We start from the raw sequence: 144,179 nt of genomic DNA on the forward strand, positions 1-144,179 counted from the left end.
AAAACGCACGGTAGAAGCGACGGCGCGATTACTCCGCCGCATAGCTAACCGCAGACAAGGGGTGAGGGAAAGAGATTTATGCCGCCTAGTGCAGGCCTTTGCGCTGAGCAGGATACTCTATGCCACCCCTTATCTGAAATTTTCGAAAGCAGAAAAGGACAAATTGGATAGCATGATACGGCAGGCCTATAAGGCTGCGTTAGGACTCCCACTAAATGCCTCAACCGAAAGGCTTATGAGGTTAGGAATACATAACACCTACAATGAACTGAAAGAAGCCCATTTAATGGCTCAAACAGCGCGATTAGCCAATTCCAGAACTGGCAGGAGTATTCTTACCAGGCTCGGAATTAACTTTCAACCTACGAATAACGATGCTAAAGTAGACTTACCCCGCGCCTATAGGACGGCCCTACTAATCAAACCACTCCCCAAAAACATGCACCCCTTACACCATGAGGGTAGAAGACAAGCACGAGCCAAAGCCTTACATAAGAAATACAGACAGTGCGCTGCAACATTTTATGTAGATGCGGCAGAATACAAAAATACCAATGCCTTTGCAGTTGTGGTTGTGAACGAGAATGGTGACCACATCGTCTCGGCGACAATCAAAACGAAATCCTCTGAAACGGCAGAAGAGGCGGCTATAGCCCTCGCCCTAGCACATACCCAAGGGAGCATCATCCTCAGCGATTCCAAAATGGGTATCAATAATTTCGCTAAAGGGCGAATTACAAACACCTCCCTTAGAATCCTTAATGCAACCAAATTCTCACCAAATTATTCCGAATTGATATGGGTCCCAGCCCATTCGGGGAATCCGGGGAACGAGGCAGCCCACAATAAAGCCCGAGGTTTCGTCGACCGGGCAGTGGATGAGTCTGGCTCCCTGAATTTCACGAAGGACTCAATGATCACATATTATGATCTCACCAATCATTTTAAACTATAGAGGAGAATTTTCCCCCCTCCAGACAAAAGACTTACTAAAGAACAAGAGGTTACGTGGCGTCGTCTACAGACGAGATCGATACGCACCCCATCACTCCTCGCGCACATTTATCCAGATCTTTACAACCCAAACTGCAAACACTGTGGCCAACGTGCTACCTACGATCACATCCTGTGGGACTGCAAAATAGAGCCACCTCCGGGTGATCTAGTTACAGCTCCATCTCTCGAGCGGTGGGAGACCGTGCTGGCTAGCTCTGACCCCAGAACGCAAGTTTTGGCGGTGGAGTGGGCTGACAAAGTCGTCGAGGGCTATGTACTCTCGACCACTTAACGCGACCTCTTGCCAAGCTCTTCCCGGCGAATAAAATGTTTTACAATCAATGGACAGCTGCCGCCAAAAGTCACTTGGCAGAGCAAAGTACGTGGCAGAAGAAAGCGGTGCGGGATCCTTCGGGCGGCATGTGGTTTTTTCTTCTACTTCCTATTCAAGATAATGATTTATAAATGAGGGGGCTTGTTACAGTATACGTATGAAGAAATTCAACTGTCACCGTAAACAACAAAGTCTAGGGCAAGGTTTTTTTTATATCCTGATTGTACTAGGCAGTCGCTAGATTTCATTTAAAACACGATAATATTATGCTTAAATCACGTCCTATTTACGTGACTTGTCTACTAAAGCTTTCGGGAAGTAGCCGAACACACCTCGTGCTAAACTTCAACACATTCTCGCGCTGCGCGTTGCACATTTCCATCAGCTATGTCCAATACACTTGGACAAAAATTTTGAATATTAAAAACTGTAAGGTACTGGTATAATAATATTGAAGGCAATGGTCCATTTTTCCGATATGTAGCAAAATATTTGCTTTATAGAGTTTCCATCGCTCGCATTGAACAGTTAAGACGGCCATAGAAAACCGATGGGGAACGCTTTTGACGATAGCAAAAACGTTAACAACAAAACAAATGCAAGCCTGTCGACGGGAGATCTGTAGACATGCTAATTTTTAAAGTGAAATCTCGCAATAGCATAAAAAATTTCGCCTCTAGGTTTTTTTCGTCAAAAAATACTTTTGTCCAGAACTGTTAGGTGTGTCCACCTGCGGCGCGAACCTAATCACGTCAGCGTAAGCTCGATTAGGGCGTAACCTGAATTTAATATTAGCGCCAGACGTTCCGACGACCCAGCAAAGCAATCAGGCTAAACACACGCTTTCCCACGTCCATTCGGTTGAACTACGTAAAGCCCTCCCAATTTTGTTTCTTTACTAAACCGAGAACTAATTGAACGCCACCCCCCAAGTATCGGCGAAGACGAAATCCTTCTTTTGAGTAAGGGACGAATGACGATAAAGCCCACCCAAAGTTATTTCTCAGAGATGACGATAATACGGTCACCTCGCCTTAATCTCTTTTCTCTGATATTTCAATTCCAACCGGACAGCTGTGAATCGCGTCTGCTGTGGCAGCTTTGAAGAAACTGCATCGACAACTAGCCTAAAACTACGTCAGCGCCAGTGCTGTGTGCTTTTTGCTACTTGTGACTAGTGTACGCTCATTTTGAACTCCGAAGCTAGTGGCTGCATGGGCGCATGGGCGCTTTAACAGATACAGCCGGTCCAGTAAAATAATTATTCAGCTTTAGAGCACGCTTTACAACAATGTAGACTGTATTTAAAGCATCAGTCCACGCTGCACAAGCAACAGAAAGTTCGAAACATGCGAGAGGTTTGGAAGCTTATTCTTAAAAGAGGACTCAGTATGTACACCCGTCCATTGATAAAATATGTTCTATTTAGCCAGCAGAAGTATTAAGTTCTGTTGATCGTGGTGGGTAGAGAAACGTGCGATCATTACAAGAATAATTAATCGGCGCCCAAAAACGTACATCAATCGATACGTGTTACAAGTCAACTCGCTTCGGATTACTGGGAGGCATCTATGATCTGTTCAAGGCATAGCATTCCTTTCAGTAGCGGTTCCATCTAAGAACAACTAAAATTATGCGCAAAGCAATAATTTTTAACTGTACATGACATACGCAGAGGCGTACACAAAATACACATTAGGTCGTTGAATCTACGGTAAGTAAAGTAATAAGTCGCGTAAAATAAACGTCTTTCGTGGCGCGTTATTCCGTAACGTACTTCATACTTTTGCACGGTTAAGTACAAGGTAATCATTACACTACGTAAAATTGTCATGCCGCACGTTGGTATTAGTAACTAATGCCGATGGTCCTTCAGTTATCAACGCAAGGAGCACTCCCAGGATCGCTTCTCAGCCGACGGGGTCTTTTTTTCCTCCGTTCTTCCCCCTCGCTGCAAGTGGACGGCTTGCTCCGGGGCGGGGCGCCTTTTTGGATTTTTTCATTTTTACTTTCTGGCTTCCTGTATGGCTGAGGGTGTAACCATCCCCGGCGCCACCGGCGATGTCCATCTGGGCTGCCTTCTTGGCCTTTAGACAGACCACGACCTCTTCCAACGACGGCATCCGCTGGACCCTCCTGGTCAGCCTCTCCGCAGCTCTTCCCGATTCCGCCACATGTCCCGAGAACGCTCCTCCGGCTGCCTCAAGACCGACGGCCCCTCCAGCGCAGCCGTCGGGCATCGCTGAGACACGCCTTCGCCTCCTCTTCGCTACTCGCGTCGCCGCCGTCTCCACAATCTGCAGCCGCTGGAGGGCTTGCACCAGCTCGGCCTCCCTCGTCTTGGCCAGCTTCAGCGCCTCTTTCCTCGTGAGCCGAGGGTCTCCGCCCACCTCCATCGCTGTCTCCTCGGCCACCGGTCTGTCCGCGGGCGATGGCGGGTAGCGCTTGTGGGAGCCGGGGACGCGCTTGACCTTGACCCTGCGTGGTCCATTGCGGCAGCACCAGCTACGAACAAGATCTTCTCAGTGGATGTCTCGGCGCCTACACAGCGGTACGTACCGAGTGTACGGGGCAGCATCCGCGGGTCCATCGTTAGATTTGCACAGGCGCCTGCAGAAGCCCGAAGGTGTGAAAAAGCAACAGGACGCCTGAGAGGACTGGCACTGGCGGGACTTCTTGCTGCTTTGGTGTCAAGGACAAGGCCTCGTACAGCTCTCGTGTACAGCTTCTTCTTCTTCTTCTTTATCTCAGTAAACATGACACATACCCACGCGGGGGGATTGGCCAAGGTGTAGTGGCATAAACAAAGAAATTTCCATAGGAGATTACAACAATCGTATACAGCTGTACAGCTGCGTCTTTTTCTTTTTTCTCTTCTTCTTATTTACCTCAGTAAAAGCCTCTCCGCTTCTTCTACTTCGCCTTTGTTTTCTTCTGCCAGAGCAAGAGCGTGCGCACAGCGATGAATTGTCGGCAGCATGGCACTGTTCAAAAGAGCGGTATGGCCTACTACAGAATGTGTATGCCGTAGTTTAAACCTTATGGCAACTTCCAATGACACGAAGAACTCGAAAGAAAATTCTAGCAATGAAAAACTTGCAACGTCTAGGCAAGGAAGGAATGACTGAAATAATGAGGACTTTAAAGGACCCTTAAGAAATAATATCGAGTTTTTAATAACACAAATAAGTGCGATGACAGACGCGAGTGCCTTGAACTCCTTTATTTTTTCCGCTGTTCTTCTCATCAGGTGTCCTTCATCTCTTGCCGTCGTCATTGACGATTGACTTTCAGTTGAGTAGTCAATGACTGCGGAACTGCGGTCGTCATGGCTCCGGCAATTCTTTCTTTCCTCCGTGGCTTCTGCTACTTGCATAGAACGCTGCATTTCACTGTGTGAAACGTGGTTCATACCCGGCTGGTGTGAGCGATACCATTGCAACGAAAAAAAAACAATATTTTATCAAACGTCATAAAAATTAACCTTCCCAGGGTGCTTCTTGCGTCTAGTCCTTGTGTCTTGTAACTAGAGATAACACAGTGGGTCTTTTCACGCCTGCACTTAGGCACGTCAAACAGAATTTCTCCAAAATATTGTGCCCCATGGCACTAACCTTACTATTTGGGCCTTCACGTGCTTATTGAAAGGGTGACTGATTCTAAAACTGCCGCATCAGTTGTATCACTGATCGTGTCATGCAGTTTGGGGTTCATAAAAGCTATGGGGACAGTATAGTCTCGGCTTCGGGTTCAGCACGTCCGCAAATGCGCGCGAGATTACAACGTGCCGTGTCATCCAATTCAAGGTACCTACGGCGTCAGTGTTTGCACTTAGCAGCTGAAAAATGTGCTGTGGTCGCATTCACGCGCAAGTCTGTCTGCCGCTACCCAGTAACACATCAAGGGGTTGCAATACCATACGTCTCCCACCAAAGATTTTTGGGCATTATTGACCGCGATCTGTCATGCTCGAGGCATATAAATATGCTAAAGAAAAGACTCACTCATTTTTGCCATGCCCTTCGCTTCGTAGCAGGCATTAAATGGGGCCCAACGGAGCGCTCCTTGCTAAGACTTTACTATACTCTCTTTATAGGCTACATTCGTTACAGCCTTCCTGTACTCTCTATTATGATCATTTGCTGCTTGCGGACATTAGAGAGTGTTCAAGCACAGGCGCTCAAGATATGCCTCGGATTACCACGTTGTGCCTCGAACAAAGGCACGATTGAGGAAGCTCATGCGTGCCCAATATCGATCTACCTGTGTCACGAACCACTTCGTGTATATTTACGCGCGCTTACACGGCACCGCTGTCACCCGCTGACGATTTTTGATGAGCGACCAGCCAGTAGTTTTGCACGTGCACTGCGCTGCCATGAATCTGAATTGCCATCAGACTATGCCCTGCCGTATCATCCCTTGCAGCCACCATGGGTGATGGCTCAGCCTTCAGTATGCCTGCATGTCCCTGGCATACTAAAGAAATCTGTGATTCCGATTACCGGACTGAAGCAACTTGCTCTTGCCTACATCTGGTCAGGATACCAAAACTGTGTGCACGTATACACTGATGGATCTGCATCACCAAAGGCATCAACAGCAGCTTTCGCAATCCCCGCTGAGCAGACGACCCAGAGGTTCATTTTAGGACACAAGTCAACTTCAACCGCTGCAGAGCTTGCGGGCCTTCGGGAAGCGATTCGCCGCATCTGCGGAGAACCGCCACAGGAGTGGTACATTTTCACTGACTCTAAACCTGCGCTACAAATTTTGGGGTGCGTATACCCACACCGCCTACCAAGCTCTGGCTCTTGATATCATTAGACTCCTGTCATCTTCTCAAGAAAAAGGCCACCGTATAGTGCTCCAGAGGATTCCCGGACACGGCGGACTCGATGGAAATGAGACCGCCGACGCTGAAGCAAGGAGCGCCTTCAGCAGTGGCCTGCGTACAGCTGTACTGTTCTCTATAGTGGACACAACTTGTCTCCTTTCGGGATCTACGAGGAGTGCGACGGCTAGATACCGGGCCCTGCCAGACACTCCACACATCCGCCTTAAACGGCTGGATCCGGCGATGACCTTTTCTGTTCCTCGCGGAATACCACGTCCTATTGCATGCATAATCCATAGGTTACGTTTAAGCGTCGCCTTCACGCGCAAGTACTTGCACTTAATTGGACAAGCGGACTCCCCGGACTGTTCCACATGTGGCGTGCTAGAGACTGCAGACCATGTTTTAGCGGCGTTCCCTGCATATGCACGTGAAAGACTCATGCTTGCATCTGCTTTGAAGTCTTTTGACACCAGGCCCCTCTCGGGGGATTTGAGCCTCGGCGCTTGGCAAGATTCTTTGAAAACTGTACAGGCAACACGAGCGCTCTTACGCTCTTTAAGCGACACGGGCCTTGCCTCGCGTTTGTGATGTTAGAAAGTGCGCCTTGTTTTTTTTTTGTCTTTTTTCATCTGACTCCTCCCATCATTCCCCATCGTGACCCTCTTTTTTCTCCTCTTCCCCTTCCCCAGTGCAGAGTAGCAGGCCAGATATTTATTTCTCCGGCCAATCTCTCTGTCTTTCCCGTCAACAAACCCTCTCTCTCTCTTAAGTCACCTTAAGGGGATTGCAACAGCATTAAAAAACGTGCTGTAGAAGTACTTGCGAACGAGTCTGTACTTCGCAAGGCTGTAGAGACGTTTGCAGTAGATTATGGGCCCTTGCCAACTACAGCTGCCCGCCGCAAGTCCAAACTCAATGAGTGCCAGCTGCACACTAACGCGGGGGCCGCCGCGGCCGCCGAGAACCTGTTCCGTTATTCTTGTCTCCCCCCCCCCCATTGTTTTTCAGTTTTTAATTTTTGCTCCGTGGTCAGGTGACCCTGTGACGTCATCGCCCATTCGACCAATTGGTGACTTTTGTGGCTAACACAGGTCGTGAAATCGCTTGGTGTGGTCTAATACTGTCATTAATAAAAAAACTTCATCTCCTTCCTTCATTTCCATGATCAGTTCGGCAGTCAGACCCCGTTCACTCCTAGCATGAAGGTCCGCTGGTACACCTTATATCCATGTCCTTCAACGTTTCTTTTAGTAACGTCCAGTGTCTAACTTCTTGCGTGCTTCCTTTCTATCAAGCACTTCTCAGTGAACGGCTAAACGTTAAGCAAACTGCTGCTGACATTAACGCGAGCGAACTACAAGTTCCTGGCACCCAGCTTTCCCCAAAGACCTTCCTAAATGCTAAACTGCAAACTGGTGGCAAATTCTCAATTTTCCATCGCAATAAGCTGTCACAGGCCGACTCAGAAGCTTCCTTGGCTGAAAGGTGTCACGTTCGAATCCCCTGTTCGATGTTTGGAGTCAACCATATTGTTATTTGAGTGCGCCTGTTGGTAAACAACAAACGCTCATACCTCTCCTGTCCATCCCCATTCGGCCAGAGATGAACAGTCGCTTGTGAGGGCTCTCTCAGTAAACAATGACAGCAGTAGTCAGCCCTTGACACCTACCGAGGCAACTTGACATTTTTTCTGCGTAAGCACGGCGTCAACTATTTAATGCAATGTAAAGTTGATGCACGTCCCTGTTCAGTGATGCAGGAAAGCTGAGTTAAGTACAAGAAATGAAGCTTCTGTGCTGCGCTTACGTGCAAGAACTTTTTCAAAACTCTTTGAGGCATGCACCTTCAAAGCGGCTCATTATCCGGCTGCCACAACGCAAACCGAAAACAATGCGTGTATCAGAGACCCTATCCACGAAGAAAAGGCTACAAAATAAACCACAAGTAATTATTTTGCAACTGCGTGGATTATGACTCTCGCACAATATCGGTCGTGAAGCGAAGACACATATATTTCTCATCACAGCGCAGCTGTAGGGCTACACGTTTCGCCGCCGCAGAACTGGAGCCAGCACGGCTTCAGATCCGAATGCCCGTAGGGCCTCCTGGTTCGCTGGACGGTCGGCCCTCTGTTTTCTTTTCCTTACTCTTGCTCTCGTTGCTGCATGTGGACAGCCTGCTCCGTGGCACATCCTCGTCCACTGACTTTGTCTTCTGCTTGCCCTGTTGCACCGGAAATTCTTTGTATCCATTGCCATCGAGGTCTTCCTTCCGGGAACTGTCCTCCGAACACTCCGCAAGGCCTGCTGGTGACGGTTCCCGCCAGGCTCTCTTCATGCGCCCTTTGATCACACGCTTCGACGTTCCACCATGTTTCGAGGAGGTAGCTCTTCCTCCACCAGGACTGTCCATCATCGACGAAAGAAGCATTCGCTTACATCCAGAATGCTCGGGCATCGTTTCTTCTGTTATCTGCAGGCTCCGAAGGGCTTGCACCAGCTCGCGTTCCCTCTTCATTGCTCTCTTCTGCGCCATCTTCGTCTCGAGTGGCGGAGGTCCAGCTTCCGCGGTAGGGCTGCTAGCTCCTGCACCTGTCGGAGTGGACAGCTTCCGTTTCAAAAGCCCCATGATGCGCCTAATCCTGTTTGCAGCCTGAGCAGCAGTGCTGGGCTGGCCCGAAGAAGGCGTCCGCCACCCGTCGAAGGAAGGGTGAGGAGTGGCAGGAAAAGGCGGGGGGTTTGACGAACTAGGCGAGGCCATTTGGAACAACTGAGCAGATCCACCGTGCTGGGAAGTAGATGGCGTTTCCTCCTTCCGGTCCTCGCCTTTATCGCGGGCGTCCATCTTGTCCAGGGGGACGGAGGGAGCGGAGGAGGCGGGATCCCAGAGACGCGAAGGAGGGATGCAACGGCCTGCTGGGGGCTTGGCGCTCGGCGCGACCGTCGTGCCTATGCGCGTCGGTTTTGCCGCCGTTCGTAGGCGTGGCCTCGAGCAAACGAGCGCGTGAGCATCCAGTGCAGATGCATCTTTCTCGTCCTCGGGAGCTGGCCGATTGACTCGGTCATAAGCGCGGCGAGGCAGTCAACACGGTACAATAATTTGGGCAACAAAGTTCGATGCGCATCAAGAGAAACACGACTGCTGGGGCCACATGGGTTACAAGTGAACGTAGCGGCTTGAAACGCTGAAATATGCACTGTTAAAACTGGTCAAGGAATTATCTGCCCAACCCTTTCAGTGCGAGCGAGCTTGAAGTTTCTGAGCATGTTCGAACATTGCTTCACATGGTCATGCCTAATGAGTCAACGTGCTTTTCAGATCGGAAAATTTATTGCACGGTGCTCTGACAATTCCTGTCTGAAGTTCCCTACTTCCTGCGCACCTCCAGAACACTCTTTGTCACCAATCTTTTCGCCCTTTTCATGTCCTTCATTTGGTTCCTATCACCCATCTCCGGGAGTGCCTGAACATGACATGCGGCCGATGCAGCTAGAAGACAAGCTCGCCCTGGTGAACTAAGCGCAATATGTACTGAACGCTCGGTGTGTTCTCTCTTACCGTTATATATAGGCTTCCACCTTCCTCTTTATTTGCATTGTAGTTGGGTTGAGGACATCGCGTGCCACTTCTGAAGAGGAAAACAACAACAATACCACGTGAGTTCCACGGGGACCTTTACGTACGCTCCCCACCGTTATCCCTCAGAAGATGGTCCCTCGTACTGCTGGTGGTAAACGACGGCCGTGACGGTGTAGCGTGTCGTCGTCGAAAGCTTCGGCGCCTACCTCCCGACCGCAAGTGGCTGCTTCCCTGGTGACCTACACGCACAAGTCGTGAAGCACTGGTCAAAAGTTTTTTCAGCTGTATCAAGTCCAGCTTTCTCGGGCAAAAGTTTTGTTAATTATAAAATTGCAAGACACTGGTATAGAAATATTGAAGGTAACGGTCCATTATTCTGGTATGTAGCAAAATCTTTCTTTTAAAGTGTTTCCAGCGATCGCATCGAACAGTTCAAGGAAATTCAACAGAAATTCCGTAGAAATTCAATGGGGAACGCTTTTGACAATAGCAAAAACGTGAATAGAAAAAATACAAGACTGCCGTCGGGTGATTTGCGGACATATCGATTGTTATAGTGAAATCTTATATGAAAATATTGCGTTCTTAAACGATTTCCCGCTCAAAACTGCTTTTGTCCAGAATTGCTGAGTATGAGTGGATCACTTTCGGTACCTCTCATAAGGTGAGAATGGGCATTGTACGGTACCTACGTATATTTAGATTTTCAGGGGTGCTGTAGGTGTCCCACTACATAGCTGGAAATGAAACGATATGGCCTGAGGACTTTTGACAAACTACACGTGGGACGACGAGAAAGCGCTCTTGAGGATCCGCAGATGCTCTCAGAAGTTTACGGGGCATGGAAGCGAAGGAAAACTTTAATTTCTTGGTAGTCTAAAAATACAGCCACAAACATGAGGTTCGGCTCTACACTTCCCCATGAGACCTGCACATGCAGTGCCCCCCTCAGCGTACGCCAGGCCACTCATGCATGAAGCGAGGAAACTCAGCTTGACTTATGCAATGCGTCCCACTCACCGTGAAGCAAAACTTTGAAACTAGTGCAAGCTGCAGGGGTGGCTGAAACAGCGCTGTTGGCGATCATTCGGGGCGAACAAGCGCGAAATATCCTGCCAAAAATTAATCTAAATAAAGAATTGTCAACAATTAGCTTACTTTTGAAAAGAAACGAGATATAACGCTCTTGATTATCGTTAATAATGAGCAATATCGATCGCACCTGGATCTGTTTCGCTGTTTTGCAGAGGTAACGCAATTTTTACACATGTAGGACTGATCTTTACGCTCATAATTTTTTTTTTTGCTGCGAAGGAGTAACGCCGAATCCAGGATTGATTGATTAATTGATTGATTTATTGATTGAATTAAAACGCGTTCTTTATTAAAACACGTTCTCGTCTGCACCATGCTCGAAAAGAACAAGATTTCGTCGCTCAAGCGTGCTGATATCACCTGGAATTTGAGCGTTACACGTGAAATGTAGCGGCATCAGTGTGACTTAGTGAAATTAGGTAAACTTGAAAAATTAGTGCATTAGTTCATGCGCTGAACAGAGTCCAACAACAATTTCTAGGTTTTAGATTTGAAAAAAAAATGGGAGTTTCTATTCTTGCCTTTATTTTTACTCCCTGACCGGCATTACACATGCAACCTGCATGGCCAGTATGTTTAGGCTAGATGTTGCGATTAACTCCTCAGATCCCACCGCCAGTTTTCCTCACAGAATAGAGCAGGCTTGGCACTTACCTAGAGAGCTCCACAAAAGGAAGAAAGCCACAGGGTAGTGGTCGCCCCACCCCTTCTCCCCGCCTGTTCCCTGGTGAGGAAGAAGGGAGAGGGCCGTTTCCCTCCATTGACTGTGGTCGCTGCTGAAATTGGAGTTCCGAGCCTATGCCTCCCCATTCAGAACTGACTTCGGCAGTCGCTGGTTATGCAGTCATTATAACGGTATGTACTATCTTTGCCAGCAGTAACCAGGCTGCATGTTTTAAGGCGATAGCCTTTAATGGCTCATACTCGCAGTGACCGTCCGTCCGTTACATCGCCACCTAGGTCACGTGACCTAGGTCACGGGACCTAGGCCACGTGGCACCACACTCGCGCCAGCTGATCTTCTCCTGTGCTGTGAAATGAATTTAAGCGCGGCAAATTCAAATCAGTACAACGAGTCGCAAACGGCTTTCGCCTTCCGCAGTTCAGAGATATCTAAGTGCCTCCAACGAAATTTGTTTCTCATTCATATAGCGGAGCCCTTATAGTTTTCCTAAAAATTAAAAGCCCTAGAAAGGTCGGAACAAAGTTTTTTCTTACCTTACCGGCATTTAGAGCTCGAATGGTGGCATAAGGACTGCACTTATCAAGATTGAGAAGCAAACCATACAGCCTTTTACTTATTGCAAAGACTGTATACGTACCATGCCTCTTACAATTCAGTGAACGCACACCACACCATGTGATAAAATGAAAACGTCAAAATGCTTTGTTTTATTACTTTGCGTTGATACAGGTCCACTCACGCTGACTTATCCAGACAAAGCTGTGCTCTCAAGCAACCGTCAACCCTCGCTCACCGAAACATTCAGAAGCATTAGGGAAGCCTGGACATGCATCCGTTTATCTTTGGCTTTCTTCGACTACGTTCAACACTCGCCGTCTGCGTACTCGGTACATGGAAATTTAGTGTGAACACGAGAAAAGTACTGCAGAAGAAGCGACAGGGTTGTTTTTCTTTCAAACACGAGAAAGAAATATCGGCTAACAATAGGTTGTCGGCGCCATGCCAGTGTCATTTCACTCTTGCTTTCAATCGCACTTGCACGAAGCCAAAATGAAAATAAACGTGAAAAGATGCACTTGTTAAGGTTCTTTGGTCTATAAACTATACTGAAAGTATAGCTACTAGGCAGAACCTTAGCATCTTAAATGTTGTACAAGTAATGTGCTGCTCTTCATAGTAAATGTCAAGTTATATGATCGACTACCATTGTATCTCCTCATCTAAGTGCATGCGGACCTTTCGATGACCTCTAAGCCTTCAGCACAACCTTTAATTACTAGTGTATTTGTTACCCTTCCACTAAACATTTCGCTTCGGTGAACCACTTTAAGCAACGAGAGCCCCAACCATGCTGCAGAAAAAATGAAAATGTGCAGCATTGATCAAAAGTATTCGGGCCCCCACGGTCTGTTCTGAGCCATACAGTGGGGTACTTACGGTATCATTGAAGACCAAAGGGTCTTGAGAGAATAGGACAAGGTTGTTTTCGACTTACGCAAGTAAACAGCTTTGAATGGAGCCATAATACTCCACTATAGACGGCTAAAAGCAAACCTTGTGGCCCGAAGACTTTTGACGGGGAGTGTACACGCTTATGCGGGAACGTCGCAGCTGGTTCTGTGACGTCACAGACATCAAGTTTCGCATGAAAAATATGGACGTGGAACGTAAATACTGTAATTCTTGTCCTTAATCGAAGCACATTTCAGGTGCAGCCAGTAGAGGTAAGTAGTGCCCTTCGCTTCTTGGGGGAATCTGAACACTTCAAGGCGAAATCCGAATGAGTGACGTTCTTATTGCTAAGTATCTGTGAGGGATGAATGTTTTTTTTAGCAATGCTTGCGTTGTTCTTTAGCACTCTACTAGAAACGAGCAAGGCTACGCATTCTGTTATTCGGATACCTTCCAAGGCGAGGCCTAGCAATGCTGTAATCGGGCAGCGCAAAGTACGAATTAAGGATGCTTGCACTTTCTTACCTCGCAGTCTGATATTAGCGCAGTTACCTTAAACCTAACGACACAAGCGAACTTTGGGAACGCTTTAAAAGTATGTCGTGGAGCAACATCAACGTGTAGTTGAACCTGATGAGAATTATAACGCCGCTTAGTTATCTGCATTACGACGTCCTTTACACCCAGAAAGGAATGCCTAAAAAAACAGTTTACACATGAAATGCTGGGTAGTTGCAGCTCTTTTCGACTTGCTCCAATTTATCATAGTGCTCAAAACGTTGAAGAAGAAAAAAAGCTAGTGGCTGGCAACACTTCTCTTCCTCTGCCTGACACTCTAACCATCACCTTTTACCATATTTGTTCCACCTCAGTACCAACCTAACTTTCCACATATCATTTCGTCCGTACACTCGCCAAAGCACGATGGTCCCAGTGCTCCAAATGCAACCTAAACCACGCAACCAGGCGGTTCACACAACATGACATGTCCCTGAGCACCCGATTGTTCGAAGCAATAAAATACACGCACGCACAGACGCACACATCACTACCTCCTAAAATCGAAACTGACCTAACACGAGCTAGACGCTGTGTACCATTGTGCACAGGCTCTCGGTACGGCTCTCCCAGAAAGGTAGATCTCGTGAATCTTTCTTGTCACGAATAAATGTGCCGCAGAAGAGCACCTGTCTGTTAAAACCATTCTCTTTCGCAGCCAGGAACCGGTTGATTATTAGCTTAACAGTAGACAGTCCCCTCCCCAAAAACACGTTCTCTTCGGGTGTGCCACTAATAAGGCACGTACCACCAGATGCTACGGACATTACACAAAAACAAACTAGTGAAAAATAATACCGCCGACTCATATATCGTCGTTCGCAATGTCCGACTCGTTTACACAACATTGAAAAAAAAAAAAAACGCACACAAACCCGCAGTAATTGCGAAAAAAAAAAACTCCCGTAGTGAGTGCACCCGATAGGCGAAGCAACAGCAGAGCAGTGAGTTGTTATATAGGCAGCAGCGTGATGTAATAAAAAACACGGATTGCACAAAAAACGCACAACAACACTCGACAAAGAAACGCGCGTCAACGTGTGAGGTGACCCATATTTCATGCACCAGAGTGGGTGTGATGACGTTCATTGTATTAAAAGAACGCTGGAAAGAGGGTGAGATAAAAGCATTCGTGTATATTGTGGCTTAGAGTGAGGGTAGATGATCGTAGGCACTCTCTCCGGCATGTAGCGATGGGGCTAAGTGCGGTGGTGGGAGAGGGTAAATGATCAGCACCGTGTTTGTGACTAGACGGACTGGTTGCGCCATCTCTCGGTGCAAGTTATACTGATTGCTGAGAGTAGTCGCTGAACACCGTCACGCTTGTGAGGGTTTTCGCATCTTCTTAATCCCGTGTTTCAAGACAGCTTGCCTAAAGCCCCCTGCAATCAGATATTGAGCGCGAAAACTCAACTGTCATCGTGAGAATCGCGATAGTTTTTCCTTATTCCGGCAGTTCGCTAGCTTCCATCTAGCGTGTGTAGCGCCAAATATCGGGGAAAAAAGTTTTAGCTTGGCGCCCACGTACTACTCATACCGTATGAGCAGACATAGTACATGAGTCATTCGGCGTGATAGTTAATCAGAACATCAACAACATTTAAGCCATACCGAAGTGAGCGCCACAGAAAAAGTTTGGCAGCCATCCTGATTAGATTATGTAACAGCCGCACATTGGAATAATGAACTTATTACAGCGTCACTTCATTGTTGCGAAGCAAACGTTATTTCACAAGAGTCACAAGTAGTGCTCGCACTTCTAGGCTTATCTATACGGCAATAATAATGCGTACGTCGAGTTATAACTTTATAATAACAGCATTGGAGCGTCTTTAAGGATGTAACTGTCACCGGTTTAACTTACTGGCTTTAAGTTTGCTTGCCGATCAACTGTCGAAAAACAGCGTCAAACATCTTCCACTTTTGTACTGTAAACGTAACGCGAACGCCACCTTGCGGCTAACCATCGCGCCGTTCTTACTAACAGCATGTTCGCAGTCCTTTGGAAGGCACTGCTTTTTTGAGGTACCCGCTGCAATTCTTGGTAACACCGCGAGATGCCTGCACCGTGTAAACAGCATATGATGTTTTATGAATTACTCCGCGATATCCAAAGCACAACAGGCGGCAGTGAGGTAAATGTGGATTGCTCTAGAAACCATTGTTTCCAGCAGTATTCTTTACATCGATAAGCAAGCCTATCATGGCGTTCGTCGGGTTTTTGCCGGGTGTTCGTTGAGGCCACGTACTCGTTAAGGGGCACTGATGACAATTTCATTTTAATTTTCTTTCCTTACTAACAAATTAATTATGCGACTGGCTATGTGCATGTCTGTTCGGATGCAAAAGACCCATATATTGCTGGGTAAGCAGGATTTAAAAATCCTTTATTTAAAAAAAAGAAACTTTCCCCGCAGCTCGATTTCAACTCATGACGTCAAGACTAAAAAGGGCTCCGTGATCGCCATTACGAAGTGAATGGCGGTGTCGTGCGGCCTCAGAGATCTGCTACATAAGGTAGATCTTGACGTCACCGCAGTTTGCTTGCGAAAACGGCCGGTGGTGGAGACACTTGTAAGAAATTTTTTTTTTACCTTTTTTAGCTTAAAAATCTTAGTTTTCAATGGAAGTAGCCCCTTTCTAATTATAGCGCCGTAATGTGTCGATAGATGGTACTTTTATTTTGTCTTCAGTGTCCCTTTACGCTGAACGTTCGTGAACGCCCACACTTGGGGCTCGGGTGTCCACACTCTAAACACCAATGCACCTATATTGGAGTAAAAAGAAAGCTGTCCTCTAGCACACATGTGCGCTAGAGGAAAATTTACTTCCTTTTCACTCCCTTCTGTTTAGAGTGCGCCTTCGCGAATGTCTGAGTACCCAGTTGTCAGGGGCGATCGCGCATAACTCTACTTGTAATGCATAACCTCGGGAACAATCCAGGTTTTTCGAGCTGCTTACTTGGGATATGCACTTAAACACAGCTTCGCTAAGCGCGGGCCGTGTCCGTTAGCAAGTCAGAACTTCGTTAGTGTAAGCTGCGCCGCGAAACTATGAGGCAATGTGCAAGCCTTCGGTATCGGCCCACATGTTCTCGTAACCACAACCATGCACTGACCGTCCTACGACCGAACTAAAGACGGCATTTGTAAGTGTCTGATAGATGTAATAAACTTCTTACCGAACCACCTACGCTCCAAGACAGTATGAATAAACGAGCCCGCTTGTTCGGTCTAAGGAAACTGAGGAAGGGTTGGTCCTTGTACTTATCTAGTCCGAGCCTTTTCGCTGCTCTGGCTTTTTGCCACTACGATTAGGTTACGGTATAGTTTCGGTACAACGAACTGAGAAAAGAGCAAATAATTAAAGTTATATCTTTTGTGTTCAAGCCAAATGCAAGCGCTGTTGCAACAAACCCAGCTTCTGAATGTCCGCAAGGCGAAAGAATTCGTTAAAAGCGGTAGTCCGAATGAATTTCTTTCGTTATTACAAGTGTTCGCTCTAAACTACCCAGCCAATCACTCTATTTGACGAACTGTCCTGTAAGAGTGGAAATGGTGAAGGACGCGCTGTTTCTTCAGCAAGTATTTTTTTTATCGCTGAGCGCATGCACAGAAACTACTTGCTGCCTGCCATGACCACGACTCAAGACGAAGCACAGCTTTCTTTCATGCTGCGTATTAACTTGCATTTCGGGGTGGCTTGCGGGCTTCTGTTTCTATATAAGGAGCGTCGAGTGTTGGAAGTGCGCGCACACAATGTCAAACGCGTCACATCTTCGTGCGTTGAAAGCTGGTCGCTTGATTCATTAAGCTGGGGAACGCGCTAGCACATTTTTTTTTTCTCCTCAACACAGAAGCAGTGGGTCCTTCTTGAACATGGTACCCGTGACGTCATGAACAGCCAGCGATGAATACTATATTCCATCGCAACACTGTCGCCGTGAGAGAACTTCGTAAAACGGTGGTCCCTATGTAAGACTAGTGGAGTGCTTAGAAATCTCCGCCTCGCCAATTCCGTGCGCAGTTGTGGAAACTCCGACTTTTTATCGCCAAATAGGGAGTGAGAGACGTTTTCACGCCCGGCATAGAATTGCATACAATCGCCTAACAAGTTTTAGCTTCGGTGCCACCCAGTGTCCTTTCTATCAAAGTAAAGGTGCAGTTAGTTTGGAGTCTCTACTTCTCGATGTCAATATGATGCAAAGTGGCAGTCAGCGTGACGGCTTCGATGTATGTACGGGACGCGGACCAGAGGCTCTGAGTAGGTCAAAGTTGTTCATGTCCTCGCCGACATATACCTTTCGCCACTAAACGGCAGCAGCTTTCAACGCCCGATCACTGAGAAGTCACTCACGTGCCCCCTGTGGTTGTTGGACTCTGCCTCCGCTGAATATGTTTGGAACTCCTTTCAGTCTGTTAGGAAGACACTCCTGGCTAAAGGGTTCGACGAATTACCACACGAATCAGAGAGCAAAGTGCACTGATGCCGAGCGTTTAGTAAGAAGTTACATCCCTTCATGAATTCCGTATAAATACCAACAAACGACAACTGACACTCCCCTTTGGACAGAGTCGTATAGGTCTCATCACTTCAGGCAACGCAGAAGAAAGTTACCAAGGTCAAAAGAAGAGCCACAGCATACGACCCTTCTTGAAGTTTCTTTTATCTATCTGATGCTTCAGCTCCTTTCCCTTTGCTCTCTTTATAAACGGACTAGTCGTTAACAGCCTTAGGCTTTTATATTGGAATAAGACTAGCCCGTCGGACGTAGCAGCCGGCTCGATTTTGCAACGTCGCTTCAAGTTTCACTGTAGCGCACGGAATCTGCGAGGCGAAGTTCATGCATAATATGCCCTAGGCAACGACCATGACTCAGAGCATGTAGTCAGTGGCGCCCACGAGAGAACCATCACGGTGCATCGGCTTGCGACTTTGCGCAGCTGTGGCGGTGGTGTCCTGCTTGGACGGTGACCTGTGCGCCTGCGACGCACCCTTCTTGCGGCTACGGGCGCAGGCGTGGCACCCGCTGTGGTGGTGCTTGAGCGTGGCGTCGGAGTCGGTGGAAGTTGTCGTGTCCGCCCTGGTGCGTGCGATCTGCATGGCGCGCTCCTTCCTCATCTGGCGGCGCGTCTTCTTGGGTCTCTGCGCAGCACCACCGCCAGCGGCAGCATTGCCATCATCGCGACACGCCGCGCTGTCGTCGGCCGGAAATATCTCGTACTCCTTGGTGACGAACTCGAGGTCGAGGTCGAGGATGCCTCCTCTGGGACCTCCGTAGCACTCGGCCTCGAACACCGGCTGCAACCTTCCACCTTTGGGGTTCTGTCTCTGAGGGCTGTAGAAGGAGCACAGCTGAGAGGGTTCGTGCTGGTACGACGCGGAGCTGTCCTGGAGGATGCCGTCGAACCACCGCCGAGGCTTGTCCTCGTTCAAAGGTCTTGGATGTCGAAGACCGGACGGGGAGGAAACGGCACCTCCGTCCTGGAACCTCACGGGCGATGCAGGAGAACGGTCGTAGATGACGGGTATGGGGCTGGAGCTGGTACTGTGAAGCGCCAGCGGGCTCTCCGGGATGCTCTGAGTGGGAAAGCAGGAAGTGATGTGGTCCTGGCGCCTGTACAGATCGCTGATTTGTCCCGCCGTACGCGACGTGACTATCGGTACGGCGGCTGGGGTAACAGAGTGGGGAACCGGGTTCGAACTGCATCGGGGTCTGAACGATGCCGCGCTGTGTCTGACAGGGGAGCAGCTCGGCGAACGCGTACCCCTAGATGCCCCTGCCGGCGGGGTCTCATTGATGGTGCACGAGAACCGGTACGTCCTCACGGGACTCAGCACGGCCGGTAAGGCGGCGTTCTGTAGTTTCCGGCGCACGGGACTCGCTGACGAGCACCTCTTGTGCTCTGGAGAGAGGACCCGACCCGGGGGACCACTGGTTGGCGGATTGTTGTTCAGGGTCATGCTTTGAGAGCGAACGTGAGGCGAAGACGTTCCCAACGCTGCAGACATTGGCGAGGGGCTCCTGGCCACGGCCTCGTAAATATGTTCCATGGCCGACGAGTCAGCTGCACTTACGCAAGACGGTGGCGGAGTTCGACTGCACAAGGCCTCAACGGACGACGTTGGGCTCGGACTCGCTTCGCGGCGGTCTTCGGAGTTGGAAGACAGCGTGGAAGGGTCGTAGGACGTGTCGCTGCTGTCGTGCCGCTGCATCCAGTCTAGGACTCGGCGCCGCCTGGACCACGAGCCCAGCAGATCCTGGTCGCGGCGCCTCTTCTGCCGGATGATGCTCTCGCACTCCCAGCGCACGATTTCGAGCTCGACGCGCAGCAACGCCATCTCGTGGGCGAGGCCGTCGTCGAGGACGTTTTCGGGACCGCCACCTAGGGAAGCAGCACCAGGAGGGTTGGAAACGGCTCCGTTGCCTCGGTAGATGCCGTTGCAGACGGAGCCGCCACACAGGCGATGCGTAGGTGGAGCCTGGGGCCCAGCAACGGCTCCGGCAAAGCTCTCCTCGCTCGTCTCAGCGGTTATGGTGCGGCCCAGGCCGGAGTCTGTGTCCGAAACCTGCAAGGGCCCGGAGAATCGAATTACACTTCATGTTAAAACGCTAAAGAAGGGCACGGACCACATCTGAAACAAGACTTGGTTACTGTTCCTGCATAAGGCATGTCTTAGCCCCGTTTTCCTAGGCTAATTGCTCTTGAAAACCAGCATGGACAATTGTCTTTATTTCAGCATCAGGTGATGTTAGGAGGTGCACCCGAAAATCCTTAGATCGGCTTGACAAAGGAGTGCACCCCTTCCTTCAGTAAAAACGGTGGCAACAGTGTACAGATAGCAGCAAGAAAAGGTAACGTAACCCGAAACATAGAATATAGATGCAATCGACCCATACGCGAAGCCCCATCGCTTCAATCCTTATGGCTTGCGTTGAGTTTGTGACGACTTGTTGCAAAGAAGGGCTTGCAAAGGTTGATGCCTATCGTTAGATGAACGAAAAGTGAACTGCAATGGCGGAAACGTGAATTCATTCTATAAGCGTGTGTATTGGCTTTCAGAGCTGGTGAAAAGAGCTGAGAAACGTTAAACGCTGCGCAAGTAACCGAGGATCGTAAACATTTAAAGTGCTTGCTGTGATGGTCGCGACAGTTAGTCTTTAGCTCGATTTATTCTTCCCGTTGCGATTGGCAGATATTAACAAGGCGAGTTCTTTGTCGTTTCAGTATATGTGTGAATTTCGGGCATGGATATGCATGTATTTGCGGGCGGAAAGCACGTAACAATATGCATTTTTTTTCATATATTAACGTTTGCCGCTCCTGTGAGTCGAATCAAGTACTGCATTTACCTCCTACAACCTCTCCGTTAATGACAAAATAACTTTTATAACACGTGTATTGGGTCACGTAAAAACTGAATCATTTATTGACCAATCGCTTTATCGATCACAAAAGTGATAAAGAGCGGTAATTAGATTAATCTTCTGGGTAATGTAAACGCAACCAAACATTCCACCAACACAATAACCCGAGTGCGGAGCAATGCGAGAGTCGGCTCACCAGCTGCGAGCTCACGGCCCAAAGGGCTTTAGTGCAGCACGCAAGCGAGGTAGCTAGGCTCAGTGTAGCCATGGAATAGGGGCCCAACCTATGGAATAGGGGCCCAACCTTGCTTAAGAAGAGGCCTCAAGTCGCCAGCGCAGTGAAGACGACGGAGGCCTCGAGACGCCAAGCCCTTGAAAGCACCCAAATAAAGTTTCTCTCTCTCTCTCTCTCTCTATCTTGAATGTGTGGAGGAATTTTAATTAATGAATCAATTCAGTATTGAATGAATGAATGAACAAATGACTAATTTATTTATTTATTGCTTTATTTATTGATTGATTGATTGATTGATTGATTGATTGATTGATTGATTGATTGATTATTGTACCCAGGTATTGCATTTCATCTCCATCGAAGTGGGGTTGTGAAAACCGGGAACTGCTTCCGGCACTTCATGCTCAAATTCCGAATGTACCATGACGGCAAACGTGCATGGTTTTCAAAAGTGACAGAAAACACGAATCAGAGCGGTGTGCCGGCCACGTTTCTCTCTAGGGTTGTGCAGTAGTATTTTGTCATTTCCTTTCCTTCCGGCGAGGGCAGTATAGAGCGAAAGCGAAGCAACGGCTACGCTGTATTCTTATGAGATCAGTATCACACAATTCAAATACAAAGTCACGCCATTGTGGCAGACAGGACATCAAATACGAGTCATGGCTGGCTGTCATGCTTGGCATATCGCGCGCAGTGTGGCTACACGTTCTGAAACAAAAGTCGCGTTGTAGTTTCGCATCATTTCGATGAGCGTCATACGTTTTCCTGCTCACCTGACACGGAGGAAACGACTTCCTGTTGTCGGTACTTGTGGTACTGCAAGGACAGAGAGAGAAAAAAAACGAACAAACAATTAATCTCTTGCACAGACACCACAGTCGCGTCATTGTGCACATGACGGAGTGCAAATCACATGACCGCCCAGGGAATAACAGCATTTTGTTATTTTATTGAAGATCAAATCAAGATCTTATATGCATTCTTCTACCATGCGGACCAGAACCAGCTGGCCGACGTGATCTGTCGACGCCAGCCACAAGGGGTTTAGGGTAAGGTTTAGGGAACAGGGGGTTTAGGGTAAGGTTTAGGGAACAGGGGGTTTAGGGTAGCATGGGAAATGGGTGGCTGTGGTACAAGCGAAAAGAACGTTCACGGTATCATTGAGATCCCGTGTACTATTCAGATCTTCTGTACCATTCAGATCCCTGCACTCATGAGATTTTCTGCACCCTTTATATGTATCCTAGCCTTCAGATTCAGTTTACTCTTCAGGTCCCCCGTAGCATAGATATTTTTTATTCCCTTCAGATCTCCCTCAGGTCTCTTCCTGTACCTCTGAGGTCCCCTCACCTGTGCAGCCGCGCCAGGTGCCTCTCGATGCCGCTGGGGGGAAAGGAAAGCCTGTGCACAGATCCCGGCTGGCTGGGGCCCGGCGTGTGGCTCGTCGGCTGCTCCAGCTGGGGGCGCTCCGCCGCGAACGGGTGACCAGGCTGCAACCCCCCGCCGTGGTGCGGCAGAGGCTGGCCCGGCTGCTGGGGGTGGTGATTGTACGAGAGGCCGTGGCTGGGACGGAAGCTCAGGGTGGACTCGCGCGAACTCCTCTCCTGTGTGTCACGTTAAGGAGAAGGAAGAGACAAATTAGAGCCAATGAATACTCGGAAACGATCGAGTTATGTGTAATCATCATCAAAATGCATTCACTCAAATATAGGTTGCCTGTGATAACCGCTAGCCCGTACAGGTAGCACAGTTGGTACTACGCTTACAAAAATTTCTTTAGTCCATGGTAAAGAGGAGTTGGTCAGATGGTTCTTGATAATCACAAAGTGAACAAGGGAAGGAAAACCTCAGGGTGCTTGCCAACGTTTCGACAAGTGGACTTGTCTTCGTCTGGGCACAGCGTTCATCATTGGCGGGGTTTAAATAGGGTCCTCCTCCCTCCAAGGAGGAAGGCCCGGTGAGGGGGAGAAGGGTGTGAAGTGGATATGGTGTTGGGATGGGAGGGCGAATCTTCTCTTTATACAGTCGATAGACTGTCCACGGGCTTTTGTCTATAAAGTCTGAAGACTTTCTGTAGACAAATCTTATTGACTAGTCCATAGACAATACAAACCTTACAGACAGTCTATAGAAAATCTACAGATATATGGCCATACACATTTAATAAAATATTGTCTATAGACATTCTATAGACTATGAATAGAAAAAGGGAGTAACTTTTGGAAGGAAATACAGTCTAAAAGAAGTCTACAGACAGTCCATAAATTATTTCATAAAGGTAGGTGTTTTGGACTCCAGCATGGTCAAAGGGAGGTTAGAACAAAACGAGGGAGGTATGATCACTTCATAACTTCAGGTTAAATATAGGCAGTGCCCGATTGGCTGCTATACACGTGTGGATGTGATGAAGAAAATGAAAGAGTGAAAAGGAATGGAAGATCAAGCACTGTCTGGAATATGTCCGCGGGCGCCACCACTGCGTGAGTACACAGGATGCACACAGAGTGTCTATAGTATGGTGCTCAAGCCATGCAGTGTTACTTAAGTATTTCAACAACAAACCTCATCTAAACGAAGGGAGTAATAACATTTACCATCAACCGCCACCCGAAAGCAGCCAAACTTTCACAAAAGCTGCAGCACTTTCTAAGTATTCAATTTCGTCGACCATACTTAAGTCACGGCTGGTTGCGTACGAATGCAGTGACTTCCAGTTTTGCACCGTGTTTATTTGGAGCGCTTCTTTTCTGCTTTTCTCGAGATGTCCACTGAAGATCCGCTCATTCCATAATTTTTTCGATTCTATCTTTCTTTTTCGGTTACACGCTCCCACTTAATAGCATATTTGTACGCCACGAATTCTGCCTAGGCACAGTGGGCGCCTATACACAAGACGTCCGCCTTATCTCACAACAGGCACGTACTACGTCCATGCAGGAATACTACGACGATAGTGACGAATGTGATTTGTCGTTGTACTCACACGGATTATTTGGTTTTCAAACAACCGCCTGCCAACTATAAACTTTGTAACCATTCCATACAATATACCGGGCGCGTTTTCTTTAATGTTTGCAGACCGTTATTTCGAACCCTGCAAGAGATTCATCGCTGCGGTCTGTGAAGGTGAATTGTACAGCAAGGCGGACATTATGTACCTGATAGAGCTCAGTGATGGAAGGAGTAACTAAAATTAACTGATCAACTTTATTTCTTTTCCTCGTAGGGGTCAACATTATAGCAAGAAATTGAAGGCTGGCAACATACAAGATGAGTCCAGTTTTTTTAATTTTCTTTATCGGCAATGCGTTTCGAAAAATTGACGTCAAAAATGCGCATTTTTAGCTAGCAAAGCTTGCTTCCCGCATTGCACATTTTTAAAATGGTGTCGCTGGACGTAGCATTGTCGCGGAAATGACGTTAACTGCTTGTACGGCATAAAATTTACCAACGGCTTCCGTATTTACTGTATACCAAATGCGATCGACGCCATTTTAAAAATGTGCATTGCGGGAAGCCAACTTTACGAGCAAAAATAAGTGTTTTTGACGTTAAATATTTCGAAACGCATTGAAAATAAAGAAAATTTAAAAACTGCCCTCAAAATTTAAGTTGACGGCCTTCAATTTCCTAATATAATGTGGGAACCTAAAATCAAAAGTAAAAAAAGTTGATTGGTTAATTTTAGTTAATTGATCATTTAATCACTGAGCTCTATCACGTACATAATGTCCGCTCTGCTGTACAATCCACCTGCACAGACAGCGCCGACGTATTTCACGCAGGGTTGAAAATAACTATCTGTAAACACTTGAAAAAAAAACACCCGGTATAACTTTTAGTGCGTACGGTAATAATAAACGTGACGCCTTCAAATCCAGGCCAGGATCTGCGAGCATTTTCTGCTCACACAAGATGCCACGCACGCCACAGCGGCATAAGTCATAAAATACCACCGCCGAGTTCGTGTCTAGCTGAAACCAAACACCCCACTCAAAAGCGTGCTTAAATGCGCCGGAAAAAAGCTGCATTAAAATCTCTAGCGCGAACGGGAGTTGTCTCTTCTCGCAACCACAATTCGCTTTATTCACCCGTTTATTGTTTATATACATTTTTCTTCGTCTTTTTTCGACGGCGCATGCGCAGAGCAGGCACGTCGCCTCGATAGCTTTTACGCGCGCTCTCGATCCTTATCGAACGCAGTTTGTATGCGTCGCATACGCACCGAAGAAACAAATTGCCTCCGCGTATATACGAATACGGGGGCAGCCCACAGGGGGCGCCACACGTTTTCCCTTAGGTCCCCGGGGCTGCACGAGTCCCCGGAAGAAGCAGCAGCAGCAGCACTCCTTTCTGAGGGACGAAGGACAGGATATCTATAGACAAGAACGTGACCGGAAGCGTAATGCCCACTTGGCGTGCTCTTGGACGACCGTTGATGGATATCAGTTTTATCACTTTTCTATTCTTCTTTCCCTCATTCGGGACCCCCCGAAGGAATCGCTCTGCGTTTCCGTATATACCGCTCACGATCGAAACCCTACAGCGCAGCCTAAGCGCGCGCGGACTTTCTATCTCTCTGAGAGTAAAAAAGAAAGAGAAGGAATGAGCGGCATAGAAAGAGAACGGAGCGCTTTGTGAATGACTGGAGGCGCCGACCTACGTGCTTGATAACTGAAAGAGGCACTAAAGGGGAATATTAAATCAACCTAAATTAAGCGATATCGTGTCCCGAGGTTGGACGTACGTTACTTTTACCGAGAGCAGTGCTTGCTTCCCTAAAAAATATTACGCAGAGCCGGACAAGTGCAGAAAGGAAGCTGTTCCATAATCGCTGGTGGTGACATCATGGCGCTGCTTTGAATGCTTGGGGAAAAAAGGGGACACAAAATAAACAACTTACTTCAATAAGCGCCGAAATCTGATCTTAAAGTTTCAGGAATGATTTCTGCATAGACCATAACGGCGCCGGTTTGAACAATTCGATCAGAGAAGATTGTCATTCCCGGAGAAGTACACATTGTTTTATATCGCCAGAGGAACGGCAGGCTATTAGAAGCCGTTACCATAACGGTTGCCGCCCCGGTTAGCAAAACTGTGGAGCGGGTTTGCATGGCCTTGCTTAGTATCTCTTCAAGAGAAAGAGAAAGATATCAGCATGAGAGTGAGCATAAGTGAGAATACGAGATATATGAGAGCACGATCTTGGGAGTGAGCATGCGTATGAGAGATATGACAGTATGCGATGTCTATGACTGAGCGCATGAAAGTATAAAGAGCATGATGTCACTGTTAAAGGCTGCAGATCTCTGCATCAGAAGACACGTCTTCTGCTGGTTCCATCAGCCAACTCAGTTTGTCGGACTCGTTTTAGTGCAGCCAGGGACGCAAACACCGTGGGATGAGATTGCGCGCACGATTAATCACGAGCAATTGAGTGAACGACCCATGCATAGTTAGTTAAGCGGCGTCTTAACGCAATGTGCTTCAGGCAACATGAATCGAGGTTTAAAGTTAAAAACCTACAATTTCTTCATGTTACACGGGAACGAGACTCAACCCATTTTGTTCGACTGCTTAGCTCATGTTCATGTCGGTTAAGGACATGAAATGTGAGACAAACGCTGACAAGCGCCAGTTCTTAAAAAAGAATGACAGAACAGAGGTTTCTTCCTAGACATTAAAGCTTCTCCTCGGTAACCTGCCCTGTTTTGGAATGCGTTTGCCTTCTTAGTATGAAACTCGGGAATTTCTATTTTAGCCCTTTTGATTCAGATTGCCAAAGTAAAATGTAATAGACATAAGTTGCATTTGCTTTGTTTTTCTCAATGCTGTAACCAATATTTTAAATGCGCCAGCGTAAGAAGCTTTATCGGGAAAAAAACGTGTCGTCAGTCTTAAAATTGGCCCATTGGCATGGAGGAAAGTGACTTCACCAGACCGGATAATTCCCATTGGCTGCAGGAAAATGACGTCACTGGAGCGGCTAATTTTCATTGGCTAGAAGGAGGTGACGTCACTTCCCGTAAAGGCATCAACATCTTCTAATGCTATCGCACTGTCAACGCAAAGTAATTATGTGCCTTTATGTTTTATGATTTCATTTCCTATTCGACTCAATTTCTTTTTTCTTTATAACGTTGCAAATATTTCTGTGTGCAATTTATTTCCGTCATTGGGTTACTTTATTCTTCAACTAAAGATCCTGCGAGGTATGTGGAAAAGAATAAAGCAGGAGTTTAAGAGAACTGGGCCTTGCTCGTCACGAGCAACCGGTTTTAATTTGTTGTGCATCTATTCTGGGATTTAAGTTGTTACCGTAAAAATAGCTTCTTATTTATAAAACAATAAATAATATGTCATTTAAGTTGGCCCGTATTATTCAGGCTTCATTGATCAAAATGTAACATCATACCTAAACCTTTCGTTCAAATTATGCAAAGCAACTTGAGTGACGTGCTCGAGAAGCTTTGACACATTAATTTGTTCGCTTATATTTTCCTCGGGTCTGCACAAAGACCAACTCACGATTATACACCTTATTTTAGCACTTCAGCCAGCCCAAATATAATCACAGCTTGGACCTTTTAGTTAACAGAATCTAACGGCAGCGCAATAAACAGCTTCAAGACTAAAAGCAGTTAATACTGTCCTATTTCTGTTTATTTATGCGCTCAAACATACTTTTATGCTCTGAAACGTAAACATAGCATGCTAGAAAACAAAGCCGAGGTGCAGCTGTTGTGCCGGCATACATTATACACAAAAGTGTTAAACCTGGGACGGTGCAGAATGTGCCGAACTTTCTTGCATTCGTGTCGCCTTCACAATGCCGTGACCTGCACAAACGAATCCCGCGTCACAATGACCACCGGGCTTCAAGAACCGGGACGAAAATGGAAACCAGAAAACATCCGACCGTTCACACCACTGTACTTGCGTCTTGCCAAAGCGAACAGCGCGAAGCGGGCTCGGGAGGAACGAAGAAAGATAATAGGGACACTGAGGACGACGGTAAACTGTTTCCAGAGGAGAAAAAAAAAAGAAAAAAAAATCACATGAAATGGAAACTACGGGCTGTAGCGAGCGCCAAAAAGAAACGGTGAAATGGCGGTAAGGGGCGCGGCGTTGCTTTTGAGGGAGGATCGATGCGAGCGTGGCTCGCTCGAGTCTCTTTGTTTGCGCTGGCCCTGTTCGCGACTCCCTTTTTTTCCCGACGACAACGATGGGCCGGCTGGAGCCAGCGCTCACTCCCTAAACCGTTTCGTCCTCCCCCCTTTCCTTTACTCCTCATCGCTCTGCAGACGTTTTCCCTAGCTCCCCTCTCTGCTTGCGTTCGCTCTCGAAACGGTTTACTTTACCCTTTCCTCCGAACTTCCCATCGTTCCGAAGCACCCTTTCTCCTTTTAGCCTGCGCTCCGCTCTGGAGTCCATTCCCGCAACACTTCTCTATTCCCTATTCCTCCGCACACTTTTGCCTGCCTTCCTTCTTTCCCCTACTACTCGCTCGCAAATCCGTTTCATTCCCTCTTTCCCACTCTCCTCCCCATCGTTCAGCTCCCCTTTTCCCGTTTCCTTCCCTACCAGCGTTAGTTCTAGGCGCTGCTTTCTCCCTCTCCTTCCGTATTCCCCATTAATCCGCCCCCTTTTCTCTTTCTTGTACCTTCTTTATTTCCCTGCAACCCATGCGCGGAAAGAGAGCGAGCGAGCGGGCGGGAGAGCGAGCGCCCAATTGCGGCGTCCTGAAATTAATCACCGCCGTCGTGCGTGTCCGGTCCTTTGAGCGATGACCGTTGCCAGCCCCGTTTCGGGAAGCGCCTTCCCTTTTTCTTGCGCGTCGCAGCGGATGGCTTTTTGAAGCACCACGCTGCAAATGCTCGCTCCACGCTTCCTTTGTGTCATTCCCTTTTTGCTTCCCTTGGTCCCCCCTGTGTTCTTGAGTATCTTTCCCCAGACGTCTTCAGTTCCGGTTCGTCCATTGTTTTCCCGTCTACGAGCCCGGCCAGCCGGCTTTTCCCTTTGGTTGATTGCTGGCGTAGGGAAGTGGGGAGAAGGCGTTAGGGTGCAAAGGAAGCTGTTCCTTGCGGAGCTGTTCGCTTTGCTCCGGCCGAACGCCGCTCGTTGCCTCGGGGGATCTTTGCGCTACTGTTGGTCAGCATATTAGATGTCGCTGCTCGCCGGGAAGGCCCAGACGGGGAACATGACACCCCAAGACTTGCGCATGTAGTTCTTTTTTATTTGTCATCGCGCGACGAAACCCACAAGTTGGAAGTAACGCCTGGCACAGACTGCCTCTTCGTCTTGTTTAATACACTACATGTATGTATACACGCACCTTAAAGGCGCCGTTATAGACGTCGCACTAGTTGCCACGAAGAATTCTGCTTGGTCCTTACTTTACAATTTAAGAACGGTAATGTACTCCGTGGACAGTTGAAGCTTCCCAGATGTAAAATTTTTGAGGAATAAGAACGGCTGTTTTCGTGAGCACTGTGAAAGAGCATATCTGGATCAACTCACATATCTTAAGTATACCAGTAACGTTCAGTGCAGAGGTCGATATCTACAGGTTAGCAGGAACAAACAAAAATGGGGGAGCTAAGCGGGCCTAATGCTTTTTTCTCTGACGAATGATTATGTTTTCTCCTTGAACTGCGTATGATATCCTTAATATCGCTTCCAAGCCTTCCATTCTTACTGTACAATTTTACAGCAACAGCTGTTACTGGCGCGTTTCCCGGGCCAGCGGCGTCGGCGTTAGGGACGGCGCAACACCACCCCACGCTTACTGGTCAGCATGTAAACACGTCAGGCATGACGTTACTGCAACGCGCACGCTGATTCGTCAAAATGCCGTGTCGTCAAAATGATTCGTCAAAATGAGAGAAGTGACGTCACCGCGCCATGCTGAGAAGTACGAACACTGACGTCACGAGGGACAACATAGTGACGTCACGAGCACTTACCAGAGGAGAAGACGACTAATAATGAATAAACCGTATTATAATCACTGGCGCAAAACAGCTGCCGCGGAATCTCGCTTTACACAGTGGTAACCATCCAACGAATGTGCAGAAACATTGCCCGCGCAATGAGAAAGTCGAAACCTCGGTGAATTGCTTCAGAATAAGGTAAGAAAATAAGAACAAAAAGCATGTTGCTTTGCTGGCAGAATCATAGCATGCGTTTGTCACGTTCACACTTACTGAGCCGAGAAGCAATGTTCTGAACGGGCAGTTTCTTAAAAGAATATTGTACCATTTGAAATGGTGGTCTATTCGCATCCCTATTTATTTATTTATTTATTTATTTATTTATTTATTTATTTATTTATTTATTTATTTATTTATTTATTTATTGCCGAAACGTGCCAAGATGCATTTAGTCATTATATTGCGTAGAAATTGCCTTCGTTTAACATCTAGAGTACAGTGAAGAAAGGAATCGATTATTGGGTTTCTTTAGCCTTGTAGGCCTAAGAGGCGGGTCGTCCAATCGGTCTGCACAGTGGTGCAGTCCTAAAAGTACCGAACTTCCGTGGACATTCCTCGGTACGTGAAATTGCCTCCCTGGTGATCCCACCTGGGCTACACCGAGCTACAACGGGGGGGTTGGGGGGGGGGGGAGGAGAAAAGTTTCAGCGAAATTTGAGGGAGTGGGAGGGCAATAGGTCGATTGTGATTGCGGGAGCGAAGCGCAAGTAATAGGAGCAACAGCTTCGTTCGTACGGCGGATCTCTAATTAAACACTAAGGCTGAGCGGAAAGTAATCACGGCCCCGCGTTCCGAGAAAGTCGTCGCCTCGGGCCTCCTCGAGAACTTCGATCAGCAGCGATCGAAAAATTGGCAGTATTCAGCGACGAGGCCCCAAGCCTCTATGTAGCCACCCACGATTAACGAGCTTAGGTTGACGTACGAAGGTCGCTGAACAAATTGAGCTCATTGTTATCTTTGTGCCAGTGGGGTCCGATATTTAAAGACAGGCGTGCTTTGACGCCTTGGAACGGAAAAAGGTCTGCTCTACTTGATGATCGCCAACGACAAAGGCGCTGGTAACCGGGGCTGAAGGACTTAAAGGCTATGCACCAGATAAGGCATGCTACAGCTTGCCGCATCTGGTGAACGAGCATGACGCCAAAAATCGCAGTCTAAAGCCATGCTCTGTCCAGTGAACGGGCATGCCTGTAAAGGCAGCAGGCTATAGCCTGGTCGTATCTAGCGAACGGGCATGCCTCTAACGGCAGCAGGCTATAGCCTGGCCGTATCCAGTGAACGGACATGCCTGTAAAGGCATCAGGCTATAGCCTGGCCGTATCCAGTGAACGGGCATGCCTGTAAAGGCAGCAGGCTATAGCTTTGCCGTGTCCGGTGAACGGGTATACCGGACCCTCAAACCGTATATCCTACCATATCCGGTGAACGAGCAATTAGCTAAAACCGACCACTCACGGCAGTGGCCACATCCTATGGCACAGACGCAGAGAATCCGAAGCAGAGTGACGGCCGCTTGGTAGTTTCGTCGCAGGCATGTCAGAGCTGCGCGGAGTCCCTGGGGACGCGTTAGCTCCGCATTCCGTAACACGAGTTCCAGGACCGGTCATAATGCGGCTGCTATTATCATTTTCTACAGCCGCCGTAGACGTGCTATGTGGTTCGCTGTGAAACGAAACTCTTGGCCTCCTGGATTTCATTATGAGCTTGCATTGAAACCAGTGTCATGAAGAACACGGTAACATGATTATGATGTTTATGATGACCTGTGGCTGCACCCTTTTTAACGGGTGGGTGCAAGACTGCGCCCGAACGATGTATTAATGCTTCATCTGTTTCTCTCAACATGAATGTGCCGTGCAAAAGGCGCATGGAGGAAAAACCCGGACGATGAGGATGTATCGTTCTTGGTTACTCACCCTTGTCCGTTTAGCACCGCGTATTCGAGATAAGCATGGAGCAACTTGCGCTAAACAGACCTTCAATCTGTTGCATGCGCAACGATTTTGCCAGTGTCGTAAGTACGCGTGGCTAGGGAGTCCAGCTACAGAACCAATTTTTTTTATTTCAGACATACGCTGCTGATGATGAAGATGATGACGACAGTGGTATAGGACCTGGTATCCCAGGTTCTCTGCAGGAAATTCAAACACCTGCATTTTCTCATTCGAACCCTTTCTTGAGTGTGCCTTATTGGGACCACTTGTTTTAACATATTGCCAGTTTGAAAAGGGAGGGTTGGGAGATGGGGGAGCAGGCTCATCTCTTCATTTGCTGGTTCCCTGGATTTCTTTGTACGTATACTTCAGGCACGTGCAGCAGCCTGCAACACCGATGTGTCACAATTTCCCAACTGTCGCAACTTTAAATTGCGTTTCTCTGGCGACAACTTTAAGCTTATAGTTTCCGTTTCAGAACCGTTCTTGGTGATTTCGTCAGCGAACACCGCACGGCACGCTCTGGCAGTTTACATTTATTATGGCTACTGTAGCTCGGGAAGAGGGGGGGGGGGGGGGGGGAGTCGTTTCGGAAACGAAACATTCGGTTATATTAGGCGAACTCGCGCTGCCTGAAGGTCAAGTCCTACCTCACTAAGCTCTCCTCCGGGTCATTGTAAGGATTTACTTTGCCGATGAAAATGCTGGATGGACTTCCTGAGAAAAAACGCTTGCAAAGCTAGTAACGCTTTCTTTTCCCAATATACCCGCGACGCAGGATTTACGGGAATGGCCCAGCCACTCTATTTCGACACGGTTCTTTAGAAAACTAACGCAGACAGCGATTTTCATTTCGCCCAGTAATTTGGAGCGTCTCGAAGCGTCTCGCATTCACTAGGTTCCAATAGAAAACCATAAATGTGGAACCTCTGTTATTGCAGAGTTATTAGCAGAGTCAGTTGAACGAATCCTTACAGTGTACGGTGGCCAACCGGACATTGTGACCTGTCAACGTCCCCAATGTTTCTTCATCTCTTATCTTCTTTGAGAATGGCTGTAGAATGGCAAGGCTGTCTTTGTCTTAATATCACTGGACTAAAACGAAGTTCAAGGTTGGGGGTGGTGGTGGTGTGGTGCTTATGTCGACGATGATATCACGGTGGTGGTGGCGGAAGGGAGGGGGAGGGGGGCTGGAAGGGGCCAACGAATGTGGTGATGGCGCTGTTGTGATGACAAAGATGATGAAAAGATTATGACTGATTATAACACTGGTGGTGACCTAATCAAGGAAAAAACTTTTTCTATAGTGAGAGCCGTTGGTAATCGAGGTGGGATTAGGCGCACAATAGTTATGTCGGCAATCGCTCAGTCTGTGCATTGTAGTGAAGAAAAGCTGGAGACACCTTCAGCTGCCCCAGAAGGCCAGTGTTTTCAAAAAAATTCGGAGTTAGCTTATATAGCATCTGCGCGTCTCTCAGTTCGTGGCCCATCAGGAAACACGGCCCACACTGAATTTGGCCAGAGGTTAGTTCACACCACAGCAAACAGCGCGAAACCCGATGCAACAGAGGACGGAGGCGCACGCTGATGACTATACCTGTGACCATCAACAAGGTCCACCAGCTGGATTCCTCAGACTGTTCGCGCCCAAAATCTGGACGCGATCTGTACGTGAAGTGATCTCGAAAGGAACACGAACTGGACTCAGTTGATTCCACTCAACATGAGTAAACACGCCGAGGATAAATTACGCCCACTACAATGTTCTTGTCGGGAGTCGCTGAACTCATCTCACGTGAAAGTGCAGATGTCTGTCTGATTACTCTTCTCTGAGGTTCGCTTACGTTCGCTCTGTCATTTCGCACAAAAAAATATATAACGCCCTGTGGTGGTCTCCTGTACTCTGCAACTCAGAACGCCATTGTGATCGTGATGCAATTTCAGAAAGCATGAACAATCATGAGGGACCACAAGGTACATGGGAAAGGGTTCATGAGAATCATTTTGCCTGTATTCTCAATCAGATGGCATGCACATAACGATATCCGAGTAGCTCAAAGTTCCAGCAAGCTTCAATTGAACTTCTAGCTGACCTAATATTATAGTTTTACCTTTATATGCCGGTACTAAATTGTCCAAATTGGTTCCGTTTGAATTCGTGGTTCTACTATACCTATTTCATTCAAAATATATTCGACGTGACAACTTTACATGTTTCTCATAACAAAGTGGTCTGCATACAGGAAAAAGTGACTTGAGAATTCGGCATTAATTTTATTTCCGCGTAGAGAAGCTTACCAGTTCTGTGTGAATTCTTGATGGGCCACCGCTACTATTACGCGCTGACTTCAATCTGAATTCCGCACTTCCCGAAACACATCCTGATTTCATTTCCTCACAGGCAAGCTCACATTTATGCCTTGTGAGCTTGCCTGTGAGGAAATGAAATCAGGATGTGTTTCGGGAAGTGCGGAATTCAGATTGAAGTCAGCGCGTAATAGTAGCGGTGGCCCATCAAGAATTCACACAGAACTGGTAAGCTTCTCTACGCGGAAATAAAATTAATGCCGAATTCTCAAGTCACTTTTTCCTGTATGCAGACCACTTTGTTATGAGAAACATGTAAAGTTGTCACGTCGAATATATTTTGAATGAAATAGGTATAGTAGAACCACGAATTCAAACGGAACCAATTTGGACAATTTAGTACCGGCATATAAAGGTAAAACTATAATATTAGGTCAGCTAGAAGTTCAATTGAAGCTTGCTGGAACTTTGAGCTACTCGGATATCGTTATGTGCATGCCATCTGATTGAGAATACAGGCAAAATGATTCTCATGAACCCTTTCCCATGTACCTTGTGGTCCCTCATGATTGTTCATGCTTTCTGAAATTGCATCACGATCACAATGGCGTTCTGAGTTGCAGAGTACAGGAGACCACCACAGGGCGTTATATATTTTTTTGTGCGGAATGACAGAGCGAACGTAAGCGAACCTCAGAGAAGAGTAATCAGACAGACATCTGCACTTTCACGTGAGATGAGTTCAGCGACTCCCGACAAGAACATTGTAGTGGGCATTCTAAGGCTTTATAGAATCTGCGTCCTAGATTGGACACCGTGGCACGGAGCGCTCCCTGAAGGGATCTGTGCGGAGTTTCTCAGCCCGAGAGTTATGCGGCGATCTTGAGTCGCAATTCCGCATCTCACTTGGCTGTCAAATAGTTTGGAGAACGAAATGGCGATTGGTGCAAGTGATTTGAGAATCGGAGTGCGTATCCATAAATTTTTGTATGTACGTAACCATAAATGTGGAACCTCTGTTATTGCAGAGTTATTAGCAGAGTCAGTTGAACGAATCCTTACAGTGTACGGTGGCCAACCGGACATTGTGACCTGTCAACGTCCCCAATGTTTCTTCATCTCTTATCTTCTTTGAGAATGGCTGTAGAATGGCAAGGTATCTAATGTACATACAAAAATTTATGGATACGCACTCCGATTCTCAAATCACTTGCACCAATCGCCATTTCGTTCTCCAAACTATTTGACAGCCAAGTGAGATGCGGAATTGCGACTCAAGATCGCCGCATAACTCTCGGGCTGAGAAACTCCGCACAGATCCCTTCAGGGAGCGCTCCGTGCCACGGTGTCCAATCTAGGACGCAGATTCTATAAAGCCTTAGAATCCCTAGCACACGCATGCAGCTGGTGGGAGGACGATGGGGATTTATTCCCTTTACTGAAACACAAAAACACGAGAACAAACAAAGACGGTCATGAAAAGGCCCGAGGACACTCGAAAACATAAGACCGTGGGTAAGCCACGCACAAAAAACAAGTGCAGCTTCGTCGGAGGCAACCCTCGAACATCGGAGCCCAACCACGCGCAAAGCATCTGTAATGCGAGACCATCAAAACAAACGGCTCTCTCTGGATCCCCGAGCTTCGCTGGTAGAGGGAGCCTATGTACCCAAACGCGGACACAGCATTCAACAGGGAGGAAGGGGAGGTACTCATAGAGAATATCCAAATGGACCTCATCTATGGTCGGCCCCGTTTGGACTTTCCCGCCCTCTTTTTCTCGACGCACTCGGTCAGTCGATGAGCTTACTTCTTTTAGGGAGTTATCTGAGCCAGCAAAACTGTACCTGCTTATCTGTGCAGTTCTTTCTAATATATATCTCCGCATTTATCTATTCATTTATCCGACTTTCTGGTGACCTGACATGATTTTACTTGGTCTTACAAGATTGTTTGATTCACTTAACGATTAATACTTTTATTTATTTATTTATTTATCTATTTATTATTGATTGATTGATTTCAAGGTATGAATTTATTCGGTTGAGTGCATAGTAAATGCCTCCCAACAGCAGCTCGTTAGCCGGTCGAACTACCGGGATGAACCGGTACCTACTCCGTGATCTCAGAGAAGCCCTAATCTCCACCGCAGTGCTGATTAGCGTCGCCTGAGAGAAATGCCCGTAACAGATTACATTTCCATTCTCGCCGCTTCGCAGTGCGAGGAAAGCAACATAAAAAGGCGTGTACGTTTGTCGGTGATCTTCGAGAAGCCCCTACCTGAAAGCATCACACTGCTGCCTCCGTCCTCAGCACATATTACGGGACCTCTCCGTATTCTTACCCTATTAGTTGTCTGTGCGTGAGCATAAAAATTTGTTTATTTATTACATATACATACGATGCGAAATGCTTCAAGAAATGTATTAAATTACAAAAGAACAAAATAAATAGGTCTCATAGCAAAAATGGGAGACAACATGGTTTATCTATGCCACTCACCACTAGTGAAATATACATTCTTATTGAAATGATAAAAGAGTAGAAAACTGAGCTAGTTGGTTCATTCTTCTTGGTGGGAACAGCCGAAAAAACCAAAACGCAGACACACAAAGGAACACACAGAACGTAGACGAGGCTGACTGTCAGCCTTGTCTACGTTCTGTGTGTTCCTTTCTGTGTCTGCGTTTTGGTTTTTTCGGCTGTTCCCACCAAGAATATTGAAATGAGCTGTAAGAGAACAATGCCAGGAATTTCGATTCAGTTGGATGTTTGTTAATATTCGGTGATTATTTTTTTACTTTTTACTAATGACTATGTTTCGCTTAGTCTCACGAATTTACGACACGCAGACGCGTCCGCGCCATGCAACATGAGAAAGCAAAATGAAATTCTCTTTTACCCTCACAGTGCTGAGATGTTCACGAAAGGAGGAAAGTATCCAATCTGTCAACCAGTCCGCGAACACCGTTGCGCGCTCAATATCAAAGAAACAACCAAGTGTCGTTCTACTGCAGACAGCCTGCCTCCGACGTCAAATCCTTCGGGGAGTGGAACGCAGACTTTTCCTCGCTTCCCCGAGTTCCCGAATTATGTTCCCTCTTTTCGGCTGCTTTTCCCATTACGCCTCCCTTGCCTCGCCTCGTGCCGTCGTGTTCCTCTCGAAATCGACGATCATATTTCGTCACGGAACATAAATACGTTTGGGCAGCCAGGCGCGCGCTGTCTCCTCTCTTTCCCTACACGCCCTATTGATCCCTACTATTTCCGGCGCTGTGTCGCTCGTTTTATGCGGGCTTGTTTGTTTTCTTTTTTATTCGTTCCATTCCGCAATCGTGCTTCTCTCCGTTCCCGTCCAATCGGTCCCGGACTGTCACGGGCAGAAAAAGAAAAAAAAAACGAAGCCTGCGAAGCGTGCTTTACCACTGAATGCACCCTGCAGCGGCAAAGCCGCCTTTAGAAAACTGAAAAAAAAAATCTTTTTTTATTCATTCATTGACTGACTGATAGAATCACCCATTCATTTATTAATTCATTCACCGAAAGACTGTTATAATTAACTCAGTGAATAATTTATTCATTCATGCAGAGGTTGAGTGCATCATAGGCTGAGATATAACTGATTTGTTATTTGATTGACTGACTAATTGATTGATTGATTGATTGATTGATTGATTGATTGATTGATTGATTGAATGATTGATGTGGGAATTGGTTTTTTAGGAGCTGGGGTAGCAGGAACCAGTGTCAAGTTGGCGTTGTTTACCTCTGTTTAGTTTTCAGATCGAATATAAATGCCTGCGACGTCTGCCGCTCGACGCTCCGCACTTAAGGGTTGCACAATCTGATGATGTCCTTGAGTATAAGAGAATAAACATACAAAATGGAGTTCAACTTCGATGACACAAGGTGTGATTGGGTTCATGCTATTTACTTCACCAAAAGGCGGCGCTCCCTGCGTATCTCATCAACGTGAGTGAACAGGGAGAACGGTACCCCGTAGGTGTCCACACACAAAGGCAAGAGAACTGCGTGCCGTGACAGGAGATGCCCTCCAACCGCAACGCACGCATGTACCACGCAAGACTATGAGAAGAGAGCAGACAAGAAGTCACGGCAAGATTGCCACATCAAGCGAAACTGAAGGTGGCTGGCTGCGTTTCGCAAACTGATGACGAATTATGACCAGAAGGAGGGAAACAGTGAGCACTGGTGACGCAATGCCTCCGAACACGCCAAGGAGCACAGCATGCTCCCACAACCTGTCGTGCGCGTTCGAAACCACAAGTTTCTTCGATCTCTGAGCCGCACTGTTGCGCAGCCAAGAAAACGCCGGAGGCGTATACCATCCGAAAACGTCTTGCGACTCTCTACAGGCAGCGAGGAGAACCGCAATGAGTCTCCCTGTTTATTCGCTTTGAGCAGGAGTTTCATCAGCTTACGCCAGACAGCCCGATAGGAAGGACGAACAGAAAAGCTCGAGGAGAGTTTTTTGATGCCACAGGCACACCCTCCAATCTGTTGCTTGCGGTGACGACTCTCGAAAAGCAGACTTTCGAGGAACGCCGGCCCCGTAGTTGATGCATGTCGCCTGCTTGAACGTGAACGGGGGGCTTGTCGGGTCGGTCTTTAGTCAGGGCTTGTCAGCGTTGAACGTGACATGCTTTGAATAAACGCAACGCGAGGGCAGCATGCGAAAGGCAAGCACTCTGTCGCCGGGTGAAGATTCCCAAAGTGGTCTCGGTTGGAAACGCGTGCGGAGTAATTCGTCACGTCTTTTCAATTCATCGATGGCGCAACCTTAGTTCGACCTTTAACGAAGGCTTCTCCTTTATCTTCTTTTTTCTTACCTATTTAGGCCGTATCCTCTGAAGCGGTTTCCTAACCTCCTCAAGACAGCGGGATTTTTCTTTTGCCGTACAATCAACTGCCTGGCAACTCCAACGAGAAAAAGAAGAACACTCGCTACGCTTCCCGTAAAAAATAAACAAGCAAGCCTGTGGTGTTTAAAACTAGGCCTCCATCACGGAGAAGCATCATCACTTGTTACAATGGGGCCATGACATGTTCCATCAGCAAGCGGTTTTTTCCCTCATGCACTGGTGCATTCCTCTCGTGAGATGCGGAGCTTGAGGTCAGTAATTCGCGAAGCTCTGTATAAAGTAGAATCATTTTCATTCTTACTCGTAGCCGCCGTGGCGGCTGAGTGGTTACGGCGCTCGGCTGCTGGCCCGAAAGACGCGGGTTCGATCCCGGCCGCGGCGGTCAAATTTCGATGGAGGCTAAATTATATAGGCCCGTGTGCTGTGCGATGTCAGTGCATGTTAAAGAACCCCAGGTGGTCGAAATTCCCGGAGCCCTTCACTACGGCGTCTCTCATAGCCTTAGTCGCTTTGGGACGTTAAACCCCCACAAACTAAACGAAACATTCTTACTCGCTTGGTTGGAACTCCCGGTTCGCTCGAACTGTCGTTGTGTTCCCATCGGCATAACACAGGAGAGCCCGATCTGGATCCCGTTAATTCAATCTCCACTTAATTCGAACAAAGTTTCGGTCCCCTTTTTGCGTTCGAATTATCGAATTTTCGCGTATCTAGTCCTGTGCAAGTACGTGAGAACTACTATATTAGCCGACGTCGACAGAAATAGAGAGGCTCTCTTCAGACAAACGTAGTTGCGGCAGTGAAAGCACAGAGCGAGACTGCACACCCGGCCAAATCCTTAGCTGATTTTCGCATCCCTAATTGCACCTTGTAAAAGGCTTCTTTCAGCTAAACCACTGGCATATTCATGCTGTAATTTGACGCATGTGGTGACATGTGGTGGAGATTAGGAAGTTTGCAGGCACAGGGTGGGCGCAGCTGGCAAAGCACAGGGCTAATTGGAGAGACATGGGAGAGGCATTTGCCCTGCAGTGGGTGTGGTCAGGCTGATGACGATGATGATGGGGCATTGCGCAGTTCATTTTCTTTCATATAATGCTTGAGTGGAGTAATTGCCTGATTAAATCCAAAATATTAGTAACCATCATCGTCTACGGCTACGAAGAGTCAGAACAAGCGGCACATGCAGCAATGGTTCTGGTTCATCTCGCTTCCTCCTCTGGGTAAACTACCTCGCCTCCCATGCTAGGCAAGTAGCTTGCCCAGAGTAAGCGTGATTGCGGCATTTTTATTTAATCAGGCGATTACTCCACTCAAGCATAATATGAAAAAAATGAAACTACAAATGCCGCCACACGCGCCAAATTGCAACATGAACATGCCAGCGGTTTAGCCAAGAGAAGCCTGTTTACAAGGCGCAAATAGGGAAGCAAAAAATCACGCCAGTTAAAGATTTGGCCGTGTGTATGCGGCTTTCACGTGGTGGTGACTCTCCTAATTGGGCTCCTTGCTGCGTCACTGAGGCTGTGCATGACGTAATCTTGGTCTGCCTCATGTCTATGCGCGCGTAATACTCGTTGTCGGCTTCCTTGGAAAGTTTCGAGACCAGGACACTGTCGAAAGACCGTGCACTGGACACATGGCGGGAGTCTGGGAAATCTCGCCGTGCAGTTAGGCGCGCTCCTTTGTTTCTTACGCAACTCGGGTTTCAGTTCGCGGCTGTGATGATCCGCATTAGTCATGCGTTTTCATGTATTCGCCCATCTTAACTCTCTTTCTTCTCCTGTCCTCTTTCTGAGTGCAGAGGCACAAGCCATAGGATCCCCAGCTCATTCCAACCTCTCTCTCTCTCTCTTTATCCCTGGCAGCACCCAGATCTTCCTTATGTTCGCAAGGCGTCGTGTACAAATCCGTCAAAAAAGCACATTCATAAGTTTTTCGGTGATAATCATCAGGTGTATATTAGTACTCGAAAATTCGCACAGCGACCATAGTCGATATTCTGTACTTGTACATAATGTATATTGCCGCCCTACCCCTACCCTTTCTTACTATCGCTCCCCCTTTATTTCCGTCTCCCTGCCATCTCCCTGTGATTTTGTTCACGCTAGCCGCAGCTCAGGTGCATCAGGCTTCGATGGCAGATGTCGCGGCTAGCAAAATCTTTTCCTTCCATTGTTAATTTTTTTTTTAATAAAAAGCCACTAACAACAACAACAACAACGGCTATAGCTGTCCACAGGGAAAGCTATAAAATCCCATTTAAGAAGGGTGTCAGGCAGGGAGACACGAGCTCTGCACTACTGCTCGCCGCGCGTTTACAGGAAGTATTCAGAGAACTGGACTGGAAAGAACTGAGAATAAAAGTTATTGGAGAATAGCATTCTCCGATTATCTGATGACAATGCATTGATCAGTAAGTCGGGGGGGGGGGGGGGGGGGTTGCATCGCCAACCGTTACTGAGTATGTAAAGGGGCATACCAGAACAATGGGTCTAAACATTATTGTGAAGAAAAGTAAAGTAATGTTCAATGGCACCGAAAGAAAACATTTTGCAATACGCAACGAAGCTTTGGAAAGAGAGAGGAAAAGTCACATTTTAATGGCATCTGGAGATGTTCTCCTGTTACTGGTGAGGGAATGCATGAACTTGGGGCAAGTAGTGACCGCATATGCGGGCCACGGGAGTGAAATAACTAATAATAATAATGATTGGTTTTTGGGGAAATGAAATGGCGCAGTATCTGTCTCACATGTCGGCGGACACCTGAACCGCGCCGTAAGGGAAGGGATAAAGGAGGGAGTGGAAGAAGAAAGGAAGAAAGAGGTGGCGTAGTGGAGGGCTCCGGCATAATTTAGACCACCTGGGGATCTTTAACGTGCGCTGACAGCGCACAGCACACGGACGCCATTGCGTTTTTCCTCCATAAAAACGCAGCCGCCGCGGTCGGGTTCGAACCCGGGAACTCCGGATCAGTAGCCGAGCGCCCTAACCACTGAGCCACCGCGGCGGGTGAGTGGAATAACTAGCAGTGTAAGATTATGGAGAGTGTCAGAGAGTACTGAGACAACCTAATGGATTCCGAGAGAAAGCAAATGTAGCAGGGACCGTCAGAAGGACAGGTTGGAAGTTGAAATTAGGAAGTTTGCGAGGGTAAGGTGGCCGCAGCTGGTACAGGACTGCGTTAATAGGAGGGATATGGGAGAAGCCTTTGACCCGCAGTTGACATAGTTAGACTGATGATGATCATCATCATCATGATTGTAATAATAATGACGCGCCCGACTGTAACCACCACATAAGTAAACTGAAAACTGCACCACTAGGCTCGCTATTATGAGTTCTAAATCGGCGTAAGTTGCTTCCCAGAATTTCATTTCTTCGCGCGAGACTCGTTTCTCGTTCTTTGTTTTGGGTGATAAAAAAATGGCCGACACTGAAATGTGCGACTTACCAGTGAAAAAGTAAAAACGAGCCCAGTTCTTGTCACACTGTCACACTGCTTACGGACAAGCGCAATACGCTAAGCAAGGATGAGACAACGCGTACGACGAAATACGTACTAAACTCATAGTCGTCCCTCAGATGTCATCAAATGTGTTCGAACGTCTTGAAACGTCAGTAATACGTGAGAGACTTGTATAAAGAGGTGTTAATGTACAAAAGGAGCGTCAAGATTCCCACGTTTCACATTTATTTTGTCGGCTGTCCGTTTTGCGAGCAGTTCGGTGAGGAGGCATATTGTTCTGGCAATCAATATCCAAATTGATTATCATTAATCGGCTTTCATTTCTAGAAGCATTAAAGTGTGCTCTGAGACACCTCTTACATCGGAAGGCTCCGGACTGATTTCGTTCGCTTGGCCTTCTTCATCCAGCAACGAAATTTAGCGCATGAGAGTGCTCTCACCTTTCGTCTTGATCTCTAAGCAGCCGCCGACGTTGCGGATCGAACCCGCGACGTAATGCTCGCTAGCAGAACGCGCCGTAGCCGCTGTGCTATGACAGTGGGTCAGTCCTCGGATTAAAGTGAGACACAAAACGCAAACCGTCTGCCGAAAACAATGTTAAACCTCCCGGATTTGAACTTATTGTGTTTTTGACCCATTGTTTCCGATTCGGTGTCAACAGCCATGCAGAGAAGAAGCGTCTAAGAATGACCAGCTTGGAAGGTCGGTGCATCACATTCCGAAAGGTCGCATATTTGCGTGCTTGACCTTTGCGAGGAATCGTTAATGCCCCACGCGTGCTTGGCAGCGCATGCTACGGTGTCGCTTATAAAGCATCTCTGACGTCAGCCGTGCTCGATGGATTTTCTATACCGCTTTTTCCCGTCGTTCGGGAGCGTTCCTACTGAGGTAGGTAGCTTTTCGCGCGCGCACAGCGCAAAATACGAGTTGAAACGCAATTCTCTCGATTTCCGAATGTTCTTCAGCTCAACGGATCAGCATAGATAGCTCGCTATAGAAAATTTTGGCGACTTTTGCTTCCGGTAATGACGTTAATGATAATTTTACTAGCTCCAACTATGCGCATACATTTCCGGGCGTGCCTTGGGCATTTGGCGCATTTTGGGGCATTCCCTGGCAGAAGCGGTGAAGACAACACAAAAAGAAAACAACGTGACGTATTTGCTGTGTTTACATGCTGTCGCCATATATTCAAATGGGAAAATAAAATACATGTCATCACATTATTCGACGGTCATCAAGGTGTAGAACGGCGATTGTTGTTTTATTAAAGTTCCTTTTGTGAGTATTAATTTGTTTGATTATTTTTTATATCACGACCTGCAGTCCAGTAGAGCGGTGATCGAAGACTCGATAAGTAACTCAATGGAAACAATCGTGAACGGCGGATATCTGGACCAAGCTACAAACCTTGAGCTGGGTTGGTGTAATAATAATAATAATAATAATAATAATAATAATAATAATAATAATAATAATAATAATAATAATAATAATAATAATAATAATAATAATTGGTTTTGGGGGAAAGGAAGTGGCGCAGTATCTGTCTCATATATCGTTGGACACCTGAACCTCGCCGTAAGGGAAGGGATAAAGGAGGGAGTGAAAGAAGAAAGGAAGAGGTGCCGCAGTGGAGGTCTCCGGAATAATTTCGACCACCTGGGGATCTCAAACTTGCACTGACATCGCACAGCTCACGGGCGCCTTAGCGTTTTTCCTCCATAAAAACGCAGCCGCCGCGTATGGGTTCGAGCCCGCAAAGTCCGGATCAGTAGTCGAGCGCCCTAACCACTGAGCCACCGCGGCGGGATGGGCTGGTGTGAAGTGCGAAATTTCACGCTCGATTAGCGGTAAATGGTCTCGTACCTTGATACAGAGTTACTGATTTTTCTGCGCAGACCTTATTCTAAATGCAAAGTTTATCCATTACAAGTGAAGTTTTGTTGCGTTCCCGCTAAGTAGTCACGAAGGTTCGCTATCTGTACGAGAACCGAACGCAGGTTTGACGTAATATTTCGGCGTGATTTATACCTGTTATGGCTTGCTACAGACGTTCATAACTTTTCGTCACGTCCAATTCCCCAGAAGTTTTGTAACGAAGCCACTCGCAAACAGCGTCATTTCCATTGCATCATAACATTATATTCTTGCTATTTATACTTCATTGTTCTGGACGTTGAAGCTTACACAGCATACGCGTTTCTTTCGTAAATGCCACGCACACTCTGAAATTGCCCCGAAACTCTCCTGGTACGTAATCAATTTTACGGATTGCCTGTGAAAGCGATGGTCGTGGTTACAGCGACCGGCATATAAGCGTTCGCATCAAACGCAGGGTTCAATTTAAGCTCACTGTCCTTATCACGAACTATCTAGAGCAGCTGCACTAAGCTTTCATTTGTCTTTTTTTTCTGTTGCATAATCCTAGAAATGAAGACACGATGGGACCAGGATCTGTCGCCGTTCATCAGTCAGCGACAGGGATGTCACCAAATCGTTTAAGTGGTTTGGTTAGGTTTATAGGGGTTTAACGTCCCAAAGCAACTCAGGTTATGAGAGACGCCGTAGTGAAGGGCTCCGGAAATTTCGACCACCTGGGGTTCATTAACGTGCACTGACATCGCACAGCACACGGGCCTCTAGAATTTCGCCTCCATCGAAATTCGACCACCGCGGCCGGGATCGAACCCGCTCTTTCGGGCCGGCAGCCGAGCGCCATAACCACTCAGCCACCGCGGCGGCTAAATCGTTTAAGTGTTTTTCACTGTAAAGAAAACTGTACTTAAAATTCCTACCAGAAAGCAGTCATTTCTCGAAGACAAAGTGTAATCAATGGCTGTGTTTTATTTTGCTTTCTGTCGCCAATGTTTTTCAGCCCGCATTCCTGCCTGCTAAGTGCTGCAGCTTTAGGTGGTACTACACTGGGTCGCGATCAGCGGAAAGCGCATTCACCTCGCAGGGCCGTCACAAAACTCAACGCGGGCCGACGCAGTTAATCCTGTCCGTCGACCGGTCATCCCGTTTTACGGTCTCCTCCCGAATCGCACCGGTCGAAACCGAGGCCGTTAACGACCAAGCGACCGGCACACTTCCCGGGTCGGTCCTTGTCGATGTATTCGGTTAGTACAGCAAAATGCTGCTTTTACGCTGCCTACCTGGTTGACGTAATGTACCTCCACGAATAACGCTCAATTTTAGGTAAGCGGGGAAAAAAAACGCATCAACGTCCGGCACATCGGAAGAGAGGTATTAGGGCGTGCAGATTAACTAATAAATGAGTTAGAAGGACAGCCCAGCGCATCTCCCAAAACAAGCAAAAAAAGAACACGTCGCAAAATATTCATTCAGGCTCGTTAGTCGCTATGTATTGGAAGAGCAGTGCGAGAGCGAGACAACATCGTCAGAGCCGCGTCTTATTGTTAGCCTTGCTGTGACCTACATACACTGTCCCTGTCCCTGTGATTCAAAAGTGAAAATTTTGGTTTCGCGAGAAGCAGGCGTTGCTTTGAAGCGAAAACCAAAATTGAAAGCTGCGATTCGAGCTGACGAGGATAAAACGGTGCTCGTAAGTGGTTTCAGGTGAGTAGTCTGAGTGCACTGCCCAAGAGTGCGGTCATCGAAATGGGCTAGCCGGATATTCACGGCAGCTAAACTGGGAAGAACGTGAGAGATCGTGCCTGCAAGCAGAGCAGAGCGCGTCCGAAAGGGGACGTTTTCCACGTCGAACGGGAGACATCCCGTCGCGGGACGAGTTAACGGGATAGCGCGATTTCTCGGGAAGGTGGGGAAGTGTAGACGTAGTGTGTTCCTACCTGCTGCAGCTGGCGCCATCGGAAGCATCCCCAGCAGCTGGTGGTGGTCGGCGTGGCCGCCATGGCCCGGCCGTTCCGGGGTGGGTCCGTGACCGGGCGGTCCGCCGACGGCGTGGCGCTACTTTTTACCTGCGTCGCGTCGCTCGCCGGCAGTCTACGCGGCGGGGCCTAGACGTCGCCATTCTGGCTGGCGCCCGCCTGCCACCGATCGATTGCGGCCCGTCGCAGACGACGAGCAGCGCGCGCTGCTGCGCCGCCGGCCGGTCGTGGCCGCCGCAGCCGACAGATGGCGCCGGCTAACACCCTTCTTCTCGGAGAGTCCGATCTTGCGATTCTGTCTGAGCAACGGCTGCGCCTAATTGAAGCGACCGCAGGAGATATACTGACACTAGAGTGAAGGTGCCAGCTGCACTTCGATGTACAGCTGTGGCCAGAATACTACGAAGAATGCCTCGCCGTCTGAACTTTTCTCGCGACTTACGTGGAGAAAGTATGACGGCTTTGAAATAAGTACCTACCGTGTGTAGTAAGTGCCCTATAATTTTCTATAGGTAAGGCGTGAGAGCAGTTTGATCGCCGAAGCTTGTTCCGTATTAGTTTGGTCGCGACTGCACACACTATCTACCGTGGTGAAAGTCATTAACGTTCTTGATAGCCCAACATTCTTATGAGGCACAGACACATGGAGTATTAATCTGGCAACGTTAATATTCCATGTCCCGTGATTCTGACCGGTACCGTGGGGGCCGTCAATGCCACAAAGCTGAAGCTACAAAGTGCGCTATTACTTTTAAACTTGCCAAATTGACACCATTCCTGCAATGGTGTTCAGTTCAGGGTACTCAAAAGAACGAGCATATTATCTTGAAACTAATTCCAGCGCTTGATGAAACAGTGATTCGTTGATTTTGCGTCTCTTATCTCTCAATCGCTCTTGGGTTTAATAACCAAGTCGCAACCGCACAGGATTTGCACAACCTCTCCACCACGCTTTACCCGCCTGTTACGGAAGTGAATTATAAAAGAAGATAACATAGACACGAATTCATAAATTAAGGAGTTCAGCGAACAAGAGAATATGCCACTGTAGTACAAACTATCGCTCTGCTGAACTAAAAACAGAATGTTGCACCTAAGTTGCAGCACATGTATCTGACTGTGTGGATGTTCAGGAGCACTAGTGATACATACACGCTTCCAGACTTTGAAGAGAGGCATCAACGGAATCACTCCTCCTATAGGGAAATCAGGCAGCACGTTCAGCTCTTTAATAACTCGAGGAAATAAGCTTTGTTTATAAGAATGATTGCGAGAAAGTGACACAGGAATCTGCACCGCACTCTTAGACAAAAGTCTTCTGGACAAATGGTCTGCAAGTTACCAATGTCCTGACGGTTGAAAAGGAGAGTTTTCTTATTAGAGAGTTACAGCAGACTGCGACCAGCGATCCGCTACCGAGATCTGCTTCAGCGCCCTACTAGCGGGCACTCACTGATTGGTCCCGACGCGCAGCTGGCCTGAACACCCTGAATGAACCCCAAGTCAAACGACTTCATTTGAACTTCCCGCGGCTTCCCCCTCTTCCAGAGCGCCGCGGGAGGATCGAAACTCCCATTGGCCAAGACGCCGTGATCACGTGTTAGCGCGCGCTTTTTTTGCTCCGCACCGGACGCCGGCGCCATTCCCGGGCACGAAGGCATATTTCTTTTGTTTTTGTGCGACAGAGTTTTGGTGGGAAAAGTTTTGGCAGCACTGATGGCGTTTACGTTTTGCGGAGACACCGAGCTTGTGTTCAGCTTATGTGCGCAACAACCTAGAAAACAACGGGAAAAGACTTCTCGTTATTCCATACGGCAAAACCAACGATGCTCGCCCGAAAGGTTTGGCTGTAAAGTGTCGGCCGTGCTAACTTCGAAAATGCGCTAGATCCGCGCCTTTTTGAGGTAAGTGGCCGTTCTTGAGCAGGAAGTCGTGTCTTTCTCTTTTTTTAGTATTTGGTGCGAAGCGCGAGTGACGGCAGTCTTTCTTTGCAGTTAATTACGTTCGGCATGGTTGTAGTTGGATTCGTTCGCTGGCGGGATACGAAAGCCGCGCTTCGTGTTGTCTCAGCGCCGCCGTTACCGCGTCTGGCTCTCCAGGTCTAGCTTTGATGTTGCGCTCTCTGCATGGCGTGTTCGTTTGATTGCAGTTGGACTCGTTCATGAGCTCGACTCTAAAGTCGCGCTTCATGTTGTTTGAGCCAAGTCCTCTACACTGCTCGCTGCGACAGTCTGCCTTTGATCTTGTGCGCACTGCTGTACGTATTTGTTCTTTTTTTTTTTTGCAGTTGTACTGCATATCCGCTCACGAAATCGGTACTGAAGAGGCAGTTCTCTTTGTTTGAACCCCGGCTGTTGATGCTGCTCGCGGTGCAGGTATAATCCTGACTTTGCGTCATTGCTGAACGTATCTGTGCTGGTGGGGTTGCTACCAAAGTCGGCCGTTACTGTGCCTAGGCACTGTTTAACGGCGCCTATATCTTGAATACATTACATCTGCGCGTACAGTATTTGTGCAAGCGAGAACGTCCGTTAAACATAGTCGCAAACATATTGCGTTAAACTCCATCGTAGTTGCCTCCGAATACACGCGCAAATCTGGCTGGTCGGAACTTTTGTAACGTCGATATGTGGCGTTAAATGAATCACTGTCCTAGAGGCGCTCGCAATGGCCACAACAATTTTCAATGTCGTTAAGCTGTCGTGCATGATTTTTAAATTATTTATGAAGGCCACGCTGTATATTTTTCTTCTCTGACTTGCATCTTTCTTCATAAGGTTGGGGAATACCAAATCCTATTTTATTTCCTGCGGCAGTTCAGGCTGCTACGCATTATGCGTGATAATTGCACGATGAAAGCCATTGTCCTCTTACAAGCCATCACGGTATGTGCTGACGCCAGATGACAATCGCCGGAAGGACAGCATTCTACCCTGATAAAAATAGTCTATAGATAGTCTATAGACTCCTTATAGACTCTGTCGCCTTCCTATAGATATTTCTTTTTGTCTATTCATAGTCAATATACTGTCTATAGACAAAAGTCTACTAAAAGTGTAGGGCCATAAATCTATAGATTGTCTATAGACCGTTTATAGTATTTGTATTGCCTATAGACTGTTCCCTGGGATCTGTCTACAGACAGTCCATAGACATTATAGAAAGAAGTCTATCGAAAGTCTATAGACTGTCTAAAAAAATTTTGCATGGGTAGTGAGTCATCCAGTGCTGTAGCTTTGAGCGAAGCAGTGGTGATAACGCCTGTTTTTATTTTTGTTGTCCTTGTTAACCAACCAAGACAATAAATCCATCATCAAAATTTGTTCGATCAAAACCATGTAACAGTGCGCAATTAGGACATCGTGGTCGTCAATCTACACACAAAGATTAAGCGACTACAACTAGTCGGATCATTCCAACGTTAGCCTGTGACTTATCAGCGGTATAGCCACTTCGAACCAATCGCCAAGCTTTCCTGAACTAAAGAAGTAAATATTTACACGAACGGGCAACTACGCGCAGAGAGATTAAATTATGGAAGCATTAAACAGCTATCGATCCATATAAAGTCGTGCGGTATAGAACGTCTGTCTCAAAAAATGGTAAAGGCTAAATATCCGCATACAGCACGTAAATCGTTCCACTTCCTCTTGACGGCGTTCAATTTCAATTGCGACTCGACAAAAGGTGTCGTTCGAAAAGGCAACAATATACGACAATATCCAAAGTCTCGCGTACGCTACTTCCACTGTTTATGCCGCAAAGCGATCGCAGTGGAACGTGGGTCGGGGCATTTATTGGAGCAACAAATGTTTTAATGCCCCATGCCATGATCTTATTTAACAGTTCATTCGGGCGGGGCGCGCCAAAGGACGAGCGTTAGGAGCGCCTGCTAGGTGCACACCCTGCAGATAGGTGCCGCCACTGTCGGCGCACGGGAGCAGCTGAGAGAAGGAGGGCCGGCAACAGAGGAGGAGGGAGCGGATGTCATTACTTTTAGTTCATTGTGCGGCTTTAACAATGAACCGACGATTGGGGCTAGTTGGTATAGCATTTTTGCAATGGAAGCGCTAACTTTGACAGAACGACACAGAGAAACAGAACGAGCGCTTACATTTAATAATAATAATAATAATAATAATAATAATAATAATAATAATAATAATAATAATAATAATAATAATAATAATAATAATAATAGGTTTTGCGGGAAAGGAAATGGCGCAGTATCTGTTTCATATATCGTTGGACACCCGAACCGCGCCGTAGGGGAAGGGATAAAGGAGGGAGTGAAATAAGAAAGGAAGAAAGAGGTGCCGTAGTGGAGGGCTCCGGAATAATTTCGACCACCTGGGGATCTTTAACGTGCACTGACATCGCACAGCACATGGGCGCCTTACCGTTTTTCCTCCATAAAAACGCAGCTTCAACTGTTTTGCTTTCAATAATAATAATAATTGGTTTTTAGTGGAAAGGAAATGGCGCAGTATCTGTCTCATATATCTTTGGACACCTGAACCGCGCCGTAAAGGAAGGGATAAAGGAGGGAGTGAAAGAAGAGAGGAACAAATAGGTCCGTAGTGGAGGGCTCCGGAATAATTTCGACCACCTGGGGATTTCTAACGTCCACTGACATCGCACAGCACACGGGCGCCTCAGCGTTTTTCCTTCATAAAAACGCAGCTTCAACTGTTTTGCTTTCAATAATAATAATAATAATTGGTTTTTGGTGGAAAGTAAATGGCGCAGTATCTGTCTCATATATCGTTGGACACCTGAACCGCGCCGTAAGGGAAGGGATAAAGGAGGGAGTGAAAGAAGAAAGGAAGAAAGAGGTGCCGTAGTGGAGGGCTCCGGAATAATTTCGACCACCTGGGGATCTTTAACGTGCACTGACATCGCACAGCACACGGGCGCCTTAGCGTTTTTCCTCCATAAAAACGCAGCCGCCGCGGTCGGGTTCGAACCCGGGAACTCCTGATCAGTAGCCGAGCGCCCTAACCACTGAGCCACCGCGGCGGGGCCATTCTGTTTTGTTTTTCAGGCGGGAAAAGCTTTGGTAGGAATGGGGGAGGGTGGGCTCACTCAGTTATGGCTGTCTTGATATCAGATAGGCGTGTTCTTTCTTGTTGAGTTTGACGGGTGGGCTGTTCGCATAATCTTCATTTACTGTCATCATCGTAAAGGCTTCGATTCGTTCTCTCTCTTGTTTTTCGATTTTTCGATTACTGTCGTTTTGCTGAGCATCGGTTAGCATGCTTTCTTTTTGTATTTGTTTTCCTGGGGCACTTTTTGATGTGCGTTGCCAGGATGCGTAATGTCGTCACATGAACGCTTGTGCTCATTCAGCCTCTCATTTAGACATCTGCCTGTCAGGCCCACGCATACCTTCTTGCATGTGAGTGATATTTCGCATATAACCCCTTGCACGCAGTCTACATTTGGATCCTTGTGCTCGACGCCACACGTGTTTTTCTTCTTGATTATGTCATCACGTGAGTTCACCATCTTGCGGAGCCCTCTCATCTTGGTGGGTGCCGACAGCGTCACAGGAATGCCGTGTTTTTCCCATATAACCTCTGAGCCACCGCGGCGGCTTAAATCGAATTTTTGCTTTCAAAGGGGTTTATTATTACAGATGCAACACTAACACGATTACAGTGTTTTTCCTCGTTCTTCTCATGCAGCAATCTTTTGACCTGTGAGTGAATTAATGCTTCGACCAGTATAATGCAGTGTGGTCCTAAAATAAAGGTAATTTCGATTTTTCACCGACATTCCCATTCCGTTCCACCTCCGCGCTGTTTAAATTACCCTACTTCTAGCAAGCAAACAGAAGTCTACAGTGTGCACTGCGGTTTAGGCTCTCTTTCAAGTGCATCGCTCACCGTTCGTGTCGACGCTTGTCGTTCTAAGCACGTTTGCTTTGTCGGTGTTTTTCACGTCTGAACACGCAAAATTAATTATCGGCCAGCTGTGAAAGGTTCGTTGACCGAGTGAGCTTAACTTAGATTGAAAACTCTGCTTATTGTAGGCAGGGCGTAAAGCGTCGCCGACGCGATAAGCGAGGCAAAACACACGTCACAGAGTCAGAGAACTCGGCGGAGCCAGTATTCGAGGCCACCCCAGAGGGCTGAGACGCTTTCAAGTTCGACAGCCCATTTTGAGGAAACACATATACGGTGCCGTGAAAGAACGTATCAGTTTCTCCCATAGTGTTTCGCACCAGTATGAAGGGCAAAACGTCGGTTCCTTCTTCGAAAAAAAAAAAAAACTGAAACTGTTAATTAACCTTAGTGTTAATTTTTTATCCGTCTACTAGAACTTGTAACTATGGCGACAAGTTTTGATTTCTTCACTGGCACTGTTACTCGCATATCAAAAGATTGCTTGAAATATAAATCAAGGGAGGCAATGAGGACACCCCGCTTGCTTCTGTTTGTGCCGCGTGGCGGCGCGCGCGTTCAAGGCGCTCAAAAGTTGGCTCACAATTTAAATTTCAAGTCTTCAGTGCAAGACGACAACGAAAAACAATAAATTATTTAAAACTAGTTAATTGTGTACAAACACCACTCCTCACAACATGTACTGAAAGATTTATTTCGCACTCGCCTGCTCCCTCACTGGTAGTGTAGCAGAAGACACTTCGTGCACCTGTTTGCATCACTTCGTGCTGCTCACAGACGTCGGATTGTAAAGAAGATAATCTCGTTTTACGTTGATTTAACATGGCTTTTAAAACCCCCAGAGCTCCAGAAAGGTCTGCGACAACTAGGAGGTCGAATCCTGCGACTTCTTCATCGCCCCTGAACTTCAACGCAATATTCAACACCAGCAGCGGCAGTGGGTGAGAGTTCCGGACATCAGCGCCTTTTATGCGCAGTTGGATCCTGCGCGCAATTCGCATAAACTCGTTTTACCTTGTTCTAACATGGTTCACCCCCCACCCCCACAGAGCTCGAGAAAGGTTTGCGACAACAAGGAGATCGAATCCTACGTATACGACTTCGTCATCGTCCCTGAACTTCAACGCGATATTCGACGCCAGCAGCGGTAGCGGGTGAGAGCTCAACGCCTTTCATGTCGCAGCTGTTTAGTTCCTGTCTAGCGAATTTCAGTTCGTGCAGAGCAGCCTAGCTTACGCTGGAAACTGGCTTTCCCAGGAAAGATGGCAACGCCAACGTCAGCGATTCCACGGTGGTATAAAGTGACACTTTGTGGAAGAAATTTGCAGCAGCTTTTGTTTACGCCGCATAGTCTGCACAGTCGCAGTAAATTCTCGTGGATTAAGAAGCAGAGGCGAACTGATTTACAAAGAGGCTTAATCAGGTGAAACACCCACCTTACAATGTCATTATACACACTATGAGTCAATTCACCGCGGTTCGAAGAAAAATTGGCTGCAATCATGGAGGAAGGAAAGTTTTTTTTCCTCCATGGCTGCAATGTCTCACTCCCTCGAAATCGTCGTGCTTATCTCGGAGCCCTAATGGTAGAAGCGTGGCCTCCGAGATTGCTACAGAATGTCGCAATGGACAAGTAGGAGTAGAACATACCAGCGAAGCTCGAGAGGACGCTGCACATGCTTCTGCTTCTTTGGCCAGATCGCGTTTGCCGGTCTAGTTTGGGTCATTAGCGTGGCGATCGTGCTCGTGCCCAGATTTTTTTGTCAGCTTCAGTTGCGTCTATTAGTTTTATTTCGTGCTGTAAATGCATGTAAAGTTGCGAATCGCAACAGAGCGAACGTGCAGACGTACCACCTTTGCTCCTGCTGGCTACCACGTAATGTTCTGAGGCAACCCGCTAAATTTCAGCGGGTCAGCAGGCAGCGGTTCACTGAGCGCTTCGAACTTGCCGCGCACAGGCATCGAGCGCTATGGCGACCGGTTTTTTCGGATTGGTTCACTGCGCAGGCTTCCGCAGCTCGCGCTGCAGTGACTTTAGAGCTGCGTATGCAGCCTTAAGCCCCACCTCGATGGGCGCTTGCCTGCTTAACTGCTTATAATCGCCGCCTGCTTGTTACCTCTTGCGGGGGCGAACGGTGACATGCATGACACAGCTAGAAAAGTAGGCTATGGAAAGCAATCGCACGGGCCCCGTTTTCCGCCTGTCTCGCACGTGACGTGACGGTATGGCGTGGCATGGTATATGGACGCCGTAGTGGAGGGCTCCGGAGTAATTTCGACTGCCTCGCGTTTTCTAACGTGCACCGGTCGACGTCGCGTACACGGGCGCCTTGCGCAATTCGCCTCCATCGAAACGCGGTCGCTGTGGCCGGGATCGAACCCGCGTCCTCAGGCTCGGCAGTGGAGCGCCTTTACCCTTTTTTGCTCACAATACCGACGGTGGCGGTGGATTTTCTGCAGAACTTGACGCTATCGCGTTGAAATGAGAAAACATTGTGGCTTATATTGTGTAAATGTCTTTGGTCACTACCTTGCTGGTTATTGCGTACGCTGTACAAATTCTTGCTTGTGCTGCGAAAGCTTATAGTTTACAGTTTTTAGAAGCTGCCATATTGCGGTGACCCATACAGGTTTCGAAGCTTTGTGTTAAATTTTGTTGCAATGCAATTCTCATATTGTGTATGGACTAATATATATCATATTTGGATGTTTTGAGAAACGCTAAGCAATAATTTGAACTTGTTCATTACTTTCAGTGAAGACTTCGTCACTAAAATAAGACTGCACACATTTTCTTGTGCACAAGGCCCATGTTCACAAGTGCCAGCATATTCCAATGCCATCAGTGTGGCCATTCATGCTAATTAATTGCCTTGATATTTTCAGCTGTTTTGCTGTTTATGTTTCGTTTTGCACTGTTTATTACAGATACTCAGTTTTTCTCACCCTTGGGTTTTTGAACACTATAGCTGCTACTTTACTGTGTGCGTAACAAATGCCAGTGTAGTTTCTGGTTGGTATCAAAATTCCAGTCATGCCATTAACGTTGACAAATGTTATGACTGCACATAATACATGCATCAGTACACCTATCTGCTCAAAAAATCAGCTTTGGTCTTATTTTGTTCCCTTTTTACTGAGATTAGTTCCTTCCATAAATTTGCGTCTGAGTTTTTGTCATGACTTTGTAAGCTTATTTTTGAATGTCAGGGGAATTTGTTATGCAATTCCTATTGTTTTGTGAATACACTATACCCAGTATTATCTGTATCTGATGAGTGCCTTTTTCCAGTGCCTTTGATCATTGCCCGGGCATAAACATTCTTTGTTTTGCTTTGCAAGTTTATGTGTTGTAGCTTTGCCTCCCGAGTGTCTTGTAAACAATCTAATGGGCTGCATACTCAACATCTAATGCAATTAACCCTCCAGTAGATTTCATGGTGGATGAATTCAATCGAAAGTTCCTTTTCCATTGTCAGCTGTTATAGCCAGTACCCCTCTCCGAGATCGTGTGGTTGTCATCCACATGAAACAACGTCATCACATTGCCTGTCATCACATTGCCTGTCATCACATTGCTGTAGTGTCCTGTGACCTGTCTTCCACAGTGATGTTCCATGAGACCTATTAATTGTCGTGTGATTCATTTAACTGTCATCATTACTGAACCCCTGAACACGTTTGCATACATTCTTGCTTTGGCAGCCCCTGACATCGCTTAGGCATTCAGCTGACACTGACCTGACCTGTTCTTTGAATGCCCCTTCACCTTTGTGAACTAAGACCAGTATTTGTTTTTATCCAGAAGAGTGTGCATAGAGATTCAGTCATTCGTTCTTTTCCTGTGGTTTCTTTCATTTCAGGGGTTCTGGAGCACGGCTGGTAACTCCTGCACCAGCACTGAGAAATCCACTGTACCATGGAAGGACTGCAAACTCTTCATCGGGGGCGAGACGCAGGACAACGCCAGGCACAGGCAGCACTGATGTACTTTCCAAATCAGTGGTTGTCGGTGAGCTGCTATGCCATTCTTCTGCTATCTTTGGCCACTTGCAGCACCCCGAGAAGAGTGTACAAAGAGCTGATTTTTGTTCACATTCAATTTTAATTAATTTGATAATTTGTAGATTGATCACATGGGTCACTTGGTTACTATGAGTGTCAATATATACATAAAATAATTATAAAGACTAGTTAATTCGTCATTATTATTTAATTAGATAATTCTCATTAATTTTTGGCATATACTTAATTTTAATTTCAATTAATAACGATTATATTTTACTACATTTGTCATAACTATTAATATTAATTATTAACAGTGGCATTTTTTGTTTGAAGTGCTTAAAATCGGGCAAAGAGTAGGCAAATATGATAGCATTCTCTTACGAAGAATGCAAGATTACTTGTTGATAACATTATTAATTTAAAAAACTGCCCTGTCCTGATAGCTTATTAAACTAAGCTTAAGAGTTATATGTTGTTAAACAAATCATCTCATTATCTGGCAGTCTTTAGCATATGAGGTCGTTGTAATCTTTGTAAATGGCAGTAAAATCTTGCATTGGAAAGACAGCAGTTTTAAATTTTGCTGAAACTGTGAAATCCTTATTATATTTCACATGCGTTCAGACTGGCCCATGGTTGGGTATTTTTCTGATACTGTGAGTGATTGGCTATGATCACTGGTAAGGCCAGGTTATATCTCAGGACAAAGTTCTAACATAACATAATAAGCATAACATAGCAGCATAATAGTAACATAAATATTACATAGTAATTAACATAATAAACAAAATGCATATGTTCTTATAATGCGTACCCCACCTATCAGCATCAGAATTTCAAGAGACCCTCACTGATTACATCTCTGGGGACTTGACCATTATTAATGTTCTCTTCTGTTTTTAGCACCATGCAGAGCTTTGTAGTTTTTTCCTGATTTCTGCCAGCAATAGATCGTCATCATCATCATCAGCCAGACTGCACCCACTGCAGGTCAAAGGCCTCTTCCATGTCTCTCTAATTAACCCTGTTCTTTGCCAGCCGCTCCCACTGTATGCCCGCAAACTTCATAATCTCATCCGCCCACCTAACCTTTTTGCCGCCCCCTGCTATGCTTGCCTTCTCTTGGAATGCAATCCGTTACCATTAAGGACCAGCTGTTATCTTGCCTTTGCAGTACATGCTCTGCCCAAGCCCTTGATTTCGATTAGGATGTCATTAACCTGTGTTTGTTCCCTCACCCACTCTTCCAGCAATAGATATTGGCTTAGTTTGACCATCTTTAAGGTCTTCTTCTGTCCATCATTGTATCTTTTTAGTCGCAATATTTGAAGAACTATCTCAATCCATCTTAAATGGCTCTCCTTCAGTGTGTATTTAAAAGCGTGCTACAGTGTAGTTCCTTCGGGCACTGGTTTCATGAGCGTAATGACCAAGGCATTTTGTTTTTTATTCCTGTCCTTACTTTGTCTCTTGTCATCTACACTTGCAGCAATCGCCGAAGGAAGAGGTCTCGCCAGGGGGGATATCGGCATGGCGTCGTTCGATCTCAAGAACCCGGAGTTGGTCCTGGCACAGTTCCCAGACAACAGGATGTACACTAACACACTCATGAAGCTGCAAGTGCTGGACCCTCATGAGGTAGCGTGTGGGACAGCTCAGATCAGCATAGCCTTCTTTTTTGTTGAGCATGAAGTGCTTGTAAGCCGAGGGAGCTCCACAGCCAAGGTCACTTATTCTCACAGAGTTTGTTACTTTTTAGAGAACCTCACTCACTTCTTGTGCGGTCTCACCCAAACATGATTCATTACCAGATATCCTCAGTCTCTCAGCATCTTCAGGTTCTCTACGTTAGCGCATTGTTTTGCTCTGCACAGTTTCCAGTTATGAAGCAACGAAACAAGAAAAATAGTGCATTTCTGGTCACGTTAGGAATCAAACCGTTAGCCTCTCAAGTACACCAGGGTCAGCCCTCATCTGACTAAACTATAACCCATTAGTTCCAGCGTGCATCCGCAACAGCTAATGATAACATATTACACGGTACAGTCGCAGCTCTAGTATTATAGTGTATGCTTCATCGCCCTAACTCCTCTCATACCTTACCTGGCAAAAATTACGGGGCACTTAATACAATGCATATGCTAATAAACACTACCAGCACACTTATGTACAACCCAAGAAAGCTACATATTTTCTCTACTGAACATGTGAGAAAAGTTCAAACACTGGAGCGTGCTCTGTATTGTTTTGCGCACACCTGTGCATGCTGCTGGAGGAAAAAAATTGCGTGTACCCTGCGATGAGATGATGACTGCCATGGGGGTAAGCTTAAAAACATGCTTGATGATTGTGAATAAATGCTCAAATCCTTCTCACTCTCTTATGCTGAATTCCACTTCAAGCTACTTTATAAGCTGCATTTTGTGTTTTTTCATGAAATAAAAAGACAAAGGAAAGTAGGAACAAGACAGGCACTCCCATTCATTGGAGGGTTAATCAGAATTGCATACAGAAAAATGCATTTTAATGTGAAAGCATTTCTTGCCTCATGAGTGGCGTGGACAGGATGTCACCAGGGGTTGTGGACAGAGCGTGTACTCATCAAAATGTGGATCGTCCAGTAAGAGGTAATTATGATTTGTAATGATTAGTAATGATTGAGTGGAAAGTTTAAGTGACTGTATTTGACTGTATTACATTATTAAAGTAATTAATTAAATAGTAAGGCAAATAATTTTGCTAACTACTCTGAGTAATTTAAGAATTTCTAGTAATTCCTCTAGAATTGAACAATGCTTGAAGTATTAATGAAATTAAGTGATTAATAATGAATAAAAATTGATTGAGTAATCTAACAAACCAACTGAGCAAATAATAAACTAATTAATTAAAATAATTAATGACTGATTGTTGATTACTGTATCAAAATTGACTGGGGTTAACTACTTAATTTAGGTGTCTAATTAATTGACTATTTAAATAGTTACCACCAATGATTAACTACATTACTGAATAACAGTGGAGGCAACGAAACTCGAATGCTTTTGCATTTCCGCACGTACGTAGACTTAAATGCACCTTTAATTTTTTTCCACATATACTTAACCTTGTTTTGTTTTTTTTCACAAGCCTTCAGTTGAAAGACAGCATATGTGTCATCCCCACGGTCGTTTGTCCTCATATTTTTGCACTGGAAAAACGTGAATGGATTCTGGCGTACTCATTTACCGGTTATTCTGAGTTATCATGAACTGCCTCTTGGCAAGATGTTTTGATACCCTAAAGCAGTTGCAATTTTCAGCTAGGACATGGTACCTGTGGCATTAGTTAATGCACTGTTCGGATGTTTGTTGAGCACCCCAGTCAGGAAATATGTTGTCCTTGTGAAAGTTTAGAGGCTCTCATGGTGCAGCTGCCGGGTTGTGCAGTGCGAACTATCTCTGGCATTCTTATCACAGTGCTGAGAAAGCTAACAGACCACACCACAGATCAAAGCTAATGGCCAGTGAACTTTTGGAAGAGACTGTGGGCTTTGATTCATGTGTGTTTTGAAATTTGTATTCTCATATCTTTCTGAATACATCTGTCTTGTTCTCTTCTTTTAGGCCTGTCATCTCATGTTAACCACAATCAGATAATTGCCTCCAAAGTCTACCGGTCTCCAATGAGGACTAAACTACATTGACTACAGTTCCATTTGAATGCTAAGTGGAAGGCAGTTGGGACCGCCGCGGTGGTTCAGTGGTTATGGCGCTTGGCTGCTGACCTGAAAGACATGGGTTCGATTCCGGCCACGGCGGTTGCATTTTGGTGCAGGCGGCATGCTAGAGGCCCGTGTAGTGTGCGATGTCAGTGCACGTTAAAGGAACCCCAGGTGGTTGAAATTTCCAGAGCCCTTCACTATGGCGTCCCTCATAACCCAGTTGCTTTGGGACGTTACGGCCCTATAAACCAAACCAAAGCAGTTGGTAGAAGTTACAGAGCTTTAGGAAAGAGACTGGTCCCATTCAACTCTGAACTAGCTTGAAACGCAATTGTGTTGGAAGTGACCGGGAACAGTCCTGTTAGTAGGAAACAAACTAACAGACAAATTGTTCAACCTGAGTCCAGTGTTAAGTCGGCTGGCAGATGAGTCTAGATTGTACAGATTTCAGAACGAGAGATCTTTGTAGGCTAACACGTTGATTAAAAAGTGCCATATTGACTAACAAATTGTGCTCTGTGATTTCGGTTGCTACTATATTGGTTTGCGAACAGTATTCATTAAAAGGTAGAGCTCATTATATGACCTTAACAACCTTTTCCTCTTATCGCTTTTGTTTGAAAGTTCTGGAGTTGTGCCTTTGTAACGGAAATTGTTCTTTGCCCACTTTCAGATTCTCTTGCCCAAGACGGTGCTGGAAGGCAACCTGATGCCCCAGCTTGTGAGCCAGCTGAAGCAGGAAATGCCAACAGCCACCATCACCAGCCTGGCTCGAAAGTTCTTCAACGAAAATCTTGGCATCCAGTATGTTAGGAAGCTGTGTGTGCCGGAGTACAGTTCGGTTGAGACAGAAGTCGTTAACAAGTGAGTGCCTTTGTGTAGTATCTAACTGTGAATCATCTCACCGATATGTTAATGGTGACATTTGTTTTTGTTTCCGTGATACAAAATACCTACTTAGGTATTTTTAGTGCATGTTAGCAAAATCTGATGGCATGATGTGCGGTCAAAGTGCGATTCATGTGAAGTATAGATACAGTTAGAATATGGTAACCTTTTTTTGTTTCTGGTTTTACTGATGTTCATGGTTCATACACTGTGCTGCCTTAATTTTCCTTCTCTTCAATTCCTGAAAAGCTCTATCACTCTTTTGTGAAAGCGAAAAATTATGCATACATTGTATTTTTCTCATGACGTCTGTGCTAACATAACTTGGTAGATGACGACAGTTAATCTGTATTCTACCAGCAGTCTCATTAAATTTGACCACGACAGTTTCAACATTTCCTTTTTGCCACCATGTTTGAATGAGGAGTACATGTGTATAAACATACTGCTAGAGCAACATTCTCAGTAATTTGAACTTCATTGTGTTCGCGGGGTTTAATTTGAATCAGTAAGGCAACATGAAGGGCTGCAGTCTCATTAAAGGCACATTGAGGAGAAATTGAATTTTGCCTTTATTGGTTGATTAGTGTTTCTAATAATAAAAAACACTACTTTCACAGAAAACAGAGCTTTTATAAGCTTGGAAAGGTTGAAAAATTAAATGCAAGTATCGCCACTATTAGCTGTCTTCACAAGCAAACTGGGATTTATCGAAACAGCTTTGTGTTTTCACACGAACCCACGAGGCTAGACTGTATCACTACTCACTTCCAAATAGGGATCATGTGGTCCTTCTCTGTCCTGACATGATATCATGAGTTTAGTCAAGTGGTGGAAAAAGTTTTAAATTCACTTTTCTCAGCATTAAGTTCATGTTTTGCTGCTGGACAAGAGCCATAAAATCCATTTTTACTGAAAACAAAAGTTGTACGGAGGTGCCATTTATCATTTTGATGCTAAACAAATATTTACGTACCTAAATAGTATACCCAGTCCTCAAGAAAGCGAATGCATGCATCTCCAGTAGAACACACCAATGGTTAATTTTTTACATGCATATACAAAATTATTTACAAACTGTCAAAACGGTTGGAAACTGGAATATTAAAATACTGGGATTTGTGGAATAAATGTCCGAGGCATTGTGTAATCATTTTCTTTCTCGAAGATGCGCTTGACCTTTGAAATTTAGAAAAAAATTTAATTAGCACTGGTTGCAGATCCTGTCTGCAAGAAAATGGGGGGGGGGGGGGACATGCTCCCACACACACTGTTTTTGAGAAACATTATTTGCTGCATTCACTAGTTGGCATAAAAAAGCACCCCATTTGAAAAACGACGGATGTTAAATTCTTCCGAAACAATGAAATCAGTGCTTGGTAACGCACACTGGAGAAAAAAGCTGCCAGTCTGCAGTGTACACAATTGTTTACAAAGTGCCTTAGAGGGGTAACGTTATGGTATCGGATTCTGCTTCGTTTAGTTGATGTGTACTAAACATTCGCAATACTGGCGATAAGTTGTCATGTTGTGTATATGCTTTACTCACACTCGTTGAGCTCTCAGGTGCACATATCTATCTGCTTCAGTACCTCTGCCTGATTTTCTGCTTCCTCGAATTACACAGGTACTACGCGCTCTCTGCCACGGCTGCATTGATCCACTATGTGGAGATGATGCAAAATGTTGCCTGCACAGCCCATTCCATCAAGGTCATCTTCAGCTCCGGGGAAGGTGTGGCTCGAATTGGTGAGTTCGTTGCATCTTCTTCAACCGGAGCGGTCTTTATTACAAGAGGTGTTAACAGGGAGGCATTGGTACATCATGCCTTTGACAATGAAGGCCCAGCAGACAAGAGATGGAGAGAAGGGGGCCCTGTTTGTAAAGAAGTACGGGGAGATTAGCCTGAGCTATAATTCTCTAGCCTGGTACTATCGCTGGGGAGAGGGAGAGATGAAGAAAGAGGGTTATGACGGGCAATGATGTACACAGAATAGAGGCGTGAATAATGCACAACCACAGTGCCAGTGTGACATGTCGCAGTCGTGAGTTGGGATCTGTATTACGTAAGAAATGAAGAACTTGCAACTGTGGCGTAGGCGAGGTGTTATGTATAACAGGGTTAGGAGCTCAGAAGCAACACAGCGCAAGTGCTGATTCTCAGCTGAACCTTGAAGTCACAGTGTTGTTGCTCCAAAGTCACTGAAGAATAGTCATTGCTGAAGCTGTAGGTAAAAAACAGTCATACAGCTTGGCTAAATTGGCGTTTGTGGAAACTGAACTTGTGATCTGACAACTTATATGCAACTCTCATGCCCCGTCGCCTCCTTCTACACACCATACTTTTTACTGTAGTGAAGAGCTGTAATGACCTTGTGAGTTGTCTTTCCACATTATTTTGATACAAGCTGGTCCCCTTTCAAACATTGGTGAATGCCCGTATGTGTTACAGTGTGTGTTGTGTTGTGTTATGTTGTGTTTGACATATACCTGCTGCACAAAGAAACAAAATTTACAACAAATTTATTTCCATCGAGCCATCAAGGTTGCAAGGGCTCAAATAAAAGTTAGAAACAAATCACTTGGCATGGTTCAAGCCCCCATTTACATAGCATAAAGTGGTTAAAAACATGTTTGCACATACAGATATAGTTAATCTCGACAGCATTTATACATCAAAATAAATGCACATAATCATTGCTCTAATTGAAAGCTTACTCAGTTGATATCATTGAACAGATCATATAAGCATAATAAAACAATTCGTAATGAACATTGAGTGTGAAATAAATACCATTGCGTGCTACAGGATCAAAAGAAAAAAAATTATGATTACAGGTACAGTCCATAATAAGTGTGCCTGTCATTCTTGTGTGACAAAAAAATCTTCAAGATTGACATACTATATTAGAACACAACTTAAAAATATAGCAGCTGTTAACGCTGGGTCAAGGTCCGAGGCATTACTCTGCTAGCCAGTCGCAACAGTAAACAAAATCAGCTTTTTTATGTTTTACATTATTAAACAAGCCAGGTATAAGAATTCTGGAGCTTATAATTTTTTCTTCTTGTTATTAGCTTCTTGTTAGATGACAAGAAAAGTTTTAACAATGGATTTTTTTTTGTGTGTGGAAGAGTTTCGCCGGGTGGTCCCAAATGCAGGCAGAGTTTCACTGCAGACTTAAGTTGTATCCGTGTATAACACTTTCTGTATAGATAATATAGCAGATTCAAGCCAGCAGTTAAAGCAGGGTTTAAAAGCAAAGCTATATTAGCTCCATTCTTGCTGTCACTTTCGTAGTAAAGTGTATGCTTGTATTAGAAAGACATAGAATTGCCGAAGTCCTCATAAAAATACCTTCCATTGGGGCTCAGCGAAGTCTGCAGCTTTTTTTTTACCACTGCCATGGGAACAAACAACTCGTCCGCACTTCATCTTGTGCATCATGTGCATGTGTTCATCATGTGCATTGAGTAAATGTATCAACGATAATGCGCCTGCAAGCTCCTCAATCTTCAAAATCACTTGGCCCCATAGATTCGACCACGATGCACGACCTCGAGCTGCTCACCAACACTTTGGCTCCACGAAGCTCGGTGTCGCTGTTTGGCGTGCTGAACAATGCCAAGACGCCCGGTGGCTCAAGGCTGCTTCGAGTGAACATACTGCAGCCTCCCCGCGAGCTGGCCACCATCGTGCAGCGACAGAAGGCCGTGCAACAGATCCTGGACAGCGAGGAGTTCTTCTACAGCTTTCAGGTGCACAGCGACTTTGAGGCAGGAGGGGGGATACAATGTGCAGTGCAGAAGTAGCATAACCTATAACTGCTAGTAAAACCGGCCACAAGTCATTACCTGTCCTTAGGTTCCACTGCATGCTGTCACACTTGTCATGAGCAGACAAAAACCAAAGGCATGCCACCATTATCGGAAAGTTTTAGCCAGTAATGCGTTTTGCTGGAAGAGAAGAACTGAGGTGATATTATTCCATCAATAAGAAAATCAAGAAGAAAAAGTGAGACAGCGATGAGAAAGTGCAGTGAGCATTCATTATCTCAGCCACAGATGGTTCATTTGTCATAGAGCTGTAAATTTCTTTAGTTTTAGCCTGGCCTAACCACGGGCATTATAATTTTGTTTATTCTTTGCAAAGCAATGAGAAGCCTAACAAAGTTGACATTGATTATAATTCAGCACAAGAGACTGCCTCCGCAAAAAATTTGAGTGGTAATGTGCCTGTGAGTTTTGGCATCAAAAGTATTTTAAGCCTCTTTGCACCCAAAGAACTTATGTTTGAGGGCGCGTTTAGGTGGCTGAAACATTCCATAATACACGTGCGCAGGTATGCCAGCTGTACAGGTTTACAGGCAGAGACATGTACTGCATGTGTTTGAGTGTTTAGGTAGCTGAAGCGTATACACTTGTTTTCCCCTGTCAGCCGGCCTCTACACCTGTTGTACAAGTTTGGCACCCCCTAGTCTGAGCTTTTAGGTAGCTGAAGCATTTACACCAGTTATTCAGGTACGTCACTTGGACAACAGGTGCTTGAACCATTTACACTGGTTTGCACTTGTCACACCTGTACACCTGTTGTGTTCACAGCACAACAGTTGTCATTCAAATGAAAAACACGGTGCCGGTTGTTGCGAAACTGGTCCCAGTGTGGCACCTGTCCCACATACTTTGCTTGGCGGTGCAGTTTCTGCTGGTCAAGTTTGCAGACATGGAGTCCTTGCTGGCAGGCCTGGTACAGGTGCCACGGGTGGAGACCCTGCGGACCATGGAGGCGGCCGTGCACAACTGCGTCTGCATCAAGCACATCCTCGAGCACGTCGAGCCGCTGCGCATAGTGCTCGACAAGTGCCAGGGAACCCTGCTGGGCACATACGCTGCGGTGAGCACTCGGAAGCAGTAGTCTGAGTTTCAAGTAGTGTTAGAGGGACACTAAGGACAAATTACAGTTGGCCTGTGTCGATATATTGCATGTTCTAATCACAAAGAATCTGCTTTCACTGAAAACAGAAAGGTCACAAAATGTGCGGTGTCTTTTGCATTAATCCGAAAGGATGACAGTCTTATTAAATTCAACTGGTTTATTCTAGTGTGGTACATCTTTCAGTACAGACTGCGGTCGCTTCGCACCTGTGTCTGTTGTTTTCATCTCAACCTGGCCACCTGGCTCTTGGTTTTCAGTTTGCCTGTTTAGAATTGTCTCCGCCGAGTGTGCGGTGCTCTCTCTGAATGGCACAATACACTACAAAATGAAATACGTGCAGGTGTCACCATCAGTGGCCCTTTTCACAAGCAAACCATGGTGTATTAAGACAGTTTTTCATACAGATCCCTGAGGATAGGCTGCACTGCTATTAGAGTGACACGGAGTCTTTTTCAGTGGTTCAAGCAGTGGGCAAATTCATAAATGCAATTTTTTCCACAATAAATGTGTCTTTTACTGCTGTGCAAACTTTAAAGTGACCACAAAGAGCCATAAAGTGCAATTTTCGCTAAGGACGAAATTTTGAGAGTCAATTGTCCTGACTCCTCAGTGTCCTCAGTGGACTCCTCGGTTATTAAAATGAACGTATTGGTCCCATCATTTTCCAGTGCATTAGAAAGGTTCCTCTCAATTTTAAACTCACATAGTTTAAGCAAAATTTTGGTCCCTTTTTATTTTTTATATTGGCAATAGTCTGTTTCAAACTGCTTTAAACTATTACTGGAGGCAGCATGTAGGACTCCCTAATATTGGCTCCACTGTGAATTCAATGGCAATGGATTGTACAGGAAATGGTCATTAATTCCAACTTGCTTCATTAGAACTTCAGCTTCATTGATGTTGCCAGCATCAAGTGTACTAAGAATGATTTTTCTACTTCAAACTCCACATAAACCAAACAAATTTTTTTATTCCATTCCAAGTCTGAATTATTGAGAGTTCGCTATACGAGCATTTAAACCAGCATGGTGCTGGTTGTTACCAAACATAACATAGCACAGAGATTTGAACTTGCTGGTACTAAATAAATATTCTCTAAATACCTTCTTCTCTGACTTGTCGAAGCTAGACAGAGGTAGAATTTGGCAAAATTTGGACAGATTTTAATGAGCAGGTTTATAGTATTTTGCGTGTGGCTATCTGTTCTTGTGTTACGAATGAAATATCTGCTTATTTTGCCAGCATGTTTTGTAACTGTGTTTAACAGCCTGAATTTTAGTGCCACTTTTTGCACATCTCATATTTGCTCTCACATGTCTCTAAGTAGCCTTCTGTGTTAAGCTACTTGCATTTTGTACTAATAAGTAAACAGATATTCAGTGCTCGAGTGCATGTATTAGACTGGTTATGAATGGATTGCTTGCACATGTATTTTTTACCCTTTAAATTTTAAACTAGCTGTTTACTCCGCTTCAATCCAAACTTCTATGATCTAACCCTCTGCAGTGAGAGTACAGCATTGCATTGTAGGTACAGCAAGCCCTTCAGGATTTATTATTACAGAATTTATGCTACTAGGTTTCAAGCTTGGCTTCTGTTAACCAAAAAGTCATGTGTGATGTCATTCACATTACTATGTGACATTTACATTAGGTATGCGAAGCACAGCTCCTGTAGGCCAGCAGGCCTGAGACGACTACGGATTGCTCAGTTGCCGACACTAATTCACATGTGGCAGCACAAACCTTCTACATCCCATTATTTCACATGCCAGAGAGCATGCAATGTCTCATTGATGCCAGTTTCGTGAAATTGAGCAGTTTCATCCAGTTAGGTGTCCTGCACTTTGCACTCAAGACAGTGTGGGGAATTTTGACAGCTAAAAATGAGAACTGATATAGTATTTCCTTTCCTTTATCCTTCTTTCAACTTAGCACATCACTGATGTCCGGTACGGCCAGATGCATGAACGCATCTGTACGGTTATAAGGGATGATGTCGCCTACCAGAAGGGCACATGGAACCGAGTCTTGCAACTGTGCTTCAGCATAAAGGTTAGTCCAGCATGTGCTTTCATTCGCAGTATGTTTTAACAACTCACCCCAGCGTAATTCCTACCCCAACAAAGTTTCGTTTGCACTTCATGCTCAAATTTGGTAACGTCATTATACTTTAGCAAAGGAACAATGGCAAAATAATAATAATGACAGTGGGCAGGAGCACAAATAGTATGTTGGATTTATATCCTTCGTTGCATGCAACGTTGCTTATAAATTGAATAACATTAAACATTTTGTTCGTGTTTGGAATCTCAAACATTTTCACGGAAAATGCCTGGCATGTTTTTCCTGAACTCGGAAGAGTTTTGAATACCAGCGCTGTAAATAAAATAGTGAGCAATACGTATATGCAATTCTCTATGCATTCAGTGGTACTATTAAGAGGGTATTGGATTCGCCAGTGCTGCATCTTTTTTCTATTGCTCAGCCTGAAGTCAACGGCCTCCTTGACATTGCGCGAAGGACCTACTCAGAAGTGCAAGATGATATTCACGGTGAGATTGCATTGTGCTCTCATAGGGAACCTGTGGGCCAGAGGTTCGTGAACTCAATTCCGTGAAACCCTTGGCTTCTGGGAGAGCTATTTCAGTTTCTCGAGCACATATAGTATGTGTCTGCCTCAAACCCCACCTTTCCTTTGCCTCAGCATGGAACTAATAGCACTAAAGTTACTACTAGTATACTTTTTTACTATACAGCGATCCACTAATAATTCATTTTGGGCATTGACGGGCTGTGTTTCTGCAGGCTTTTTTTTTTTTTTTGCTTTCATGTTAGGCATAGGGGTTGGAAGTCAAGACACACAGAGTTCTTGGTACCTTTTCAGAAGCCAGTGGCACTCCTGGAGGCTAAAAAGATTATTTCCTGCCATAGGCTTGTACGACATGTGTATTCACAAATTTCATCCATCTCACTGGCCACTTATTCAAATACCATGGCAGTCTACGGTTCTCTTTGCTTTTAAAATCTGTGAACAAAGCAGTTAATGTCATATTTACTCTCATAATTGATGCATTTGGAAAATGCACACAGACCTCCAAAATTTTCTTTAAATTGTTGTGAAAACAGTGTGCCTGTTATGCAAGTAAATGTGGTACTAGTTCCGTGTATTGTGGTTGACTGCATTCAAATCGCATTTCTAAGCAGACCAAGGAAACAGCTAGAAGACTATTACTGAATCTGTAGAAGTGAGTGTGTAATTTAAGTTTTAACTTGGCACGGCTTTGGCAATGAGGAAACGCCACTTACACAGGCTCACGCATCTTAGTCTTCCATTTCTTGGTCATCTGAATGCTTTCATGAAGATCCATCCCATTAGTATGCTCATTTACTTGCACAATACTCAGTTCTTGCGTACCTTGCAAGAAAGTGATTTGTTAATATTTTACAAAAAATAAATTGGGAGCGTTACAAAGCTTTCACTTGAAGGGAAATGCTGAAGACAAACAGAGGCTGGCCTGTATCGACAGATCGCCACGTTCAAGTGTTAAAGTGCCTACTTTCACTGGAAACGAAGCTTTCATTAGGTATTAAAGTACAAAGAACTGGAATATAGATGTTATCATGAGCGGCCGTTTTCACAAGCAGACTGCAGGGATCGCAAAAGTCTCTGAGGCTAAGCCACAATATAATGTTTGCATCGAAATGGTCACCATTATTTCTTTTAGTTTTCATTATTGATGTCACAAGTTTGAATCAAGTGGCAAGAGAAAAACAAGGTTATTTTATAAATGCAATTTTTTCTGTAATAAATGTCTTTTTTTGCTGCTAAATCGACGTGAAAAAAAAGTTGACTTGTTTTGTACCAAGAACAAAAACTGGATGGAGTTGTCCGCAGTGTCCCTTTGACATTCAAAAACGTATCTTTCACTGCTAAAAAATGCGTACGCTTTTCCTTCTTTTTTCTTATATGTAAGAGCCTTTGCTCAGTTTCCTTCCAGCTGTGGGGTTATTAACGGGTGCCTCGCAACACTTCTGTGCAGAGATGGTTGAGAAGGACCTGGCCCAGGAGCATGCACTTCCACTCAGAGTGGCTTACTCCCAGCTGCGGGGCTTCTACATTCAAATGAACTACACAGGCAAAGCTCCTGACCTGCCTGACAAGTTCATCAAGGTGTCGCTCACCAAGACGACCATTTCATTCACCACTGACGGTCTGGTGAGCTGCTGAATGATGGCATGTTGTCAGTCAGGGGCAAGTTCGAACTTTTCCGTTACTCCGCAACAACTTTTCCTGGCAATGGAGTGGAAGCTACAAAGCTGAAACACGCCCTTTCTTCCTATGCATGTGGAATGTAGTCCCCAGTTGCAGTTATTCATTTTTTTCTTAAAACAGTATTTTATCACTATTAATTACTTAAGACACATTTCTGAGAGAGCTGCCAACTTTCAGCATTAGAAAATGAAGGAAAGAACACGTCTTTAATTACAACTCATTTGCTAGACAATCTTGTTACAAGAAGCTTCCGTAGATGGCACCGGCTAGACCACCAACAGAATGAAGAGAGCAACGCTCCATCTGCCAGGCACGCTCTCGTGTGGTCGAACCATTCGGTGGAAGGACACAGTCATGGATGCTTCGCCCCTGTAGCCTTCCTTTCATTGCCAAGAGAATCAGTCGCCAAGTTTATTATGACTCAGGAGTGATGAAAAGCCTTGAATTTAAGTTGTAGACACTGCAGCGAGTTGGGGAACAAACAAGGGGCAGTGTTAAGAGGCCAAAAGAAAGCACTGTTGATTAGGCAGCAATTGCAAGTTAATTGATCTGAAGTCAAGAAGAGGAAATGGAAATGGGCAAGGAAGACATATGATGCAGAGAACCGATAGACTGATTCTTCCTTAGGGTAAGGCAGTGCATTACAAGGGAAGGCAAATGTACCGCACCGGGTGGCAGCAGAGAGTAAGGTGGACACACAAAATTAGAATTAGAGATAGAATGGTAATGCAGGGTAGGGTTAAGTGGCGATAAGTGCCAAAGGCCTTTGTCACCTGCAGTGGACATAGCTGGGCTGATGGTGATGATGATTGAAGTGAAGGGAGAAAATGATGTAGCGCGTGCACATTGCTACATGTGAGTGAAGCACAAAAGTCACGTTGGTAAGAGCTACCTCGTTATTACAAGGCGGTAAAATTGTACTTGACGCCTGTTATATGTTTCCTACTAGGTAGAGTAGTGTCCTTGCATGAAATAATCAATTTTTCTCTCTTCGCTGCAGCGAAATGTGATTCCATACCTCCACCCGCCTCTTGTTAGCTGTGCAAGTGCTGCTCAGTTTTGTTCTGTTGAGGATGCAGTCACATACCAGGGCACTTATCAACAAGAGGAAATTGATGAGACTTGCATGCAGTCAGTGCCTTTCACTGTCTTGGCAACTCACTCTTGGCTATTAAACGCTTGCATCTTTTTTTTTTTCCATCTACGTGCTGCCCTGTTCTCGTTGGACCAAGATCAAGATGAATGGTAAAAATGTCACTGATGTTTTCTGCGAAGTGCACAGAATTATATTTTTTAATTTTTGTTCACTTTTGGAATCTTTTTATCTTGATTTATAGATCGAGCCAGAGAAGCCATACATGAAATTACCCGCCTGAGCTGGAGGTATGCTACCTGCTTCTTCACCCATGATAACTGCATCTCTGAAAGTTAGTTACTCCTGAGCCTCCTTAGAAAACTTTGCTTTGTTCTCTGTCTTGTCCCATGATTTTGATAGGTGGAGCATAGTGTAAGAAAAGGGAGAGTGCGAAATACATAGAACATATTCGGTGCCTGTGCTATGTTTTGCAAGCTGATTCTGTCTTACTTTGGGTTGCATTTAACTTGTCAGCATGAACCAGCTCAAGAAAGCACGTTTCTTTAAACAGTACGGGCTGAGTGATCTTTGGAAAATGTAAGCTTCAAGTACAATGAAAGAAAAAGTAATTGGGCTGTTCCAAACCAGCAGGTCCCTGTAAACTGTACTTCATATCTCAGTCTTTAAGCATTAGTTCCTACTTATGTAAAATAGCTGCATTTTAATGCAGCAGTGATATGCAACGTGGAGCTGCTCTGTAGTTCTGCATGCCAATGTTAACCCTGCATGCCTAAGGCATTTAGAATTGTTTTATTTATTATATCGGTTGCATATAATTGCGCCCTTAAAATTCTTAAATGTGACTCCCTTCATGAAATCTCCAGGTTTCTTGTTAATTACTTTTCAGTCTAACTACAGTTTGCAAATGTAGTATGGGGATTTCTTTGTGCCTGTTTTTCATCACATTTTCCTACACATGCAGTTACAAAACATCTTATAGCTTATTTGGGATTTTGCAGTTCTCTAACAAATCTCTTACCTTTCCTGAGCCGTCGCGGTGGCTGAGTCGTTACGGCCCTCGGCTGCCGGCCCGAAAGACGCGGGTTCGATCCCGGTCGCGGCGGTCGAATTTCGATGGAGGCGAAATTCTAGAGGCCCGTGTACTGTGCGATGTCAGTGCACGTTAAAGAACCCCAGGTGGTCGAAATTTCCGGAGCCCTTCACTACGGCGTCTCTCATAGCCTGAGTCGCTTTGGGACGTTAAACCCCCATTAACCATAAACCAATCTTACCTTTCCTGGTTTTTCAGTGTCCTGACCTCTGTGCTGCATGACATTGTGTTGAACATCGGCTGCCTGTACAAGCTTGCCGAGGTCATCTCTAACATCGACTTCCTTCATTCTTTGGCTGAGGCCTGCACACTGTCCGACTATGGTGAGCAGTCACTGGTGTCGTAAGTTCTGTGGTAGCTAAAGTCCTCTCTTCAGCAAAATGTCATGCTAACATTCAAGCATATTACTGAGCCAAGGGTTTAAAGCCACTGAGAGGAAGCCTTTGGGGGGGGGGGGGGGGGGACTATGACCTGTAAATATGCACTGCAGAAATGTGGTCGTTTTTTCTCAACTGTTTTGATTGTGCAAGGTGAAAATTGAAGACCTGCACAAAGCTAGCACACCGCTTGCATTTAGTGCACAACTGTTATGTTATCTGTGCAGTGATACCGAGCTCTTTTGCTGAGTAAAACAGGTTAAAAAGAAAAGTGGTAAGGAACAGGTGTGATGGCATTGCCCATATATATGTGTATCTGTGCATGCATGCATATTTGTGAGCAATATATATATATGCAATCAACAATGTCATGTGTACATTTGTTTCTTCACTGTCATCCTGTATGTAAAGAACTTAGATTTCTGTACATTGCAACCAGCAGATTAGAGCAACCTGTGTTCTTCTTAGTTTAATGTAAACCTATACCTTGTACCTTCCTTTTATACCAGGTGACATTTTTTTAACGTTTACAGATGTTTGTAAACTGTGAGAGATACATTGGTGCAGTCTGTGCAGGTGGATTGCTCAACAAAGCGGACATAATGTACTTGATAGAGCTTAAATTAATTATCATTATTTAGCTAAATTTATGCAACAAACGTTTCTGTCTTTGATTTGGGGGCAAGATTATAGTTGCGAAAATAAAGACCATCAACATTGGAGCTGAACCCAGTTTTTAAATTTTCTTAATTGGCGGTATGATTTGAAATATCGACCATGAAAAATACGGATTTGAAAGCTTGTTCAGTTGGGTAGGGTAGCACACCGGCTGTCTCCTAGTTAACGCCCCTGCCTTTCCATTCATCTTTCTCTCTCTCTTGTTCAGTTGGCTTTTGCTGCGTTGCACATTTACAAAGGGGTGCCGCTGTACCTAGTGTCGTCGCCCAAATCTTGTTATGCCTCTATGTCATAAAACACACAACCACTGTCTGCATTTGCTTTATTAGAAATGCGAGCGACACCACTTTATAAATGAGCAGTGCTGGGAAGGCACTTCAAACGCATATTTTTGGCATTTAATATTTTGAACCACATTGTTGATTGAGAAAATTTAAAAACTGAGCTCACCTTCAATCTTGACGGCCTTCGACCTTGCTATGTAACCTTACCCCTTAATATCAAAAATAAAGAGTTTATTAGTTAACTTCATTTAATTACTTGTCTAATTATTGAGCTCTATCACGTACATGATGTCCACCTTGTTGTACAATGCACTCACACAGAATGCACTGATGTATCTTGTCGGTTTTTTTAAATTACAGAATTGCACTTAAGTCTGCTTATTAGCAGAATTGCGAAAGCCTTTCCCTGACCTCTCTTTCTCCCTCCATTTTTCGTTTTCTTTTATTTTCTGTAATTTTGTTACTTTCCTTATATATTTTTATTTTTGTTTTAATTTTTAAATTTATTTTTCGCTTTTTTAGTTTTTGTTAGTTTTTTTCCTCACTATATATATGTTACTTAGAACTGTTGCTAATGTACTTTTACATTTTTGTTTTATTTGCCATACAACTTATGATTGACAGCTCATGCGGACAACTTCTGCCCACAAACTTCCATCCACGAACTTCTGTCCACGAATTTCCGTCCGCGAACTTCCGCCTACTACTTCCGCCTACAACTCCTGCCTACAACTTCTGTCTACGACTCCCATCGACGCCACTTATGTGCCAATGAAGGCTTACACCTTAGTAAGAACCTGCGAACATTAAAGAAAACCTCCCAGTACACACCAAGTGTTTCACTTGTAAGATGTGCAATTTTTCAAGATAGTCTTTTAGAGTTAGAAGAGTGCTTTTTTTGACATAGCATTTTCAGTAGTGCACTGGATACAGCTAAAGCTCTAAAGAATAGGCTGGTTAACTAAAATTGAGTGGTTAACTTCTTAACTACTACTGTTAACTATTACTGTTAGTCTTCTTATTTATTAAGAGGCATCTAGCCCACCATGAGTAATATCTATATCAGTTTTTAGAATTTTGAAAACGCTGTTACTTTCGATGCGTGACCCAAAAAATTTTGCCTACATTGTGCCAAAACACATATGCTTTCGAGAAGCTTGCAGGCAGAGCAACCTCTAATGCACGTAACTCATCAAAATAGCGAAAATTTGTTAGGCCACAGCACTGAAGGTGACTGTTTTCGAAATTCAAAAAACTGATATGGATACTAAATAAAAAGACGAACATTCATAGTTAAAAAGTTTACTATTCAGTATTAGTTAACCTGCTTACTAGTTAGCATGGCTTAGTATTTTGATGCGTGACACCACTGACAATGACACCACTGACAATGAGAAAAGTGCTCTTCTAATTCAGAAAGCCTATTTTGAAAAATTGCAGAAAATCTTAGGCAAAACACCCAGTGTACATATTTCTCATGGTTTTGTGCTTTTTATATTTGCACGTTACATTTAACTCCCCTCGCTCAATGCTCTGAAATGCCAAGTTAGGTGGAATAACTACCATGAAACATTGTGGCTACTACGGGACATTATAAATGAATTAATTAAAACATGCTCTGCTTGGCTCAATGCTTCATATACCATGCTTCTGTTTTCTATCACTTTGTGCAGTTTGTCCAGAGTTCACGGACACCCTGTGCATTATTGAAGGTCGTCATCCTGTGCTGGACAAGGCTGGCATGCGCACTTTTGTCCCAAATGACACGGTAAGAGGGATTCTTAATCATCATTCTTGTTTATGGAGAAAGACACAGCATGATAGCACTTCACTGCACAATTGTTACCAAGTGGGTTACTTCAGTTGCACAGGAGTGATATCGCTGTTCACAATGTTTTCACATTCCGTTAGAAACATCATAGGCTCTCAAAGCACCATCTTTGGATCATGTACTGGACACTTTTTACATGCTTAACCTGTGCCTTGCACAAGTCTCAGTTGTCTCATTAAGGTTGAAAGAGTGCCGGAGTAGCTACACTTGTGTGATAATGGTTGATCCGGATAACTTTCCAATTGGAGGCAAGTGCTGTGCATGTTGTTTGCATAACAAGGTGGCGTCTGTGTAATTCATTTATCAATCACTTATTTATTTCGTGGCTTCAGAGCGGCTTGAGTTTGCCCTAAACAGCATGCCATAAAAGCACGTCTCAGGCTTCTTGCTCGTCTCCTAGGTAAACAAGTACTAACGAAAACATGCTGCATCACAACTCTACTCATCTCTTGAGAAATTTCCAAGCCGGTCCAAGATACCGGAAGGCATCGTGATGATTTAACCGGCAAAATTTCTGTTTGCTTTGAACTGATGCAAATGGCATGCCAGGATTGTGTACGTCTAAACTTTGCAGTTTTTTTTTTGTTTTTGTTTTTCTCATCATGTTAAGAATGGCTGTTTCTCAAATTTGGTTTTCTAGTATGCAAGCCCACATCACAGCTGCAATGTCATCACTGGACCAAACATGGTGAGTTTGGAATCTGCAAAGAGTTGCCCAAACATAGATGTCAACTTTTCAGAAGTAGACTAGCATAAATGCAAAATTTGTTGTCATGTTCACAATAACTCTGCAGAACCCGGAGCGGACAATTATCGCCAACAATGTTAGCGACATCATTTTGTCATCTCAAAATAGGGGAAAAAAAGAACAGTATGAAAGGTCGGATCTGATTGACTTTAGAAAACATAAGGAATCTGCAGGCATTACTTCATGCACAATTAATGACAATTAATGCACACTCTGTCTTATTTGAAAGTCATGCAAAGACATGAGCAGCCTGTGATGTCATATATTAGTCATGTAACGCCGCATCTTCTGGACCCATGCAGTTCTTTGCCATTCATTGCACTCTATATACATAGTACTGCATTTTTCTGCTGCATTCCAGCAGTTGTCTATTAACACACAATAGTTGGCCTGTCACAGTATAGTGAGTCATTCACCATACACAGCAGTGACTATAGTGAGGTTTCACATGCAAGCAACAAAGTGGCACAAAAAGTTTTGACACCTTGCCAGCGGCTAAGAAAAGCCCATTACTTGTTGAAAATATAGGATAACACAATCGACATGAGAACTTGTATTGTAAATGCTTGCAGCACTGCTTGACTACCCGTTTACACTACCCTCCCTGCCACTGTTTGTCTCAAAATTATCTGAAGAAAGAGAGGGTAATTCATCAACCGCAGGATTGCGAGGAAATGCAAACTACTTATATCTTATACAATTTGCTTGTCTAGTAATTGGCCAGGAACTAAGATTCATCCATAACAATTCTCAAGGTAAACATTCTGCAAATGCTTTGCTTGTTTCCATGTGCCAAATACCAAATTTATTCTGAGCACGGTGGGTGGTACCAGGACTTGGTGATAGTCCAGCACTGAAATGTCTTTGGCGAAACATAGGCCAAGCCAAATAAGAAATTTGCACTTGTTGGCATTCCTGTGGTGGATGAAGCACTTTTTAAAAGGACACTGCGGACAAACTGAAGCTGGCATGTATAGAGACAGCTCTGGATTCTAAAGGCAAAGGAGCTACTTTCACTGAATATAGATTTTTATTTATTTCATTTATGCAAAATGCCTACAGCACACACACTAGGCATTATCATAGGGGAAAACACCATCAATAGGAACAAACATATAGTATACAATATTTTAGGCAATTGATGTGTGCATTGTATAAAGTATAACTTAAAAAATAAAAAATCTAATGCATATGTGTTGCTGTCACCGACTATTTTCACTACCAAACTGCAATGACATCAGCAGTTTTTTGTCTGTGGATCTCATGGGCTAGGCTACACCTGTCATTTTGTCCCATATGAATAGTCACGAAGTCCTGCTTGTTACTGATGTCGCGAGTCATCATCATCATCATCACTTATTTACCCTTAAAGGCTCCTGACTTAGGGCATTACATAAGGGGGGGGGGGGGGGGGAGCAGTTGTTACATAATACAGTGGTCGGTAACATTGACAAGAAATACAAGGTGCAGGGTTCATGTTCAACATTAACATTATCAAAAGTTTCAACATTAGGAAAGACACAGTGGCTCATGAACAACTTGGAGAAGGATAAGAAAACACACATGCATACACTCAAAAACACTGCAAAGTAACTCAGCCCTTGAAATGTGCTGTTAATAACTGCCTGAATTTATTAGATTCTATCTCAGTAACTATGAAATCGGGTAGGCCATTCCACAATGTAATGGAGCAAGGTAAAAAGGATTTATTAGATGAGTTTGTGGAGCCGTGTATGCGCTGCAAACTTTAACAGTTAAAAAGTCGGCGTGAGGTGCGAAGCGGCGTGTGCAATACAGAGTTTCTTAGCTTTGGGAAGGTGTGGTGCAATTTGTGAAATAAACAAAGCTGTGAAATTTTACACCGAAGTGCCAGGGATTGAAGATCAAGGGATGCCTAGATAAGAGTTACACTGCGTCGTCTACCATACTGCGATGTGATAAAACGGGCCGCGCGACTTTGGTGGCTTCAAGCTGATCGATTAGATATTTCTGATGGGGACTCCAGATCGGCAAGGCATATTGAAGTTTGGAACGGATGAATGTTACGTAGGCGAGTTGACTGATAGAATGGGGTGAAAAAGCCAGGGATCGTCTGATAAACCCAAGCAACTTGCGAGCATCTGTACAAAGTTTTGCAATGTGCTCAGACCAGGTTAGTTTGTTGTTGATGATGATTCCAAGATACCTGTATGATTCTGTTTCGGAGAGTGGTGTAGAATTTAATGAATATGGATAGTTGAGGTTATTCCACTTTCTCGATACATGCATGAACTTACATTTGGAAATGTTCAGTTGCATAAGCCATGACGTACACCAAGTTTCTACGAGGTTTAAGTCACGTTGAAGCAGATTCTGATCATCAAGAGTAGATACGCGGCCGTAAAGGACATAATCGTCTGCGAAGAGGCAGATGCAAGATGATATGGCATTAGGAAGACCGTTTATAAATATCAGAAAAAGGAGTGGTCCCAGCACCGATCCCTGAGGGGCACCAGAGATGACTGTAGTATTTTCCGATCTGTGGTTGCCTATTACTCTATATTGTGAGCGGTCGCAGACAAAGCAGTCAATCTATGATAAGATTAAAAGGTTAATGTGGAGGCAGGTGAATTTTGGCATCAATGCTGATGTGGAACGCGATCGAAGGCTTTGAAGAAGTCTAGGTAAATAACATCAGTTTGAAAAGAAGAATCTAAGTTTAAGTGAAGGTCTGTGGTGAATTCGAAAAGCTGGGACTTGCAAGAATGGCTTTACCTAAAACCGTGCTGTTTTTCATAAAAGAAAGCATTATTATCGAGGTGTGATGCGGTCTGCGAATATAAAATGTGCTTCAGTAGCATGCATGGAATGGATGTTAATGAAAGTCGGCGGTAATTAGAAGGATCGGACCGATTGCCTGCCTTAAATACTGGGGTTACTTTACTAGTTTTCCAATCATTTGGTATTTCACCATTTGAAACGGACTCCTGAAAAATAATTTGCAAAATACGGCTAGAAATGCTCACAGTTCCCTTCAATATTTTGGCCGTTATATTGTCTGGCCCAGGAGCACCAGATAAGTTAAGGTTCTTGATGAGTTTAGTGATACCCTCATGGGTTATAAAAGCTGGTGGCATTTGGGAAATACTAGTGGCAGGTATTGGGGGAATATGGAGTGCAGGCTCGTGCGTGAACACGGAGTAAAAATATGAATTCATGACATCTGCACTCATTATCAGGGACATGTAAGATTTCTTGGTTAACCAACGAAATGATTTGAGTGTGGTTTTTGCTTGGAGTGACCAGATTCTAGAATCTTTTGGGGTTAACGCGCATGATGTTTCCAAGGTCTTCGTGAAAAAAATTTCTTTTTAGAACGATGTAGTAGGCTAGGCCAAATGTTTTTAGGGGAATCCCTCAATGTGGAGTAGACTGATGTATTCATGTAGGCACTTGCTATACATTTCCCATTTTTCAACTGAATTCGCGTGCTTGGCTGCATGATAGAGGTGTTTCTTTTTGTTTGCTAACTGTCGCAAGGCGTTGCTATACCAGTTTGGATCGAGTCGCAGGGAAAGAAAATTTTACTTTTTTAAGTCCAATTTACTGAGCAATTAATGTTTCATTTGCCATTAGACAAAGTCGGCATAGTTGCAATGAGCCAAACAATAACTTTTTTACTAAAATCAAAAATTGGGTTGAGCTGTTCTTTGTGCCCCCTTAAAGAACCCACATAGATAGTGGCACCTCTTTTCCCGGCAATTAATTTTGAGGAGCTCTGTGTATATTTTTTTCCTGGCAGCCAAAAATGTGCACCTTGCTCTTCGTACCTTCACATCATCAACACTACTCTTTCAGAGCGGGAAGTCGACGTACCTGAAGCAGGTGGCAGTACTACAAGTGATGGCCCAGCTGGGCTCTTTTGTGCCTGCAAAGTACGCATCATTTCGCATCGCTGACCAGATCTTTGCACGTACGGGACACCGGGACGACATCGAGACCAACTGCTCCACCTTCCTCATGGAGGTCTCTACATCATCATCTTTCTTATTATACCCTCATTGAGATTGGCAGGTACAGTGGAAACAGCTAGGGTCCTAAACGAAGTTAACTGCAGTATGAATGCAAGGGTTTGGCATTAGGTCACTACTCAATCACTGTTTGTGCATTTCAGTCTAATGTAACACCTGCAAGCAGTGTCATGTGTCAGTAGCAGTGACGTTCTGCAGTTAGGAACAAGGTTGTGTATTTGATTCTAGCCATAGCAGGAGCATGTGGATGCATGTGAAATGAACAAACATTCCATGGACGTGAAATGCAGGCCTGAGATTTTTCTGGAGTCTTAGTGGAGGGTTTAAATATGGGGATAAATGCATTTTTTCCCGCTTATTCGCGGCTGACAGTTAAAACCGCCCACCCCACTGCGGAATCGCACAAAAGGAACGACAAAAGAAAGGAACAACTGCAATAGCGCCAGCTTGCAACAAAATGGGCTTAAGAATAAAAGTCGTCCAACTCACCAGCAAGGTTACAAGCGAGTTTTCTCGCATGCTAGGGTAAGGGAGAAGCTCGCAGGATTTGTTCTAGTGAGGCCGTGCGCTGCTGGCGGAAAGCAGAGTGCTGCGTCAGAATGTCCACGTACGACAATTAAGTTCTCAACGCCAAAGCAGGACAGAGCTGTCTCCCCCATGCCCGCAACAATCGCGCAGTGTCTGGCGCTAGTGTCACTTTGACACAGGTATTACCTTGTATTTAAGGTAATGTAGTTAAGGGAGGACGCATCACGGTGAACCAAAGGAGATAGGGCAGGTCGAGTACCCACATCCTCCTAATCTTAAAAAACTGGCAGTGGCTTAACTTGGCTAACCGTGGAATTCAGCAGCAAACAAGCATGCTTGCTAAGCGCCTGAGGCTCGACCATAGCTGCTCCGCTTTGTGCTCACGACAGCCGTTCTATATATACCCACACGACCACGTGGCTATGACATGGTATCACATGGTCTTACGACACCCCCTCGGATGTATCACGTGGCTTCACATTACCCCATCGGATGTTCTTAAGGTCAAAGGTCAACCCAAGGTCATCCAATATCAGAGGTCAAACGTCAACTAAAGGTCATGGGTCAAGGGTTCGACACCATAGCTGTACCACATATGGTCATACACGGCTAACATGGTTGGGCTTAAGGTCATTCAAGGTTTTTCTCCGGCCCTTGAGACAACTGCTTTACCTAGCTTAGTGAAGCTTTTCGTTTCAATAGACCGACGTGCCTGCGAGTACACGCTATGGAGGAATATCCTGGTTATCATGAACTTAAGGTCTTTCAGCGGAAGTCGTGCCGAAGGCATTCCAAACATGCAGACTTCCACGGTGCGACGAAGTCAGCGTGTAGGTCTCCTCTGTAGACTATGTGTCCGCAAGCGGTATGAGGCACGGCCTATTTGAGGACTGCATCGGGATTCTGCAGAGGCAGCCACAGGCGCAGGCAAACGATGATGCTCACGTCAAGAACTCTGGAGTGGGCCGCTTTGAAAATGCTGGCTGAAAACAGCAGGCCAGGATTCTGCAGTAGTCGCACGCAAGTCAGCACGCTTGCTCCCTCTCGCCAGGGTAACAGCAGCCGGAGGTAACCGTTGACTGAACTCGCCACAGCTGCCCCGGATGGTTGCACCAAACAGGATACAGCAAAGAAAATATATGTACAGTCCCAACCATAATATTACAGATGACACTTTGATAATCAGACACTTCTCACTCTTTACCTAGCGAAAATTATGAAGTACTATGCACACAGTTTATAGCACATGCCGATGCCATGCCAGCATATGAAACCAAGAAACCATTTCTATGGAAAGTTTGAAAAAATTTCAAACTTTCAAGCATGCGCTATAATATTCTGGCCGCACTTGTGAGGAAAAATTCGGATCACCCACACAGCTCCCGTACTCACCCACTTCAGGCTTGGTAACTCATATCGATTATCAATCATACCGAAACAGTTAATTTGTTACTGTTACTTTTTTCAGTTGAAAAGGCAAACAGACATACAGACTTTTTTGTGTGTTTTTTTGCATTAGTATTTACCGCAGAGATCTGAGCAAGTTGTACTGCATAGGCAGCATACATAATACAGATACCTTATGCTTTCAGCCAGTGTGATTTTCGTTTGCCTGCCATCAGTTCCATTGGCATTTGCTTCACACCTTTACAGCTGTATCAGATCCTCTTGTTCTACCAAGGCTCCCTAATAAAGTGCATTTTAGAAATGGAAAAATGCCTTTCAATGTGCAGGCCATGTTACTTATGCAGGTTGGTGGGCCATATGTGAACAGCATTAGGGGACGGGTCCTTGGCAGAAGGCTCATTTATGTTTGTCAGAAAATGATACTCTTATCTAGCTTGCTCAAGGCAAACATGACAGTTGCTTTTTATTCCTTTGTGCTCTAGATGCGGGAGATCAACTACATCCTGCAGAACTTTACTGACGAATCTCTCATCATCATCGACGAGCTTGGAAGAGGTTGGTATTTTGCTCTCGCAGGTGGGCCACTGCTGCAGACAATGCAACCTTAAGCAAAACCATATAGGCCCCGTGTCACAGAAAAACCGGTGTTCGTGTGACGGGAAAATCCGGACTGGTCGAAAAGGTGGCTTACAAGCGGCTCGTATAGGTAGCGCCAGCCACATCAGTGGCGTAGGGTGCCTCGATGCACGTGCCCGATCAAGGCACCTACAGCAGCACACCAGAAACCCCTGACCCTCGGTTTGCGAGTCAGACACACTACCGCAACGCAGGCACATTCGTATGGCTTGGTTAAAGTGGGGCCTTATATGTATGTAGTGTGGTCTTTCACATAATGACCATGATTGTGAAAGAGGAAACTGTGTCCGTGTCTGCGTGGGCTAGAGGAACGACAGCGTTAAAGGGACCGCTGTCGTGTCATACCCTAAAAAGCGGAGCTTAAGGGCCCCTCAAGTTTTGTAAACATTTTATTGTTTCCTTTGTGTGGTTGGTGTGTCTCTGCACTAAATAAGTTGTCTTGCAATCTGCAGCTTGTAAGTTAGGGACTACTTAATTGGCACCCTTGTTCCAAGATGACTCGTGGAAAAAAGGGTATGTGGCAGGTTTTTTCCTGGACAGGATTTGTGCTACTGGCACCGCATGTGCGTATGTGGTGCATGCGTGCATGTGTGTGTTTGTGTGGTAGATAAGAATGAGAGAGATGAGGGGCACATTAGGATTTGTACAAAACAAGCCAGCAGCCTCTGAAATCAAGGAAAATGTAGAGAAACATTTTTGTTACTGTTCTGAGGAAGGGTATTGAGTAATCGTTTTGAATAGGACCTACCTTGACAAAGTAAAAGAAAAGACCAGGTTTGAATTTGATAGCAGTGAGGGCAAACGTCACAACTACGTCTTGCCTCCCCCATCCCTCCCCCTTGCAGCATTATGCCTATCGATTTACAAAGGAGCAGAGGGGACCGCTGAGAGAGGTCAATGAGCACATGGCATATATCAAGAGAGCAGTCGCGCTAGGAAATGATTGCCTTTGATATATTGCTGAGAGAGACTGGCTGCGGGAAAAACTTGCAAAAACCTAAATTCAAACAGTTACAAAAGTATCACAAGCTTATAGTCCCGTGAGTGTGTATCATGTGGATTTGTTTTAAAACCCCTTAACACATGAGATGAATTGAACTCCCTTACAATTAAGGCTTGCTTCGCATGTGTCCTGTCTGGCTGTCTTCTTTGTCTACTCCTAATCTTCTTGGTCCACCTTGGTAATTTTGTATTCTTTTGAAACCACATCAAAAAGGTATTAAAGGTGGCACCATAAGTTCTTCACATTGAAAAACATCAAAGCGGATTGTCAAATTCTGAAACAAGGATTTTCTGTAGTCACTTTGTGCTGTGCAGTAGTTAACAGAATTAACACGCATCTGTTCTTTTTCCCGTTAGGTACCAGCGAAGAGGAAGGTTCAGCAATGAGCATTGCAATAACTGAGAAGCTCATTAATTCTGACGTAAGTTCATTCAACAAGGGGGCTCTTCACCCGCACCCTAATTCAAACATGTAAACAAATATGTACCTGTATGTCTTCATTTTGTATGCTTGCATAATCTGATAATTTGTTTTCTAACTCATTGTTTTTCACTTCTGAATATGCCAATGATAGTTCATTTGTCTCATGTGAATGTGGTCTTTGTACTTAGCTTTCAACATGTACCCCTTTCCGTTATACTTTCTTGCCTTCCTGTCATCTCTGTTTCATCTTTCCTATCCACTACACTATCCCTTATATTTCCGCCGGCTACAGATCAGGTGTGTGAGGAATATACAGCACTTTCTGTAGCTGGCACTCATCTTTTTTTTTTTCTTTAGTCCTTCCTTTTCATTGTTTTTTCAATAGACCGCTTACATTGCAGCAAAAACGCGTTATTGCATTTTTCGCAGGAGCACGAAATAAGAACTGTCATTCGGGAAATGTAGTCGCCAAATACAATGCATGAAAAAGTTCACAGGGACATACGATTCCGTTGTGTTGGCAACATATTGATGTTTTTAATGGAAGTGACGCCACTGTGGCAGGTATTATTTATTATAAGATCAACATACTTCTTCGGAATTTGTAAGGCTTCGTGGCTCTCGTGATCGTTCTACACGTGCAGAACTTCCGAAATGCCCTGCGATCACCCTCCGTCCATCTGAGCATGCTAGGAGAGCGCGAATGAAGACACTTCTGCACTGTTTTAGCAGCAGCCACTTTAAGCCTGCGCACAGTTAGAATCTAGAAATTGCGTGCTTAATGCTGCGGACAAGAAAAAAATGGATAACGGAAAAAACCTTCGGACTCAACCTGTGCAGCCACATCTCGTACGCACGTACAGCGCTGCCAGCGGACAGTACGTGTCTCGCGGCATAGTTTCATTTTTGTGCCCTTAGTCATTCCCACTCGCTTGAGAGGCGGTAGAACTGCACCAATGGCCACAACAGAAATTCTGCTGGCCGTAAGCTTGTGTGGCATCGTTGAGGAAGGAAGGCTCAGGAGAGGCCCTCGCCATCCAAGTGGCATGCGAAAAAGTGTGCCGGAAGTCACACATTTTCGCAAGGACTACTGGGAGTCTTTAACCGGTGGCGTAGCCAATAGTAACGCTAGGCACAGTGGCGTTCTCTGCTGCAATGCCTGCTGCGCATGCGCAAGCACGCTGAGACGATAACCAAGCGGTGGGAAGCAGGGGAGAGCCGGCTTCAAAAAATGTGACATAGCCGCCTCTCTTGAGTTCTTTTCCCTTCCTCCATGCATGGCGTTGACATGGGCGCAGCGCGCCGAAAGCTGCTGAAGGTGGTGGCGGTCAAGCTTCAATGTAGTGTGGACTCTCGCTGTAGCCTGCATGCCTTCTCAATTATGTGCCTGCTAAACATAAGCTCTCAAAATACCGATACAGCGTAGAACACGCAAGGTGGAATTCGTACCGTGCTATGTGGGAACACCACAGTTTGAAGTTCCTTTGCGTGGGATTCCCTGGGAGCTAAAATGGTACAAGACGCATGAAAACGTAGCAGCCGGGAAAATGCAGCACACAGGAATGTACCGTATTTACGCGATTGTAAGTTGACTGAATGGAAGTCGACCCCCCACATCGCATTTCTGAAAAAAAAAAGTTTGTTGGTCGCTTACACTTGGCCTTTAATAATAGAACACGATAGCACTATCCAGCTGTGGCCTCCGCTTATCGCCAGCCGCTATTGACTGCCGCGCGCGGGCGCGCCCGTGAGCACATTCCAAAATGAAAATGTATTAGTCACTGGACTACTCGTCCTTACTAGCGCTGCCATCGTGATCGCTGCTGCAGTCCCACAGCTCGTCGTTCTAACATTGTCCTGCAGCGAAATCACGCACTTCACAAACAGCCACATCACGACGTTGCGAGGAACAGCTGAAAATTTTGCCTCGCTGCAGCTGCCACACCTGTATCACCCATTGCGAACGTCAAACTTGCGGCCCAGTGCGCAGTTCGTTTCTTCGGCGTAAAGAATGACAGCCATCTTGAACATAGCCGGGAACGAGCGCCGGCCACTTGATGGACCCATAGCACAAATGACGAATGACAAAGCACTATACTACATTAAAAACTTGTGAAATGTGGCCAGCAGTAGTAAATGCGCCAGAGCCAGAGTACGCGCAAGCGGCGTCGGCTCTTCCGTCAGCTACCGACACTCCCTGGCGCCGCTACGGTTCCGAATGAGGGTACCGCTGTGACTGGAACAGCGTCCCTTCCATCAACTATCGACGCTCCCTAGAGCGCCGAGTGAGCGGTTGAGAGCAAAAAAAGAAACCTGGACTCACCTATTAAGAGTAGAACGCGAATGCGTTATCGGCCACCGCCGCTTATCAGTAGCCGCAATCTGCGGCCTCGTGTGGGAAGTGGGCTGGTGCTAGCCGCGCAGCAAAATTGCAACCACGCTGTAGATTGCCTTATATCTCGTTTGTCTCACCTTTATTTATAGTGCGATGCTTTGGCTTCAATTTTAAGTCGACCCTCCACTTCGGATTTTCAAATTTGGAAAAATAGGTCAACTTACAGTCATGTAGATAGGGTAACAGCGGGGTTCTAGAGTACACCTGTGTTTTATCTTACATTGTCAACTTTGAAGTGATGTACCACAATTGACAAGACACATGCGACATCGCTGCATCTGCATATGTCTATGATTTTTACATTATTTTTATTTGACACGCCAACATGTCATGCACACCATCAATTATAGCATGTGCTTACATTCTGTGGTTGGCCTAGCAAACCATATATGCACAAAAAACAAACGAGTCAATGTTTGAGCCAATGCAGGGAGAAATGTAAGTATCTTATCTGTGGCCAGAAGCACTGCTTATTCTTTGTTCATTGTAATTAGCTTGAAATCGGAACAAACGGAGACATGCTCATCGCTGTTAGATAAGGGTGAGGAAAACTCCAGCTCTGGTTTTCAGCAGGCTTGGAGGAGCTAAGAGAGGCTTGTACAGTATTCTCGATCTCTCACGCAGTTTGGTGTTACAGTAGTGTCTGTGATTACAGAAGTGCTGTAACAAACGTGTGCAGTCGAAAGGAAGCCTTTTTTTTAAATCTTTTTTTCTGCATCTTCCAGGCATTCGTGATCGTCGCCACCCATTTTGACATGATGACACAGCTGGAATCCATGTACCCACAAGTCATAAAGCAAGTACAGGATCGTCTCTTTAGCCCTCTGCAGCATAACACCCAATGCCCTAAGCTAGTTAGTAGTGTGGTTGCTCAGATGAAACCGGGATTCACCACGAATTATTAACATAGATTTGAGCACAACCAGACAGCAACTCATTGCTGCTGTAGATGGCTCAAGAGACCAGTTGGCCTAGGCATGCACTGCCACTGCGCATGTACGGTATAGGCACCCGGCTGGCCCTGTATACAGCCAGGATATAGTGCATCTCTGCTATGCTAATTGAAACTCTCAAACGCTTAGACATGATCTGCATAAAAGAATTACATATGCATGCATTCTTCATGAGAATGAGGAACTGTTGCACTATGGTGATAATTTTTCATTTCTTATGGCACTCTCTGGAACATGACGCAACCAAACAGCAATACTTGTGTCATGCACTGATGGCAGGTTCATTCCAAACTGGATTTATGCATGAAATAGACAGAAATCCCCACTATTCTATTCTTTCAGGTTCTTCAGGTAAGTAAGGAGTTCTCCACTCTATAGATGTTTGTACAATGTTTGTGGGGACTCGCCCCGCCCCATTCCCTTTGGTTTGCTTTCCTGCGATGAGTCTTCCCTAGTTTCTGATTACCTTAACTGACAAGGAAGGGAGCCGGCGTTGCAGTGCCACAAGCACCACGGACGGTAGGGTTGCTGCGCGTGCGCACAGGGGATAACTCTTCCTCTTCGGCTCAGGAACTCGTTACGCACGGATGTTTCGGCGCAACGCTCTGCTCTCCACCAGCAAGCATGGGTGAATGTTCGCTCGTAACTTTGCTGGTGAGCCAGATGACCTCGATTCTTTTGCGTATTAACGTGATAGCGTTAGAGAGCCTGTGTCGAAGAAAATCCGGCATCGTTGTCGGTGTTGTTGGCAGTCAGTGAAAAATCAACAAAAAATCACCAGTGAAGAAACCTAGGAGGCAGGCGTGCCACATAGGTCATGTGACCTTGCAGAATTATCCACAACCTGCCCACCGAATTGTGAGCAAACTGCCCACCGTGTCAGGTGGCAGTTAAATTAATGACATGGTTGCTCAGGAAAAGCAACCTGGGTCACACAAAGCCCACCGGTGGCAGCACCTGTCATCGCAGGGCAGTGGCGCATCACTTAACTGCTGCACCACTGTGTCAGGAGTGGTATGAGGGCTCCCACGAATCTACGAATGTAGAGATTGGCTAATTCTTCATATAAGGAAATTGACCTATTAAGCTATCACGTCATACCCTTAAGTGTCCCATCCAATTCTTTTGTTGCTAGCTGGTGTTATTATTGTTGCAGCAATAAATGCCGTGTTTTTGTCACTCGTAGTGTCAATTCTTTGTTCCCCCTCGCAGCAAGGCGGTGTTGAATTTATCCCTCTAATTACAACCCCACAAGTTACATGTGATACTGCTCTCAATACAAGCACATGTAATGCAGGCCCTTATGTAATTTCACTTTTCGCATCATGTGGCACAGGTCCTTCGAAGCAGCAGTGTTCGTCAGTCACTCTGCACACTGACAGAAATGATCAGTCGTTATTAAACCCACTCAGTTTTTGCAATTCCCGAAGGTTCGTGAAAGCAGCCTCCCCGCATGTGCGGCAGTGGCTGGAGGATTGCCCTGTCTGCGTGTGCAGTGGAAACTGCTGCTGCTGGTAACGTCGACGGTGGCCACACCCTGTACCATATACTGTAACCATATGCTGTACCATATACATGCATTGATAATGCATAGCGGCAACAAACATCATGGTGCCAACATATATAAGTACGACAATGCATTAAAGAACAGCCATGTATAAAGAACCAATTTGCAATGCAGAAGCTACATATGTAAGTGCTTATCACTCTGGAGAAAGGGTGCTGTGAGTCATGAGGGAAAAAATTTCAATTGGATGTTTTGCGAAAGAGTGTATTTTTGTAAAAGTTAATTTTGTTATAATGCCTTGTCCAATCATTGCAATAAGGCAACTCTCCGAAATATAATTATTTCAAAGGAGCCCTGAACCACCTTTTAAGCGTCGCCAGTTGCATTCAGTGGGTAAGATTAAATCGCTGAGAACCTATTGGCCAAGTTACATCGACCATTTGCAGTATCACTGCTCACAAACGATGTGTAAATTAATTAAGCAAGCTTCTCTTCGTTTCTCAGAGTCATTTTTCGTTCTTGTTTATGATGTCATAAAGTATCCACTGCATGGCATCACTGCCCCGCTCCTCCGCCTGCGGGACCCGTCAAAATGGCGGCGGGAGCATATCGCATATGGACGCGGCCATGGTAAACTAGAGGTGTCACTCTCACAGGCACTACTGAGGGGAAAAAAATGATTGGTTATAAAGAAATTAAAGGTGCGGTAATTCTGTCACTTCTCGATGGACACCTCAACTGTGCCATGCGGGAAGGGAAGAAGGTGGGAGTGAAAGAAGGAAAAAGAGGTGCTATAGTAGAGGGCTCTGGAATAATTTCGATCACCTGGGGGACCTTTAACGGGTACTGACATCGCATAGCATACTGGTGCCTTTTGCATTTCGCCTCCAGCGAACCTTGGCTTCCACAGTTGGGTTCGAACCCGGCTAGTCCGGCTCAGTAGCTGAGCACCCTAACCACTGAGCCACTGCGGTTGGTCAATGAAAGCCGTAGCCTCACCGCAGTTGGTAGCAGCCGTGATGGAGGGAGAAAAAGTTTTCGAAATTGTGGAGATAGAAGAGTTACAGCTCGTTTCCCCACAGAGCCGAGACAAATGTGCTCATAGACCATCCCCACATGGTGCAGCTACCACATGGAGGTGGAGACGGAGGGCAGCAGCGACGACGACGGCACCGCGAGCAGCGCCACCAGGCTGCGCTACACGCACAGGCTGGCCAGGGGGACGTGCATGGAGCGAAACTATGGTCCGTTTCCTCTTCCCTTCTGAGATCTGTGTAAACATCCTACTTGTGTCCTGATCTGAGATGAAGTGATGGCGATTGCCGCGAAGAACTATAATTTCAGTTTGTGCATGTTGGTCGTACATATAGAGGAATGAGGCAGCACAGGCTGTGGAGGACAGAGAAACAGCCGGCAGGTCGAGCGCTGAAAATACCAACAATAGACTTCTCCCGACCTACGTCATCAGTGCACATGTTTCTGGAGATGTTTCTCGGGAAAGTTTTCCAAGGTTTATGGCATCGTCATAGTGGGATTATGTTTGCTGTAACCGAAAACTCGATGATGTCACGCATCCGTGGTCACATGTACACCTTCTGTCCAATCTGAATGCACCATTTGTAGTCATGTTTTCTGCTGACCTTGGAATGTTCACTGGAAAAGAGGAGTGAGGGGGGGTGCATGCCTCGGCCATTGTACGAGGAAGTTGTGCATCAGAGGATATATTAATGCATGGCGGACAGACGGGCACCCTCATGAGGGCATCTTCATCCTCACTTCATGACGACCTTACTAGGTGAGGTATAACTGGCACAAAATAATTAGTGAGAATGAGGGCAGAGCTGCTGAGATGAGGCTCGAATTCTGGAACTATACTCGGTAACAACTTTTCTTCACAATGCAGTTAAAGCTACAGAGCCTAAATGCGCAGTCTCTTCTTTATGTTCCTGAATATAGTCACCGGTTGCAGCTAATATTTCTCATAATACTTGTTTCTTAGGGCATATTGCTGACATAATGGCGAAGTTTCGAAGTTACAGCTTCACAGAAATGAAAGGTAGATTCTCGTGTTACTTTGAACTCTATAGGTTTTTGACACCCTGGTTCGGCTGATGACGTCTGGCCTCCGCATCGGGTTCGCAGATTGTAAGGAAGAAAAAATGGCTTTCAGGAAACGACACAGCGGGTGTCGCACGGCGGCATGGGTATCGGGTGCTTCGCCAATGTAGGAGCGGTGCATGAAAAAAAAAAGAATCTAGGAGGGAACGTCACGTGACATTCTTGAAGCATAGTCATAAAAAATACAGAGGAAAGCATCATGGGAAAGAGGCCCTCACATGACAAGGCAGCGGTAGCTAGTCAAGTTTCGCTTTTGCTCTCTGCGCAGCGTAATGCTGGCACTTGAAAATTAAAACTCACGTCGGACGCAGCTTATGGGACTTTGATGCGGATTCCACTGGACAGGAGCTGCGCCGGTGCATGCACATTCACTAAAAAACGCCAAGAATCAAGCTATGGCTTGCAGTCTGGTAACTATGAAGAACCAAATTCCCAAGATTCACTGCACGAAAGGGCCCTCGGTGAGAGGAGGCAGCGGCGTCAGAAGCGGATGGCTTGTGGAGGCTGAGCGTGTGATGTCACGCTCCCTCTAAGATGAGCGGCAAGGAGGAAGGAAAACTTCCTGAATGGGAAGAGAACATGTGACAGGTATGCCGCTGTGCAACACCTGAAGGCGCGGTTAGCCAGAGCCTCCTAAATGGGGTAATGCTGTCTCCGGCTGCACAGTTTCGGTTTGGTCCTTCTACAACACCAAAATTACTTGCGCTGCAGCAGCGACGAGAATGACACTTCCGAAAATCTAAATACTGATATGGATATTGCTTATGGCAGGCTACAAACCTCCCAATAAATGAGAAGCCTAACTGTGAAAGTAAAAAAGTTAAAGCACTATAGACACGTAATATTAGTTAAATGTTTTCTTGTTTCAAGCGATATGTATTAGGGATTAGAATATTAGGTATTCACCTACGATCACTAAATAACTGAATGTATTCTCTCATGCTGTTTCGGTTTCATCAACTGAACGATGGCTGCGACGTGTAGTTGATGTTTAGGTTGCGTGAGGCACTAAAAAATTGAAATATAAACGCTGATACGTAGTTCTATTTAACTACAGCATTTAAGCCAGCTTGCTTCAAGATTTAGAATGACAAAAACAACATATCAGCAATTAGGTATTTTTTTTATTTTTTCATGGCTCACATGTCCTAAACACCAATTAATCCTTACAGCCATCGTTCGACTGATGAAGGCAGAACTGAAACAGGCACAAGAAGAAATTGAATTATAAATTATTTAGCATTCATAGATGACCATGGGGTGACCTGTGTTTAATGACATCTAATGCATCATTTGAAAGAAGAAAATACACAAGTAAAAGTTTGGTGACTGTTTCTTTAACTAACATTACCAGCCTTGATCAAACACGTCTTGACTATATTCTGATGCACACCACCGCTGACAATTCAGTGCTGAAGAGCGTTCTTCTAGCTCAAAAAGCCCATTTTTAGAAACAATTTTAGATGAAACACCCTTTAAATCATAATTTTATTTATGTGTTTTCCTTCTGAATAAAATTTTAGTTGCAAGACAGCGCTTGTGTCGTGCACCTCTTTGTCGCCAGCTCTTTAATTTCGTCATCCAGTAGCATGTTGAGGGCGCGTACGATTATTGCTCAGTATTATCAGCACATGTCAAAAATCAGGAAAAGTCGAATGTTAAACTTGCTGAATATGAGAGTGAGGCTGGGGAGGGCTGACAAATTGAAAGTGAGGGAAAAGGGGGAAATGAGGACATCTGCCCACCTCTATTGGCAAGTTCTTCAAAATACGCTTGCCGTATGGCAAAAGCAAGGAGATGCAGACACAGTGGAACCCGGATGTATCGAACTCAAGGGGCCACTGAAATGGGTGCTCGGGGGGAGACACAATTAGATCAGGTGTCGTTTGCGTTCAGACTTGCTAGCGATGCAGGCGTTGATCCCCGGCACTGGCTGGGTTAAGGTTTTCCTCGCCCTGTTGTTCGGCTTTCACGGAAGGGAATGCTTGCAAAAATAGGTCAGCATTCGCACCAAACTCCTTTGTCTTGGCTCTTTTTGGCGAAGCTGCCTCTGCGTCATTGACATCGGTCAACATCGTTTGTGTTCAGACCTGATGACTGGATGCTATCATGATAGATGAGATTTCAGAAGTGCCGCCAAATGCTACCAGCTCCGAATGCCCATGATGCCAGCAGGCCGAGAAGACAGCCGAGTTTTCTCATCTTTGTGTTCTTGCTCCATGTCTCAAGGCCCGGCGCCAACTGCGTGCATGCCTGTAACATCACGATACTGCTGAGCAGCTGGTGTCTATAGCAAAGGCAAGAATGGCACCAAAAATATTCAGGTCTTCTCAGAAATGTCGGCAGTGCGGTCCTGAACAGCTCATGTCACTTCATTTCATCTCTATATATAAACTGCCGCAACCTCTAGAATGTCATTGCTCTATGAACAGAGCTCTATTATAAGCGTTTGATTTGGAATAAAGTTTGGCTTTCTTTCCTAATTTTATCTTAATACAACATTGTTTGCAGGACTTAAGCTGGCGGAAGTATCGCAGATACCCTGTGACGTCCTGGCGAGAGCCTACGAAGTGTCCGAGCAGATATCTGCCAACCTCGGAGATGATGACAATGTATGAATAGTTTGACATCATACCCGCAAACGGTTTTCACGCTTTGATTCGTGTCCATGTCCTGCATATTTGTATCATCTGCCTTGTTCACGAGATGTGGCGGCCTCTCTGGAGGTCGAACAAACATCGCTCAACACACTGGTTGAGCACGCATGCGCGTGAACACTGCAGGTACAGTGTAGTTAATTACACAGCAGGCACAATCCGGTTCCGCAAGGCCCAACTGCTCATGTGCATGGTTGCGCACGTGTCACATGACCTTTCTTCCCCTTCTGGGCTGGAGCAGCGGCGAGCACCGCATCACGGGTGGGACAAGGTCATGTGGCGCATGCACCACAAAGTGTCGTGTACTATTGGGCATCGCTGTGCATGCTCCATGTCTTTCCTTCCACCATGGCATGCTCAAAAAATGTTCACTTTTCGTAAGAAGCGCAATATAGCGAAAATGTTTTGAGCCACAGCTCCGAAGGCAATCGCGTTTTTGAAATTCTAAAATATCCTATGGCTATTACTAAAGGCTAGCTACAAGTCTCGCATTGCAGTCAAGAGTCAAATTGTAATAGTTAAAAATTAACCGTTAGAAATTAGTTAACTAGCTTACTAGTTAACATTATTCGTCAGTGTTCTGATGTCCGCGCCAACACTGGCGTTGCCGAGGCTCAAAAGCCAGGCTTTATACCTCAAAAGTGCTATCTTTAAAATTATTGGTGGGCTTCCCTTAAGCTCCCAGTATATATGCTCTCCACATGAGCAGAGTAGCACAGGTGCTAGCTTTTAGATTTCCGCACCATCCAAATTTCTGAAGGAAAGTTACTAAGAAAGCATTTAAGGTAGGTGCTGCGTCAATTTGCTTTGTTAATGCAAAAGCATCGCTTGGCTTGTTGTGCGAAAACTGCGCTGTAGCTTGGCAAGCAGGCGTGGCAGAAACGCGGCACGCGAGTGACGTCATCACCCCTCCTAGAAGGGAGGAGTGCCACCGCCGCTGCCCAGGCAAGAGAGAAACATTGCTCCTCGCACTGCAAACTGTGACTCTCCCCCTCCTAGAAGGGGCAAGTCGACTTTTGCGATGAAAGTAAACAGGTTTGGGTCACCGTGGTTTCGGGTCACCTCTCTTCCTCCCTGGGGGTCGCCATCTCACTCAGATTACGTTAAGCAGATCACACTCGAGGCATTAGCAGCTGGCCCCCTCTGCCGCATGCACTGGACGAGATCCCACGTCCCACCTGACTTAATGTGATACGCGTGAACTGCCTCCACGAGATACGCTAGGAAATACAGTGCGCCACTGTCATACATGGAAAAATTACTTTCATGAAAAATTGCAAAATGTCATTAACTGACATTACTAATTATTGCTTAGAAATAGTTATTACATTACATTGCAATTACTTTTAGAAAGTATTTGCAATTACTTTTAAATTTGTTTTTCCTTTTCATAGATACAAAAAGTACAGTGGGCACAGCTAGTACATTCATTTCAGATTTCTCAGTTTGCTGAATTGAATTTCAGGAGCAGCTGAGCTTCAAAATGAGCATCAAAATTTTTGCCCTGCTTTGAAGACAAGGTTAATAGGATGCTTTGCCATGCTGCTGCCCTTCTACTGATGTGTTTAAGGGCAACCCTGTCTTGTGCATGATGAAAATTTTTTTCATCCTTGGGCACAACTAGATTATCGTAAAATTGCATATCTAGGTTCGTATGAAGTGCAAGTAGCTGCATAGATTTTCACGGTTTGAAGGTGATGGTAAAAAGGCCGCGTACTCATATCGCCTCTCAGCCACGTTTTCAACTTCGCTGGCTTGCTGGCCCATGCTTTTTGCGCTTTGCTCCTGCTTTCGAGGTGCGCAACCCAACAAATGAGAAATCATTGCTGACACAAAGAGCAGTGGCACATTCTTAACAAAATTAATTTCCACAGCAATAGATTACTTTCCCCCAAATTGCTTCCCATCTGTAATTCATTACATTACTAAATTACCTGAACAGAAGAGTAATTAATCACTTCACAAATTACCAAGAAAAGCAATTAAATTAATGTAAATACATTACAGTAATTCAGTTATTGTCATGTCTGTCCACTGTCCTATTCATTTTAATGCGGCTATAGAGTGCACAAAAGGGAAAGTCCCCGCCATCAGTTGGCCTTCAGCTTTCGGAGAGTGAGGTTGCGGGACTATGGAGCCTTCATCGTCCGAGTTGAATCGCTCGTGTCTACATTATCAGGCGAGGCAGAAAAGCATGGCTGAAGGTGGCAGTTCACTGCCGGTGAGGTATGCAACCATCGCAACGCAGGGAAATGTGAAGCGAGCTGCTACAGCAAAACAACGTTCACCCCCAAACCCCCAACAACAACTCAGCAACAAGCAATACTCTCCCTCAGGTCACGGTCCACTGCGGCGTCAGGGAAGGGACGAATGAGGAAGAGGGAGAAGAAAAAGGGAAAGGTGCACCATAGTGGAGGGCTCCGGAATGATTTCAACCACATGGGGATCTTTAACATGCACTGGCATCACACAGCACATGGATGTCACTTGCATTTCGCACCTCCATCGAAACATGGCCAGAATTGATCCCGCGTGCTCGGGCTGAGCATCCGAATGCCATATTACTAATAATGAATTGTGTTCATTAGGCCCATTGCGTTTTTCATGCTTAGTATGTGACTCTTCATGCTAAGCATTTGATTCTCTAGTATGGTCATACGGGTGTCTAAATTTTTAAAATACTTATCGCCGAGTTTGACAAAACGTCAAATTTTCTTCCCCTACATACGTAGGATATGACTTATTTCGAGCTCTTTTCTTCCTAGGAGGAAATGCTTTATTTGAGTCGATGCCCATTTCGACTGCTAGGGTATACTGTGTAGCCACCTGACGTCCAGACTGGAAGAGAGCCCATTATAAACTTTATAATCCAAATATCCCGTGATTCTCTTCATCACTCTTCCTATGAATAAAGTTATTCTGCTACTACTTCATTAGGCCTGTCTCAACGGTATATGGCCAGAATATGATTGCTGTGTGAACGCAGTGACTCCATCTGTTGGAAATACCAGCACTGACTGGAGCTTCTTTCTTAATGCTGATGAGAGAAAATGCTTCATTAAATGCCTTTTCTATGAAAAAAAATGACATTGTTATCAGACTGTGTACACCGCGCTGACCACAAGAAAGCCATCTTTTCAAATCCTCCTTCAACGAACAAATGCAGCCATAAATTGACATGGTTTACGCAAAAAGCGTACAGGCGCTAAAAGACGATGACGTCTTTTAGCGCCTGTACGCTTTTTGCGTAAACCATGTCAAGCTACAACCAACTAGCTCAAATGAAAGTCTTGCAGCCATAAAAGTAGGGGTCTCCTGTCGCATGATTATAATGTCACCAGTGTTGAAACTAAGTGTCGAATAGCGGTACATTTTTCCTTATTGAAATATTGGGACATGTTGAAAGCATATAAGGGGTGATTAATGATGTTAGGCTTTCCGATTAATGAACCTGTATTTCAATGTGCCGTGCTGTCTGTCAAAGCCGTAAGTAAATTTGCGTTGGTGGTACAGTAAGCATTGACACCACGACTATCACAGTAAAGCATACAAAGACAGCGTATCATACATGCCAGCACGAGTTGCTGCTCTTGTATATCTCTGAAGCTCGAGAGTGGCACACTGCTCCTGCAAGGAAAACGGTCGAATCTTCACCGTCGCTTTTTGACCACTCGAGAGAGTGCATAATCTTCTGTTGAAAACTTCCAGGGTCCGCTATACGAAGATGACATCATGCGAAAGCTGGAGCGGGCCGAGATCGAACTCGCCGGCACTCTTATGGTGCTGGCAAAACACTCCAAGCTGGAAGGCGAAGAACTGCGATTGCGCCTGCTCGAGGAACAGCAGAAGGCCCGGCAATTGATGGATCTCCGCAAGAGTTTGGAGTCTGGCCACTTGGACACAGAATGACAGAGCAATTTGGCTTCGAGCACCTTAACGGATCTCTTTTACGGCCGTTGAGCGAACATAGTTTTTCAGTGTTAAAGTGTTTGACATACCACATGTTGAGTATTTCCAGTGACTTGCATTGCTTGTTTTTTGAGTTACCAGCATAACTTTGTTCTCACAGTTGACATCTCCTGACTGGCTTGTTAAAGGTTTTTGATGTGTTACATAACGTTCCCAGTAACTTGCAGCATTTTTGTTGGGGTTACCGTGGTATACTCGATGTTTGTTTTTTGTGGGGTAATCAAGGTCTTAGCAAAATTCTTGCTACAATATAAATATCATCATTTCCTTTTAAATATGCACAATCGACACCATCATTTGGAGGAAAGGTTATTCGGGCTCAGAGTTTTAACAAAACCTTTACTGCACCTTCTCTCCGTTGGGATCATATCCTCTATATAGCCTAATCACCTAATCGTGGAACGTCTTGTTTGCATGCAAATTTTAAAGTAGGATGTTTATTGTTATTTTAATTGAGGCTATTCTTGTGGGCCACACAGCATTTCTGAACAGCATTGGGTAAACCTGAATGTCACAGCAAACAGAATTGCCCAGCCATGAATGTATAACTCTCCATTTCTGTCGCAGTTAATGCCTCAAAATTTAAATGCACATCCTCTGTGGTAGACCCTCATGTTGTCAGAGCACTAACATAGTAAAAAACTCACAGGACAGTTATGACTATGTAACGCAAGATTCAGCAATTGCTCTGTAGGCATTTAGTTTTGGGGATATTTTGAGGTAGAAAAGATACAATGACCACATATCGCACTGGTGCAGTGATCAAGTGATGCACCCCTGCACTGGCAGGCGGCTGTTCCAAACAGATCCCAATAGGATTATGCGACCCAAGTTGGCTGTGATATAAGGTGAGTGTGTTAATGACTGGTGGGTTTATGTCATTAACGCACCCACCAATTGCGCCGAGGACGGCAACGGCGATGCCAATGGTGGTCGCGCAAGCCAGGGACAGGTGCCTAACAGCGGTCGCTGTAAAATGTGCCAGAGCCATACTTTTGGAGGACACAGATGCAACATCAAAAGAGAATGAATGCTTATGATGTCCCTTTGCAAATATCACAGAAAGCTTGAAAATTGATATGAAAAATATTTATTTTACATGCCACATGCAATAAGGCATGGCTTTCTGGTGGAGGTCTCATAATAGTGTTGTAAGCACAGAAAAGTCAGAAAGCCTGCTGCAGAAGAATTCCCGGAGCAGAGTCGAAACCCTGCGGTGTGCTTTCTTCAAGCGACTCCGAATGGGAAGCAAGAAATGCCCACGATTGTTGACTCTGAAGTTGCTGCATGTCAGTCCTCTTCATTGCCAACACAGTGCCAAATATTACAGATTCATCAAATTCATAGGAGAGATGTTCTCATGGTCCCCTTTAGCAACAAGCCCAACAAAGACCCCACCGTTATTTTAAGTACCAGGTGTTTGACCACAGCCCTCAGAGCTGGTTTACACGTGCTTGTTGTGCAGAAATTCATCCTGCTCGCATCTGCAGCTCAATTGAACCTATGCTGTGCAAGCTGTGAAGGTAACATGTGGAGTACTTGTGCGTGCGTCCTCTCTGGGAGAATGAAAAGGAAATGCTAGGTCTTAGGGTCAAAGAAAACATTTCCTTTTGTTAAGCAAGAGCATGGTTGTAGTTAGTCCACAAAAGAAATCGTACTCTGAAATGGCGACTAAGGGAGCCGCATCAGGGTAGGAAACTCTGGCTAGTTTCGGTTTAAACTACTTGAGTTGAGCGCGCTTGGCGATTGGAGGTGAACTGATATTTAAAAATGAATGATTTCTGCCCACGCACGTAGTGCGATAAAGCTGCGGCCATGGCCGTGTGGCCCGAGCAATCGGGATACAAAGCGGATATTTTTTCGACAGCGGTGATTCGAATCCGACATTGGGGATGAAGTTTTTTTCTCCTGGAAACCGTTGTCACGACGACAATGCGATGCTCTAGTTGGCTTCTCTCCAGCCGCTATGGGAGGAATTGGCGCTGATGTCTGTATTTGCTGGACAATGGCATATATGGAAGTTGTTTCCTACCCCTGGCGGTGCCACATCGGTTTACGGCCCCTACCAAGACCATCCATATTGGGTCTATGGCTGGGCCATCGGCTCTCTCAGCAAAAGCTGCCAGCGCTACTCTGCAGTCAGCTGAGAAGGACCCTCAGACTCCCGTTTCGGAGAGGTGTAAGGCCTCTTCTTGAGAAGGGAGGCCACAGAAGTAGAGTACCTGGATGTCCGCCTGCCTCTACAAAGAAGCGTATTCTGGCGCCACCTGCATGCGCTTCCAGCATTTCTGACGAGGCGATCAATCGCTGTTGTTGAACCGATGAAGGGCAGTGTGGCTCTCTTGAGCACACCAAAAAAGAAAAGCCAAAGAAAACTAATAGTAAGAAACCACCTTAGGTTGGAAGTTCTCTCTTGTATGCAGAGTATATATGTACCATGCAGTTAATGGCTACACAAATAGTACAAAGCAATGCCAGAGGGCTGCAACTTTGATGATTTAAACGGAACTAATCTCCGAATTACAACTAAAGTTGCTCTGCATACAGGAGACACATCTAAATTGCCCTTAAACAAAAATACTTATTAAAGCTGCGACATTCGCACATTGTCAAGGCAGTGCGGCAATAATAGTATATAGATATAGACCAATGGAGTGTTAGCAAAAGTTCAAAACGTCCTTTGAAGCTGTGTCTATTTGCACCATATTTGATACACCCAGTCAAGCTTCTATGGCTAGCCAGGAAAGGGAAGGATACGGTCCATTGTCTCTGTGTCATAGGGATTGGGCTGCCTCAGCCCTAGAGACCCTTAGCCTGAACAATGAACAAACCACTGCCCACGGCACTGGAACAAGGACCCGTCTCCTTCCATTTCCTGCCTAGCCTTCACTGCGCAGCCACAAAAAGTTGACTGGGAGTATACTAATGGTTTGTCCTTTATCAGTATATACTGGCCAATTATCAATTCAGCCCGTGACAGTTTCAAAGCTTAAACAGATGTGCTTCCTTAATAACACACACTTAAGAAATTTTAATGCTCAAGCTTACAACACACTCTGGGGAGACTCCCGTTGTGCTGCGTGTTGTCGACTAATAGAAAACTTTCTTTTGTCATCTGCTGCATGCTTTTTTTTGCAGTCATGAACCTGTTTCCTACGGTTCAGTATGCATGTACGTATTTCTCAAAAGATTTGTCTATAGGCTCCCTCATTATCGTACGTCACTGGGGGACATCATTAAAAAATGCCGACGATTTAGTGTGGTTAGGCCAAATGCTAATCAGGTGTGCTAGGACTTTGGTTTTTGCTTTGGTTTCTGTTCGGGACTCTGTTTTCAAAGTCATGCTGATTTCAGACCAAGACCGGCTAAATCAGAAATAAAGCGAAGTGAGAGACAGTAGACACCTTTAGCATATTGTGTACTGTGCTACCGTTCCTTACTATTGTGCCTAGAATATATTACCTAGAGGGAAAGCTGGCACACTGTCTTTGGGAGTTTGCATGGAGCTTCCTCGAGACCACCTTAGCCACCATGGACACTCTAAGCATCATGGGACGGAGAGCTACCAACTGCAGAACCACAAATGTTGGCCAAAAAAAAATGCAAAAATAAATGTTGCTTAATGATCAAGAATGCCCTAACATTTAATATCATGTACATAAATTGCAACAAATGAGCAGAAAAGTATGTAACTTCATAGTTTGCCCAAAATAAGAGATTGCTTGCTCTCCTATTGTCCAAGTATTGCACACCACAAAAACCAATATTTCGTGCTTAACAAACGCACTTTTATAAAGAAATATGCTTTTAAAAAATTGTTGCTTGCACACTTTAAGAAGTTTTTTTAACGGCCTTTCGGAAAACAGGAATCGTTTATTGGCGTCGTGTGCTGCACTACGTTCGCGCCAAAGTCGTCTGCGCACGAGGCGCCCTGTGGACGGAATGATACATCTCAGTAACGCCACTCTGTGTTCCCGAAAAAATCCGACTGTCCCACACTGAGTAGCTCACCGGCCCATAATGCTTTGAGCGTCCATGGTGGCTAAGGTGCAGCACCACCAGCTTTCCCTCTAGTTAATAGTAAGAAACTCTATGACCGTTACCGTTAGCATACCCCATAACACGGTACGGGGTATGCTAAAGGTGTCTTTTGTGTCTTGGGCTGTGGCTCACCTTCCCCTACCCGGTGTTCCATCTCTCGGTGTTTCATAGGGACACTATGAACCTTTACAAGACGTTACCCCGATCCTCACAAATCGCTCAGCAGAGAACAGCAAGCGATCTGCAGGCAGGTACAGGCAGGATCCTTCCTGCACCCTTACCTTCAAAACAAGATGTACCGTGAAAGGTAAGAGAAGGAATGTAACTTCTGCAAGACTCAGGCACGCTCCAACACGTCGTTGGAGTATGCGATTTCGTCAATCCCCCCACCTCTTACCTGCCTCACTATCCCACCCCATCCCTTACCGAGCGATGGAAGACCTTGCTAACCAGCCCCGCCCTGGAAGACCAGCGATCCTGATCTCCAGGGTCCTGATCTCCAGGGGCCAGGCGGCTGGGGAAGCATATGGGTCCCATGAAGAGAGAACCACTTCCATCGACGGTGTCTAAGAAGACGAGCTCGGCTGAATAAAGTTCTCTCTCTCATGTCTCTCGGCACTTCGCTTCTGAATGAATGAATGAACTTTATTCCCGTCATCATGGGGCCTCGCGGTCGGGGCGCAGCAATTAGGATGGGGTGCCTCCCGGCCGGCTCTCGGCAAAAAAGACCGCGGAGAGAGTCTTGTAGTAAGCTGTCTCCGCCTGACGGATGAGGAGTCTTTGCTGATCCGGGTCGAGGCTCCGGATCGGCTCTTCCCAGGTGGCAAGGTCTGGGATGCTTTGCTATTTAGCCCCAGGAGAATCCTGACACTCACAAATTGACTTTGCGAAGTCTTTCTGTGGCAGCTACTGCAGAGCTGAGGCTCCCCAGTGTCTTCATCATGTAGTATAGAGTACAGAAAGAATCTGTTGACCTGAATTAAGCCTCCTCCAAGCCCTGCACTCCTTTGGAGTGAGTGACCTATCTATCCGGAAGTGAGAGTGTTCTCCTATCCAGTCTAGGTGTTTTGGTTATTTTTTTATACGTTATGAGAGGGACTTTATTCCCACCCAGGGGCACTTCCAGTACAGCTCGGATGTATAATTCTCGAGCAAAGCTGTGAGCAGCCTCATTCCCCGAAATGCCCTCATGAGCATGAACCCATATGAGGGAGACCTCTCTGCTTGAGGGGTATCTTCTTAGTAATTTGGCGGCTTGACTGGAGACCACCCCCTTACAAAAGTTGTGAACAGCTGCCTTACTGTCAGGCAAATTAAGATGATCTTGGCTTTGGTACTGACACACGTATGCTAGGGCAGTAGCAGCCTCCTCTGCCACTAACGCATTCCTAGTGTTAATCGATGCCACAGTCACTTTCTCCACATTCCCACCGACGGCGGCAATGACGGAGGCGCCATCGGACCCACAGGCTGCGCCGCAGAAGGCTATGTTACCCGGCGGGTCCCGGGCAAGATTGTTCATTATTGTTCAAGCTCTATGTCTTCTCCTTTCTTTATCATGCTCCGAGTGCATGTTCTTAGGTATATTGGCAATTCTGAGATGCTTCCGTATGTCTGAGGGGATTAGCTCTGCAATATACGGGGGTTTCCTCTCGCTTTCCCCTAGGTCATTGAGGATCTGCCTGCCTGCTATTGAGGAGCTAAGCCTCCAAATTTGCGCTTCTCTTACTGCCCTGGTGATCTCAGCACAGGTATTGAGGACTCCCATACTAAGCAGTTTCGCCGTTGAGGAGTTAGGTGGGATGCCGAGAGCTCTTTTGTATGCATTTCGTATTAACTTGTCTATTTTCTCCTCCTCTTGCAGACTAAGATTCAGAAATGGAGTCGCGTATGCAATCCTACTCACTATGAATGCTTGTACTAATCTCGGGAGACAATGCTCTCGCAGGCCTTTGTTTCTGAGGGAGATCCACCTAAAGATACCAATAACTTGGGCGACATAGGTTCTAAGCTCCTTGGTAGCGGTTGTGTTACGTCCGTTCGTCTGGAGAAAGTATCATAGGACTCTTATAGTGTCAACCCTAGGTACCAACCTACCCTCAACGACAACCTCTATCGGGCTGTATAGGTGAGGGAAGAGAGTCTCTTTTTTCATCTGGTCTTTGGTATTAAGCGAGAAGATCTCAGATCTCACCAGACTTCGCTTCTGTCGGTCTTGATTTTCTCCGTTCAAACAACGCGCCGATTTGAAAGTCAAGTGGTCGAAAGGCCACACCCAACGCGTCTGAATTAAGTTTCGTTTTCGTGTTTCATGGTCTACTGTAGTTCACAAATTGCAAGCCAGCAACTCACTGTCAGTTTTGACACAATAAATTTGTACACAAATAAAGCTTGCTGCAAGTTAAGCCAGATACTTCTACATTTGTCCACACCCTAATTTTTGTAGCACGCTTTACTTTTTGCCAGCACGGTGTTGACACGATTGGAAAGCTACATAACAATGTGCGTCGACGAGGGCGGCAACGATATGAACGATGGACTAAAAGTCATTTGACACATTGCCCTTTCTTTGCGTGCACTGCGGGAGACTCGGCACCTGTGATCTCGAAACTCCCCATAATACAAGTGACATTTACCACAGGTAAGGCTGGCTGTTCGACGGGTGCCCAGTGCTGTGCTAGTTCAAGCGTTGTGTCTGGGCGCGTGCCCCTCGGACAAAAGTAACCGTAACATTTTCCGGAGTTTAACGATTGGCGCGCGACCTTGCAACAGTTGAATTCCTTATGCACTGCCACTAAAGTAACGCATGAGCATTTGCATGCGAACGTTGTACGCCCACTTGACAACACCCCGCAATTAGTGGCATGCTCCGACCGTAATGCATGCATTGGTGCTCCGGGACAGCACCGCGTTGCGTCGAAATATTTTCTCCTGCCCTGAGCGGGACTCGTAATCTCTTTGTTCTAAGAATACAATCAGCAAGTGTGTCTGTGTGATACTGCGCATGAATGCACCTGAAGCTAAAGTAGCATTTAGTGCTGAAAAAAAAACGATTTAAAATTTATGCCTCCACTCGGTGGTAACTTGCGACGTCAACACAGAAAAAGACTGTGCATGATCACTATTTTGAAGTGAACGGCAGTACCGGTAGTCATGGTTTCATAATTAATACAGTGGGAACAACCAGTACAGAGCATTACTGCTTCGCTTCGGAAACAAGTATGAGAACAGGATGGAGATTCTGCAAATGCTCTTTGTGCAGGATGGTGTGAAGTGGTCATTCCCCTGATGGTTGTACCAGCTCACGCTTCATGTATTTTCTAAATGCACATAGTGCACGTCAAATAAGACTATTGGTGAGAATGTGTAAGCAGTTGTCATTCATAGTAGCATCTTGAAAGATGACTAAATGAATTCCTTTCCATGTTTCGAGTTCTTACGCACGACTTTTCATGTATTCTGTTCAGCTTTTGAGTTTCATATGCAAAGGCAAGTTTCTACACACGATCTTGAATGTAAAGAACAGTCAGCACGACAGTTGGCTTTCTGGTGGAAAACTTTTTGTGCAAACTTTATTCTATTATTACTGTGTTTGGCTGGCAGCTACTATTGGGCCTCACCTTGGAGTTCTAACTTCTTTTGAGAGATGGATGCTCTCTTATCCCTGAATGGAGGCTTATCCCTCATGCTTTTGAGAACACATACTCTCTTTATGTATCCAGGCATGGCCACCACTCCTGGCACGAGCAGTCCATTGCCTGAACAAACATTGCTGCAACAAAGGCGGTGGCGGTTCCAGTGCGCTGAATGTGGCCACACCGCAATTTCCAACGCAGACTTTCTGCGCCACCGGAGGAAGCACACCGGAGAGCGTCCCTTCCGGTGCCCAGAGTGCAGCCGAGGCTGTGCAAGCAAGGCCAGCCTGGTGAATCATCTTCGCATCCACACAGGCGAGAAGCCATACAAGTGCCACCTGTGTCCCAATGCCTACAAATGCCGCCAAACTCTAAGGAACCATGTGCGGTTCCACATGGGTGAAAAACCTTTCAAGTGTCACTTTTGCCCAAAGGCGTATGTCCAAAAAGCTAGCCTGGAAGTTCACGAGCTGCGACATCACCCGCAGGTACTCATTGCTCCATAAAGTTTTGCTGTAAAGCCCAAAGGCTGCCATCTTTTACTCATATGCTTGCTGGCAATTTTGATTTATGCACTGAAAAGCCAGCTTAGCTTCAATGGTGCCCTGCACAGGGCTTTTTACTGAAGGCACTCAAGAGAACACTTTTTAACAAGTAACATGTGATGTTTTACATATTGCCATAAAGCCTAAGGAGGCATGTAAGTTGTAATAAGGTTCTTGGGTGAACCATTCTGACTGATCTCGGTTTTTAACTAAATAGCAGTGAACAGTGGGGCCAGTGAAAGAAGTGCACTGGCCAAGGAAATGTTCACTTGCTCTTCAGCGAGTTTCGTTCCCTTTTAGAATATTCTCATGTTTCATTTTTATCGGCTCTTGTGGTTTGCAAAAGCAAATGTGGTTGTAAAACCTAGACAAGTGCCACGTGATGTGCACATCTGAATGTATTTTTTTTTTCTTGCTATCACGTTTTTCAGTGACTTATCAGGATTTTTTTTCCTCTTTTCTTTGTATCCATTAAGTGGTGTAGGAAGCATGACTTCGCCATAGTTTTTCTGTGATTGGTACCGTGTAAAAAGAAAAGGTAAAGGTAAATGAGAACGGTTACTGCTGTCTGAAGATGATATGTTCTCTCTGTGTTGGCTTTAGACAGTGCAAAATAATTGTGTTAAAATCATTCCCTCTGCTTGGTGCCTTGCATCCAATAAGTTCACTTCAGTGTTTGTTTTGTTCACTACTTTTTGTGTCATTGTTGGAAGGAAGTTTTCGTTTAACTTACTCATTTTCGCATTAAAATCATTGTAAGTGTTATTCCCTTGCCTTTTCATATAGTACCTGTGAGTGATGTTCTATCTGCAGTGTTACTTTACCTGTATTGTTGTCTTTTGTATCTTTATTGTCTTTGTATCTCTTTTTTTGCATAGAAGAACGGGTTCCAGAGTTTAGATGTGATATCCCATAGCCTACCCACTTCCATTGATGGCCAGGTCTGTTGGTTGACAGGTGCCTTACTACACACAGTTATTGGTCACAGTTTGTGCATTTGTAGGTACCTGAAAGCACCAAGAGAGTATGGAGTAATGTTTTAGCTGTGTTCAAGTATTGTTTGTCAGAAACTTCGTTGTGTGACTATCCTGGTTATGTGCATTCTATTGTTTTCTGACGAACACCAACTGTTCGCTGAAGTCTAGTGATCCAACTTATCTTGAATTACCAGTTTTCCTACGATATTGGGCACATAGTAAACCTGGTTGTAAACTCTTAATGTGCCTTAGCTGGTATTCGGTACTTTTTCACACCTTATTGTCATGGTGTGGAGCAAGAAGTTTTCAGAAGCAGCAACAAGATAAGAACAACATGCGATTCTGACTTTTCATTTCTTAAAAATATATGCTGTTTTTGCTGTGAAGTTCGACCAAACTTCAACAAGAAATTCTATTTCACCAATGTTCAGCAGAAGGACATTTCAATTTACAATGAGTGGCCAGTACTGAATGAGAGCTTAGGTGTTCCAGTATTATGAAAGTATGCTTTAGAAACGATTTTTCTGCTTGATATTTGCTTGCTTTATTCCAACAAATATCAACAGATTAAAACAAATTTTTAGCACTTTGGGTTCCTTTGGTGTTCTTTCTTTCAGCAGTGACATACTTATACTCTGAACCTTGATTCAAATGAATAGTGGATGTGAAGATATGTAAATAATCTGAGCAATTAACGCATGTCCCCTGATTTGTAGATGTCCTGTTCCTCATTATCCAACATAAAATTGTCATTCTGGCTTCAGTGGTTTTTCTGCTACAGTTTTCCTCTCGTTTGGTGTTATGCTTTGGTCTTTACTTGAAGGGAGTTTTTTTATTTAAAGCATGTGTACATACTTGAGGGGGTGGACAAAAGGCATAGTAAGCCTGATGAGGCCCGTCCCCCATGGTGCACCTGACACAGCAACACAGTGTAACATGTATAACAGTAATGTAACATATAAATTAGCACACATGAATTACAATGACAAAATTACCATAGGCACGTCCAGAAATTAAACAAAATAAGTAGTCATTTACATCACTGATTAGGAACATTTTCACGAGAGTAAGTTTATGAGGGCTGTACTAAAAGCATTTCGGTCAAGTGTTTCCTAAATAAGCGCTCATTTCTGTATTTATGAATGAGATCTTTTATATGTTTGCTAGAGTTTAGAAGAACTGTTATCCGGTATAGCTTAGTTTGAGAGCCATAATTTCTTCTTATTCTGGGCGGCCTGGCACAATAATCTCTTAGCTCGTATTTTTGGTGTTGGTCAGTGTGCGGGATGTGTGAAAGTACTACCTCTGTAAAACAAGAGGTGAGCATGACTGGAGAGCCGCAGTGTATTTAATTTATAAATATTTAATAATTACCCTAAAGTGGAACTGTGATCTCTAGATATGAAATACCTGCAATGCCTCTAATCACCCTTTTTTGTAACAAAAAAGTGATTTCAAATTTGTGCCCAATACCTCTCTTTAGCAGCATCTCTGAGTGCAGCAAACAAAGCACTGTTCTGCTTGTGGCAGATTTTATTTATTTATTTTCAAACATACATTACAGAGTTGAAACCTTCGTGCTTATTTCTTTTTAGTGGTACATTTCATTTGGTATCTCCAATGAGTTTTGAGTGTGTACTGTTCTGTGCATCTTGTGTGTGCTGGTGAGCAGGGTATGAAGTTTTTAATTGAGTGTACTGTAAAAGATTGTTAATTCGAACTTCAAGGGACCAAAAAAAAGTGTCTGAATTGTCCGAAAGTTTGAATTATTGAATGACCCCGGAAAAGCTAACAAGAACCGCTTACATCATAGTTAATTTATATGGAGAAAGACTGGGCAATGATTGCTTGCTTTTTAGATAAGAAGGGCCGGCAATGACTATTTTTAGCGGTGAGGGGCCGCCGTGGTGGCTGAGTGGTTATGGCGCTTGGCTACTGGCCCGAAAGACACGGGTTCGATCCCGGCCGCGGCGGTCGAATTTCGATCGAGGCAAAATTCCAGAGGCCCGTGTGCTGTGCGATGTTAGTGCACGTTAAAGAACCCCAGGTGGTCAAAATTTCCAGAGCCCTTCACTACGGCGTCCCTCATAGCCCGAGTCGCTTTGGGACATTAAACCCCCATAAATCAAATCATTTTAGTGGTGTGGCTTCACGCTACTGGGTGGCACACCTTGCAAGCAGCAGCATCGCATGTCAAAAGGCTTAACCGCACAAAGTGCGAACGGCACATGATGAGCACGCAGTTTCGGCGCACTAGAAGAACGGAAGAACCGCGTGGACGGAAACGCTGAGCAGCACTGAAACGGCGAGAAAAAAAAAATGCACTGATTACAAAAGACTAGAAACGCGCCAATCAGCATCTGAACGACACGCGGCTGATTTCGGTTTGCTAGCTGATGCGGGCTCACGCAAAGTTCGGAAAAGCAAAACCGAAACTATGCTCTCTGACTGTTCTTGGAGACGAGGCCGTCCATTTGTCGTCGCACCTGCCATTGTGTGCGAGCAACTCTGCAGCACGGAATTCGGGTTTGAGTAGGGTTATCTGGGCAATCGCCTGCTGCGAGCCCTTTCGAATTAACCATTGCAAGTTCCATAGCATCCGAATTGGCGAGTGTGTAATGCCATGGGCTTACATAGGCATTTCCAAGGCCACGCCTGCAGTTCGAATTATCTGGATTTTCAAATTAACAAGCTTTCACTGTAGTACCAGTTAGGTGATGGTAAGTGCAAGTGGTACCTGTGGTAGGGTTGGTGGTATCCATGTTCTCTAGAATGCTTTTCCATTGCATTCTGTAACTGTATTGCTGAATCAGAGTGATTCGCATTCTGCTGTGTGTTCATGTGAGATGAGTTTGAACAAAAAAAGAGCTCTAGAGATGAAGGGATGTGCTGGATAAAATGTTTTCTTATGTCTTTGATTGCTTGATTGTTTGTTTTTTCAGATTGCAAGCCTACCTTTTGACCTTTCTTATGAAGTCCAGGACTACACTGCATTGTTTTTTGGATTATCATTACCAAGTCATTGTTACTTGTTGCTTGATGACCGCAGCACTGCTATTTGCAGTTGTGTGCATTAGGTGTTCAATAACTGTTTTAATTACTCTACAGCTGCCTTCTATTGTTTCACATAACACTTTACCAACTTACCTGCATATACAGCAACAACCTTGCATTATTTCACTTTTAATTTGCAATAGCAATTATCCTGAAACTCTTTTATGCTTTACATTCCTTGTGACATGCATGTTCTGCAGTATTTTGTTAGCCATAATTAGGGCCCTTCGTTTTTGTGCAAAACTCGAATTGCCCGATTCTTTTAGCCCGAACAGATTTCTTCAAAATCTGGTTAAACCTGATTTCTACCTGAAAATGCGACTGCTAGAGTACTTAGTTTTCCATTGCACAGATCTGAAGACACTGCACGAATATATCTTGCACTTATTCCTAGATTTTTTTATTTAGCTGGTGATTTTTTAGCTTTTGTAACACTTACTGTTCGTGATGCATCTTGATTTGATAAGTTAAAAAAGTATGTTTTAGAAGTGAGAGGACAAAACACGGTAAATTGACTAGACGTCTTAATTGTATGATTGTATTGGGCACTAACAGTGTTCTGATCCAAAGCTCGTGTGCATTTAAAATGGCTGCTGTGGTAACGAATTAATGTTTTCACCGTGTACAAAAGAGGGCAGGCAAGGCAGAGACAAGGCCGACAGGATGTGCTGTGCAAGAGATGGTAATGTACGCGGAGAAACTGTTGTAACTAATAGAAAAAAAAAATACCTTATTTGGTAGGTAGTTCTTAGTTCACCATGCAATTACCAAATTCATCACGTTAAAAGCAAAAAAAAGCACTTCATGTCCTACAGAGAAAGGAATGCAGGTAGTTAATTACTGTCGTTTTCTAAAAAGAAGACCTGGCAAAAAGAATATTCTAGAACTTTTTACTGAATAATTGATTTTTACCCGAATTTAAGCTGAGAAAATATCATCCAGTTGCCTCATGAATTTGGAAAAAACAAAACCTGAAAATAAAAGGCCTTACCCATAGTGCATACAATTATTTAACTGGGCATAATGTATTCACGGTTGATAAATGATATTCAGTTCGATAAATAGCTGCCTTCATACCTCTGTTGTGTTCTGTGCATCTTGTATGTGCTGGTGAGCACAGGAGGAAGTTTTCAATTGAGTGCATTTTACTTTGCAGGTGCTGTTCAATACACTGGGGGTAGCTGTGTCAGTGGTGGTATGCATGTTCTTCAGAATGTGCTGTTATCTTTTTTTTTCTTTTTTACTGCATTAGCTTTGGAATGCCCAATATTTCAAAAAATGTCCAGCATTGGCATGTGAAGCCTCGATTGGCAGGTGCAATGTGGAGAGAAGGGAATACCCTTCCCCACATTCTGGGGGAGGTAGGGAAAAGATAGGGTAGGAGGCTACATATGACCAGAGAGGCACTGCGGTCGCCAGGCAGGGTCGAGGCACGTGTACAGTGGAGAGGGGGTGTGGCATGTCACATGGCACTGTATTATGCCACCCGCCGGCATGGTCTGAACCTGTCAGCGGCACCAGCTGCTCTGTCCGAGAAGGAATTCTGACAGGGACTCCGGAAACTTTTTTATAGGGGGGGTGGGTAGGTCAGAGTTTTAAGTTGTTTGTTTATTTATTCCATGTTTTATTCAAAAGTTTCTTCAATTTTATTTACTTTTGTTTATATTTTCATATTCCGCTGTTCAAAAGATGCATACAAAAACTTGAATTCAAATGGGCAACATTATATATATAAAGATGTACACATCAGGAGGGATCGACTGCAGTAAGAAAGTTTATTCATTCTGTTTCAATGCTAGTACTCATGCTCATGAACAGAGCTGTCAACAATTTCTGTTGGGATATGATTGGTTTAGGTTACTGAAATTATACGCTTTAAGGTTGGCTATGAAGCCGATGAGCTCAGCCACACTGTGCTTTACATTTATAACGTCCTAAAATTGAAGTGTTTGTCAGGAATCTGATTGGAGTGCAAGAAGTTGGAGACTTGGGGAGGGGGGTTGCCCCCCTGAAGAAACGCTGGGGGGGGGGGGGGCAACCGCCTCTCCTGCCCCCCCCCCCCCCCCCCCCCCTGTTCTGGAGTCCCTGAATTCTGATCTCATACTCCGCTACAAGAATCGCATTGATTATCTTTACATTTTTTCCCATTGCTATCTGCAACTGTTCTAAAAAGAAAAAAAATGATGCGGTGGTTACAGATGGCGTGATTTATTTTTTCTCTGCTTTTCAGGTTCCTAGGTTCCGAACCTACCTTATGTTATTTATGATGGAAGTCCAAGTCTCCACTGCATTGATTTGTGGATTGCTCATTGCCAAGTCATGGTTACTGAATTGTTGCCTGTAGTCCGCATCGTGCTAACTCTTCTTGAAGAGTACTTTCATGCCATATTCTATCGCATGCAGTGGACGTTCACTTACTGTTTCAATGAACCTACAGCTGTCTTGCATTCTATATGCTTTATCAGCTTGTCTGTATTTGTAGCACTTGGCCTTGAATTATTTCATTTTGCACTCACAGCCCAAATTACCCTGCCACCATTTCTTGCTTTACATTCCTTGTGACATGCATGTTCTGTGATCGTTTGTTCCCCAAATGCATGTGATTATTTAGCTCTTCATTGCATATTTACAGGCTTAAAACATCTGCAGATGGTTTTGTGACAACTTTTTACAGCGCTCAAACTATTCATTGGTCTCCTGTAAGGCACATCCATCTATATCCTTAACCAGCACTGGGGTAATGCAGTTTGAATTTGCTTATATACTAGATACTGGGCATGAAAAGGAAACACTGCTAACTTTGCGAAGACGGTTAAATTGACTAATAACTACTAGTTGCTCTAAAAAAGATAATGGGGACAGTTAGTACACCCGCCGCGGTGGCTCTGTGGTTAGGGCGCTCGGCTACTGATCCGGAGTCCCCGGGTTCGAACCCGACCGCGGCGGCTGCGTTTTTATGGAGGCAAAACGCTAAGGCGCCCATGTGCTGTGCGATGTCAGTGCACGTTAAAGATCCCCAGGATCCCCAGGTGGTCGAAATTATTCCAGAGGCCTCCACTATGGCACCTCTTTCTTCCTTTCTTCTTTCACTCCCTCCTTTATCCCTTCAGGTGTCCCCCACCCCAGTATATGAGACAGATACTGTGCGATTTCCTTTCCCCAAAAACCAATTATTATTATTATTACAATGTATTATTGCACACTACTGAAACAAATTTGAGAGCACAATGGAAATGTGCTTAATTACCTTTGTCATGCATGATGTTGGTGTGAAGTAGTCATCCGGCCCTGTGATGCTGTATTGGGTCATGCTTCAAATCTATTGTAATCGCATGTGATGCACGAAGGAACAAATAACTGTTAAGCTTCATAAAAATATGAAAGCGGTTCTTAATCATGGTGACATCTGGAACAATGAGAAATTCAACTCCTTTCTTTTGCTTTTCCCATGTTTCTAGATGTTGCAGGAAGGCTTTCATGTGTAATTTTTTTTTTTTTTTGCGAGAAAAGACGTGTTTCTACACACAATCTTATATTCTTGATTTGCAAGAAAATACATGCTTCCACTCATGATCTTACATGTAAAGAACTACCCTACCTTTATTGTGACACTCAGCTTCCTGGTCACTGTTTCATTTATGTGCACTCTAGAAAACAAGGTTGTTTTTTACTTCCTTTATTTCTTGCAATTTTTAGTGCTGTTTGCTTTGCTGTCACCATCAGAATTGGGCCCCAGAATTTGAGTTTACCTTCTCGTCAGAGGTGTACTACATTGTCTATGAATGGAGGCATACCTATGATGCTTTCTTTTCGTGCCTTTCTTTGTGTAGGCATGGCTACTGCTCATGGCGGGTGCAGCCCATTGCATCAACAGTCATCGCAAGAAGAAAGACGGTGGTTCCAGTGCGCCAAGTGTGGCTACACCACAGTTTCTCACAGCAGCTTTACACGCCACCAAAGGACACACACCGGGGAGCGTCCCTTCCAATGTGGCCATTGCAACCAGAGCTTCGCAAGGAAGGACAGCCTAGCCACTCACATTCGCATGTACCTGAGCAAGAAGCGGTACCAGTGCGTCTTCTGTCCTAGCATCTTCAAGTCTTATAATGGCTTATTGGTCCATGCGCTGTCCCACAAGACTGAAAAGCCGTTCAAGTGTCGTTTCTGCTCTAAGGCGTTTACAAAAAGGGAGCGCCTGGAATTCCATGAGCGGTATTATCACCCAGAGGCGCCTACTGCTTCATAAAGCAGTGGTGTAAAGCTTAAAGGCTGCCGTATTTCATTGGCATTCTTGCTGGCCCTAGACGAAACACTGGACAAAGCAGGTTGTCTTCAAGGTTGTTTTTCATGGTGTTTTACTGAAGGAGTTCAAGAGGATACTTTGACAGGGAACATGCAATGTGTTACATGTTGCTGTATAACCAAAGGTGTGAACTGTGATGAGGTTTGAGGGCGAACCTTTGTGACCAGTCCTGGTCTTTAACTGCTGAACAGTGAGTGGTAGTGCCAATGAAAGAAGTGCACAGGTCAAAGAAAGCTCTTACTGTGTTGTGAGTTTTGTTCAGTTTAGAATATTTGCTACTTTTTAATAGCTCATGTGTTTGCAAGGATACATGGGGTTATGAAGCCTGCTTTAGGAAACTAGACAGGCACCACATGATGTGTGCTTTTGAATGCGTTTTTCTTTATATAGTTATTAGTGAGATCGCAGGGTGTTTTTTCTTTTTGCATACATTTAATGTTCTAGAAACGTTCCACAAGGCAGAATAAACTAAATGGGACAGGTTATTGCTGTCCTGAGGTGGTTTATTGTCTCCATATTAGCATTGCAAAAGAAGTGCATTAAAATCGGCTGCTGTGCTTGAAGGCTTGTAGCCAATAAGTGTGCTCTACTGTTTGTTTCGCTGAGTGCTTGTTCCATTATTGAAAAGAAGGATCTGTCTTCACTGATTTTCTCATTAAATTCAGTGTAGGAGGTATTCTTTTCCCATTTCATCTCGTACTTGATTGTGAGTAGCAAGCATTCATTCAGCAGCTTCAATGTATGCTTAAAGTGAATGCTGGCAATCCGCTCACTTCCGGTGATGGGCAGGTCTGTTGGTTGAGAGCCGCCATACATGAAGTTATTGGACACAGTTTGTGCAGTTATGAGTATTTGAGAGCGCAGTAGAATGTGAAGTGATGTTTTGGCTGTATTCAGATATTGCCGTATATTATCGCGCATAAGCTAAAATTATGTTTGCAAAATGGCCACCTGGTGTGTGGGGTTGACCTATATGCAGAGTTGACCTGTTTAAGGGTCAAAGGTAATTTCGGCCGTGCCATGGTTAATAAGTTCCTCATGCCGGTTCACATTCGCAGTAGGATGCATGAAACCTCATGCTGTCAAAAAAAAAAAAAAAAAACTTCATGTGCAAACCGGTGTCGTTCCAAAAATTCAAATTTCATGCTGCTTACCCTGCTCTGTAAATGATGCCCTGGCTTAACAAAATGTTCTCCGTGGAGACCAGTGGAACTGTTACCACATGGCTTCGTCTTAATTGCAAAGCAGTGTTCAGAAGGAGTGAAAAGGTGAAAGTGTGATTATGACTTTTCACGTCGAGAAATTATGCGGTTTGTGCTGTGCAGTTCAACCGAACTTCAGCAAGCAATTCTCTACTAATGTTTGGCAGAAAATTACTGCATATTTTATCAAAAGTAATCGGTACACAATAAAAGCATAGACATTTCAGTATTGTGAAAGGTATGCCTTTTGGAGCCATTTGAATGATTGATATTTACTCGAGTCATTAAAATAAGCTGCAGTTCGCTCATTTCGACTGAGTTAACTTCTAATAAAATCAACATTTCTCTGAGGTTCCTCTAGAATTCATTTGAGCCAATAGTAGAACAGTGTTCTGCACTAATGTGTCTATATTTTTTACTAGTATGTGTTTTTGAGCATGCTTGGGTGTTTTGATGGTGCCAATGCACTTGTGGCAGTGGTAGTATTGTTGCGTACAGTTTTACAAACTGTGTAAAGCACTCTTTGTTGGCCTAAGAAAGTGAGGTTTTATTGCCAGAACTGAGGGCTGCAGTAGCATGACATTTCCTTCACCGTGAATACCAGAGGATCATCCCATCTGCTCCAGTAACTGTGTAACATGTTACACCACTTTATGTAAGATGAGAATGTGCAGTTTTCTTGTACTTTCTCATACAAAGGAAGTAAAGTATTTTATTGCCATTGACGTGAAAAGCTGTGATTAACTGAATGTACGACAATACTGTGCATTTCATAATTCATGCAGAAACAGTTTTACTGTGTTGAACAGTTGTAGACTGAAATAAACTGCAGAAACAATCAAATAAATTTTGAAACGATTGTGCTAATTCCATATGTGATAGTTGACCAGTACTGCGTCTTGAATTAATTTGTTTTGGAGTTCCTATGTGAATATAGGGATCATAGTAGCCACTTTAAGTTCACAAAGGAACTTAGCTACCGAAGTCTAGGCCAGCATAATGCATCATTCGCACGTTGTGGGGCCGTTTCAGGAATGAAGCTTTCCAAGCTCAGTGTTTTCGAATCGCTGAGGCGGGCAATAAAAAAAAATTATTAAAGCGTGCCGGCCGCGGGTACATCCTTAAACTTAGCATTTCATTCGCTTCAAAAAGTGACATTCTACTATATGTGATTGTACTTGTTTGTCGTGTTGGCTAATGCATAACTTATTTTTGCAAAGTGGCAAGCTGCAGGGTCTAGTGAGTGGGCGTCTAGCAAGAAGAAAACGCAGATGTGGCGAAAGTCGTCTGATTGCGTAACATCGAAAGAGAATTTTGAAAGAGTCGCGTATCTTCAGCATGCTGAATTGCGCCACAAATACCGAGACCTAAAACGAAGTGCAAGAGAGATTGCCTCGTGCCCGTGCAATCTGCACCCACGACCGCCTGCGCATCGCGCACCTGCCAAGGATGCTCAAATCACGCGCCAATTAGGTCACGTGGCAAAAACCATTCACCTGATGTAAGTTTCGTTTTCGTGTTTGTCAGTTTTCACTTAACAAATTTGTACTCTATTAAATTATTGCTCTTTACAAGCCAGATACTTTTGCATTCATCCTCAATCTAATTTTTTTAGAACTCTTATTTTGTCAGCGCTGTCGACACGGTCAGCACGGTGTTGACAAGATTGGAAAGCTGCATAACAGTGTGCATCGACTATGGCGGCAACGGCACATATATGAATGATGGACAAGTCGTTTGAAAGAATGCTCTTTCTTTGTTTACTGCGTAACTGCTCACTTTTCGCCTCGCAACAGAAGAAGGCGTCGTAATACAAGTGACATTTATCACATGTAAGGCTGGCTGCTTGAAGGGTGTCGAGTGGTAAGTACTTACGTGAGTTCAAGTATTCTAGTTGGGCGTATGCTCCTTCGGGTAAAAGTAATTGTACCATTTTCCGGAAGTTGTCGATTTGCGTGGTTGAATTGCTTGTTGTGTACTGGCACTATAGTAATGCATGAGCATTTGCATGCTGGCAGCGGAAGCCTTTCTTTTTATGCGCGGCGCCGCCGCACATAAAAATAGCATTGCTGAGAAATCTAGCAATAGAAAATATACCACCACTCCGTTCTAATTCGCGATGTCTACACAGAACAGGACTGTAGTGATCACCGCTTCGAAGTGAATGACTAGTAGTTGCTTTAAGGAAGATAATGGGAACAATTAGTGCAGTGGATGAAGTGAATGACTAGTAGTTGCTTTATAAAGGTAATGGGAACAGTTAGTACAATGGATGAAGTGAGTGACTAGTAGTTGCTTTAAGAAAGATAATGGGAGCAGTTAGTACAGTTATTGCAAGTGTGAGAAAAGGTTGGTGATTCTGTATATGTGCTTCATTACTTGTGTCGTGCATGGTGTTGATTTGAAGTGGTCATTCCCTTCACGATGTATTAGCTCATGCTTCATTAACTGCGTCAAGGCAGAAACTCGGTCAAGTTGGTACGACATTCTGTCACGGATCTCCCCGGAGAACATTCGGACCGAAAGAATGGACTAGGCGACAGGTGTGCCCACACAGACGCACATTTAACACACCCTACGTGACGCACACACTAGCAGACAAAACTAACACAGACTATAAATATACACGTTCCGGAACGCTGCTACCAGCGTCTACTACTAGCGTTCTACTGTTAGCGGTCGGCGTTCGGGCTCACGGTTGATTCGGTGCGTCTGCGGCGTTGTATGGGTCCAGTAGCCGGCGTCGAGATGGCGTTCGACGTGCTGCGGCCGGCGTCGCTGGCGGCATCGCTGGCTGCGTCGTACGAGCTCCCGGCCTAAGCGCCCGTGGAGGCGATGCCGGTGTTGTTGGCGTTGGGAGCACCACCCGGATAGGTGGCAGCAGCGCTGTAGACACCCTTGGCCGTAGCGGGTGGTAGCGTCCTCAGTTAACTCCCCGGAACGGGCTCAGGAACGGCAGGAAGTCCATGATGCGAAGCCGTAGAACGCGAGCTCACGGGAGCAGTAGCCGGCGTCTCTCTTTTTTCAGCCGAAGCGTCCCTGACCCGCCGGAGCCTCCGCTTCTCTGTCCCCCCCGTTGTTGTTGTTGCCTTGCCCAAGCAGCAGAATTTTATTGGCCCAAGTAAGGCAAATCATCAGTGGCCAATGCTTCCATGATTGGCAAAATGCTGGACACCAATCAAAGTTTGTGCTTGGATGTGGTGACAAGCCAACCATTGGCCATTCTAAGGAAGGCCAAGCATGGAAAATCATTGGAAATGCCTTGGATCATGATGAGGCCTGCACTCTAACACCATGATAAATCCAAGCAGTTTCTTTGACTGTAGGCCAATCATGTTGGCCAATTAATATTTTAGCTTTTTCCTAGCAGCTATTTTTTCAGTAACTGCTGCTGTTTTTAGCTCCCTGGACCATTATGAGATTTGTTAACTGTACAGAAGCTGTTTGCGGCCACCACTTGCCAAATATCTCAAATATATACAACCCCTTTTAGGAGATGGCGGTCTCAAGAAACACCAATATCACCAGTTGACAGCATGGTACGAAATGCAGTATAGCAGCTGACAGCTTTGCTGCAAAAAGACTTTTGCAAAGAAAGTTGCAAAGTACTATTTGGACCAGGTGTGTAAATCTATCGAACACTACATGCATCTCTTTTTTGCTTCGCATTTACAGTGCTATTCAAATGTGGTGAGGCAGCATGTATTCAAGAGCAGTAAGAACACTTTGTTTGCAAATGCATTTTTTTTTCCTGCTGGAATATTATGCTGAAGTTGCATTTTGTATTCTTACCCCTGCACTGAATGCCAGTAATCTGCAACGACTTGAGCAGCGACAGACAGTGCATGAGGCGTCTTGTATCTCGTTGAGGGATGTCTTTCAGATAAACTAGAAAAAAACGACTGCAAATGCTGTAATCAAACCTTGTGCCATATAAAATTAAGAAACCTTGGGTACAAAAAGGCAAAAGGGACTAAAAGCAGCCATCAAAAGAAAAAAGCCCTTGTGCATTCAACAGCCCTGTATACGGGCAGTCACAGACATTGAGGTTCCAGAAGCAAGCAGACTTGCTGCAATTCTGCACGAACGAGTGAAGCATAACCACCTAGTTCTAGATTTGCAATTCATTAGCTTGTATACCTGCAATAGTAATGTACTCATATTTTATGTTCTTGCACATATGAATATCCGCACATCCGTCAGGAATATTGTTTTGTACTCTAGACACAGCAGATGAGTACTACAAAATACACAGCCACGTTCAGGTAAAACATTCCCTTCATGCATTTATTTTTCTATAAATAACAGTCATTTTGCGTGCTGGATGCAGCTAGTCCGGCTGCGCGACGCCTTGCAGTCCGGCCCCCTTCCTGATCTCTCGCGAACTTGAGCATCTGCGACGCAGGCTTCTTTCGGGTCAAAGAGACTGCGTGTAGCACCTGCAAAACAGAATACATGCGCACCAATGCCATAAAATGAAAAAATACAGATATCAAAACCAATCGGAAATAAATAACCCTTCAGAACAAACAGATGCACTGCGAACTGTACAAAATGCTTCACTAAAGATAAAAGCTAAGAACACAAACTGTGGCCGCAGGACACAAACTAAACTGTTGTTCATGTAAAGCACTGAAAGAGAAATCAGGTGTGTCAGTGTTAGACCTTTAGGTAAAATTTAGTTGTGATACTGTATAAACTCATGTAGGGCGGCACTTTTTTTTTTAAATTTGGGTGCGAATTTTGAAGGCGCAGCCCATGCATGAATTACAAAAAGTATAACCATGTTTTTCTCAATTATCTAGTTCAAAACGAGGTGCACCCCATTTATGGCTGTGGCCCTTACACGAGATCATACGGTAATTAGAATGCCATGGGCTGGTTTTGGGCTGGTTTTGCTGGTGCCATATGTACACACACCGTGCCTATACCACCCCGCTAAGCATTGCAGCCGCTATCACAAGTGCAGAGGATTTTGTGCTGTACGTTCTGAAACATTTTTTCAATGCACGCTTTAAATATCTGCACAGCCATGCACTTAGACATTTTTGATAAAGTCAGGAGGCTCTGCATACACATTGCTTGATCCTTTATTAATTAATGCCACTAAACCAGTAAGCAGGTACTTCAACATGGAGATACAATTGACGCCACAACACTGAAACTGACATCTGAGGTAGGTTAGCCAGCACGTTGCAGAAATGGAAATTAAGGAAGAGGCTGAAAAGCCCGAAGACATAAGTGCTGCATCTTTGGCTTTTTTCCACTTTTTTGTTCTGTTCTGTCACATTACATCGAAGTACAACACATTTATGCACCTGCCATGAAAATTAGGAAAAGAAGAAATATTCATTGCACCCCATTTGCAATTTTTCTGCGAGAAATTTTATCAGAATATGCATGAAATTCATATTATTTTCAGACCTACCTGTTGGGTCAAAATTATAAGGCTTCTCCCTAAAAAAACTCTAAAGACAGTAATCACCTTCAGTGCAAAATTTAGCAACAGCTTCAGCAGCATGCAGTGTTGAATGAGACTGTGTCATTTTGTCTCTACAGTGGCAACACATACAGTTCTATCAAGATATATGGCGATCTTGTTCAAAGCGCATTCATCCTCCATACCCCCACCACACAGTAGCGGGCCCTGGCCTCACGTGGATGTGCGTTATGTGCAGCGTCCCAAGCACTACACTTCCTCTCTGCTGCATGCATTGCTGCCTGCAAGAGTTTTTTCCACTCGCTTCCAGTCTTCCAAGTGCGGAGTTTAAATGCAAGGTACAGAAATTAAACCAACGTGCAGGCCTAGCTTTAAATTTGTCCACTGGCACACACGCTCTAATTAATAGTTCCTTCATTACCTCGTGAGCGCAGTGATAATCCGAAAAATTTTTCACATTATGATTCGGCACACGTAACTTTTTTTAGGGCTATCTGTTTTTTTCTAATACATAATGCATGACAACATTACCCTTCAATTACTGTACGACCACAGACCTGCAAGCGCTAGACCTATAGTGATCGTGCCGCAACCACTTTTTTTCTTCAAGAGCTCTTGCAACTTTGCAACAACAACTTCGAATGGATTAATGCATTCCCGCCAACTGCACAGTGGCGGTTGCAAACCCCGCCATTCCAGAAGAATGGAAATTGAGCTGGTTGCAGTTTCCAACTGAGTCCGCAAGCTTAAATTAAGTATAGCATTGGCACGTGGCGTGCTTACACAAGTAAAATTTTAGGCTTACCTTTGTCAGCCACAGACGAGTTGGTGACCCGGCCAACCACCCGCAAGGCTTCCTCCAGTCGGGAGAGGCCTCTGAATCGTACTCCTGCAGGTTCTCCACGGCCCTCCAGAGCCTCTAGTGAGGCAATGGACTGAGTACAGAATTCACCCCCGCTGCGGTGGTGGCACAGCGCTCTTTAATGAAAAAGAAAAGACAGGACCCCCGTAACAGGACCCTCAAACCGGGAGCAAGTTTTTAACTGCCCCCCCAAAGCTTATCCAACACGGCATTCCTAATTAGTTGGAACTATTGGGAACTTTGAAAAAACTACAGTGATGTGACAGATATTTTAAACGCTCTTTCCCCTGTGGCTTTATGCCTACGGGAAACTAACCTGACTAGGCTCTAGGTTCTCATCGAACTTGGCAGAGTGCCAAGATGTTGTGCGCCCGGCTTTAGTGTGCCCTTGACAGAAGTGCCAGCGGCGGCGGCGGCTTGCACCGATGTGGTGCTGCGCACCCGGCTGCGCTACTATATGCTTAGAAAGCCATCGAGTGCTTGAGCATCGGAGAGGAGCTTAGCAGTTTAAACCAGCACCCTATCGTACATCCTCTGCTCTGAAATGCTATAAACAAAGCAGGACCTTCAGACCCCGAAGCGATTTGGCGAGCTTGAGATCGGGAGCAAAAAGCAAAAACACCTAACCTCTCACCGGCCTGCGTGTTTTTTTCAGCCTTGCATAAAGAACGCGCACCTGACCTTCAGGGCCAGTGTTCAGCACGTTCGGTTTGTCACGCCATGATTTGCTGGTGCCGCTGGCTATCACAAAATTATCAGATCGCGCTATGATATGCCTTTTTGAAATGAACGATGCTAAACACCTCCGACACGAATGCGTCTGATCGTGTACTTTCGTTAGTGATGGGCGAAGGGGAAAATGAGCAGGAGGGCAGACGGATGGCTGTTATGAAATTTCAACTCTGTTCAGCATAGCCATCATGTTTTTGAGACCACATTGTTTATCCAGGCATGGCCACCCCTCAGGACATGTGCAGTTCATCGCCTCAAGAAACATCGTCGGAAGAAAGGCAGCAGTTCCAGTGCCCCGACGCGCGACTACGCACCAGCTTCTGAGAGCAACTTGAAGTGCCACCAAAGGACACACACCGGAAAGCCCCCCTTTGCAGTGTAACTATTGCAGTGAGAGCTTTGCAAGGAGCGGCCATGTGGTGACTCACCTTTGCATTCACAAGGGCAGGAAATCGTTTTATTGCCACCTGTGTCCCACTGCCTTCATGCATTATACCGGCCTAAAGATCCAGCAAAAAAACCGTTTAAGTGTCGCTCGTGCTCAAACACTTATACTGAAAAGGCTCAACTAGAATTCCATGAGCAGTTTTGTCACCCGGAGTCACTCATTGCTCCATAAAGCTGTGGTGTAAAGCTTAAAGACTGCCATCTTTTATTTGCATGCTTGCTATCAATTTTGGTTATACAGTTGAACCTCGCTACAACGAAATTCACGGGGTGCGCGAAAAATTTCGTTGAAGCGAAAATTTCGTTAAGGTGAAAACAGCCCAAAAACACTGTCAGGTTAGACAACATAGTCCCAAAACGTCATCAGGATCGTTGACAGCGTGCTCTGTGAGATGCCGAAGTCTGCTGCAACACTCCCTTTTTCCTGCCGCTGGATGCTGCGCTGATAATTTGTGCCTTCTCTTCAAGAGAAAGGAAATTCTGCTTCCTAGACAATGTCGCCATGCCCATGTCGATTGCAGCGCATAAGCACGAGTGAAAAAAAACAAGGGCAAACTTGCTGCTGTTGCCAGGCTGCTGCGTCCTTTGGCGACAGATTGGTTGCGGCTCTGGCTTGGAAGAAAACGGGATCTTGCACCCGCGCCTTGTCGCAAGGCAGCCAGCCCGATTCTCATCACCACCAAGCAATGGGGGTCTTCATGTGCGTTTGAATGAGTGGATCAATTGGTTCCTGCGAAAGTTTAGTGAAACAAAGCAACATGGACCTACGGAAGTACACAGATGGGCGGCGATGTGCTTGTTTTGTTGTAAGATAGGGTTTTAAACCCAGCTTCGCATAGCAAAAATTTCGTTGAAGCGGAAACGTGTCCCAAAAATAGTTCGTAATGAGAAATTTGTTCCATTACTTTCTATGGCGAGCTGACGGGGAATGTCGTTGAAGCGACGTTCGTTGTAGTAGGGTTCGACTGTATGCACTGAACAAGCCAGTTAGACTGCAAGGTTGCTTTTCAGAGGGTTTTTTACTGAAGGCACTCAAGAGACCACTTTTTAACAAGGAACATGTGATGTATCGCTGGTTGCTGTATAACCAAAGAAGACGTGAACTGTGATGCGGTTCTAGGGTGAACCGTTGGGAGGAATCCCAGCTTTTAACTAAATGTCAGTGAAAGAAGTGCACTGGTCAAGAAAATGTTTATTTGCTGTATAGTGAGTTTCGTTCCCTTTTAGAGTATTCACTTCTGCACTTTTTCTAACTCTGATGTGTTTGCAAGGACAAATGTGATTATGAAACCTGTTTTAGAGAACTAGGCAGACACTGGACGGTGTGTTCTTCTGAATATTATCTTTTTCTACGTACATGGTTTGTTGGTGAAATATCTTTTTTTTTTGCATCCGTTGAGTGTTCTAGGAGGCATGACTTTGCCTTATCTGTTTCTGTGTTGGTACCATGCTAAAGGAAATGGAACATAAATGTAAATGGGAAAGGTAATTACTGTCATAAGCTGATGTTTTTGTCTCGTTATTATGTTTAAGCATTGCAAAGTAAATGTCAGTCATCCTCTCTGCTTGGAGCGTTGTAACTGATAAATGTGTTTCAATGTTTGTTTTCTTTGGTGCCTGTCGTTTCTTTCCTCAGTGCACGTTGTCTCGTTACCTTAGTACAGTTATTAGTTGCAGTATGCTAGTATAGATAATTGAAAGCATCAGGAGAGTATGAAGTACAGTATAACCTTGATAATTCAAACTTATTTAATTTGAAATTCCAGGTAATTTGAAGAATTTTTACGGTCTCATACTTTATAGTGTGAATTTGACCGGATAATTTGAAGCCATGGCCTGCACAAGCCCAGTTATTTCGAATATCTGGGGTGATAAGTAGGAATTCCCGACCTCGATTTCGCCGCAAATCGGTGATGTGATGGCGTTTCGGAACTGCGAGGGGGCACCGCGAAGAGATGCCAATGCTTGATATGCGGAGATCCCCAGCCCCACTGCCGTTGTCAAGGCAGCGTCTGACGGAGGTGCTGGCATCGAGCATCTTGAACCCCTGCCCGGCGATGCGACATGCCCTACGATGCAACCACTCTTGCTGCGTGCCTGTGACGGGTTGACTGCGCATACTGTCGGCCTGCGCCATTTTTATGAGTGGTGTGCCATGGTTAGATGGTTAGGTTAATGGCATCTTTGGTTACTTTAAGTACCGTCTCGAATATGGTAACCGTTCTTAAAAACGAATATCAGGTATTGGTGTGATGTCCTATGCATGGAGCCGATCTATTTTCAGGGTCTAAGGTTGTTTTGGACGAGCGGCACTTAGTACACACCCAGTGCCGGTGCCCATTCCTGGCAGAAGGCATGAGGCCATATTTCAGAAAAGTCATGTAATCATATGCAAATCAGTCCCGCTTAAGAAAATTCTTTAGCTTACTCAGCTCATGCAGGGTACCCAGCGGGCACTTACCGTCGAGATGGAATGCAAAACTGCAGGACTGTTTGCAGTTCGGTTTGCCGCTAGTCAGTTGGGTCGGGTCGCACGCAAGTGAGGAAGGCAAGGTGGAGCTCTCTTTTTTCTCTTTTGGTCCCTGTTGGCTTTTGAGGTGTCCTAGTGATCGCATTGCTTTGAGTTGCGCGTGCCGCTCTGCCATCCTGCGGAAATCTACAAAATAAAGTGTGCGGGGTAGGACAAAGGGTGTGTGTGTGTACTTATAGGTTTGTTCGATTTGCCTGCACTACGTGAACTGGTTCTCGCGGTGCTGCACTTCGCCATTCGTTTCAAAAAAGTGCAGACGTGCAGGTCTAGTTCAGAAAAGTGCAGGAAAACTCTGCACCTCCTCAATAGTAGGTGCCGAAATGGTGCAGCTGCAGCCGCCATGGAAGCAGACTACGGCTTGCGCGACGATGGCTTGCGATTTGCGATAAACGGCGGATATACTCAAATTATTCCACTCGTCGATGGTAACAGTGCCTCACACGGGCCCGCCGACTCTCATGGAACGTGAGTGGCCACCCGAGAAGGCGGCGACGGAGGTGGGGACGGCGGCCCTCGCCGGCACCTTGCATCTCTCGACCATCGTGCTCTCGACGCACCCGTAACCGGCGTCTTTCCTTTCTACTAATAAAGTTATACTAGTACTCGAAGCCAGCTATGTTAACTAAAAAGTAAACACGTGCATACAGCACATGATGCACGTTGTTGCAACAACCGCTTAGCATGCAAGTCGGCGTGTGCACACCTCATGCAGTCGTGTTCAGTAAAAGAAAACACGTGCGTTTCGCTTAGCTGCCGCGAGGTTGCATCGAGGCTGATTCATGGCAACACTTCGCTGCGATGTGCTGTTTGAAAATTCTGCACGCTGTTCGAGTTGTTGGCGGCCGTTGATTTGGGCGCCACGCTGCTGGCTGCAATTTGGTGGCGACGCCAAGGCTAGCAGACGACCAGGCCTGCACTCGACCATTCGTTTTGGAAGTAGGCAGCACTTGAACTGCTGGAACTGGCGCTGCATGCTCACGGCACCGCTGCGGAACTTTACAGAACTGGTGCAAGTAGTGCAGGCGAATCGAACGGACCTTATATTTGGAATCGGCTTTCTTTTTGCCAGAAAGGGCTAGAGATGGAGGGTCGCCATTGACGTGGTAATATATGGTAATCGCAAAGTTTGTCCAATAACGGTCACGTGTTGCCAATGTGGGGGGTAGGACAGAGGGTGTGTGCGTGTACTTATATTTGGAATCAGCTTTTTTTTTCCCCAGAAAGGGCTTGAGATGGAGGGTCGTCATTGACGCAGTAATATACGGTAATCGCAAAGTTCGTGCAATAACGGTCACGTGTTTCTGCAGTTAAATTTTTTGCCTATATCCAATTTTTCTTAATCGGTCAGTTAATCTGAACATTTTTCACCATCCCAATGACTTTGAATTAACAAGGTTTTACTGTAATGTCCTGGCTGTGTTCGGATGCATTATATACATTATATTGTACTCTTGGTAAGCATTTTAACTGTCCGACTTGTCTTGAATACCAATTTTAAAATATCAGGCACATATTAAAACTGTTCGCAAACTGCAGTGTGCCTTAGTTGCTATTGTTTCAAACCTAATTGTCATGATGTGCAGAGCATGATCGCATGAATTTAAACGTGTTGTCAGGTAGGAACCAACAATCTATATTAAAGAGTGGTGGAGAAGGTATAATTTTAATTGCATATGGGTGATTAGGAGAGAACTGAGCAAAGATGTGCACATATATGAAAATCTGTGTGATGTGTTGTGGCAGTCCTGGCAGCGAATGCTGTCCCTTTGCATGTTTGATGTCTTGCAGCTCTCCGCAGTGGAGTGAAATCCTCAGCCACATAGCTTCATCTTAACTAAGAAGTAGTTTTAGAAGTGACCAAATGAAGAAAGCCTAATATTGTCTTTCCATATGGCAGAAATGCATGGTTTGTGCTGTGCACTTTGACCGTATTGTAGCAAGAAATTCCTTTCAATAATTTTTCAGCATAAAATTGCTGCATTTTACCAAAAGTGGTCAGTACACAATGCAAGCTAAAAATGGCTGTAGATAAGCTTACCTGTAACCTAGAAGCAAGAGTACATTGCACCAATGCTAATGATGCACTTGAAGCAGTATGCTGCCTGTCAGCATGTTGGCAACGCACTGCTTACTAGGCGTTGCTAGGCCTAACCTGCTTCTCATCGAAGCCACAGCGGATGGTCCTTCAGAACTAACAGTTTCTAATTATAAGATGTTTAATCCTGTCACCAGTGCAATATAAATAGAATAAGCGTTCATTAAAATTAAGGTACAGTTGATTTGGACAACACCTTTAGCAGCGAAGTGAAACAAGGCATGCCAGGCAAGAGCCACCTCCAGGCTTTAGTCAGGCTGAATTCGCCACATGACAGTGATTTGGCATGGAAAATAAGTACAAGAGATTGAAGGTTGCCCTCAAACACATCCCACGCTCACCTCATCATTTGGTTTAATAGTGCGAGCGCTGTCAGCCTCTGCTTGCAAAGTGAGCAAAAAGCATTTCTAGGAGAAACACCTCTTGCAGAGCCACACTGCACAGTTTAATATGTAGAACGACCGGTGAATTGAAGTTTGATATAGTGCGCTACTTTCTTATACTTTTAGACAAGATTTTTGAGGGGATAACCTGTTTGTACAATACAGCAATTGTTCAAAATATCTGGGTTCGATATATCTGGGCTCGGCTTTATATACTTCCTTAACCCATTTGCTTTTGCAGTTTCTTCCGTGAGGGCGCAGCACGACGTGGGTTTCTGAAAAGAATTAGCAATAACTCGTGCTGATCACTTTGCAAGCGATAAGTTTTTATTTTATTCAGCTCTCGGGAGAGTCGCATATCTCGACTAAGTAAAATTTTTTTTGTGTGGGAAAAACCTTAAAGCAGTCGAATATACAAAATGTGAAATAACACTTGCAGCATACTAAAAATTTTCATAATGCTTTTTGCTATGCTGTCATTCGGAGGTACTTGGTGATAAAAGTGGCGTTATTGGCAAGCCTCTGACGCATTCAGGGTGTAACTATAGCAGGTTTCTGGTGCTCTTGTATCGGGTAAAAGCAGCCATGTGACCAAACTTTCCTCTTGGTGTAGCACATTCTTTTTCGGTTGCATTTGGTAGAGTATGTAGCTGATACAAACACGAAAATCCATCACATTGACGAACATTTTGTTACAAGCTTTCGGATTTCCAAGTTGGGGCTCAAGTTAGGTTTGAGTTCTAATCCCCACTTTGTGGCAAGTAGTACTCACTGCTTTCAAATCATCGAAAGTTCGGGGTATTTGCTGTCTACTTACCCCTTACTGCCAAAAAGTAGCACACGAATTTCAGTGCCCCTGATGCTTCAGTCTTCTCGTGATGCCATGTTCGTATTCAAAAAAAGTGGCTAGAAAAGAATTTTTTTCTTGCAGTATATTTTAGACACTCATGAGCAACTAGTGTCACGCAGCGCGAAAAATACTATCCGAAATTAAGCAGCCAAGCGTGTGGTGTGCTGTATTGATACGTATTTGAAGTGAAGATGGTGAATCACGGTCTTTGGAAACAAACAGGCTAATGGGAAACTGAGATTGTCGCCCAGTTATTGTTCTGTGCAAAAATTGTTTCTCTGGCTCTTTCTGGTTTTTTTTTATGTACTACCTCGATGGAAAGAAACACAAACAACCCGGCGCCAACGCGCTCCGCTGTTTTAATTTCTTTTGCCCGCGCTTTTACTTCGGTGATAGCAAAAAGAATCTAGGGCAACTCTAACATCTTTTTCGTACCACCCAGTTAAAAGCGCGATGAAAATAGATTCCAACAGCGGGGCGTGTTGGCGCCGGGTTGTTCACGTTTCCATCGAGGTAGTAGTATGTCCGGCAGCGAAAGATGTGTTTATAGCCAAAATAATCGGATCTAACGGTACTACCGCCAGTCGATCCAAACTCGTGACATATTGGGGCCGGTCGCCGCTGCTTTGATGTGAGTGGTAATGTAGCCTCAGAGATCCACACTAAAAAAAAATCTGTGTAGACTCACGCAATGACCACCGCGGCCTGGATCTAACACACTACCTTGGAATTAGCAGCCAAACACCAAAGCTGCTAATCCACCGCAGCGGGCGCTGGAGTGGCTCTGTGGCTCTGGCATTCTGCTACTGACTTCAAGGTCGTGTGTTAGATTCCGGCCGCGGCGGTCGTATTTTGATGGAGGCGAAATACAAAAACACCCATGTGTTGTGCAGTGTCAGCACTTCTTAAAGAACCTCAGGTAGTGTAAATTAATCCAGAGCCCTTCCCTATGGCATCCATCACAGCCCATGTGTTGCTTCAAGGCATTAAATTTAGCCCACAATTTACGATTTATTTGTACAGGAGCAAGTTTTCAACTGAATGCAGTACCTGGCAGCTGGTGTTCAGTACCGGTGGTAGCTGCTGCAGTGCTAATCTCTGTTCAACGAAATACACTTTTATCTCCTTTTTTTTTACTATTGCATTCTGCAACTGTATCGATCAGTCCTCAGTCTTCACATTCTGCTCATTGTTTATCTGAGAAGAGCTTTAAAAAAGATTGTGCTAGAAAGGGTAGTCACGTGCTGATTAAAGATGGCATGGGAGCCGCCGCGGTGGCTGAGTGGTTATGGCGCTCGGCTGCCGGCCCGAAAGACGCGGGTTCAATCCCGGCCGCGGCGGTCGAATTTCGATGGAGGCGAAATTCTAGAGGCCCGTGTACTGTGCGATGTCAGTGCACGTTAAAGAACCCCAGGTGGTCGAAATTTCCGGAGCCCTTCACTACGGCGTCTCTCATAGCCTGAGTTGCTTTGGGACGTTAAACGCCTATAAACCAAACTAAAGATGGCATGATTTCATTTTCTTTTTTTAGGTTCCGAGCCCACCTTCTGACATTTCTGATGAAACCCGAGCCTCTGCTGCACCAATCTGTGGATTGGTCATTGCCAAGTTATTGTTACTTGTTGCCCGACGTCTGCATTGCATTGAGACTGGCTGAAGAGTGCCCTGCCATTTGCTGTCACGTGCACTGGACATTTGCATCCTGCTTCAGCAGAGCTACTGCTGTCTTTAATCGACTTGACTGCATTTGTAGCACTTGAACTCTCCTTATTTCACTTTGTATTCACAGGAATAATTACCGGGCCAGCATTCTTTGCCTTACTTCTCTTGTGAAGCATGCTGTGTAATCTTTTGCGTCCTGTAATGCATGCGATTGTTTAGCTGATCGTAGTATATTTACGGATGATAGGCACCTATAAGTGCTTTTGTGATAAATTTCTACAATTCCTTAAGTCATTGATCTGCTGCAAAGCACATTCATCCATATACTGAACGTGCACCTGGATAATGCTGTTTGAGTGTGCTTATGCACTGGACATGAAAAAGGAAACATTGCTAGCTTTTGTACAAAAGCACTAGCTGATAACTGGGGGGTTGAAAGATAATAGGAACAGTTAGTACAATGCATTATTCCATGCTGCTGAAGCAAATCTGAGAACAGGATGGAAATTTGGCAGACGTGCTTCATTACCTGTGTCATGTGTGATGGTACGAAGCAGTCATTTCCTTGATGCTGTGTCAGTTCATGCTTCAGGTCTTTTCTAGCTGCACGTAACACACAAAGTGTAAGAGTCAAGCTTGATGAGAATGTGTAAACAGTTTTTGCCCATAGTGGCATTTGGAACACTGAGAAAAACTCTATTCTTCTGTTTTTTTAGTGTTTCTAGATGTTATGCGAGTGTTTTCATGCATAATCTGTTTTGTTTTTGAGCTGCAAGCAAAGGCATGTTTTTACCCATTATATTGCATGTAAAAAATGGTCATTGGCATGATATTCGGTTCCTAACGAGAGAATAGCTCTGTGCCTTAGTGAAAATGAGGATGATTTTTGCTTCGGCTTCTATTTTTACTGTGTTTCGCTGCCAGCCTCTGCTGGCCCCCCCGCCTTGGCGTTTGACTTCTTTTGAGACTCTTATCCATGAATGAAGTCATATCCCACATGTATTTGAGAACATGTTCTTTCTTTATTTGTGTAGGCATGACCACCACTCAGGACGCATGCAGCCCATCACCTCAACAAACATCGCCGGGAGGAAGACGACGGTTCCAGTGTCGTGAGTGTGGCTACGAATCAACTCATTATGCCAACTTTAAGTGTCACCGGAGGACTCACACCTACCAGTGCAGCCATTGCAGCAAGAGCTTTGCAAGGAGCGACCACCTGGAGATTCACCTTCGCACCCACACGGACGAGGAGCCATTTGAGTGCCACCTGTGTTCCAGGACCTTTAAACATGATGGCAGCTTAAAGTGCCATATGCAGTCCCACAAGGGAAAAAAACCGTTCAGGTGTCGCTTTTGCAAGCAGTCGTATTATGAAAGAACGAGACTGGAATTTCATGAGCGGTATTATCATCCAGAGGCAGCAGCAAGTGCTTTGTAAAGTTGTGGTCTAAAGCTTAATGGTTGCCATCGTTTAGTGGAATAATGCTTGCTGGCAATCTTGATTTATGCCGTGAACAAGCCACCTTTGCTGCAAGGTTGTTACAGAGCGCAGCTCTTATGCGCCCATGCCTATGTTACGCGTCGGCGTTGTCGGCTCAACCGGTTGTTCAAGTAGCAGAGCGAAATGCCACATGGAAGATGGCCGCCACGGAAGATCTCGGAGGATGGCCAGCATAACACGCCACCTGCCAGATGGCATGTTACGCACACACATACGCCGCCTGCGGTGGTGTGTTCATGAAGAGCTGCACTCAAACTTTGCATTATTGGCTATCGCAATCTGTCAATATTTTTTTTCCGCCAGGCATTTTACTGAAGGAGGTTAAAAGAACCCCTTTTTTACTAGGAGACATGAACTGCGATATTGTTGTAGGGTCAACCTTTCATACTAATGTTGGTTTTTAACTGAACAACAGAGCAACGGGGCGATTGAATGAAGAGCACTGGTTAAGGAAAGGTCTACTTGCAGCGCAGTCAGTTTTGTTCCCTCTTAAAATACTCTGCTGCATTTTTATCAGCTTGTGTGTTTGCAAGGACAAGTTTGGTTATAAAACCTGCTTTTGAAAACGTGACGGCCACCACATGGTGCACACATTTGAATGTTTCTTTTTTTTACTTTTAGGTTTTTCAGTGAGATGTCAGGATTTTTTCTCTTCTTTGCATTCATTGCGTAGTCTAGATAGCTTCCATGTTTCTTCTATGGTGGTACCTTGTGAAACAAAAGGCAAAATAAAGGTAAATGGAAATAGTAATTGCTGTCTTATGATGATGTATTGTCTTTGTATTAGCTTTAGACATTGCAAAAGAAATGTGTTCAAATCGAGCCTTCTGCTCAAAGCCTTGTGGCTAATAAGTGCACTTCAGCATTTGTTTTGCTGACTGTTTTTTGTTTAGTTGTTGAAAGAAAGGTTGAGGTTTTCTCACTGTTTTTTTTTTGTATTTCCTCATTGTAGAAGTCATTCCTTTGTCATTTCATTTCATACTTGCTTATGAATGACATTCATTCTGCAGCTTCAGTGTGTAGAAGCAAGAGTGCATTAGCTTGACATGAAATCCTAGAACCCTCGCACATCCAGTGATGGACTGCTCTGGTAATTGACAGCTACCTTATTACGTGTAGTTATTAGATACCGTTCGTGGAGTTATATGTATCTGAAAGCACAATAGAGTGTGGACTAATGTTATGGCTGCGTTTAGATATTGCCATATATTGCTCCTTATGTGTCTGTTTCCTTTTTTAGAAATGGCCATTAGAAATTGTGGGGTCGACCTATATGCAGAGGTGCCCTATTTGTAGGGTCTAAGGTATCTTTGGCCGTGCTGCAAGTACTAAGTACCTCATGCCAATGCCCGTAGGAGCATGAAGCTTCATGTAAAAAAAGTTAAATTACTGTGCAGCTACAAAAATTATAATTGCATACTATTTACTAGGCTTGCTCATGCTTCCAGTCGCTCTCCCCGGGAAGTGGTAGACAGCATGAGAGCAAGCTTGCGGCAACCTCTAGAGCACGCATTGCTCCATAATCTAAAACTACGAGGCCGTTAGCAGTTCAGTTTGCTGCTAGTCAGCTGGCCATGCCTAAGTGTGGACGACAAAATTGAATGCCATTTTGTCGCCTTTGCACTCTATTTACCCCTGACTGTTGGCCTTGCGATAGCATCGTTATGATTTTTTTTGCATTCAGTTGTGCATACCACAATGCCATCGCACTGAAGTTGTGTTGGGGGGGTTTTCACATCAACATATATTTGGAGTCAGCTTTCTTTTTTTGGTTGGTGAAGGTTGTGACTTATATGCAGTAATACGTGGTATACCACAGTTGGAAATCTTTTTGTATTACTATTCTTGTCGTGTGCATTATACAGTGTAGACCACTTGTAAAGTAAGTCACGGGAGTTGCGAAAACCTGCGCTATAAGCGGTGCCGCCAAGTGAGCAACCTACCTTTATAACACAATTTATTGCACATTTCACACACACACATGATACGCACAAAAAAACTGGGCATGAAAATTGTTTGCTTCATAAGTACCGTATTTACGTGCATAATTTGCGCAATTTTTATTCAGAAATTAGGGCTCGAAGAAGGGGGTGCGCAAATTACGCGGGGATTTCGCGAGCGCGACTTCAAAAACTCCACAAAGGTCACAACGCGCAATATAGTTATAGTGTATGTTGCTGCGTATACGTCAACACCTGGACCCGCACCCCACGCTGGCCGCCCCCCCCCCCCCAAAAAAAAGTTCACTCTAAATGAAAAGCCGCGCCCCCCCCCCCGTGTTGCCATGAAAGTGCATGCATGAAGCTGAATAAAACGCTAAAACAGCATCATCGCTTGCGGCCCAGCAAATTGTCAAATTGTTCGGTAGTTCCGGGTTCCGTAAGTTTGCTTTCGCAACTTCGTCCGAGATAGCAAGAGCGAAGCAATAAATCAATTATCACACTCCACAATTCTTCAACAGTACCGCGCGAGCGTCGGCCAAACTGCTTGTCAGCACCTTATCACGGCGCGGAGCTGCGAACCCAGTGAGAATAGCCATGTGCGCACAAGTTTGCCTACACGATTGTCGTCTATGGGCAAACTTGTGTGCACGCGGTTATTCTCGCTGGCTTCGCCGCTCCGCGCCGTGGTAAGGCGCTGACAAGCAGTTTGAAACTTGCCGTATAGTTGTGATATTCCATCGCAAGACACGACCGAACAACCAAACACAAGCCGTCAGAGCCACCAAGAAAAGCGTAGCCGGCAGTCGAGTCACATGCATCAGCCAAACAAACAGCGGTGTTGGCTCTTCTATCAGCTGCCGATCCTCCCCGGAAGCGCTGCTGGCCGTTCCGAGTGGCGATGCCGCTGGTGCCGCCGCGATTGTAACAGCGGCCTCTGACGCCACCATGAACGTCCAGTGCACAAAAGATTCAAAAAGCCTTCTGAACAAACACGCGGAATAGCCGAATGCTACTGGGTAGAGCCATAGGATAGAGCCCGCGTGCATGATGGTGGTCTAGCGCAGCGCGGTGCGTAAAATATGCGAGTAAAAAATATTTTTTGTAAACCTGGGTGATAAGTTAAGGGTGCGCAAATTGTGCGAGGGCGCAAATTATGTGCGTAAATACGGTACATTATCAGCGGAAGAATACGGTGATTTTCTTCTGGCGATGTTTTTTCACGGCTCTTCGAATGATTTCATCCCACTCAGCAAGGCTTTAAACACTGGAACACTTTGTTGCTCAAGATGTTTTTCACACAGTGCATTTTCACTCTGCTCAGTTATTCAAGCATAGATCTGGCTACATCATCCTCGTCGTCCAGCTCATCTTCGGTCGCAAGCTCCACGCCACTGCACACTGCTGTTACAGTCGCATCATCCGTGCTCGCTTCCTCGCAGACAGCCAGCTCATTTTCACGAGCATCGACGTATTCTTCAAAAGTATCTGTTGTGGAAACGAAGTTGCTCTCAATGAGGCCAGGCCACACATCATCGTCATTGATTGCCTCAACGACGACGTCGCTGTGCTCATTGGCTTCGAGCCTTGGCATTATGTACGAAGCCAGCCTTTCGAAAGCACTTGCTTGTTGTTGCGGCTTTCAACTGCCACCACTAAGCAACAACCTTTTCTGTTACGCCCCTGCACCTTATGGAGCTGCTGCTGCTATATGTTCAGCAAAACTATTTCACAGATGCGTTTCTTGTTGAGTGCCTTTACAGTGACGATGATGCCCTGGTCAAGAGGCTGACTGTTAGTGGTAGTGTTGGCTGGCAAAAATTTTAAGTTGACTGCAGTCAACTTTGGCTGGACGTTATGAGCTGTGCCAAGGATAAGCACAACCAGCTGATTCTCTACCACTATATCCTCATCAAACTTGCAAAGCCAGCTCGTAAACATCTCTTGCATCATCCACGCTTTTCTGTTTGCTTTCTACATCACTGGCAGGCACTCTCGCTTTTTGAAACCATACGACCTGGCCGATTTCCAAGCGACAAACAGGCGGTGCTTGCCGGTACCGTCCATATTTGCAAAAAACAGCACCGTTATGCATTCCTGTGAAGCCTTGAGGCCGGAGCAAGTTTCACCTCTCAGCGCGAGCATGCGGTTCTCTAGGAAATTATAAAACAAGCCAGCTTTGTCAGCATTGTAAATGTCCCTGTCCGCATACGTTGACAGTGTAGTTTCCAAATTTAAGCGGAGTCGGACTGCGATGGACTCGTTCACTTCTCCACTTTCACCGCGCACAACTTTGCAGCTAATTCCATGGTGGTCTTTCAAGTTCTGGATCCACCCATTAAGTGGATCAAAAGTTGTTGTGGCCTAAAAGAGTTTGTTGGAGCATGGGGACACTTACTGGTATTCTTTGAACCATCGCTTCTCGGAATCATCTGAAGAGTGCTGTCTCCACGTCCTCATACTTCAATGCATGAATTCTTTTTCGTGACAGCGAAGAAGAATCTTGCTGCAGTTGCTGTTGCACCTTCTCTTGATTCTTGCAGATAGTTAACACGGTTGTGTCAGATTCAGATACGCTGTACTTTTCCACCACCGATGCTTTCTTCATAAAGCTCTCGACATCCTTTATCAGGCATTTCTTGGTTTTGAGCGATAAAGCATGCCGCTTTTGGAAGCTGTTTGAAGACGCTAATGTCACGGTGGCAGAAGCCTGAATACAATTGCAGATTGTACGACGGGCACGTACTAAAGGCAACAAAAGAACTGCATAGAATGTGCTGCACAGAGTGCAGCACATGCCCATATTGGGCGCCGCCACCATGCCTGCCTTCCTTTGGGGCCACCTGCTTCTCCCTCTCTCTTTTCGTCGCATACATCCGTCACGGTCTGCACCTCCGTGTTTACATACTTCGCTGTTAAATGGGGAGCGAAGCTGTGCTCCATGCACAGATTTCATGGTTGCACCCTTCAACTTTCAAAAAACCGTATTATAACCAGTATTCTGGTTCACATGCCTACGTATTAAGCGGTCTGCCTGTACATTGAGTTCTATTGGTAGGAATACCGGCATTATAACCAGTTCTGCACTAAAAGTGGTTACGTTATAAGTGGTCTCCACTGTATTGCTTCCTTGGGATATACAAACTACTTCACTCTAGCGGTCCGACTTGTCTTGAATGACCAATTTTCATAAGTTATCAGACACATAGTAAAACTATTGGGATTCCTTTCTGCTGAGCTGGCCTATTTATTTTCAGTTTTGCAGGTCAACCAGTTAATTCTCTTTATCAGCCATCATGCCTCAGCAAGATTCATGCTTCCCAACCTAACACCCTTCCCACTTCACGCCCTTCTCTTCCTCACCAGGCCTTCCTCCTTGGAGTGGAGGCCCTATTTAAACCCTGCCAATGATGAACGCTTTGCCCAGATGAAGACAAGTCCTCTTGTCGAAGCATTGGCAAGCACCCTGAGGCTTTCCCCTTCCTTTGTTCACTTTGTGTTGTAAAGAAACTGTCTGCCTGCCCTTCCTCTACGCTGCTCACAAACTAGTGAGCCTTCACCGGTATTATTTCAGGCCTAGTTGTCTCGATGTGCAGAGCATGATTGCATGAATGTTTAGCATATTTGCAAGTAAGAATCTATGGTATCTATAGAAAAGTGACTTAGGGCACAGCTTGTCAATTTATGTGGGTAGTTAGAAGAGAACCAAGTTGTCCGCATATTATAAAATATCTGCGGTGGATTGTGGTGGCATTGAAAGCCAATGCTGTCTTTTCTCGTGCTTGATATGCTTCGGAGCTCTGTACAGCCGGAAATGATTACGTGGCCTAACAAAATGTTCTGTTTTGACAAAAACCTTTGGTCGGCGTCTGCCTTTTTTTCTGTTGAAATGAGTTACTACCCGACCAGACGAGATATCGTCAGACCTTAGATTTCAAAATGTTCTCAGTGGAGCGTAAGCCATCACCACATAGCTTAGTTTTAGCAGCAGAGTAGTGTGAAAAGATGAAGACAGTGTAATTTTGACTTTTCACATGGGAGAAATTGTTATTTGTGCTGTGCAGTTCAACCAAACCTCGGCAAGTAATTCTCTTCTACTGATATTTGGCAGAAAATTACTGCATTGTATCAAAAGTTATTAGTACACAATACAAGCTTAAGCATTTCAGTATCGTGAAAGAGTGCCTTTTGGAGCTACTTGAATGCCTGATATTACTTACTTTCGTCGTTAAAATAAGCTGCAGCATGCTTGTTTCAAGTGAGTTAACTTCCAGTCAAATCAACATTTCAATGAGGTTCCCCTAGAATTCATTTGAACCAATGGGAGTATAGTCTTTCGCATTTATGCAGCCGTATTTCTTACTGCTGTGTGCTTTTCAGCATAGTACTTGGATGTCTAGATGGTGTCATGCACTCGTGGCAGTGGTGGTAATGTCGCATACAATTTCACAAATCAGCTAAAACACACTGTGCTTTCCTATGAAAGTGAAAATGTACTGTCAAAACTGAAGGCTACGGTGGCATTCCATTTGCTTCACCATAAATACCAGAGGAATGTCATTTTATCTGCTCCAGAAACTATGTAACATGGTGTACCACTTTATGTTACGTGAAAATTCATTATTTTCTTCTACTTTCTCGTAAAGTAAATTGGGTATTTTATTACTATTAACATAAAAAGCTGTGATTAATTAAGTGTACTGCTCACATATAGCACGGGCACGTATCCAAGGGGGCCCACCGAGGGGGCCCAGGCCCCCTCCTCAAAATCAAGTTCAACACTTCACCCCCCACACCCCCGCCAGCTCGAAAACTACCTTGGGCTTCTCCCAAAAAAAATTCCTGGCTACGTGCCTGCTATAACATATCAGAATCTGTACATTTTTATGTGAGATGAATGGTTGAAGACTATAATAAACTGCAGAAACAGTTAAATAAATTTAGAAGATAGTGCTAATTTATTCTATGTGGTATTGTTGTACTGCCTGTTTATTTCATTTGTTTTGTAGTTACTGTGTGAATAGTGATATGTTCGTAAACTTTTTGAAAGGAGCAGTGTGACTGCTATGTGAATTTGTGTCTTACTTGTTTGTGGTGCTAACGTGTGCTTTTTTCTCTTTTTTGATGTTCCTATCCAGAGGGAACTTTGCGAGGCTCAAAGTATGCAATCTGCAGATCGGTACAAAACATAATCAGGTTGTTAATTTGCTTATGAGTTGTGCAAACTTATAAGTGGGAGAAACAATCGGTACAACATTGCTGTAGATATCTGAGAAGTATGTGCATGACTATCAAAATGTTATTCAAGGCAGCTCTTGGCAAAATTGCAGGAGGCATTTGTAAGCAATCCATTGAAATTGGTATATTGCATGACTTAGAGCAAGAATGAGACCCCCTGAGTGGGTGCAAGAGCACAAAGAGATCTAGCTGTCATATAAGAGGCAGTGGGTTATAATAGCCATTGCAGAGCTCAGGGTCTTATTTCATTACCAGAGATATATCGCTCTTACATTGCCTTCTTGCAAAGAACAACACAACATAGTTAGGCATGGCTGTGCTCATATGCGTGTGCAATATGTCTAAAGATTAGGATGCCAGAGGTAATGCATTATTTCTGTAGGATGTGCTAAAATAGTGACCGTAATGGTTTGGAAGATGGCACAAAATTGCTTTCAAGGTAACTCGTGTCTTTCAAAGTCTGGCGTAGACACATTGTGCTGAAGCAAACTTCATGTTTGCCATGTTGAGGAATTGGTGTGTCTTCAGGTTCACAATCTTCAGCTGCAGGCATCCTTGTCATGAAGATCCCTGTTACTGTTGGTAGTCATGTCATTTTGGTGATATTGTTTGTCTTTCTGGAAATAAATGCTTCATAAGACCTGAAGTTATTCCAGTTACACTTTCCCTTTTTTGGCATCATTTTAAGCAATGCTCTGCTTATTCCAATATTTGTAGTTACTGCCAAATATCCTCAGCCAGTGGCATTGAGTACCAGTGATACTAGTGCAGGTGCAGGGAAAATCCTGGTATTCAAGTTCCTCAGCAAATATACTGCAATAATGCAGTTCTTTTTCCTGCTGTCTGGTGCAGTGGCACCAGGCAGCCAGGACCTTACGTTTTCCGCTTATGTTAACGCGATGGTGTTAAGGCTTCCGTTGTGCAGAAATTCCGGCGTCTGTGGTGTCTGCAACACGAGCGTTGTGAGCAAAAAGCCCCTGGAGAAGCAAACACCTAGGTCATGCGACCTTGTGGCATCGTCATCAACCTGTCCACCGGATTGTGAGCACACTGACCACCGTGGCAGGTGGCAGTTACAATTAACGATTAGTCACGAGAGGTTGCTCAGGAAAAGCAACCTGGATCGCACAAGCCCCACCTGTGGCAGCACCTGCCATCCCAGGGCAGTGGTGCACCACTTAACCGCTCAGGGCGTCCACAGAACTTTTTGCAGTGGGGGGGGGGGGGGCACCCGATGGCTGGGGATAGGGGAGGCTGTACGTTAGTACCAAAAAGGCACTATTTGTGGTAGCGCATATATATCCGAAATTCCAGGGGGGCAGCCCCCCCCTCTTTGCCCCTCCTTCCGGATGCCCATGTAATCGCTGCACCAGGAGTGGTATGAGGACCCGCAGGGATCGGTGAACGTAAAGTCAAGAATGACCACTTCCGTTTATGTGGCCATTAACCCATTAATGCTATCGCGTCATATCCTTAAGGCAGAGTGTAAGTGTCCCCTCGAATATTTTGTTCTAAAAATGTCACAGATAAAGACCGCAAGAAAAGTTTGAAAAGTGCTGACTAGAGGCGATGCATTTTTTTTCTTTTTGCTGTTCCTTTTTTTCAGGTTGCAAGCTCGCCTCCCTACATTTCTATGAAGTCCACTAGTCTGTGAATTACTCATGGTCAAGTCATCGTTACTTGTTGCCTGATATCCACATTTTAATGCAGAAGAAACAGCACACTGAATCACAGGACAAAATTGACTGCTTTGTATTGAATTTTACATACCACTTTACAGACTATCTCAATTTTATGCCATTTTACCTCATATTTTGAATTCTATGTTTACAGGAGTGATTGTTTCATGTCATCATTTCATGTGTTTGCTCTCTTTGTGACATTTAAATTGCACCTCGAAACATTCTTGAGGTGCAGCAGTGCAGATTGCCGTAAAGATGTCTACATGTGCTCAAAAAAGCTCCTATGACAACCAGACCAGTCAGTTTAAGGGGCACTATTAGGGACTAGAGATTGTGGAATGCACAGCATTGGCGAAATTGCATCAGTGCGCCACCTGATGGGCCAGGACTTCACTACTGAGACTGCGTTTGGCATGTCTCTGTCATGCTCATAGGGGCATTTCTTCGACAATGTCTATATTACAAGCTGCCTATTTTTATAACGTATCGCGACAACTGAGAGTTGCTCTTATCTGAATCCTAAAACCTCTCTCAACATGTGCAGCTAAGGTGCCAAGCTGTATGCATATCCAACATTGCATCAGTGTCCTGCAGTCTTTTTTCCCCCATGTGCCCTATGAATAACAACTCGTGATAGTATATTTGTAGGTGTTGCGTACCTATGGACGTGTTTTTGACAGCAGTTTCTACAGTTCTGATATAGATTCGTTGACCAGATATAAAACAGTCATCCACAAATTTAGGTTCACCTGGGATAGTACAGTTCGATGGGCCTTATGTACCATACGGTGAGCTTGAGAAGTACACATTGATAAATTTTGTTTGCAGACTAAACTTGCAAATAACTGGTAGTTTGTGTTATAAACAATAATGATAACAAGTGCAGTGCATAACTTCATGCTTCTTAAACAAATTGGAGTAGATAGAGATTTTGGAGGTAAGATTTATTACGCGTGCCCTGTATTATGGTGTGAAGCGCTTATTTCCTTCATGATGCATCAACTCAAGCTTTGTGTCTTTCAATGCGCGTAACGCACGAAGGAAAGAGTATTACAAGATTGTGTGAGCAATTTTCAGTCTTGGTGGTTATCTTGAATAATGTGAAATTAAATTCCTGTTCTTTGTCTTTTCCGTGCTTTTAGATGTCACCCGAGTGTTTTCATGTGTTCCATTGCAATATTGAGTTGTCTGCAAAGGCAAGCTTTCACACATAGGCTGGCATATAAAGAAAAGTCAATAGCGTTACATTCAACTTCCTGGTAGCAATTTCTACACATATATCCCTGAGAACATAGCCTCTCCTGTGTTTCTTTCATTGCTCTGAATTTTTTACTGTGGTTTGCTACCAGCTTTTATTTGACCTCACCTTGGAGTGTAACTTCTCTTGAAAGATGTACTCTTATTCGTGAATAGAGGCACGTCAGATCATGCATTTCAAAACGCTCTTTCTTTATGCAGGCATGGCCACCACTTATGCCACATGCAGCCCAATGCCTCAGCAAACATTGCAAGAAAAGAGACGGCAGTTCCAGTGCTCTGAGTGTGGCTACACCACAACTTCTGAGAGCCGCTTTACACGCCATCCGCGGAAACACACCAGAGAGCACCCCTACCAATGCAGCCACTGCAGCCGGAGCTTTACAAAGAGCGACGACCTGGTGTTTCACCTTCGCATCCACACAGGCGAGCATCTGGACCACCGCCAGCTGAGCCATAAGGCCTTTAAAAATTGCCATGGCCTAGAGAGCCATATACAGTCCCACAAGGGTGAAAAACCGTTCAAGTGTAGGTTTTGCTCAAACATTTACACCGAAAAGGCTCAGCTAGAATTTCATGAGCAGCTTTGTCACCCGGAGGCAATCATTGTTTTATAAAGCCGTGTTGTAAAGGTGAAAGACTGTCATTTCTTATTTGTATGCTTTTTATCAATCTTGGTTTATGCATTGGACAAGCCAGTTAGGCTGCAAGGTTGCTTTTCAGAGGTCTTTTTACTGAAGGCATTCAACACTTTTTAACAAGAAATGTTACATGCCCTGCCAAAGCCCATTTCTTCCTCTTGATTTCAGCTAGGATGTCATTAACCTGCGTTTGTTCCCTGACTCACTTGGCCCGCTTCCAGTCTCTGATATTACATCTACCATTTTTCTTTCTATAGCTTGCTACATTGTCTTTAAGTTAACGGGACACTGAGGAGAAATTGAAGTTGGCTTGTATCGATAGAATAGCAGCTCCTGATCACAAAAACGCCGCTCTTACTGAAAACAAAGCTCTTGTAAGGTAGAAAAGAGTAAGAACCAAAATACAGGTATCGCTGCCACAGGCCAAAGTCGCAAGTACAAGCGTGGTGACGTCGTAGGACAAGAGACGCCACCTTGGAGGAATTTTCCTTCCTACATGGGTTGCGAATCTCTGAGGCTGACAAAGGAAAATTGCGCGGTTCAATATTGAAGTAAGTTTTGTTTTAAAACCGATAGTGCACTTTTATCACACAAAGAAGGCAGACAAAAGGCAACCTGAATTTTGGAAGCAAAGAGAACCGATGCTTGGCGGCGCCACATGCAGCCAGGAGTGTTTCGATTTCTTAAGGCGCTTTGCGTCTATGAGCTTTGCGTGCCCCGTGGTTTTGTTTTTGATGCGCCTCAATTTACAAGCGCCGAATAGCAGAGGAACTCCAAGTGCCGCTTCAAGTGCTAGTTAACCTTTGAAGGAGCCTTTTAAGGCTTGTCAGATGATCGCCACGATCGATGAAAAACTATGATGGCACGATGGTCGGTAATCGTACAAGGCAGCACTTGTGTCTTCGCACGCTCGCCCGGCGAAACATTCCCGACTGTGCCAGTCAACTTCAAACTACTTAACGGAAATCGTTTATGAATGACGGGAGACAAGGTACAAGGCAGTTCAGAAAAATGGCTGATGGCCTAGCTCTGTTAGGCCAGGATATACGTAGCGAAAGCGCGGAGATTTCTGCATCGGAAGAGTGCAGTCAGTAGAAGCGCCTTTATTGACAAATACTACTTGAGCCGTCGTGGCGGTGTGGTAGCGT

The 144,179-nt window shown here is 45.1% G+C and overlaps 4 protein-coding genes across 5 annotated transcripts; 3 read left to right on the top strand and 1 right to left on the bottom strand.

Annotated features, from left to right (window-relative positions):
* Positions 1-12,209: 12,209 nt before the first annotated feature.
* LOC144106666 (uncharacterized) lies at positions 12,210-46,793 on the bottom strand. Its single transcript, XM_077639504.1, has 4 exons — positions 46,547-46,793; positions 22,494-22,747; positions 21,917-21,959; positions 12,210-20,109 (listed from the first exon to the last, which is right to left on the bottom strand). The coding sequence occupies exons 1-4, from the start codon at positions 46,607-46,609 to the stop codon at positions 18,415-18,417; spliced, it is 2,055 nt and encodes a 684-aa protein (XP_077495630.1). The 5' UTR covers positions 46,610-46,793; the 3' UTR covers positions 12,210-18,414.
* A 6,436-nt stretch (positions 46,794-53,229) lies between these two features.
* Positions 53,230-72,810, top strand: LOC144108038 (mutS protein homolog 4-like). 2 transcript variants are annotated; one of them, XM_077641318.1, is made up of 13 exons: positions 53,230-53,432; positions 53,541-53,645; positions 56,355-56,503; positions 57,989-58,137; positions 60,876-61,066; positions 62,718-62,839; positions 64,629-64,849; positions 65,790-65,984; positions 67,961-68,080; positions 68,514-68,580; positions 70,069-70,244; positions 71,639-71,684; positions 72,686-72,810. In XM_077641318.1, the coding sequence occupies exons 1-12, from the start codon at positions 53,314-53,316 to the stop codon at positions 71,675-71,677; spliced, it is 1,653 nt and encodes a 550-aa protein (XP_077497444.1). In that variant the 5' UTR covers positions 53,230-53,313; the 3' UTR covers positions 71,678-71,684; positions 72,686-72,810. The 2 variants fall into 2 exon arrangements, with proteins under 2 accessions (XP_077497444.1, XP_077497446.1); XM_077641320.1 differs by lacking the exons at positions 53,230-53,432; positions 53,541-53,645 and adding an exon at positions 54,241-54,367.
* An 11,584-nt stretch (positions 72,811-84,394) lies between these two features.
* Positions 84,395-98,042, top strand: LOC144108039 (mutS protein homolog 4-like). The gene is made up of 5 exons (XM_077641321.1): positions 84,395-84,410; positions 87,533-87,607; positions 90,393-90,511; positions 93,897-93,997; positions 97,751-98,042. Exons 3-5 carry the CDS (start codon positions 90,400-90,402, stop codon positions 97,949-97,951), a joined length of 414 nt encoding a protein of 137 aa, XP_077497447.1. The 5' UTR covers positions 84,395-84,410; positions 87,533-87,607; positions 90,393-90,399; the 3' UTR covers positions 97,952-98,042.
* A 6,429-nt stretch (positions 98,043-104,471) lies between these two features.
* LOC144106348 (uncharacterized) lies at positions 104,472-109,700 on the top strand. The gene is made up of 2 exons (XM_077639126.1): positions 104,472-104,693; positions 105,775-109,700. Exon 2 carries the CDS (start codon positions 105,777-105,779, stop codon positions 106,191-106,193), a length of 417 nt encoding a protein of 138 aa, XP_077495252.1. The 5' UTR covers positions 104,472-104,693; positions 105,775-105,776; the 3' UTR covers positions 106,194-109,700.
* The last annotated feature ends 34,479 nt before the right edge of the window (positions 109,701-144,179 follow it).

The sequence above is a fragment of the Amblyomma americanum genome, chromosome 10, assembly GCF_052857255.1.
Source record: "Amblyomma americanum isolate KBUSLIRL-KWMA chromosome 10, ASM5285725v1, whole genome shotgun sequence".
In the NCBI taxonomy this organism is placed as follows: Eukaryota; Metazoa; Arthropoda; class Arachnida; order Ixodida; family Ixodidae; genus Amblyomma; species Amblyomma americanum.

What these genes read in the sequence shown, in the direction of transcription:
- LOC144106666 (XM_077639504.1), bottom strand. Translation starts at nt 46,609, where the DNA reads ATGGCGGCCACGCCGACCACCACCAGCTGCTGGGGATGCTTCCGATGG. An exon ending in GATGGCGCCAGCTGCAGCAG is followed by an intron (nt 22,748 to 46,546) that starts GTAGGAACACAC and finishes CGTGACACACAG; the next exon opens with GAGAGGAGTTCGCGCGAGTC. An exon ending in CACCTGGCGCGGCTGCACAG is followed by an intron (nt 21,960 to 22,493) that starts GTGAGGGGACCT and finishes CTGTCCTTGCAG; the next exon opens with TACCACAAGTACCGACAACA.
- LOC144106348 (XM_077639126.1), top strand. Translation starts at nt 105,777, where the DNA reads ATGGCCACCACTCCTGGCACGAGCAGTCCATTGCCTGAACAAACATTG.
- LOC144108038 (XM_077641318.1), top strand. Translation starts at nt 53,314, where the DNA reads ATGGCTTTTAAAACCCCCAGAGCTCCAGAAAGGTCTGCGACAACTAGG. An exon ending in AAGTGCTGGACCCTCATGAG is followed by an intron (nt 58,138 to 60,875) that starts GTAGCGTGTGGG and finishes GCCCACTTTCAG; the next exon opens with ATTCTCTTGCCCAAGACGGT. An exon ending in CATTCACCACTGACGGTCTG is followed by an intron (nt 70,245 to 71,638) that starts GTGAGCTGCTGA and finishes CTTGATTTATAG; the next exon opens with ATCGAGCCAGAGAAGCCATA.
- LOC144108039 (XM_077641321.1), top strand. Translation starts at nt 90,400, where the DNA reads ATGGAGGTGGAGACGGAGGGCAGCAGCGACGACGACGGCACCGCGAGC. An exon ending in GTGCATGGAGCGAAACTATG is followed by an intron (nt 90,512 to 93,896) that starts GTCCGTTTCCTC and finishes CATTGTTTGCAG; the next exon opens with GACTTAAGCTGGCGGAAGTA. An exon ending in ACCTCGGAGATGATGACAAT is followed by an intron (nt 93,998 to 97,750) that starts GTATGAATAGTT and finishes GAAAACTTCCAG; the next exon opens with GGTCCGCTATACGAAGATGA.